At 38.6% G+C, this 144,179-nt stretch overlaps 2 protein-coding genes across 3 annotated transcripts; one reads left to right on the top strand and one right to left on the bottom strand.

Annotated features, from left to right (window-relative positions):
* Positions 1-42,960: 42,960 nt before the first annotated feature.
* LOC118812409 (LARGE xylosyl- and glucuronyltransferase 1) lies at positions 42,961-125,002 on the top strand. 2 transcript variants are annotated; one of them, XM_036577413.1, is made up of 15 exons: positions 42,961-43,673; positions 59,287-59,474; positions 73,535-73,830; positions 80,084-80,166; positions 86,508-86,631; positions 87,390-87,561; positions 103,735-103,839; positions 107,086-107,198; positions 111,174-111,299; positions 112,819-112,974; positions 115,750-115,913; positions 120,365-120,643; positions 121,031-121,177; positions 121,973-122,168; positions 123,105-125,002. In XM_036577413.1, the coding sequence occupies exons 2-15, from the start codon at positions 59,369-59,371 to the stop codon at positions 123,300-123,302; spliced, it is 2,265 nt and encodes a 754-aa protein (XP_036433306.1). In that variant the 5' UTR covers positions 42,961-43,673; positions 59,287-59,368; the 3' UTR covers positions 123,303-125,002. The 2 variants fall into 2 exon arrangements, with proteins under 2 accessions (XP_036433306.1, XP_036433307.1); XM_036577414.1 differs by having other exon boundaries at positions 42,961-43,137; positions 123,105-123,302.
* Positions 125,003-127,629: 2,627 nt separating this feature from the next.
* On the bottom strand, positions 127,630-143,103 carry LOC118811198 (stimulated by retinoic acid gene 8 protein homolog). Its single transcript, XM_036575362.1, has 8 exons — positions 142,927-143,103; positions 141,887-141,962; positions 141,542-141,623; positions 141,179-141,334; positions 140,084-140,351; positions 139,142-139,203; positions 133,541-133,652; positions 127,630-127,701 (listed from the first exon to the last, which is right to left on the bottom strand). Exons 1-8 carry the CDS (start codon positions 143,101-143,103, stop codon positions 127,630-127,632), a joined length of 1,005 nt encoding a protein of 334 aa, XP_036431255.1.
* Between the last annotated feature and the right edge of the window lie 1,076 nt (positions 143,104-144,179).

The raw sequence follows: 144,179 nt of genomic DNA, 5'->3' as shown, positions 1-144,179 counted from the left end.
TCCCGTCAAATTAACAGAAAATATGTTTTATGATCACATATCTTGCTACATGCTTACAATTTACTGCTGAAAGACAAAAATCTTAGATGCTCTTTGTATTATTTTATAAAAATAATTTTTACAGAGTATATCACTAAAGAGACGCCATCTGTTTATAGTTTATAGCCAAGATTTGTGGAAAAATGGGTCAGCTTTCAGTAGACAAAAAAAGTTGTGCTTCTTCTATTGTAAAGGTTTAAAAGTACATCCCCCATCTATTTGACTGGAAAGAAGAGAGTTACAGCTCTCGTATGACACCCACCTTTTGAATGTAGCTTATGAAACATGAAAGTTATGAAGAATATGACAAAGTGCGTTTTGGAACTACCGGTGGTCTCAAGGAGTTGAAGAGGTTAATTAGGTGCAATATACATTTCCTCTATATAGATTATTCACGCCTGGTGGGTCACGCCATAAACTCAGCCAACAAACTGTTGAAGCATCTAATTTTGCTTTCATTTACTTTTTTGAATGACTGATTAGGTAAACAAACATTAAGATAAGCCAGGTTCACCTGAAGGAAGATAAAATCATACTGTGTTTGCTTCGCTCGTACCTCTGTGGTGGTCCTGTTGGGGTCCTCACCATTGAAGAACAGGGTAAAAGGGGGCTAACAAAGTATGCAGACAGACAGATGGAGAAGATTTCACTTTCTGTAAGTGATTTTGAATGGCGTTGGTGTATGGCATGAGCCATAACTGCCTTAAATGAAAAGAAAGTGGTTTAAACAGCTGTAACCTCTTGCTTAGTCATTTGTTGAGTGTGAGACCCTTTGAAATTTTAGATAATTGTGGAGAGCCCACACACTATCAAGCATGTAAAAAGCAAGTCAGGTTAACATTTTTCTTCCGTCAAATCTTCATTTTTTCCAGAAATTCAAAAGCCTCTGTGCTGGGTCTTTAAAAGAGCTCATTTAGAAGATATTTCCCAGTATCACCCATAGCACCAAATTATTTCAGTTTACAGCTTTCCCTTCTTGCATTGCTTTTTGTGTTCCCTAATAATAAATTCCAGCCTCTGAAACATCCAGTCATGAAGTTCCATTTCATATGTTAAAGGGGGCACACAAACTATTCAGTCAGATAATTGCTTGGCATCCATTTGTCTGTGTGCAGACCCACAAAATCCATTCAGATGCATGGTTACCGTAGCGACTATGACCTCTGGGTCAAACTTGAGCTTTAATCATAATTAACAAAGCAGTTGCTGAAGAATTTCAATCTTCTCAAAGTCTTTAAAAACTGCTATTAAAACCACCGGACTAAATCATTTGAGAAAGTAATCAGGCTCTGCTAGGCCTGTGTGCCTCATTAATACAGTGATGCACACAGAGGAAAAGCATCAGGATTTCAGAGGTGAGTGATCCTTTTGTTCAGGGTGTTAACTTTACTTTATCCTCCAAATGGAGCTCTGTTCAAAACCTCGATGGATGAGCTGAGAACAAATGGATGAATTTACAGTGCCAGCAGCTTTTCACATTACCAATCCACACAGTTAACATGAATATTTAACAGACGTTTACACAAAAGCTTCAACAGCTACATTTATTATCACGTTTTAGTGACTTGTTTTTATTACAGCTTCCATTCCTTTCAGGACACTTGCTTTTAGTTTAGTTTTAGAAATGGGGTGGGATGTTTTACCACACCTCCAAAGTTCAGTCTTAGAAACTGGTTGTATTTTCTGCTTCTCACAATCTAAGTAATCTCAAGCACATGTAATGATGCTGATGTCTGGACTCTGGGGGGCCCTTTTCTCAGTAATGGCTTCTTGCACCTGTAGATTTTTTCAGATCTGAATCAAGAGTGGAGCTTGATTTTCTCCTCTTTCTCTAAGATTAAAGATTGATGGTCTACCAGGTCTTGCGCAGTTGTTAAAGAGTCCCTCTGTTTTTAGAAACTCCTGTTTTTTATCACACATCCCTCCAGCAGGGACTCCAATTCCCAGAACCTCTTGGATGATCACATGACTCTGACTCCTCAACACACAACCTATCCGAGATCAGTCTCACCTCACTACTGATCATTTTCACCTGTTCTGTCTTTTATGTGATCTGTTTAGTTAGCTTTATAAGCCCGGACTTTAGCTTAGACACTGGTGAGGTATTGCTGCTGTTAGCAGAGTTACTGAGTGTTTCATTGTGCATTCTGGGTTGTTTTCCTGTTTATTGACCATTGCCTGTTTATTACAACTCTGCCTTTCTGCCTTATCCCTTTGACTTTGTAATGATTGTTTTTTTCCTGATTTTGGATGGCTTTGGACTTCACGTTGGCCTGTTTTTGACAACAACTTCGGAACTCCCTTAAACTAGTAAAGCCTCTTCAACTTTTACAATCCACACATGTCTGATTCATTCTGTCCTGTTACATTTTTTCACTTATCTTCTTTGACCTTTCCCTTCCTTACCCTTTCCTCAGAAATATCTCCAGAAAATGAATAACTTTTGCCTGGAAATTAAATAAATGGTGGTCACTGACTTTTTATTATAGAAGCACAAATAACTGGACTGATCCTCGATCAGAAAACACTGGTTACAAACACATTCCAGCCAAAATGAAAAATGTAACCATCTGTTGTAAACATACCTACTTGTCTCCTATAGAAGTGCTGCAATAGTTAAAGACAGTGAGATTTTAGTTTAAAATCTAGGAAAACCCTCTTCTGATGATGTATCTTAAACATGGGAAGAACTTTTCAAAAATAACAAGCAATTTGAGTTGGATATTTGAAAGTTTTAAATGTTTTTTGTTTGTTTGTTTGTTTGTTTGTTTGTTTGTTCGCTGGCTGGATAAAGCAGAAGTAAGACAGATAGCTAATATTATGGTGGGAAACCAAACATCATGTCTGTACCTATTAGTCTCTACATCAGTGGCTGTGTTAGCAGTTCAGATTTCTTCATTTCTTGGTGTATTCCCAGTGGTTGTATGATGTTTTTGCATGAGGCATTCTGGGTATTGTACTGAGAGAACATTGATAGACAGAGAATACATAGAGGATAAAATTCTGAATTCTATCAAACCAATAAAACTGAGGGATACAACGCTACACTACAGAATACTATATAAGATGACAAACAATCGATTAAGCATTAGTATGAAGCCAGAATACCAATTTAAACCAACAAGTCAGGGCTTGACATCAGACGCTGTCAGAAGGCTGTCCTCCAACAAGCTTCTTGCATGTTCTTAGTGATTGTCAGCTCTATTGGTCATCTGGAAGTCACAGAACCTCATTCTATTTAATTCCTAAATATTCATGATGTGATCCAAAGCACAGTGGATGATGAGCAGGGTTGGGATAACTACTGAAAAATTAGTAGCTAGCTACTTTGTAGCTACTTTCCCAAAATGTGTAGCTAGCTACAATTTAGCTACTTTTCCAAAAAAAAAAAGTAGTGGCTACTTCTTAGTTACTTTCAAAGTGTGATTGTCTGAATGTTTGTGAATCTCCACCTGACACACCAAACAAGCCCAACTGAAAGTGTGAACAAGGCACTGCATTTAGTCAAGTGCCAGAAAGAAACATACAATTGAAAAGCTGTAAATATACAAAAAGATCACCAAAAAGGAAGATGAATTGTAACCAACGATCAAACTTACACAACCGAAGGTGTGATATCCAACAAAAATTTAGAATAAGAAAAGGCCATCATTCCAGTTTTTTCCTAACAGAAATCAACAAAAATAACTGGATACAAACCAAACAGCTTTGTGCAAAGCATTGTCAACTGTTGAAATAAAACTGTTCTAATTTAAACAAAGCTAACAAAACAGCAAAAAGAAAGAATTAAGACGAACATCAATAATTTGGAGACGGGTGGACTTTGCATTTATAAGCACTCCAGCTGGTTTCCTGATATGTATAATCTGAAACGAGAAAATGTCAAACGCTAAGTCGCAAAGCTGAAGTCAGCATTAGCACTAGGTAGCAACCCTAGGTTGACCCAGGAAAATGTGCAAGGCAATCATCAAGTTGCCACTTCCATCAGTGAAACATCACCCAACCCAACAAATGGATATGCTCCAGGCAGAGTGGCAAGATGCCAGTCCCACTGTCAGCAGCTGAACATATTTGTAGACTATACAGCTAACCTGCACTACCCAGTGTGAAAGTGTCTGTTTTGACAGAGGAACTCCTTTATTTTTGTCACTAAAACAAACAACAGCTGGTCTCTCTCACAATCCACAAAGTTCACATAACGCCTCGAGCCTGGACTGGACACAACAAGAAACGATGTCCTGATTGTCTGAGAAGGAAGCCAACTCAATGCACTGACTCATACAGTTTAAACATAGATGAGGAACAACCTTCGTCCATTAGGCCAGTGGTGCCTCAACTTCTTGTATTAGGGGGCTGAAGTGTAATGCTTGTGCTAGAACATGAGCCAAAAAGAATGCAAATAAATAATGTAAGTGAGTTGCAATTTGTTTGCCTTGCGTTTTTGCAAGTCACCGTCGAATAACTGGAGAACTTTCAACTGGATAACTGGTTGGCTAAATCAAATTAACTCTGTAGGAACTGAAACATTAACTGAGCACTGCACGGTTTGTACTGATTAGCTACATACTAGTCAGAAAACATTGTACAGTGACAGACATACATCACCTATATCAACAAGACTCATGAGAAATCTTCCTCATACTCTATTACCTGCGGACTAACTAGAGACAATCTGGATGAGTGTGAGATACACTATGTGTCTCAAATCTCTGATGTTTTCATATCAGATCATTTTCTTTCAAATCAATTTAGAAGTAAAGGAGAAAGTACCTGAAAGTTACTTTAAAAAATGTTCCATTGACTCAGAAACAGGTGAGAAGTTTAAAACCATTTATAATAGTTGAGCGAATACAGATCTGACTCCATCCTGTAATGATCTAGTCTCTGATCTAAGTGCTAGATTACGGGAAACACTTGACCTTCTCGCTCCAGTAAAAAGGAAGAAAAGCTTGTGCACTCTTAAAAATCCATGGATGAATGCGGAAATACGCCAGCTTAAGAGAAACTGACGTAAATTGGAACACTCCTGGAGGAAAACTAAACTGCAGGTACATTATGATATTCTCAAAGATCAGATCTCAGTCCATAATAATGCTATGATATTATCCAGACAGTCATACCTCTCTAGTGTAATTAATAGACACAAAGATGTCTTATAATGTTCCTGATAAGCCACCTACATCAGTAGTGACATCTTTCTCTGTTATCAACTATCAGGAGCTTACAACTATTTTAAACAAACTAAGTTCATCCACATGTGATCTTGACCCTGTTCCTACCTCATTCCTTAAGATGGTTTTTGATTGTGTGCACAATGATGTTTTAACGATTGTAAATTGTTTTCTGTCAACAGGTGTTTTTCCAGATGCCTTTAAAACTGCCCTGGTGAAGCCTCTGCTAAAAAAGAGTAGCATGGAACCTTCCATATGAAATAATTTTAGACCAATTTCAAACCTACCTTTTCTAAGTAAAGTCTTAGAAAAGTTGTTTTCAGACAAATAAATGCATATCTAATATCAAACAATTTATATGAGAAGTTTCAGTCAGGTTTTCACTCTAACCATAGTACAGAGACAGCATTGATTCGTGTTATGAATGACCTCAGGCTCAGCGCTGATGCACAAAATCCTTCTATTTTGGTTTTATTAGATCTTAGTGCAGCCATTGATACCGTTGACCACAAGATTTTAATCCAGCGTCTTGAATGCTGGGTTGGCCTTTTGGGCACAGTTTTAGAATGGTTTAAACTGTATTTAAGTAATAGGCAGTTCATGGAAATCATTCATCAAAAAGATTTATTTCTTGTGGAGTCCCTCAGGGTTCAGTCTTGGGGCCTTTGCTTTTCTCTTTGTACATGCTCCCTCTAGGTGATGTCATTAGGAAGCATAGTATAAATTTTCATAGCTATGCTGACGACACCCAGCTATACATTCCTATTCCTTCTGAAGATCAAGACTCTGTAGACAGACTAACCAGCTGTGTGTCAGATATTTCTCAGTGGATATCGCAAAATGTTCTACAATTAAATCATGAAAAAACTGAAATATTGATCATTGGTACAGAAACCCAGAGAAAAATGAAAGAATGAGAAGAATGAAACTTGGTTCTTTAGCTTCATCTACCAAAGTTTCGTACCTGGGTGTGATCTTAGACTCTGAGCTCTGTTTTACCCCACATGTAAACACAGTCACTAAAGTAGCTTTTTATCATTTAAGAAATATCACTAAAGTTCGGCTTTTTCTATCTCAGAGCGACGCAGAGAAACTTATTCATGCATTTGTTACAAGCAGACTTCACTACTGTAATGCTCTTCTTGCTGGACTTCCTAAGAAAACTACACATCCCTTACAACTTGTACAAAATGCAGCAGTGCGCATCCTAACAAAAACAAAAAAGAGAGATCACATCACTCCCGTTTTGAAAGAACTGCACTGGCTGCCTGTATCATTCAGGATAGATTTCAAGGTTCTGCTACTAGTCTTTAAAGCTCAAAACAACCTGGCACCTGCTTACATCACAGAGTGTCTGTCTGTTTATGTTCCGGCACGTAATCTAAGATCTGCAGATAGTGACCTTCTACAGAGACCCTCTGTAAAATACAGAAAACATGGAGAGGCCTCTTTCAGTTATTATGCTTCTAAACTGTGGAACTCAATTCCACCTTTTATTAGACAGTCAAGCTCAGTGCTCACTTTTAAGAAGCATCTAAAAATGTATCTCTTTAAGTTAGCATTTAATTAAAACTCTATGTATCGTGGTGTTTATCTTTTAATTTGATCTTTTTCATTTTCTTCTGATTCTAAATAAATACTGATGATTTCTTGTATAACTATGTTTTATCACCTGTCTGTAAAGCACTTTGAGTTGTCACTGGCATGAAAAGTGCTATATAAATAAAAATTATTATTTTTATTATTATTATGTGGACAAAAGTATTGGGACACACCTTTTAATCATTAAATTCAGGTGTTTCATGCAGTCCCGTTGCCAGAGGTGTATAAAATCAAGCACCCAGCCATGTAGTCTGCCTTCACAAACATTTGTGAAAGAATGGGATGTTCTAAGAGCTCACTGAATTCAAGCGTGGTACTGTAATAGGATGCTACTGTTGCAACAAGTCAGTTCGCAAAATTTCTTCCCTCCTAGATATTCCATGATCAACTGTGAGTGGTATTATTAAAAAGTGGAAGTGTTTAGGAACCATTAACATCAGCACAAAAACTGGGAGCTGCATGGTATGAGCTTCCATCGCCGAGCAGCTGCATGAAAACCTTACATCACCAAGCACAATGCCAAGCGTCGGATGGAGTGGTGTAAAGCATGACGCCACTGGACTCTGGAGCAGTGAAACCGTATTCTGTGGAGTGACGAATCACGCTTCTCTGTCTGATGGACAAATCTGGTCGTGGCAAATTCCAGGAGAACAATACCTGCCTGACTGCATTGCACCAACTGTAAAGTTTGGTGGAGGAGGGATAATGCTATGGGGTTGTTTTTCAGGGGTTGGGGAATCTTAATGCTTCAGCAGACCAAAAACATTTTGGACACTTTTATGCTTCCAACTTTGTGGGAACAGTTTGGGGAAGGCCCTTTTCTGTTCCAGCCTGACTGAGCCCCACTGCACAAAGCACAGTTCATAAAGGCATGCTTGGGTGAGTTTGGTGTGAAAGAACCTGACTGGCCCTCACAGAGCCCTGACCTCAACCCTATTACATGCATTTGAAGTGAACTACAACAGAGATTGTGAGCCAGGCCCTCTCGTCCAACATCAGTGTCTGACCTCACAAATGCTCTTCTGGATGAATGGGCAAAACCTCCCACAGACACACTCCAAAATCTTGTAGAAAGCTTTCCAGAAGAATGGAAGCTGTCATATCTGCAAAGGGCAGAAAAACTCCATATTAATGCCATGGATTTTTAATGGGACATCTTAAAAGCTCCTGTAGTTGTAATGTGTACGTATCCCAATACTTTTGTCCATATCATGTATACAGGCCCCCAGCTGGGACAGGAGATCCACAGCTAGATGGGACCTTCCATGGTAAGGCCATAAAAGGATATTAACCATAGAATCCATGATCTGATGATCTGGCAGTCTGTAATGGACAGGGGCTGCAGCTTTGAATGAGATGAAATGGAGGAACAGAGTCAAAGGCTGGTCTGGCCAATTATGCACTTGTGGATCCAGGTCTGGTGGCCCAGGCAGATTTGACCAGGAGAACCACAAAAGGTAGTCACTGGAAAGAAGTCTACCAAAATCTCAATGTTATCTGATTCAAAAATTAAATGAACCCCTGGGGGAAGCCCCTGCTTCAACAGTTAGGCTGCCTCCTGGTTACTTAGACCAGGTAGATGAGCAGCTTGAAAAGTAGAAAAGTGCCCGTAAGCAGGCAGTACACACAAAGAAGGATCAACCTCAAGCATTCTTGATTGATGACTGGTGAGAAAATACATTACCACGATGTCAGACCTTATCAGAACTTGGATGTGCTACAGCACTGGAAGGAACAGTAGATAGAATGCGTGTGCAGAGATAGGCCAGGATGGATGGGCTGGTGGGAGGAACTTGTGAGCTGGCCATAGCTGTGCATGGCAATTGCTGCATTCGACTGAAGCTTGTAACTCAGAATTTCCCACCTTTGTCTCGGAAAAACGAAAGAAACTACCCCCTCAACTGAGAATTCCGACTTGGAAAGTCAAGATGGTGTTCTCAACTCGCCATCTCAGCATATGACGTCAAATAGCTCAGCATATGACGTCAAATAAACATGGCTGCTCACAGCATCAACAGTAATAAAGAACCACTTCTTTTTTAAATGAGATTTCCTTTGGATCAGTCAATATACAGACAAGTGATAACACTAACCCTAAACTTTGGTTAATACATCACAAATGTTATAGTTAACACTCATATCAGTAGCTTTACCTGGCTAGCTTGTTGCTAACAATACTTGTTTCCCACTTTGTAGCTCATTAAAAAGGATGCAATTCTGAGCTCCAACTTCCCACTTCCGAGCCGAACCCAGCATATCTAACACTGTTGCTAGCCATGTGGTACTGGATAAGATCTGCCATGAGTGGCTATAATCAAAGCCCCAAGGATTAGTGGCTAACTCCATCGTAATACCTTCAGCAAAGTACTTTAGTACTCACCACCAATAGCAACTTCATGACCAAGCTAGCAAATGGCTTGAGGGCCCTTGGCAACCTGCTATTTGCAATAAAACTGGTAGAGCTCCTGGACTAAACATGATGGGGAGCCCATTCCTCTGGCTATAAACAGCTTCAGTCTAATCTGCATGCTATTTTTTAAACACTGCCTTGTCTAACATGAGATTAGAACCTGACCCTGACTGGCTGAAACATTGATGGAGATGATAATGGCTGGAGAACAAGCTTCCTCCTGACTAATATGTTCTATTGAAGAATGTTGGACCTACTACTATGGAAGCATTTTTACTGTGATGGGAATTCCAAGGAATTTGGGATATACTGTAGAAAATGTAACACTTTTTCAACCTAATATTTACCTGCTGGATGTGCAGCAGATTGTCAATTATCACAGCCAATAATTTCCCTGTACTTTGTAAAAGAACATAAAGCTCACTGACACCAAAAATACTTCTAATAGAAGTCAATAGTCAGTAAGTAGCTGCCCATTAACTTCTCTTATAATAATGTTTTGAGTACACAGAAGCACACCAAAATTATTGTCCATAGTAATCAATTGTACAATTCAGATGCAGAATATAGAGATTAGGTTGAAAAACGCCTAATTTCTTTAAAATGTTATGATAGAGATTGGCAAGATACTGAACTAATTCATTTCAGAAGTCAATAATATCACAGTGTCTGTGTTTCTGTGTCTCTGTGTTTTTATGCATATTCTCAGTCTCCCCATCTGTAAAAGCTTGACATGTTCCAGCTCCCATTGCTCTGGTCCAAAATGGAACTAATTTAAGTTTCATGAAACTGTCAACATGAACGCATTTTACTGATGTTATCTCCAGTGAAAGGCCCGAGGGCATCCATTTCTCATGTGGGCCAAATCAGAGCTCCCTAAGACGGCAGGAAACAGCTGCTTCACAGACCTGCTCCACTCCACCGAGTGCTGGACTGCTCCACTGGGGGTTTCATTGAAGTGCAGCCTACTTTGCCAAAGCTGTGACCTAGACCGTTTGAAAACTGTCCATCAGAATTATAAGTGCAGACTTATAATCAGTCTCGGAGGGTCTACCCCAGCATGAGCTCAAAGTACAGACTTTCTGCTTTAATTCAAGGGTGTTTACATTCAAATTAAGTGAAATGGTGTAGGAATTAACTCTCAGAATAAAGTCCAAAGAGATGTCACTGCCAGTGAAATAAATCACCTTTAGGCTGAGAAATCAGAAAAAACCTATTAGAGACATTAGGTTCAGCCTAATCAACAATGTGGTACATTCTTAATTAATCTGCCAGCCAACAGCCACTTCTGCACTATGTGTGAAAACTCATGGCTGTAAAGTTGATTAGTAATGCACAGTTGCTTCTACAGATAGCACTGTGTTTAAAGGAATAATCCAAATTTTATCAGTATAATCTCTATTTGCTGCATCTGTATCTTCCCATTGATTACCAAGGACAATAATTTCAACAACGTGTTTCACTGTACTTAGCAAAGAAATGAAAACCTGTTGCCATGAAACACACTTATAATAGAAGCCAATGGGCAGATGCTGTCTTATGTGAATAAATGCTTTGAAATTTAATATGAAAAACCATTACATTCTAACAGTACAGGTCTCATGAGAGGCAGACATAAGAGAGTGTCTTACCAAAGCTGTTCTTTTGAACTTTTAGTAAAATTTTGAACACGAGCAACACAGTATAAAAGTAGTTATAGTTATATTTCCCTTTCCTAAGGTTTTCTGGTATCTATGCATCTGACAGTCTGATAAACAAGTCTGGGTTTGGTGAATACCAGGAGAACCGTACCTCCCTGACTGCATTGTGCCAACTGTAAAGTTTGGTGGAGGAGGGATAACGATATGGGGTTGTTTTTTCAAGGGTTGGCCTAGGCCCCTTAGTTCCAGTATGCTTCAGCATACCAAGACATTTTGGGCAATTGTATGCTTCCAAGTGAACAAAACAAGGTCCATAAACACATGGTTGGGTGAGTTGATGTGGAAGAACTTGATTGGCCCATGCAGAGCCCTGACCTCAACCCCATCAAAGACCTTTGGGATTAACTAGGATGGAGATTGCAAGACAGGTCCTCTCGTTCAACATAAGTGTCTGACATCTCTTCTGGATGAATGGGCAAAAATTCCCACAGACACACTTTAAAATCTTGTGGAAAGCTTCCCAGAACAGTGGAAGCTGTTATAGATGCAAAGGGGGGACCAACTCTGTATTACTGTTTATGGATTGAGAAAGGAATGTCATTAAAATCTCCTGTAGGTTTAATGTGTAGGTGTGCCAATACTTTGGTTCATATAGTATAGCTCTGAGACATCTATGATTAGAAGTAATTAGCTTTTTACAGCATTGTGGTTCAGTGTTGGCCTCATGGGCTCAGTTTCCAATAATCATCTTGCGAAGAGACTAGAGGCAATATGTTTTGGGGTCAGCGTCTTGTTGAAGCAGTTTCTTGACCAATGAGATTACATTCTGTCCCTGTACACTTTTCATTCACACTTCCTTCGATGTAATGTCCCAGTAAGATTTGCAGAGAATATTACGATGCTTCCACCTCCATACTTCTTTGAAGGTATGGAGTTCTTTCTCCAAACATGATGACCTGAACTATCATAAAAGATTTTTATTTTAATTTCATCTGACCAAAGTACATTCTTTCAAAAGAGTTCTAGTTCAGTCATTATGTGTGCAAATGTGAAGTGGATATAGGCACTGGAAGTAAATGACAAAATAATGTGTCAGAAAGTGTCTGAATACTTGTTAACGCTTACTGTACTTCTTCTGAGTAGAAGCAACTGTGAAACAGCAAAAAATCTCAGAAGAAAACACACTGCTTGTAATGAGGGTGTATGTCATATCCAGATGACAAGCTTGTCCCCAATGAAGTGGCCCTAATGGGGAAATGGATGGAGACCAGAGGAGATATTATGACATTTATTGATTGTGGTAAAGAGATGGATGGATTTCCTGCTTGAAATTGTCATTCATCTTAGTGTAACTCCCTGTGGAACCTCTCTTAGGAAGAGTAGAGTGGCTTGTAGCCACTGTGGAAAAGAATAGAAGGAAAAGGGGAGAGAGAGAGAGAGAGAGAGAGAACACTGTGTTACATCATTATGGCTTTTGTCCATTTCTTTCTGCCAGTAATGTCTTTAACACATGAGGTCAAAATCAAGATGATTTCATTGAGTGTGTTTACATGAACTTAATAATCAGATTACAGAAGAAAATCAGATTTTGTCAGTAATCCAAATGTGTTTACATGCACTTGAGTAATGATATAATGGGGAAAACTCCGGGTCTACATGAGTCAAACAATAATTGGTTTTCTGCTTTGCAACCAGCCAATAAGCTCACAGAAGAAGACTTGACACAAACATAATGTAAAACTTCATGCCGCGGCTTTTTTAAAAACACTGCCACTTTACATGAAAATACAAACATGCATCATCTAGAAGATGAAGAATATTTAATCTTTCATTTCGTCAAGCATGTAGTTGCTTTCAGCGTCGCTCCAAAAGTGTTTTGCTGCCATCTTGCGACAATGCTGCTTGCTTCTTTCCGATATCGCGGCCTGTTTTCGCACATGCACAGAGTACACATGCACTGAGAAATCTGATTACTGAGCTAAAATCCAGCTCTCTTAAATGTATTTCTTAGTCTCTAGTCTAATCTCTAATTTCTAGACCTTGCTCTGATCTAAGAAATTGGAGCATTGTTTTTACACAACTATTTGAATAATCAGACAACTGCAGAAATCTGATTCTGATTGGATTATTGAGTGCATGTAAATGCACTCATTGTTTCATTCAAACAATGTTACAATAACTAAAGGCTTATTACACTCCAGCTCACCTAAAGCCTGCTTGGTCACATTCTCTGTAAGAGAATTTAAGCAAAAAACTTTACTTTTATTCATTCAGCCATTTCAAAATTTCAAAACTGTTCTCCAGAATTTTATAGTTATGAATGAGGTTTGCCCCATCAGGTTCTGAATCTTAAACAAGTAGTTTAATTGTTCACAGATATACTGAACTGGGCTAAAATATTAACTGGGTACAAATACAACATTAAGAATAATATTTCACTTTAAATCAACTGGTTTGAAGTCACTACATTCCTACTGAAGGTTATTTGTTGAAGGATATACTTTTTTGTGCAATATTGCTTCTTTGAAATGGAATCTTTTCTCTTGAATCTTTTCTTTTAAAACATAAGATACTTCACCAAGAAGTACAATACAATCAAATTTTAATGTTCTAAATAGAAAAAAATATTGGATTTTCATAATAACTTCTATGATGTTCCAGAAGGTCTGCACTCTTTTTGAGAGGTAGTGTGTTCTTTTATTTCTTGTTGCTGGTACATTGACTATGTAGAGAATCTCTTACAGCAGCTTCCAAATGCATCCTGTTTTGCCTGTCATCAAAATTGTTTTTCTATATTAGAGCTGCAGGGAAGAGCTTGAAAAATATGAATATCAGAATATCAAATGTTTTCCATTACACATTGTTGAAGAACCCTGGAATTCAGGTGAAATCAGCCAGGATTTTTTTTATGGTCAATAAGACAGAATACTTATTAAGTGCTTCTACAAGACATTTCGTGCATGAATATTTGTACTGTATGTCAACAAAGTTATTGTTATTTTAGCCATCTACCACAGCATATTACAGAGTTACAATCCCATTCCCAAAAATGTGTGACGCTAAGCAGAATGTAAATAAAAATAGGATGCATGTAAACCATATTTTTAAAAGAAAATACTACAAAGACAACATATCAAATGTTAAAACTGAGGAATTTGATTGTTTTTTTGTTTTTTTAATATATGCCCATTTTGAATTTGATGCCAACAACACATTCCAAAAAAGTTGGGATGGGGGCATGTTTACCACTATTTTTATCACCTCTTCTTTTAACAACACTCGGTAAGCGTTTGGGAACTGAGGAGACCGACTGCTGTAGTTTTCAAAGTGAAATGTTTTCCCACTCTTGTTTGATATAGGATTTCAGCTGCTCAACAGTTCGAGGTCTCTTTTGTCACATTTTTCATTTCATAATTCGCCAAATGTTATCATATTAGCATCTGGACTCTTTTAATATGGAGCTATGCTCTTGTAATACATGCAGAATGTGGTTTGAAATTGTCTTGCTGAAATAATCAAGGCCTTCCCTGAAAAAGACATTGTCTGGATGGGCAGCATATGTTGCCAAAACATGCATCTATTGTTCAGCATTAATAGTGCTTTCACAGATGTGCCAGTCACCCATGCCATGTGCACTAATGCACCCCTATACCATCCTGAATACTGGCTTTTGAACTGTGCACAGATAACAAGTTGAGTGGTGTTTAGCCCGGAGCACACAGTGTCCATGATTTCCAAAAAGAATTTAAGATGTTGATTTGTCGGACCACAGGACGCTTTTCCACTTCCTCTCAGTCCATTTTAAATGAGCTTGGGCCCAGAGAAGGTGGCAGCATTTCTTAATCCTGTTTATATATGGTTTCTTCTTTGCGTTTTAGAGTTTTAACCTGCATTTGTGGATGCAGTGACAAACTGTGCAGTTTTCAGATATGTTCCTGAGCCCATGCAGTGATTTCCACTACAGAATCATGTCTGTTTTTAATGCAGTGTCGCCTGAGGGCCCAAAGATCATGGCTAGCAAATACTGGTTTTTGGCCTTGTCCTTTTGCGTACAGAGATTTCTCCAGATTCTCTGAATCTCTTAATGATATTATGTACCTTAGATGATGAAAAGCAAAAGTTCTTTACTGTTTTACATTGAGAAACGTTATTGTTGTTATTCTTGAATTGTTGCACGATCTTCTCGTGCAGAACCCCTCCTAATCTTTTCTTCTGAAAGACTCAGCCTCTCTGGGATGCTCTTTTTACACCCAAATCATGTTACTGACCTGTTGCCAATCAACACCACCAGGTGTTTTTTTAGCATTACACAACTTTACCAGCCTTTTGTTGCCACCGTCCCAACTGTTGTTGGCATCAAATTCAAAATGGGCATATATTTTTCAAAAAACAATAAAATTTCTCAGTTTAACATTTTGGTTTGTTGTCTTTGTATAATTTTCAATTGAATATAGGGTTTTAATGATTTGCACATCATTGCATTTTGTTTTTATTTACATTTTGCACAGCATCACAACTTTTTTGGGAAATAGGGTTGTATTCTGAGAAACTTTATCTTATATTATATTGACAATTTTAATACTTGGTTGCAAATTCTTTGCAGTGAATAACTGCCTGGAGTCTGGAATCCACAGACATCCCCATTCTGGTTTTCATCCCTGGAGATGCTCTACCAGGCCTTTACTACAGCTGTCCTCAGTTCCTGCTTGTTCTTGGGCATGTTTTAGATCATGAGCTGTTCCGTTCCTTCTCCATACTTTTCTCTTCGCATTATTCTGGCACAAGTGGATTTTTGTCTCATCTGTCCAGAAGAACTGTACAGTCTTTTTTAGACTCTGATATGGTCTTCTTGTTGTTGAGGCTTAAATATGGTTTACATCTTGTGGTAAACCCTATATTTACTCTGATGAAATCTCTTAACTGCTGACTTTGGTACAGATACCTCCTGGAAGGTGTTCCTGATCTGGCCGACTGTTGTGAAGAGGATTTCTTCACCCTATAAAGAATCCACCACAGTTTTTTTCTTTGGTATTCTGGGCCTTTTTGGCATTTCTGAGCTCACCAGCGTGTTCTTTCTTTTTGATAAATAAGAACTACATGTGTACTTGTGTGACTGCAAGTATGAAGTGTATTTATTTTGATGGCTGACTTGTATGTGGAAGTCGGAATCCTCAGCTGCACTCTGAATCATCACATGCTATTGACGGAAAGTATGGATGACCCAAATGTCAATTCATCCCTTAGGGTCAAAACAATATCTGCAGCCACTCGTATAAGCCAAAAATGCCATGGGTAATGAATAGGAGTGAAAGTGTCTCTTGTCATCTCATACACAGCCTGATGGTATCTGAGTTATTATCATGCAAGACAAAGGCTTGGCAGCCTCTCAGTATTTTTCCCTAGCTATTGGCAGAAAAATCTAACATGCTTTGGAAGTGGCAAGAGGCAACACTTGGGCAATGAGGCCTTATTGATCTCTTTGTGTTTTTGCTCACTATTGGATGTAAATTGACTAAGCTGATGGTGTTTGCAGAGCTGGATCAGCTTGAAAGTGAAACTACATGCACAAAGAGAAGGCCTTTCTGTCTCAGCTACTCGATCAATCTTTTTAAGGTTATGGTTTTATTGACATAATTGAGGCTAATAATTATCAGCCTGGTGAACCTTAAGAGAGTGAATATTGTTCTACACTTCTAATATGATCTTGGGAATATTGTTGAGACAGTGTTCAACAAAAAATGTGACCTTCTGACCCAAGCACACATGTGAGAAAGATTTTTCAGTTGCATTTGACTGGCAGTAGTAAAATATCCAAAATCAGCATGCTTAGAATAACAAACCTCCAAGTTGGGACAGCATGTGAAATGCAAACAAGAACAGTAAGCAACTGGAAAAGTGCATTTTCTGAAAAAAATACAAAGTGATTGCACAGATTAAGTGATTTAAGAACAGTTCCTGGGGTGTTGCCAGGCAGTAACTATGGTATTTTACATGGTTGCTAGGGTGTTGCTGTGGTATTCCAGGTGGTTGCTATGGTGTTGCTAGGATGTTGCAAAGGTGTTGCTAGAAGATTGCTAAGGTGTTGTGAGGTGGTTGCTAAGGTGTTACAAGGCGGTTGCCAAGGTGTTCCTATGTGGTTTCTAAGTTGTTGCTAGGCGGTTGCTAAGGTATAAGGGTTGGTTGCTAAGGTGTTACTAGGTGGTTGCCACAGTGTACAGGGTATATATTGAGTAGAAGTAGTAAGGGGTTGCCAAGTGATTGCTAGGTGAAAGGGAGGAAGGAGGGATGAAAAAAAGAACAGATAGAAATAAGGTCAGTATAGCTGTGGATTAGAGCTTGGAGATCTGCCCTGAGTGTAGTTTGGTGGATGTCGGGCAAAGAAAATAATAGGGCTTGGGTGAGGGCGAACATGAATGGGAGTTTATGGGAGGAACAAAGGATGAAAAATGACACGTGGAGGAGTGCAGGTCAGTATGGCTGTGGATTAGAGCTTGGGAACCTGCCCAGAGTGAGTACATTTGGTGGCTGTCAGGCAAAGAAATAATAGAGCTTGCATAGGGCTGCAAATGAACAGGACTCTGTGGGAGGAAAGAGGGATGAAAAAATGACAAACAGATGAGTGCAAGTCAGAGCAGCATTGAATTCGTGCTTGGGGTCCTGCCCTAAGATGGTGTCTTTCGGTCGAGCAGAGGTACAGTAGATGGGTGTGCACCTCATTCATTCCTGTGGGGAAAAAAATTCATAATTTAACAAAGATTGTACAAAAACATCAGATCAAAAAGCTGCATACAAGCACACCATTCCTGATCAGACCTAACATTCCAGAGTTGGAACGGTGCCAATATTTTGAAAGCTGTGGGATGAGTTAGCGGAAAAAATCTGGCACAAAAATAAGGAGAAGAAGAACAAAATATGAAGAATATGCCGTCGGATAAAAACGATGCACAATCACTAATAATATAAATCAGATATCAATAGTTATTTGTCAGTTCACTTTTACCTGTATTTAAACAAAAACAGTACAAAGTACACTTTGCAAACTTTGTTTGTTGTAAATATACACTCATTTTGAAATTTATGCCTGCACTGAGTTCCAAAAAAGTTAAGAACATCAAACTTGCAGTCACGCTTGGATAAAAAGGAGCATCCAGAACCAGGCCCTTTATAAACAAGAATGGGTCAAGGCTCACCATTTAAAAAAAAAAATGCACCAACAAACATCATTCATATCATTGGCCTTGTGTAAAGGGCAAGGCTAAAAATTACAAATACCCATGAGCACTGAATGAAAAACATGCTTTTGTAAGGAATATCACTACATGGGCTCAGGAATACTTCAACAAACTGTTAATAATTTATTGCTCCATCCACAAATGCAAGCTGATACTGTATTATGCACATTGGAAGCCAAATGGCACAATGTCCAGAAACACCACCGACTTCTCTGGGCTTGAGCTGATCTCAAGTGGCCTGATAGATAGTGGAAACTTGTTTATGGAAATGATTGATGTTGTGCACTGTGGGCCAAAGGAGAAAAGGACCATCCAGACTGTTACCAGCATAAAGTTGAAAAGGTGTTTTTGGTGTTCTTATGTTTTTGCCTTCATTTGAATTCAAAACAAAAATCTTGTCTTTCTTACAATATGTGACCTGGCTAAAATTTAATATTTACACAGAGGAGCACACAAGAAGAATGCAAGAAGCATTTCTGTTGGCCATGAATCTAAAATTTGTCTTTATCTATTATTTAAAGTAGTGGTTCTTAACTTGGCCCTCAGGGCTCCTGAGAACAGACCAGACAGATAGCCTAGACAGCCCACATTGTTGTTCCAAACCAACTTGCAATACTCAACAGGCTAACTGAAGCCTTGTAATAAATAATACACCCAGCTAGGGATCACAGGAAGATAGGAGCGATCCATTCACAGTACTTGTCTGCACAGCAGTTATGAGTGCCAGACTCAAGCTGAGGAGGAGAATGTGTTTTTAACATGGCTGGCATGTTGCTTTTGTTAACTTCTACTCTTGAAAACTGTTGGTGTAAGAAGTATATTTCAAGAGATGTCACCCCCCAAGGTTTGCAATGATAATTCTGCCCCAAGAAATGAGGGGTTTATTTGCAGGTTTTGAATAGGAGTCAATTGAAACTATTGGGGTAGGTAAATAGTATCAAGCTCCGAACAGAATAAAAGTTTCACACTAACAGTGTGCTTCTCAGGCTATGGAGCAAAATGTTGAGGGTAAAATAAATTCAAAAAGTTGGAAATGGTGCAAACAAATTATTTTCATGAAATTTACTGACTTTCACTCACTGTAATTACAAATAATGGACCTCATATTGCTAATGAGCATGTGGGAGATTAAAGGAGTTCAGTAAAATGCAATACTGTGCAATAAGCATGCTAGAATTTTGGAAAAGTCTGACGCAAAATGTGACACAAGATGGTTCTGAAAACAAATATAATTGTCTTAAATTAGCACCAGTTTCTTTTTTTCTTTTTTACTTATGTTACTTTTCCTGTAATGAACAGAAGACACTGCACTGGGAAATTCACCCACCTCGCTCCACTGTGATCTGCTGATTGAATCATGGTGTTTTTTCTGAAGCATTTGCATAATAATTGCTTTTTTGTATTGGATCAGTATCACTGTAAATTGTACTGCATCACAGAACACTATGCTGCCTGACTGCAGTCTGCGGAGTCTTGGTGAAACTTTAACAGCAGAAGTGTTGAATGCGGTGACATCACAGAGGATTATATTACAGTTTTAAGGGACAATATGGACACAATCAAAAATGTATATATCACTACATCTGTTGTAAACATGCGGTCACCAATCCTCCTCCTGGAGATTTACTTTCCTGCAGAGTTCAGTTCCAACTTGCGTGCAACATGCTGCACCACCTCACCTAACACTAATGCATCTATACCAGCCAATCAAAGACTTCTGAAGAAGTTCATTAGCTGGAGTGAATGTGACAGATTGGGATTGGAACTAGACTCTGCAGGAAGATAGATCTCCAGAGGTGGTGACCGCTGCCCTAAAATGAGAATTTCCAGGTTAAAGACTACCTAAGACTTTAGATGATGTATCTTAAAGGTCGGAGAAACTTTTGAAAAACTCTTCAAATCATCATTGTAATGGAGAGAATGGATCACTTTAAATGACTGGAATGACTTGTCAGATGAGGAGTTCATCAAACTAAGTAGATACCTGGCTAACTAGATACTTTACCACAATTTGGCTTCTTTTCTTGGGCTGAAAGGACAAAAAAACTTGTGGGCACTGTATCTAAAACTAGTCTTTAATTATGATCGTCAAAGTTAGTCAGCTTGGTAGCCAGCTAGCTAGGTGAATTATCATTTCTACAAGTCAGAGAACTATCTAGCCAGCTAATTAGAAGCCGAGCTGAATGTTTGTTTTCAAATAAGGATACTTCCAATGAGGAGAACAACAAGGTAAAGCTTAAGTTAGTACATTAGCTACCTGTCTATCTAGATTTCCTTATTTTCCTTGACCTAAAAACAGGTCTCTTGTGTCCATTATGTGCTGAATAAAGATAGAATCACTGTTTTCTTTACGATTTTGTTTGATGACTGAGGTACATTAGTGCTAGCTTCTAAATTAGCCAGGATTGGGTGACACCACAGGGATTCCCTGACAGAAAAAAACAGCATAGACCAACATGGCTGGTCACCAGCAAAACCAGCATATATTGTTTTGGATGCTGGTATGGTGGTCGGCAGCAATGGAAGTTAATATGCTGATCACTAGTAAAACCAGCATATGTTGTTTTGGATGCTGGTATGGTGGTCGGCAGCAATGAAAGTTAATATGCTGATCATCAGCAAAACCAGCATATATTGTGTTTTGGATGCTAGTTGACCAGCTAAAGCATCACCAGACTACTTTTTTTTCAGCAGGGTTCCCAATGGCTGTATGACACATCTGTGTGATGCAGGCAGGGTATTGTACTGTAGAGAACACCGGTGAACATGAAAATGAAAACGATATAAAATAATTCTGATGAATAGAATGCTGACCTACAGAATGCAGAGCTAAAGTTTTGCATTACAATTTCTTGTTCAGTTTGAGTGGGATTTTGACAACGTTCTACACAGCTTGTTCAACCTTTCAACAGGTGTGGAACAGCACCTTTGTAGGCAGAGCATGGATTGCCAAACTGAAGTGTAGGTCTGTATATGGGCTCTTGCAGTTCAAGGATTTACATTGGTATTTTTCAGAGTTCAGAACTGTCCTAGGCCAGCATTCCTGCACATTTTCTAGTTTGTCTTATTGATGGGTGTCAGTACATAAAGTTCAATGCTGTTTACTTTCAGACGGAACAATCTATCCACTCAATGGCTTTGTTTTGATTTACTACATCCTGCTTCAATCTGAAGCCATGTGAAGAAGCCTCTCCTGATTTATGACACTTCATTAGACCATGCCCACACTTTCAGAATGCAGGAGGTAAAACACTGCATTAAGCTGAACAGAGCCCTCCCTGTAGAGCACTGGCCATATAAAAGCAAATGAATTGTAACTCAGGAACATTGTGCATTTATTGAAGTGGCTGTAAAGACGTTGAACTGATTTACGTAATATAAAGATGCTTAGACACTGGCTCTCAAACTGTGGCTGAGACTGCATTTACACAACGGTCATCATGAATCCCTGTCTCCTGAATCATGAATTCAATGTCTCCAAGACATTTTACAACACTCCAGAATAAAATCTTGTTGAAATGAGGTAAAGGTTCCTAAATGGTTCTTGGCTTAGAGGTAATTCAGTCCTAGTAAGGGTTCTAGGACAGACCTTAAATCTGTAAAGAATTATGTAAAGCATCTTTACACTTTAAATTCTTCACATTCTCACATCTGGTTACTCAAATGGTTCTTAAAACCAAAACATCAAATGTACACAATTTGCCTGTTACCATAAATACAGTCAATAGGCCAAGATATGTTTGCAGTGGAGCTTTGAAGCTAATGTAACATTTAGTAATGTATTTCCACCAAACGGTCAGTACAGCATGTTATGGTTACTAACTGAAACCCAAAATTATCCACACCCTGATTGAGTACCTGTGTCTGTTTTCCATCAGACAACAGGACCATGAATGTAGGCAGCGTTCTCTGGAGGTTGATTGGCGGTCACGTGATTTCTCATGTAGCAACGATGGAAGAGCTTCAAGCTCTGATTTAGCTTTTCTGTGCATTTGATGTTATGTGTGACATAGACAGAGATTCTGGCGAGCTAGTACTTTTTAGAAATGGTGGTCATCTGTTTTGAGTGATCATCCTGTGATGACCGCACCTCAGAATTTTTACATTCATATGTGTATTTTTTATGAATGTATAGAATTTTTCCTCCTTGGTCCTCCTTGGTCTTTACAGTGCAGAGACGGAGAATCAATATGGCAGACTGGCTTCACTTTGCTGTGTATATTGTGACTTGTGATGCTGTCAGCAATCTAGTTCCCTCTCTCTTTTATGTGTAAAATAGTGGTGTCTTGGTACGTTAAATGATCTTAAATCTAGCCAATATATCTAATATTGTTCATGTTGAGATTGTTGTAAGATTATTTAACTTTTTTCCAGACATTTTTACCTAAATAATTTTAGTACGTAACATTATCCAACTGTATTGGTGATTTTACTTATTTTAAGAAATACGTTTGAAACATGAAAAACTATCTGCCAGTATAGTGAGATAATTTCACTTACTGACATAAATAAAACATGGTGGCACAGTGAGTAGTTCTGTCACCTCCCAGCAAAAAGGGCCTGGGTTCAATTCCCAGACTGGGTAACAAGGGTCCTTTCTGTGTGGTTTGCATGTCCTCCCTGTGTCTGTGTGGGTTTCCTCTGGGTGTTCTGTATTTCTCCCACAGTCCAGTGCAGTTGGAGCTACTAAATTGTGAATGTGTATGTCTGTATGACTGTCCTGTGATGGACTGTCAACCTGTCCAGGGTGTTTCCTGCCTTCCACCCAATGAGTGCTGGGATAGGCTTCAGCACCCCCTGTGACCCAGGAGGCTAAAGTAAAATATATTGAGAATTAACTTTCATATTGACTTGATCTAAGATAATTTGACTTGCCAAGATATCATTTTTTGAAGTTCATATAGTTTATATATATTTATGTATATATGGTTTGATCTATCCTCAATCTACACTATTTCTAGCTCCATTTGTATGTTCCAGATCGGCATGCTTGGTAGTCTGGCAAGAAGGATACTCAGGTGTGCTTTAGTTTAACTTGCAGTGGAAATAACGACAAAATGGATTGTAATCATTCTGTTCCATGCTGCCTGATGGGAAAACAGACTTCAGACACTAAACATGTCCTGGTTGGTGAATTGCTTTTGGGGTAAGTTTTTTATTTCTCTGAGCTCTGTTCCTTCTAAGGACCACCTGTTCAAAGATTCTTTATGGAAGCAAAAGTGTGTTTCATGACTCCAGAGAGCATTTTTTTAAAAGAGAGTAATCAATCTTTGTTTGAGTTACTAATTTGCTATGTATCTATAAAACCAAATCTAGGCATTACAACGACATCATGAGAATATGATCATCCTCACAGACTTATTAGAAATTCATCTAGTCTTCTACTGAACATCTTTTTTTACTTGTTTTCTCTCCTTAGAAACTGTCTATCTGCATTTCTATTCCGAGCACAGCAGTGGTGGTATGTCATACTCAGACCTGTGGCAGGGTGACGGGAGGACGATCATTTATATGGGAAGCATTTTGTGTCCTGCTGTTGTTTTGCTTTAAGACGCTGGTGCGCTGTGTTAAATGATGTCGCTCAGGGCGGCAGTGTGAATTCTGGCTCCTTTTATGTTTAGGTAAGTGGCACTCAGGCCTGTTACAGAAGCAGATGGCTGTTAAATTGCTGAATTAATAATGCATTGTTAACTTGCACAATCGGTTGACTGAAGTGTAGCTCTGCTATTAGCATGAAAGATTTTTGCTTCCCTTGGCCTCAAAATATGTCAGGTTACCTAATGCCCTTTGTACAAGTTTGATAGTGCTATTAAAATGCCATTCCTTTAAGCAGCTCATGTAGACTCATGTGTTGAGATCAAATGCGTGCAGGTTGTTTGTGCTGAGGATATGGCTAAATAAAGACAGATGGGGAGGCATCTGTGGGACCCATTACAGTAATCCCTCGGATGGCTTTCAAATTATAACAAAATCATGTTCATAGAAAGGACTCGGGCAAACCTTTTGTGGCTAGAATGCTTGAAAAGACATTATTTAATAACTGTCTTATATTTAGTTAGAATATTCTTATAACATCTCATAATGAAAAATATTAGATATAAACATTTGAAATATTTTATATTGTGAGCTTTGAGAAAATGTAACTGTTTTAGTGTGGGATAGAGGTGTGCAAAAGTTTGGGCACCCCTCAAATTACATTTTGTTGATTTTTCTAAGTGAAAATATGTTAACACATCCTCTACAGAGAACACACTTCTGTGCATATTAATGCACAATTATTTATTTCCTGAATTTAACACATTGCAAAAAAAATAAAATGTGGCCTGTGCAAAAGTTATGATTTTCAAATATGTTTAACAAAGCAAATACATAGAAATTTTGCAATAGAATTTGCAGACAAATGCCATATTTAAGTTTGTTTTGGTAGTGACTCTTTTGGTAGCGACTGTTTCGGTAGTGGCCTAATTTTGAGCATAACTCAAAATGCTTGTCAGTACATGACTAGCAAACACAGCTTTGAATAGTTGTACAAATTCAAAATCTGAATATTTTTTAGTAAAACACAAAAATTTTACTTAATTGCAGAACATATTTGTTTCAATAGTGACAATTCTTAAAGTTACACATGGATTTTTAGGCACAATTTATTTCAAAACGATGGGCTCTAATTGCTCACCATGTGGCCATGAGGGACACTTCCTACTCTAAAATGCAGGTTCGTGGCTAAAATAAGGTTCCGTCTATGCACTAAAACTCTTTGTGTTTCAGTAATGATGAAAACATGGGATAGCATTTTTTAAAAGTTTAATTTAAGTAGTAAACTCTTTATGAATCTGGTAACACTTTACAACAAAGGTACATTAATTAACAGTACTTAAAACAGTACTAAGCATTACTAAATGTTTAAGTAATAACTTCATTAATGATTATGGAACTTAACAAACATTATTTTAGATTGTATTAAGTAATCAATTATTAATAAATGGTTTGGATAGGTCTCAATTAATTAATACCTAATGATAGTAATGATAACATGTGGCTAAAATGAGGTTCCAAACATTTTAGATTTTTTTAAAATTCATAATAAATCTGAATCGTTAAAAAAAAATAATAATAAAATATCTTAAAGGGAAAAAACCCCACAAAAACTAAGTATTATTCTCAAAATTCAAGAGTTACGACAGAAAACTCCCAATAGAAAGTAGGCTATAAATGATGATTTTGTATATATATATATTTATCTTGTTACTCTCTCAATTAGTGCTATGGATTTCAAAGATCATAATATAATCCTTGTAAATATCTAAGGTCTGAATACTTTTTTAACATATTTTGTTTACTGTGGGACTGTAGCTTTAATATATAAAAAATATCCATTTATAAAAAACATTTCACTTGATAAGACCACTTGATGAAATATGGTTCAACAATTCCATGATATTCTAACAACAAACTCATAAAAAGAAATTTTAGATCCCGCCTACGTTTAAGATGCTTAACCTCCCAAGCTCACATCCAAACTCACATGATCATTATCACATGAACAAACAATCATTTCTCAGTCTCTGCCCGTTTTATTTACCTGTGATACACTTCCTTTAATGGCCCCTCGTGGTGGTCACCTCATGGAGCCGCAGTGATAAGTCATCAGTGTTTGGTCAAGCAGGCAAGGTCTCTGTTAACTACAGGCACTGCAATCAGGGCAGATAGATTGTGCTGCCTTTCGTTGCTTATGATAATCTAGCCTCCCAGATGTCCTCCTATCTAAATGAAAGCTCTTATCATAGTTACAGCAGCAGGCAGCGGAGATGAGAGCAGGGAGTTGGGTATTGAGGCTGTCTGTTCAACCTTAGAGACACAAAGGGGTTTTTAAGTAAACCAAAGTGCTGATTATATCCCATTTTACTGCAACATGTCGAGCACTAAAACGCACACAAAACGACTGCAGACTGTGTTATGTAAGTGCAACAGTGTTTGATATTTAAAATACAGGAGAAAGAACTGCACCACTTTACATCACATGTAAGGTAAATGTTTGCAACTACACTCTAAACGCTCTCTTATCCTAATTTGTGACATTTTTATGACTAAAATATGGCGACTTTGACCCAGCAGTGTATTTTTTTCATTATACTTCATTATTTATTTTTCTTTTTCTTAATAAAATCAATTATATATTAGTTTAATATGATACATAAGAACATAAGTACTGTTCAGCAATGACATACTGTTTAATCAGTGTTAATATTTAGTATCTTTTTAGCTTACTATAGATATCCTGCCATGTGGGTTCCTAAAGAAAGAAAAAAAACAGAAGCTCAACAAAACACGTGACAGACATTGTGCATTCAAAAACAATGTCTAATCCAAAAAATGTACTGTTTTCACATCTAGTTTGTTTGCTAAAGTCTAAACCACAGTTTAGTTTTTGTGATATTGTATCTTTTTCATTCAGTTTAATTGGTTTCACACTGCAACAGCTTAAGTGTACCAAATTACACATGTGAATGCTTGTTTAAAAATTTTGCAGGAATAAAAGTGATCTGCTCCTTTCACACCTTTTGCCTCCCTTCGAGCCCAAAAACTCCAACTTTGCATGACAATAGAGCCATCTACCAACCATGTGTATCACAGTCAAATAATTAAGCAATAGAACACAAGAGGGAGTGTGTTATTGCGAAATCGCCCGAAAGTGAGTGTTCTATTGCTTTTATACAACAGTTAAATAAATAAAGTAAGAAATAAATAAACTGAGCCGCGAACGTGGCTTTTAATATGTTCTAATGTTCGCAATTCCTTCTGCCACATTATAGTTCCTTACCAAGCAGCTTGTTGTTACGTCAGAGTAACGAACTTCGATCACTTGCTGCACAGTATACTGTAAGCCTCACCTTTTGAAGTACGGACTGAACCATAAAACTGCCACAATATCAAGTTTAGCTCAGTTTTGTCTTTTTTTGCTAGATCAATATTAATGTTGTTTTGTTCCAGCCAGTCTGTAAAGCATCTTACAGCCCATTTTGTTTGGCGAATGGTATTCAGTTAATTTCTGGCTAATTCCAGGTTGTTTATCTGTTCTTCTGTCACAGCTGCCGACTGAAAAGCTTGCTCAGTAGTGATGACAGTTTGGGAATTTAATGTAGTCTCATCTTCAGAGTCTGACCAAATCGGCTGTTGGTCAAATGTAATCTTAATAGTATCCATTTCTGCGCAAAGTATGAAGTAAAAACATTCAAATGGCTTGAGCATCTCCTACAGCTGTCAAAGTCGTTGCTTAGCAACAGTGTCTGAGCGGAGTGATACAGTGGCAAAATAACAGCACGATAGCTAAATTAACTTACCTGATTCTCCCATGCTAACTCTTTCAGGTGGGTTGGTGTTTTGGCAATGCCATTGTTCTTTGGCTGCCATCTTTCTAGCTGGTTTCTAGACAGAATCAATAGAATTTCTCACTCTCTGCATGCAGTTCAGGCAAGTTTGAACATCACTGTGTAGAATCGAGTCCCAGGTTTTTGAGTCGACTTTCAATTCCAGAATGCCTGGAATCAAGGAATCAATTCTTTCTGGGATCAACTCCCAGTCCTACCAACTGTAATACATTTATTTAACAGATTCCGTATGTTAATGTATATGCCTAGATTTAAGATGATTTCACTTGCCAAGATATCATTTTTTGAAGTTTATGTAGTTCATATATATTTATATACTTATGGTTTGATCTTTCCACAATCTGTACTATTTCTAGCTCCATGTATATGTTTTAGCTCGGCATGCTTGGTACTCTGGCAAGAAGGGTATTCAGGGATGCTTCAGTTTAATTTGCAGTGGAAATAATGACAAAACCATGGATTTGTAAACATTCTGTTTTGTGCTGCCTGGTGGGAAAACACCTTAAGTCACAAGTCACCTAAAAAGGTTTTAGGTGACTTTGACTTCTATTACTGGATAGTTGCATTAGCCTTGTAGCTCCATTACAACACCAAAGAAACAGACTTCAGACACCGGTGATTTACACCGGTGATTTACTTTTGGGGTAAGGAGTACATTCTGTAAATTAAGTTCTCAGAGCTCTGTTCCTTTAAGAACAAGCTGTTAAGCAAAAGTGATTTACAATTACATAGTTTGAATGTCACTGTGTAGAATAGAGTCCCAAGTTTTCGAATCAACTCTCAATTCCAGAATGCCTGGAATCAAGGAATCGATTCTTTTTGGGATCAACTCCCAGCCCTACCCACTGCAATATGTTTATTTAGCAGATTCCATACATTAATGTCTACTTACAGAAGTAGCAGTGAAGTAGCAGTAGTGCAACATCGGAATACATTGAGGTAATTATCTTGAAGATATACTGCTGATACATTACTTACATTAAGTAGATGTATTGTTGACATATTACATGAAGTAGACTTTATATTTTGCTTCCATTAAGCAAAACTTAACTTCACTCAACCTTACCCAAAAGATAACCCTCACCCTGCCCTAATCCTAATCCTAACTTTAGCTTCAACCCAAAACCTAATCCTAGCCCTCACCCTGGCCCTAATCCTAATCCTAACCTTAACCAATTCAGTTACAGAATGGTGTCAGCAGTATGTCTATAACAGCTTGTTGAGGGTGTTGAGATGGTCTGTATCAGACCTGTTACATGTTCAGTGACCTCTCAGGTCAATATCTACAGATATGAACTTGGACACTCCACATAAAAACAGCTGAATTCAACAGATTATAAAAAAATTTTAATTACGCAGTTCATTTAAAGTCTCTTAATAATCTACTGAATGTATTCACTGCTGCTACATCATTGAGATGTTATGTTACTGAGAGTCCGTTAAGTGTTAATTTCATCTAAAAAGGACCACTTTCACCAAACCTTTGATTTTATATGATGAAGTTGACTGTTGGCTCTGGATTCCCAAGCTAATGGCGATGCTAATGATGCACTGCATTCACTTAAGGCAGCTAAACAGACGGTTAGGGTAAACAAAATAATGGCTAAATTAAATGTTTAACATGTTTTCTACTTTTTTGGAGTAAAGGTGGTGCACAAATTGACTAGCTACTCTCATCTCTGCCATTTAGACCGGGATTGCTTATCCCATGTGAATCAGACGACCTGTGTAAAGTAGCATTACCCCACCTACCCAAATAGGGCTTAAGACATACATTATCAACAACAGCATCACTTTCAATGGGATCTCTATTGCTAGATTTGCTGCTAAAAGCAATTGATATTGGTTTGTTTATGTGACTGTTGAACACTGATACAGGTTGATGATTAGAAAGTGTCTGAATTAATTTATTGATCCATATCTTTCTGCTGCTAATTAGTAAAAGACCCCTATACAGTACAATGTTAATGAGGGAGTAGAGGAGTAGAGATCCATTTCAGTGTCACAGCCAGGGTCATTTGAGATGTACCATGAGGCATTTTGGGTTAAATGGGTGTATTCCTTAGCAAGACTGATTGCATTACTAAACTAAAGAACAGCTTTTTGGAAATACCAGCAGGACGGCATATATGGTAACTTTACAGAAGAACTAAAAAAACATCTTGACTATATATATATATACAGATCAGGCGTAACATTACTGACGCAGTGGTGTGTTAGTGTGTGTTGTGCTGGTGCTGGAGTCTGATCCGCCCAGACCAGCACAACACACACTAACACACCACCACCACCACATCAGTGTTACTGCAGTGCTGAGAATGAGCCACCACCCAAATAGTACCTGCTCTGTGAGGGTCCATGGAGGTCCTAACCACTGAAGAACAGGGTAAAAGGGGGCTAACAAAGTATGCATAGAAACAGAGGGACTACAGTCTGTAATTGTAGAACTACAAAGTGCACCTATTTAGTAAGTGGAGCTGATAAAATGGACAATGAACGCAGAAACATGGTCATAATGTTATGCCTGTGTGTGTGTGTATATATATATATATATAATATATATATATATATATATGTATTTATCATTTTTGCTACTGTTGTGTATTTCACTAAATTACCATCTACACATCTGATTGCTCCATGTGAGCTACTAATGTAGAAAAAAAAAAATCTATACGAAACTGTATTTACACACCTCAGCTGCAAGGTGACTTTGTCGGACTGATGCAATGCTGCTCCACTTTCTGCAGGCCAGGTAATAATTCAACAACTGTGTTGACACCTTTTGAAATGGATTACCATCACAGAAATATATGTGTCATTAAATAAGAATAGAGATTCCCGTCTACTAACTGTAAATTCAGAGCATGGACACCCATGGGACACATCAAATCCTGAGTAATGGCTTTTTGCGGAGGGATTCATAAAATCTGAGGCTTGAAATCAGTCAAGTGTCAATTTATCACGAGTCCCTTGGTACACAGCTGTGTGAAGACGTCTGTGGGGATTTTCTTTTTGTTTTAATCCCATCTAGTTTAGTGTTTGTATGGTATTTTTCCTTCCTGGGTCTATAACTGAAATGTTTTTATGAATTTAGACTAGTGAGAACTAGCAGAACTCAGAAATGTCTATGAAGTCTCAAATACTGTCCAATTTGTGAGTGACTTTAGGAACAGTCTGATGCACTCCCACGAATGGAGAAACAGAATACATGCATATAGATTGGATATGTGAAGCCACATAAGGAAAGTCACAATAAATCACACCATGGGAAGCATACAAATAATATAATATTCATTTTTGATGTAATGGATATTTTTCTTTAGCTCTATGAAACTAAGCTGGGAAAAAAGCTCTGGAAATTTAGAAGGCATACATGTTTTATTCCAATGTTCCTCTCAGTCATTCTGCTTGAAGCAGGATGCAATCTCAGCAGGATCTGAGTGCAGTGCCACTGTTCTGTCCCTATCCGGAGGAACCCTGCTGTGATATCAGTGCACACTTAGGAGTCATACTTCTACTAATTCCCATAGGGGACTCTCATAACGAACACCTCTGATGGCTGCTCTGGCTGTTCCCTCTTCACTGCACTTGCTTTGCTTTTCACACTGTGCTGCAACAAAGGGAGCCCATCAGGTCAGATTCTCCTGGAGTAATGGCACGGTTTTCAGGATAAAGCAGTGGTGTAGTCGGACACATGTGCACATATATCGCTGCTGTCGGAAGAAAACCTCCAATCTGAAAATCTCCGAAATGATAACTTTACAGGAAAAGGAAAAAACCTACTTTACTTTTAATGTAAGTCAATGGAACCAACCTTTTTTTCCAAGTCATTTTGGGCCGTTTCTTTTGGTCCATTCATCATGAAATTTACATACAATGGAAAGGGCAACAGGCATTTTCAAATTATATCAAAAACTGAAAAACGACAAAAATGGAGATGGTTTTCTTTCGACAGCAGCAATATACTGATGTATACTGACACTTTTACCTGGAATGTTTCTGTATACTGACCTCTAAAGATGCCTCACAGGTCAGGAAGAAGAAGAACTTCTCAGAGTTTCACAGAGCACAATGTGACTGGTCAGTTCTATAATTAATAAACAATTCTGACTGGTTCATTTTTTATCCATTTCTACGGATCCCACCACAGGAGACCACCATGTCCTGCACAACCTCCTGGAGTCAGTCACAGACATACTGACAAGATTTCAGGAAAAAATAGGCATATTGTGATTGAAAACTCCTGTGCATATTGATTCTGAGATATATTAGCATTATGTGCTATTTCAGCATATTAGTAGCATAACACATTGATTCATCTTGGATTTAGTACAGGTTTGCGAAAATCAGCTCTGTGAAACTAGCAGCATTTGAGTGGCTACGTAAAGTTAGGCTATTAGCAGTTTTGTAAAATACAGACTACAGCTTCAGAATAAGGGCCACTTTATGAATAAATATATATAAGGCCACTGTATAAATATTCATAAACAAGATTGCCGCCACTGGTGTCAGGCTTTTAAAAGGGTTTGTAAACAATGAAGTAATGAAATAAACAGTGAAGTGTATTTGTTGACTGTGTGTGCTGGGCTGACACAGACTTATAATATACCCCCTTTTTTTCTAAGGACTGCACCACTGGGAAAAATGTCACTGTCATGAAAACTGGTGTATTTGTTTCTATACGAGGTAGGTTTATCACTTTTACGTACATTTTCAAATGTAGCAGATGCTGTTATGCAGAACAAAGTATAATGGAAGGTGAATGTAGCTAATTAAAATTAGCTGGCTAGCTTGATCCCAACAATACCTGCTTTTTAGCTCGACATGCGGAGGTCGAAATAACGCAACTCCAAGCTTCAATTTCCCTCTTCCAAGCCACGTCGAAAACAGCGTAAGTCCCTGAGTTTACTTCCCTCCTTGTGTGGTATTGCCTTCAGTTTTCTGTGGACATACTGATTCTTGGGTGGGTTGTACACTCTTTGTTTTTTGGACCCTCTTTTACATTATTGGACTTTGCCCTGCTCTGACCTTTTTTGTGTAACCTGTCTGTAAGTTTTCAATCGACCATTGTTTATTCAATGTGCTTGTTTGAATTGGAACTGTAAATAAACTCTGCGTTTGCATCCAACTCCATGTGTCTGACGTTACACATGCTGAGCTTGTGACACTCCGAATCACACTAAAAGTTGGAACATGACAACTACAAACATTTCATAGATTATCTTGATATATAAAGTCAAACCTTTACCCTGTGCCAGTGCAGCTGTACAATTAAATCTGTTGTTCGTGCATTTAATGCATAAGGTTGAGTTTTCAAGCTTTCAACATCCTTTTTTTATTCATTCATTAGGTAAACAAGCTGACCTTATGCAGATCAGGAAAGTGTGGGGAAACATTATCAGAGTGTTGTATACATGAATAAGTCATTTTTAACAAACTGAATGTGTCGATGCTTGTTAACCTTGTTAGTGAGAATCTAAATTCGGGACTCGGCCTCTGATGTTTTCGCAAAATTGACTGAGTGTGTCAATCACTGTGGCAAAGCATGACCGACAAGTGAGATCACACGCAAAAACATGAGTCATTTCAAGATGAAAACAAGAGTGGAACCTCAGTAAATAGGAAAGTTTTGCTAAGTATAATGAGCTCTGGAATTTGAATTTCTTACTTGAACTACAGCACTGTGCAAAAGTTGTAGGCCACCTGCTTTATACGTAATGAGGTGGTTAGAAAGTGTGGTGGCCTGCAGAAGCTTTTCGCAGGGTGAAATTTTGACTTTATGGGCCTATTATGTCTTTTAAAAATGAGCCCCTTCAATTATATTACTTTGGATTTTTTTAAAAAATCTCAATCAGAGATCAAATGCACATTTTAAAGTTTTTTAACATTTTACCACCTCTGAAAAGCCAAGGCTGAGAGAATCACATTTCAAGATTCTACTTCATTACATCATTGTTCTAGTTAATCAGTATGGAGCGGGGCACAATGTAAGAGATTTGTTATTGTACAGGGTGTCCCAAAAAAATGGACATCATTTTGTAGTCTAATAATGTAGCCAATTCTCCGTCAAATGACCTCAAATTTTAACAAAATGTGTAAAAACTATAAAAAAACTAAAGTTTAATTTTTAATGTCCCGGTTGAAGAATGGCGTTCACTAGGAATGAAAAGGCATTTTGTGTGTTAGAATATGCTCAAACATAGTCAAACAAGAGTGTGCAGCGTGCATTTTCGAGAAAATTCAATAAAAATGCACCAACTGGAAAGCAGATTTGGACATGGCACAAAAAATCAAAGAGGAAGGCTGTCTGTGCAGCGCAAAGGGATCTGGACGACCATCAGTATCGGAAAATATTACATTTGTGAAGCTTTGTGAAATCGGTTATAAAATCTTCATCCCTCTGAATTTCTTGTTCAAATTTTGATAAATAAATCTTGTATTGTTCAACATGAAGCCTATTTAATTTTGTTTGCCCAGGACATGTAGTTACTCAGATATTCACATCTCAAATGATGTCAATTTTTTTGGGACACCCTGTATTTATGAATATTTTCAACAAATGTAGACAGTGAATGCATTTATTTGCACTCAATTATCCGATTATAATCGGATTTCTGCAGTTATCTGTTTATTAAAATGGTTGTGTAAACAGTATACTCTGATTTTTTAGATTGGAGTAAGGTCTAGAAATCCAGTTAAGAAATCTGATAAAGAGAGGTGGATTTTAGCTCAGTAATCAGATTTCTCAGTGCATGTATACTCTTACTCTGATTTCTTTCTCTGATTGCACATGTGGGAAAACAGACTGCTGTACCACAAATAACCAAGCAGCATTGCCACAAGATGGTAGCAAAACACTTTTGTAGCGATGCTGAAACCAACTACATGCTTGACAAAATGAAGGATTTAAATTTTCTTCATCTTCTAGATGATGTATGTTCACATTTTCAGGTAAAGTGGCGCAGTGTTTTTTTAGAAAAAAAGCCGGAGCATGAATTTCGAGTTACATTACCTTTACGTCACATCTTCTTCCTTGAGTTTATTGGCCGGTTTCAAAGCAGAAATCAGATTATTGTCTGACTCATGTAGACCTGGAGTCTTCCCATTATCTGATTACTCAAGTGCATGTAAACTCATTGAACAGTTTACTGACAAAGTCTGATTTTCTGCAGTTAGTGGATTGTTAAGTGCATGTAAACACATTCAATATTATATATAAATTGCATATGTATATCATTTTAAAAGTTATGATGAATAGTAATATTTTGCTATTATCTCTGCTATGCTAGTTGGTTAGCATGCTGCAGACACTGCGTCTCTTGTCTCTTGATTCACTCTTTCACTTTCGGTTTTTGGACTAGTTAATAATCACTTTACAAAAAAGGTGCCATAGAATGGAAAACTGTATCTACATTGGTATAGTTGAATAAGAAGAGTTCATGGACCTGACATACCGTAAACCTCAAACACTGCTGTCTCCTCCTTCAAATCCCACATTTGCAAAAGAAGCCAGACAAATTCCAAAATCCTAAACTGTTACTTGACAGTCTTGACTCATTAATATTTACGGCACTAAAATGTACATACATCAGGCCACGCTCTAGCCTAGTGGTAAACAATGACAACTGAGCAACAGCAATTGAAATGGTGGACTATTTGTGGAATTTGCACTGTTCAGGCTGTGAAGTGATGTCAGCACTTTTCATTCCCTTCCCAAGGAACCGAAATGTCAGCGAGTATGGTTGAAGTTCAGCTTTAAACGGGGCTGAAGTTGACTTCCCATTCGCCAACGTCTTGATTGAATGTTTCATTCTACCTTAAATGTTACAGCTTGTACAGGTGCCAGAATGTAACTTCGGCACTATTTAAGGTGGAACAGAAAATTTGCAAAACAAGCTGGTGAATAGGGAGCCAACTTCAGGACAACTTTGAGTCGAAGTTGCTAGTTTGCTCTGCACATTTGACTCTGGACACTTTCTCAAACCAGTTCCAACAATTTTATAGCATCACAACCCCAACAGCAGTTGTTGAGATCGAAAGCAAGTAGCTAGTATAGGTAACATTAGCTACTAGCAAGCTCCAAGTAACTAGCATAGCTAATGAAATAGTATGGCGGCCTAGCTTATTTACATAAAGATTCATTTTTATCCTCCTGTGTCTATTTCGACATGTTGCTTTGTGTGAGCCACTGTGAGCCTCACTGTAAACCAGCAAATCAGAGCAGAGTTCATCAAATTCTTCATGATCCCACCCAAAAAAGGAACACAGCTTGTTTCATTCTAGGGCCAAATCACAGGGTTGTAAATGGGCATGTAAAACTGCATCTGGGCATTTTTTGCCCCAACCAAAGATACGTATCTTCTATGTAGACATCAGAAAACAATTTAAAATACTGAATAAGTGCATTCCATGCCACTTTCATAGCTGAAATAATCACTTAATTAGTTATTTCAGTATGTTTATGAACGTTGTTCATGTTCAATATGAGTGAGTTCGTCCAAATTGATTCAGACTGGTATTTGCACGTTCTCTAACGTTCTCTCTAACGCACACACACATATCTTACTTACACCTAAATGAAAAAAAAAAATAAAATATATATCCTTAATATCTCTGTAGTTTGTCCTGGACAACACTGAGATCAGATGTAAAAACAAAGAAGACTTTTGCTAAAGTCTCCAGAGAAAAACAGCTCAGTAATCTCACGTATCTCCTCTTGAGTATTAGTAGAGATCTCAATAAAGTCAAACCTTCAAATATGGCAACATAATAACACTCATGTTTATCTGCAACCAAACTCTCATCTGTCATTCATCTCTCTTGTATCTCATGTCTCCTTTTTGCCTAATGCTACTTCTCCAGGCAAATAAATGTTTATCAGATAAATAAAGCTTTAAATGTACATTTCTCAGGCCTAAGACTTCTGCACAGTGGTGTAAATTGCAAAGCCCCCACCCTCGCTCTCTGTCACTCTGGGTTTTCAGCTTGGTTGCTCTGTTGCTGCTGTGGCATTTCCCATCGCCGGTGGCCCGGGTGACTGTCCTCAGTCTCTGTGCTGCCGCTCCATGTTAAAGCTCAGTGACTGACAAGATGTCACGCACTGCTGCCTGGCCTCATGGTGCTGAGGACAGTGCCAGTAAGGAGCTTATTCACGATAAGCATTAAGTCGTCTAGCCAATCAGTGCACACAGCGAGATAAAGACGCAGCAGATTGTTATTAAGCATTTATACTCAAACATTAAAGCTGTTTATAACAGTAGACTTAAACTGATGACATTAGGTTCGGGGCAAAGAAAAGGAATTTTTATGATCCTGTTACAAACGAGCCCTTTGAAGTTCCAGTCACGAATCACTGCTGGCTGGACAATTTTTGGTTGGGCAGCAACAGTGGATTTGGAACAGCACTAAATTGTTGTTCAGACACTAAATTGTTCAATATTTGTATTTACCATTCCCTCTGTTATAAAAGTGGCACTGTTTCTGCAGTTCCTGATTGAGGCTTAAAGAAATGTGCAAGGAACATACATGACCTCTTTTCAAACACCTTGTCCAAGTCCTTGTAAAACGGTTCTGTTCAGAGCAATAACAATAGAACAAATCTGTGTTCAAAAGCAATGCGAAAAAGCCGTTGTTCAGTTGCAGTGTACCTAGAATGTGAATTATTCAGTGACATTCTCCGTTATACGGTATTACAATCCTGCAGGTGCTTATGGGGAAAAAACGTGTACTGTCACTTGTGGAATTATGCTTATATAAGTGCAATCCTGCACATAATTATACAAGGATAATAGATTCATAATACAACACAGACGTGTTCAGTGAACTCAGTCCAAAACACACTTATTTAATGCTTTACCAGTAAGCTAGCTATTTAGCTAGCAAACTAGCTATCATGCTAAAGCTTTAAGTTTATTTTCTTCAGTAAAAGAAAATCTAAGTAGCATCTTGCCAAATAGCTCTTATAAAGAACATATTTTTACAGTGGTAGTAGCAAATTAGCACCAAAAGAATAAGGATAAAAGGACACCAGGTAACTTTTGCGAATAGCTAGCTGGCTATCAAAAATATTCAAGCAACACTCTACAAAAGCTACAAAAGCTATGTGAGTTTCAAATGTGTTCATAGCACGGGTCCACTTTAATCACAGAACTAAGCTAGCTAATTCCTATAGATACTAAGTTTTCTCTTTACAGTCAATGAATATGTAATGAGAGAAATGTGTTTGAGACAGTGAGAACAGCTGAAAAATGGTATGGCCTGCTGTAGTTAATGTGTTTTTTCTGGTAAAGCTGGAGAAACATATTTTAGTGTAGAACATTAAAATAGTTTATTAAAGGCCATTTTAAAAAAAATCCCCCCAAACCTGTCTTCACTTCCTTTAAAGCAGGGGTCACAGGCCACATCCAGACTGTAAGACATCATATTACCCATCACAGATTTACAATTTATTCTTAAACCTGGCCCACAGCTCATTTTTTCATTTTTCTACAGCCAGTATTTACATCTGACTGGTAAATTTGCTTCCCCCACCAGACACTGTGGCTGGTTGCCCAACATAAAATATGTAAAATGAGCTCAGGCCATATAAACATCAGCTAAGTGTATATGTTATGTAGTTAATAGCTGTGGGATGTATTTTCCCATTTATATAGTTAAAATTCATACGCCCCCTCAGAGAGGATAAAGTGGCCCCCTGCTTTAGGGGGACAGACACACCCTGTCTGTGCCCACCTAGCGTGTCCCACTAATCAACCCTAACAGAATTACCCATACTTGTGGCATTAGGCAGCAGCAGGCCTTGATATATTTCAGCTTAAGTGAATGGATTCTGACAAAGCATCACAAGCTATGCCATCATGCCATTTATCACCCATTCTGTTACAAAAGATGTTCATTAGCCTAAAATGCACCAAATCACCAATAACAGCAAAATAAGACAGTGCTTTAATTTTTAACACATGGGTAATATCATCCATTCCAACAATCTGTGAACACCAAATGCACTACATGGCTAATCCAGATAACCTTAAATAAGTGATGACCACCCTCTGTCAAGAATAAAGAATGTATCATGAATATGAAATTTTCTCAGAAATCCCTCTATGAGACAAGGACAAGAATGGTAGAATATGAGCTGAATATAAGATGAAACATATGTAAGATGGATTTCCAGGAAGTGGTATTACCTGAACGTGGTGGTCAAATAAATATTAGGTCAGAACCCATTTTTCAGCATGAGGAAAACAGAAAATTATTGGAATTGAAGCTTCATAACATGTAGGCTTAAGCGTACTGCAGTCAGTCTTAGTGAAATGAACAAGTACATGAATAGGACATTGAATTTCTTAAAATGACCACCTCACCATAGCCACTCTGACCCCAAGTATTCAAATCCTCCAGCTACGTTAGTAATAGGGGTGCGGGAAAAACTCGATTCTTAGATGCATCGCGATGCGGACGTGAACGATTCTGAATCGATTCATTCAACGTCAAAAATCGATTTTCTAAATATTTAATTTATAACGTAATGTTGGCGGAACGCAAAGGGCGGAACTTGGAAGTGGGAAAGTGCAGCGCCCGGACAGTCTGTGGCGGCACATAACAAAAACACAACTGGATGAGCGAGAAATCCGACCGACTCCCTCTGCATTAAAAGCCAGGTTAGATCAGGAGTCACAACACAAATGATAAGAAGAGCCATTTTGCCTTTCAACAAAAATCAAACCACCTTGGGAGCCACAACATTTAATGTCCAGTATGTCTCAGTATGTGTTAATGTCCTAGTATAGACTAAACAATATAAACGAAAACGCGGACTTACTCCGCCTACAGCCGCTTTCCTCCCATCTCCGCCAGAAAACTTTTCCTCAGAAGCTGAATAGTTTCTTGTAAAATGTCTTTCAGCTTTCGGCTGTTTTATGAGGCTGAAGTCGCTTCTCACTCGCCAGCTTCTTGCTTAACTTTCCCGTTCCACCTTAAATTCTGACTGAGGCGCCAAAGGTAAATGCGGCACCATTTAGAACGGGAAAATTAGAAAGAGAAGCGACTTCATCTTCGCAACTGTTTAGTGTTTAACAGTCTCTCGTTGCAGATTTAACGTACCAGGAAACCAACTGCGCTGCTTATAAATGCAAATAAGTCCATTCGTCTCCAAATGTTCGTCTGTCTTTCTCTTTTCCTTTTTCGTTCGCTACTAGCCAGGCGAAACCTCGTTGCTAGGTGACCTACAGTCTGCACACCAATTCTCAGTCGAGAAATGAGGAACAGGGCTTTCGCGCTATATTGCACACGTCACGTCTCAAAGATATTTTACTGACACACCGACTCCGTCTCTACCACGAGACCAAAACCGAAGTTATAAATCACTGAATTAAACGGGTAGGACAGCTATAATGTGCTGCGTGGACCTCGATTACCACAGGATCTTATTTCACCGTAACAGCGCATCTTATCACAGATGAGTGGCAGCAGCGTCTCCAAACAAGAGCACTGAATGAGAGCCTTCCAGTTCACTTGCCACATCACTTCCATTGGTTTTATTAATAAAATATATTGGACATATTGCATTATGGATCATTACAAATACTTAGCTTTAAAAGTACCAAGTCCTCAGACAGTAAGAAAATAGAAATCATGTATAGAAAAAAAAGATGCATAGAGATGCATCGATAATCGTTTTATAATTGCATCGCAGCTCTCTGAATCGTAATCGAATCAAATCATTAGGTGCCTAAAGATTCCCACCCCTAGTTACTAACAATACTGCTTAACCAAGACCTGCCAAAACAGCCTGACCTCACATTCTTCTCACTATTTATGAACCCAAATCATGGCTACTCGACTTGAAAGCTGTCATGTACATAATGACAGCCTTCCCAGAAGAAGTGTGAAGAAAGTTCTAAGAGCATTTGTGTTTCAGTGGAGGTAAATGGGCATGTACTAACAGTTCCATGCTTTTTTGTCTACATACTTAAAAGATGTCCACAGAACCAAACTGTGCTCCCTTTGTAACTGTGTTTGCTTGTGTGGCCTTGTGTTCAGCTCTAAGTGGGGAGCAAAATGTCCCAGGAATAATAGGAAACATGAAAATTTTGGCGTTGTCATGATGTTTGACTGCTTCCAGTGAGTTTGACTGGTTCCAGTGAGAACCAAAAGATTTGCTCTTGGCTACTTAAGTTGAGTGTAGGTTTCTATGTATAGTATGTAGAAAGCTGTTTTAGCTTTTAATCCACAGTTTTCCATCCATCCATCATCTAAACCGCTTATCCTTCTGGGTCGCGGTGGGGTGCTGGAGCCTATCCCAGCTGTCATTGGGCGGAAGGCAGGATACACCCTGGACAGGTCGCCAGTCCATCGCAGGGCAGACAGACAGACATACACATTCACACACACACACACACACACACCCCTAGGGGCAATTTAGCACATCCAATTAGCCTGACTGCATGTTTTTGGACTGTGGGAGGAAACCCACGCAGACACGGGGAGAACATGCAAACTCCACACAAAAACAACCCTGGTCACCCAGCCGGGAATCGAACCCAGGCCCTTCTTGCTGTGAGGCGACAGCGCTACCCACTGCCCCATCATGCCGCCCATTCACAGTTTTGATACCACAAATTAAATTTGAACAGGTTAAATTGTTATCATTAGTAAAAACATTTCACAATTCAACTTTTACTGGTGAGATATCATAGCATGTGAGGTTTCAATTCTTGCTAGTAAGAATCAATAGTTTTTCCTCTTCCTAATTTCTCAAAGGCAGGAACAATTTTTACTAGCATGAATTATATTTTAATATATCACTGTTGCCGGAAGAAATCCTTGTATCTCCAAAATGGTAACTTTACAGGAGAAGGAAAAAACCTACTTTACTTTTAATGTAAGTCAATGGAAACAGAGTTTTTTCCAAGTCATTTTGGGCCGTTTCTTTTGGTCCATTCATCATGAAATTTACACAGTGTAATATAGATTTATTTATGTTGATCATGTGTTTTCTTCTTGATTTTGTTACTGCTGCTACCCGAACCGGGACCTAAGCACCTCATTTCGGTTCCTTTCACGTATAACATGTTGTGTTCTTATAAAAAGGTTGAACTTTCAAAGTGACCTTCTCTGTCAATATTACAACATCGTTGCAAATAAAGAAATGATGGAAATTCCTGTTGAAAATGTGACTTTATTTCTTAGAGGAGAATGTGTCCAGGTAACAGGGTTGACTGAATGCTGAATACAACATAATTGTACATTGCTTAAGAGCTGTAATGAAAAAAGAATATTTCAATCATGCGGCGTAAAATGAACTCTCACATTCTTGCAAAAATAATGAGCTTTTTAAAGAATTTTAATTGCTTATATTTCAAGGTAAAGTTTAACTATGGTGGGCTGGGACAGGCTCAGTGCTGCAGCCAACTTTTATTAATGTCTTTAAAGTTATTTATCTGAGACATCAACAGGTTGTTGTGAAAAAACACTTACATTTAAATGTCTTTTAACCTCACATACATATTTATAAACATAATATCTGTGAAATCACCCAGATAAAAATTAAATTTGCAAATTTGTAAAATTTCAATTTTCACATTCAATCTGAACACGTAATAATTAAAAATAGGCCAAATTGAATGTATGATGTGATTATAAGCTAAAACTATGGAAGTCCAGAGAGGCCATGAGCTGTTGCTATAATTTTCTGGATTGTTATCTTGAGATAACAAGATAAGTAACTCGTTATTTCAAGATAACAATTGTCATCTTGAGATAACAAGATAATTAACTTATCTCAAAATAACAATCCAGAAAATTGATTCCACTGATTTTTCAAAATTTCTGCATAATTCAGTATTTGAGATGTAAAGTCATTCAGAGTGGTTTAATGTGAAATGTTTCATTTGTAGAGACTGATTTCTTTACACTAGTGGTGATGGGAACCAGGTGTCCCTATGTGTGAAACGCAAATATAGCAATTTTATTTACTATCCAAAACCACCAGTGAACCAACACGTGTCCTCTGAGTGGAATGATGATAAAATAGAGGTAAATCTGAAAAAAAAAAAAATCTTTAGGGGCTACATTGCCTTAGAACACCCTTCCTATGTCCCTCCACTATGAATGTATGGAAATAAATTAAAATATGTTTCAGACCAAAAACGTTATCACAAAACTACTGTAAAACAATGTCACAGGCATCAGTCAGTGTATTCATAATCATTTCATGTAATCTTTCTGTGTGGCAGCTTTTAGAGGTGGAGGTCTGGTTCCTATCAGCACCACTGTGAACAATTCTGACTCTTAAGTTTCTCTAGAATGGAGCATTTCTCACCAAACCACTCGGAATGACTGCTGACATGTTAACCATTCTCCTTCAAGTTAATGGAAACATTCCACAAAGACAGGAATGAGCGTCGATCCAAGTCTTTCCAGGTTTTGGATGATCCAGGCGGAGGGAGGAGGCGGCGCTGGATGGAGCGCGCAGCCATTGGACTGCTCTCCGTTGTCAGGACTGGAGGAGGCCGGGAAGAATTTGTGTGTTGGTGGCCGCCTTGGAAGTCCGACACACAATCACTGCCTTGGAAATAAGTCTTCCGCCAGAGGGATTCCTGTGCTTTTTAAACAACACACCCAGTACACGACTCCGTTTAGAGGATATAGGTAATGAGTGGAGACATTAACTTACCACAGACTGTAACGCGAACGTTACTTCTTTATACTAAACTACCGCAGTGCTAGCAATCCGTGAGCGTAATTTTAGAGTATGAAGGGCTCTGGTAGGTAGACTCACGGCTTAGCAACACGTTTTAGAAATTGGCCCACAAGTGTTTTTTCCTTATCGGTCCGAGGAGAAGAGTCAGTTTCAGAGGCGATGTTTAGAAGCGTTAGCACATGCTAGCATATGGAAAGGCTTTATTTTGGGTAACGGTAGCTAGGCTAGCTCGCTAGCTGCCTCCGTGGGAACAACAACAGTAGCAGCGTTAGAGCTGTTGGAGCCGAGCTCGGCTTTCAGCGCTGACTGTCGGGGTGACACACAGCCAGCTGGCGCTCGACATGGTGGAAACCTAATAATAGACAGTGCCTGGAGAAAGAAACCGGTGTTTCTGACTTGTGGACGATATTTTATTCCATTGCTTGGCACTGAAAACCTATTGAGAGGAGAGGAGAAGTCGACACCTGTTCACTCTCTCAGACCGGTGAGTGTAAATATAAGTGTAAATGCAGTGGCCTTAGCTTAGTTAGGTTCTGCGAACTGTCCAGGATTTTTTAACGTTTCACTAGATTGAATTAAAAATATGACTACAATTCAGTCAGAATTTCTTTCTTTCTTTTTCTTTTTTCTTTCTTTCTTTCTACATCTGTTTCTCTTTCTATATCTGTTTCTGTTAACTCTCTCTCTGTCTCTCCTTTCTTTCTCTCTCTCTCTCTCAGGCAATCAGTTTCTGTGATGTCACAAAAATGTATATTTACATATATCTGCTTATTCAGCCTTCATCAGTTTAGCCCTGCCAATTCATACTGAAGTTATTAGGAGCAGTTGGACTGCTTACAGGGTCCCCATACAGGGTAGCCAATAGGAACAGAGCTCATTTGCATAGATCAGTCATAGCAATAAAAAGGCACAGTAATAAAACACTTTAATTAAATTGTAGGCGATAAAAAGTTTATGTAGTTTCACTACATAAAACTGCAAAAGATCTCAAGTAGACCTTATGAGGGGAGAATAAAATGCAGAAAAATATAGAATATAGATTATGGGCCCTTTAAGTACCATAGGAAAGAAATAAGTCCCATATCTCACTCTGAATGGATTTTGGGTTGTAACTGTACACAATGAGGTGACTTCATCAATGATGGGCTTTCTAAACTCTGTCATTTGAAGGAGTCTAAGCAGTATAACAGTTTGAGGCATTATAACAGTTCTAAGGTTTAATAACATAATATTTCCAATGGGCTTTTGGTCTGCGAAAAGAGATCAGAATATCATTATGTGGCACTCATTGCTTTTTTCTTGTGTCATATTCTGTCATTAATTATTTAAAATATTCACTTTATGTCCAAAAAATTCAGCATATTATGAATGTTGGTGCATGAAATGCTGCACATTAAACATTTAAGGGTGCAGAATAATGTTTCTTAGTTCTTTCACAGTAATTTGCTCCTTTCCTGCGTTATACCTGGATAATGTTCTAATAAAGAAAAATGCTTTTACTTTAAGAAGCTTCAGAATGTGTTCTAATATTTGGCAATTGAAAATACATTAAAGTTAGTTTTTGTTTATTGTGAATTGGATGTTGGCTCATTCCTGTGTTTCATAACAAACCTTTCTAAACATCTTTAGGACTCTATCCTTACATGTGCAGAATTATTAACACGTTGGATGAAGAGAAAGAAGTGAAGGGAAAGAAAGTACAGCCGATGGCTTGAGCGATATTACTACTGATACATTAGTACATTTTACTACATATTGGTACATTTCTTAAATAAGGAGATCTATTGTAGCGCTACTGATAAATGTTTTTATGCTTATAAAATTTAGTAATATAAAGATATAATTGCATACTTTTTTCCTTTAGTTGCTAGAGATGACCTTACAAGTCATCGTGTGATCTTTGTCATTTCTCAGTATTACTTGTATACATTGGAAAGAGATGTCGTCCTTTAGTTCCCATGGTGCAACACACAACAGCAGCACATTACGAAGGACTGCATGAAGCATAGATACATGACGATGTGAAACGAGTGCAGAATATACAAATAAGTACGCCAGACAATAAATACACTGAACAATAAATATACATGATGCTAACTAGACAGGACAACAAAACAATATACACGAATGGGTGTCATATTTATGGCTGGGCGTCACAGCAGCATGTAAGTAAAGGAACTAGGTTTAAAGATTTTAAGAATTTAAAGAGCTTTATTACAGAAACAGCCCAACTCTTAAGTCTTATCTTTTAGTCACCATGACAGCTTCATTTAAGACTCAATTTAGGACAGATGCTATTACAAACAACAGTTCCCTACTTCCCTAAAAACTGTCCTAACGTTAGTACAACCCCGGTGGTCTCCTAACTTCTGTTTTAACTTTTCATTTCTGTTGTTTGCCACTCTACTGAAAACATAATGGTATTGTTTTTAAGCAGATGTGATGGACATCATAAATTCACCATGGCTGGCATAATGGTGTTCCATTTATTCATATTGTAAAACAGTGGTTTCACTTGTGAGAGTGATCTTTTTTCCCTAAATCAAAAAAATCCCAGACACTGAGGACACGTTCTCTACCATTCCCTCTTATTACCTGCGTATAATAATGTCGGTGAAAACTTATCTAATAAAACACTGCAGCGATGGTGGTGAATAATGAGCAGACAAAGTTGCACGCCTGTTTACTAGGAGGAATAACATTAGCAGGAATAACTGTCTGAACCCTGTGAAATGGAAACTGAAACTAGGGAGCGACGATTCCCTGTTAAACAGCATGGGAAGCTGTCACAGTAAGAAATTTTTATTAACTTTTAATAACTTTTTCCAACTTCCAATCAATCAGCTTGTAGTTTTGACATTTTCTTTGCATTGGTAGGCTGCCTAACCAACTTCATTTTGATTAGCTGTGCACGTACCGCCACTTGCTTGGTAATGGACATAACAGTTGATTATTGACCTTGATCGTGTACCTTAGGATTTCCTAACTTGCAAGATTCTGTAAGATAAGATTATTTCCTAAATTAAGATGGGATTTGTTCTGTAATACGGCATGCATAACTCTTGGAGGGCATCTGGTGTCAAGAACAATTTGATGATTTCCCTGCTTAAACACACCTGATTCAATTCATCTGCCAGGTGGTGGGTGAGTTTGAGTAGGGGAACGACCAAACTGTGCTGGACATCAGCCCTCCAGGACTGGATTTGTGTACCTCGAATTTGTGAAAAATCTTTTCTTGACCTGCCAGATCTTAACATAGAACAAAAGATGGGAAGTTTCTGTAATACAGCTCCAGGTATGCAGTGATGGTAAAGGGGTGTGTGATCAAGTGTGCAGTCATGTTAAAAGGGTGTGTGATCTGGGGCTCTATTACAGAAACCTCCTAACCCTGAAATCTTATCTGTTTGGTCACCAAGACAACTTCAGTTAGGACTGAATTTAGGACAGTAGCCATTACAGAATGACAGTTCCTAACTTCATTTTCTTATCCTAACTCTAGATAAGACAATAGTATAACAGAAGCATCCTAACTAGACCAAATCTTCTAAATACTGTCCAAAGTGTAGGTCAATCTCAGTGGTGTCATAACCCTCCATTTCTTTCATTTTTAACCAACTGTGACAGGCAACATAAGTTCTGTATAACTAGCAGAATGACATTACATTTATTTACATTCCAAAACGGTGGTATTTCTTGTGAATTTTGTTTTCTAACTCTGTGTTTTAATAATATCAGACATTACAGACAGATACAGACATGATTGCCACCGTCCTCTCTTATTACCTGCATGTGTTGCTGTTAATGAAAACTCGTCAAATAATGTTACAGAGGTGGTATTGAATAATGAGGAGACAGAGAGACGTATGGCTGTTAATTAGGAGGAATAACGTTAACATGGCTTGCCTGCCAGCCAAAATTTTGAGAAGTGGAAACTGAAGCTGAGGAATGGCGATGGTCTGATAAATAGCTTGGGGCACCTTGACAAGGTTTTGACCCTTTTTTTGTTGGTACTGGTAGCTGTGTAGCTAAGTAAAACAGTTTCACTTTATTCTTAAGAGTTTACGTTTTAGCTCATGTCTGCAGTGATGGTTAAGGTGTGATCAGGAGAGCACAGAGTGGTGGACCAGCTGATGATAGGCAAAATGGAATGGGCCATTTAAGTGGCTTAAACCAGAAATGAGTGTGAGATGTTGGAAGTGGGTATTTTTACTGATTGTAATGGATTACAGACTGAAACACTGACATTAAAATTATGCTTTAATAATGTAATTAAGACAGCCAGTTAGAAGTCTAGTTTTCAGAACAAGTTTGCTTTCTTACAGCAAAAATTGAGTACTGAAATTTGGTACTGAAAGATCAAATTTTGCGGTAGTTTGTAGTATTACAGTCATCTCTTTAGTACTGTAATTGTACTAAATTTCCACACCAAGCACTCTTTATCAAAGTGTTTGCAAAACCCACCATGTAGACATGTGAGAACTTGAGATGGAAGGAATTCATAAACACAGTCATGAGATTCATTCCAAAGGATATGGCTCAGTTTTCACACAGTAGGGAAAGTTGAAGACAGGTTCAACATACTTGTCAGTGTGCGATGCAGGAAACTGTTCAAAGCCACCATTTGGCCAAATTATAAAACTTGTGTTTCTAAATTGAAAGAAGCCAAAATAGGACTATATAGATTTTTTGCTCTAATATAATAGGGATGCAAATTTTGCAACCCATCAAAATATCAATTACAAAACAGATGGTTCCGGTTCTGAAATCTGATTGGCTGAGTCATGTTTTAAGCCATTGTGAAGTACTTGATGTACACGCACTTAAGAGCACAGGCATCAACTGTATTCTGTATCAAAGCATGGAGATGTTAAAAATATCTTGTGTGGACTGTGGAACGTAGTACTGATAAGTGTGGCCAGGCATATACATGTAGTAAATGGTCTGAATTAAACATACCCCATGTCAGAGCTAGAGACGGATCACTATGAAAATTTTGCCACTGATACTGACTTTAGGGAGCTAAAAATTCACATAACTGATAATATTGACCAATACAATTTGAAATACATATTTTATAGTTTTATACTGTAATAGTTTTAGTTAAACAGTGCTTTGTTGAGCAATAAGATTGTCCGTTCTCAAATATCACGCTCATCATCCGAATATCATTGGATGGACCATTGCTGTAGCTGAGCTGTCGTCCTCTTGAAAAATGATCCCGGACACTTTTTTTTAGCTGCGCACTTCATTTATCAGTAGGCCTCTCTAGCAGCACCAATTTCCTATAGTGCCCTTGTGTACATTTTAAAAACTTTTCTCAAACTTGGATGCTAAACCCACCTAATCAGACAGAAACTGCTGTTGGAAATGACCTAAAATAAAATAAAAAAATATATTTTAAAGGATAGAATGGGTTGAAAAATTGCTGATTTGTCAGTTAATCATTTACATCCCTAAATATGAACAACGACATCATCTGTCTGGTTCATTATTTGATGTTGTGAGCTGCAGCGGCTTCAGGAGAGCTGTTATTTTTTTTTACTAAGTTTAGCTTGGCCCTTCAGAATTGACTGTTCTTGCTTAATTCCCCTTAACAAGTAGCAGTTGACAGTACTGGTCCATATCCCTTGAGACTACCCTACCTCCTCACTAAGCTGTTCAGGAAATATAGGGCGAGATCCCTGAATCGGAGATTTGTAAACGCGAGTGAGCTTCACAGTGCCAACATCAGTTTGGCTTCCTCACCTGACAGTGTGTGATTGCCTGTCACCTGTCCCATGAGACTAAGCTCTGTTCTACCTTATTGCTAAGCTGGGGGAAATATAGGGCAAGGTCAGTGAACTGGAGCTTTGTAAGTGTCTCTCGGTGCCAGCGTTAGTTTAACTTCTTCACTAGACTATGTGAGATTACCTGTCACCTTCTGGTGGGGTTTGTTTGTTCACACAAGTGAACAAAAAGAACCAATATAGTAGTGTGTGTAGTCTATAGGCTTGATGTGTGGCTTTATTTATTTATTTATTTGGGGGGGGGAGTGTTTCTCACTTGGGCTGAGTATTGTCAGCAACTTCACGATACGAGCAGCACAATACGATTCAGTACAGTGGAAAAACACACCAGATGTGCATCAGATATTTTTGTCCAATGCCTACTGTAATAATAAATGCAAAAATAAGGTTGGAGAGAATGATAATGACATTTTGCGTATTATTAATGCTTACGTAAAAATTTTTATGGTAAGTTTTTGTAAAAAATACAACAGTAATGAATATATTAATAATGCCGAGGGAGCTTCAGGATCTGTTTTCTAGTGAGTAGGGATGTAGTGATACGCAAATTTTGCAGTATGATACTCACTGCTGTTTTTGAATCATGATTTGAATACGTTTGATATACAGAATTAGAAAAGAAATAGCATAATTCTCTCATTTATTCTTTTTTTTTTGGGTAATTCCAAACATTTGTCTTTTTCTGGGGGGAAAAAATAAAGTGCTTGTTGAAGCAGTAACTGGCACTAGTCATTTTCTTAGAAGACACAAAATAAGTAAAAGTAATATGAACAAATGTACAAAGATGTGCATTACATTTTGCATGTATATTTGGCAAATGTGTTACTATGGCCCATAATAAAAAGAAAAAGTGGACTATTTGTGGACTTTGATACTTTGAGGATAATTAGATCTGGTGTTTCTGTATAACATGTGGCTCTTACCTTCTGGCTGAAGGATGAGGGGATTTTCTAACATGGCTCAATCACTTCCAGCAAACTGCTGCACCATTTAAGATGGAACGGAGAATTCTTATGAGAAGCTGGGCATTAAGAAGATAACTTCAGCTTTTTTCAGGGTAGACTAACCAAACCATTTTTTTTTTCCAGTTCTGTGATCTTAAAATTTGTAGGAATATCATGGATTGTGTTAAATAGTACTATAGAGACAGTTCCCCATGTGATGCATTTTATAGCATGAAATCTAACTGTATTCGATTTACAGCATATATTCTCGTCATCCCTGTCTCAGAAACACCCCTAATAATGATTGACTTTTAATTTGTGTTGTAGATTTGTGAATTGTGCACAGCTTCTGTGATCTCTCTCTCTCTAGCTTGCACACGCAACCTTGCAGTTGCATTTGTGTGCTTCAGAGCTCCAGAGTTTGACAGAAACCGGGAATGAAGTTCATCAGTATCAGTTGTAATAACACCATAGATGATGAGGGGGATGTTGGGTTGGAAGCAAGATTTTCAGCTAGCCTGCTAAGCTCACCTGAATGTATGTAAGCATTCCTGAAAGCAGCAGCAGCAGCAAGTAGAGGAATTTTTTTTTAAGTTTATGAGAGGGTGATGGACACCTTTTTTCTGCCAGGTACAATTGGTATTTTCATAACAGATACTGTTGGTGTGTTATAGAAGTGTATAATGCCAGTTTATTTCAGTAACTCAAGTCCTTAGTAACAAAGCAAAGCACTGTAAAATTGAATGTGCGATAATGCATCTCTTTTAATGCGTCAAAGCTGAAGTTAGCTTTATATTCGAATATATTAATTAAATATATTAATAATTTAGCAGTACCATTTGGACCTGACCAGGTATGGGTATGGATCGAGTTCAGGCTTCAGTTCCATGCCCCTGCAGTCCTCTAGTGAGAGAGTCTATGGCTGTAAAACTGTCATTGAACAACTCATTGTTCAATAATGCATGCCACAGATCGCACACAGAAAGGTAACGTCATTCCTTTAGCATTTAGCAGTACTACAACGTAAAGCAGAACTACAAACATGAACCGCAAGTGCTAACCACAGCAGACTATGAACTAATAACCCACTACAACCTTGAATTGAACTAATCTGTGTATGTAAAACTAACTAGAGTACACTGCTAATAAAGATCATACAGGCCTTATAAGAGGTAGTATAAGATACTCACTTGTTCATGCTCACAACAGCAGATGATAAACTAATGAATGAACGTCATGCTGTGGGGCGTTTTTTTCAGAACACGTGACACGCAGAAGGGACAATTTTTTTTGTTTTTACATATAATAAATAAAGAGTAAAACATGTTTCTCGCATGCTGGATGCTGTCGTGCTCTCAAACCGAATTGTAGGATTTGTTTCACTCGTGCCATGTAAAAGTAAATTTATAAATATCAATTCAGCCATCACTGTATCGATGTGAATATGGCCATGAGCTTCTCTGCGATATATTGCCATATCAACATTTTGAACACAGCCCTACTTCTGACACTTTTCTGTGCTTGAAATCAGAAAGATGAAGAAACCTACTGAAACTGAGAACCTCAGCCTGATGTGTCACTTTGTTGCTATAGCAATAGGGCATCATTCTTTATCTGAAATGAATGTGGTGGCCTAATTTTGTGGAGTTATTTTTTTTGGTGGTTAAGTGTGATAATTGATAATTCACAGATTAACAGGTTCAAATTTATCACATTTTGAAATTGGAATGCGACCTCTTTCATGTTGAGCTGATTCACAGATTCAGGGGAGAAAAAACCCAAAGACATCTTGACACAGTTTGCAGTCCTTGTGTTTATGATCCAATATGCATCTTTTATTTATGAAGCACTTTCCTCTTCAAAAGCTACTCAGAATGCAGTGCAAGTATACTTCAAAACGAAGTACTTTGACAAAGTGGAGAGGGAGTGGTTTGAGAGTGTATGGAAAGATAAAGTGTAGCAAAGCAGGAAAAGTATAAATATGCAGACACTGTGCCAGGAAAACAAGTAAGGGAATAGTTCTTGGGTGATGTAGGCTAATAGTTGTGTTTATATGCTGTTATGTATGGCATGTTTAAGGAAAAACTGTAAAACTAGAATAAGCAAAATATGGCACATGGTTCTACATCTGCAGCCAGTTTCAATTTTCAGGTTTAGTAAAGAGAATTGTATAATTCATGAGTAAACAGTTAGTGGCAGAATGTTGTACATAATGTTGTAGATAACCTTTTTGCTGTGGCCGTACAGGATGCTGTAGATTACAACATAATCTTTGTGTACTTCTCAGACACAGTATTGGACTCAATTATAATGACAATAGTCTTTCACCATTACAATTCTATTTGGCCTAGGATTAGGCTTAATCTGTGTCTGGGAAAGTGGCCATATAAGAAGTTTGAAAAACATTTATTATGCTGTTAGGCCCTGTACTATATACCACCACTTCCACTTTCATAGAAAATTCAATAAAAAGTGCTTTACAGTACAGTAGAAGGTCAGCACCTTTACAGTGTAATGCCGTGCTGGGTGGTATTTATCAAATTCATTATCGCAATATTTTACCAGTGAGTTAATTAAATGAACCCATTCTTAAATTAACCCAGTACTATATGCCAAAAGAACGTTTTACAAACCCAATATAACTTGTTTTATCTGTCTCGTCTCTTAAAATTGCACCAAAGGAAGCTTTCCACAGTACTGTAAATGCTTACCACACACAAATCAGATTTCCAGAAAGGAATGTTGCTAAAAAAAATCACTAAAACTGAAAAGCAGTATTATAGTGTACCTCTGCAGGGTCAGTTTCCATAGCTCGCTTAGGCCCTCACTTTAGGTTTTAGTTCTTTAGATTCTTTATGTTTATACCAATCTGCTTTTACAAGGACCATCCTGTTAGATTGCTAAAATAAAAGCCTAGTTCAAAAGGTCCTGGAAGGCCACAGCTCTGCAGAGATTTTCCTCTTTACTTTGAATTCAAGTCTCAGAGGTTCTTAGTGATTAGCTGATGAGTTAAATCAGGTATGTTTAATGAAGCTAAACTCTGCAGTGCTGGTGTCCACCAGGAAGTGTCCGACACTGCTGGTCTAGATCAGGGCTGTTCAGCTCTGGTCCTGTAGGGCCAGTAGCTACGTTCTCAGATAGACTGCAGCTGACAAGGATGAGTCCATTGGCACTGTCCTTATTTGTATTATGTAATGCAAAATGGAACAGTCTAACAAGGCCACTGTGTCATGTCATCAGAAGGTAGTCGGCATGAAATATGATTGAAGAAATACTATTGATGTCAATGATAAAAAGCTGGCAGGCAAAAATGTTTGTGAATAATGCTGTCCGGCAAGCTAAAAACTGTTCAATGTACTGAATGCAGGTGCACTTCAAACACAACTAATGAAACCGTGTACTGTATATTATACTGGTCATTTTAAGGAACATATATTAAAATGGATTAGTTTTATATGTCAACGTTTCTCTTGACCTTTGTTCAGGTTAGACCTGTGTGCGGATTATGGGCAACAGAAAAATGAGAAGGATACTCTGGTAGCTTCCTCGAAATTTGTCAGAATGTACACTGCATTTCTCAGCTGTATTCTAAAGATGATTCTGATTGGAACAGCCTTTGATTTTGTAGTGGTCTAGAAATGCAGCCTTTTTTGAAACGCAGAACAGTCTGGTAATTTCCGTACTTGGACAAACTCATTACACATGGCAATTAACTGATGAGTTGAAGCAGGAGTGTTTGAGCAGGGAAATTAAAAACTGTGCTGGACATAAGTCCTCCAGGACCAGAGTTAAATACCCCTAGTTCAAATTATGTTGACTGCCTTATTTTTAAGTAGGGATGAGCAATATTTCATACTTTACATTACAGTAAACTCCAGAAACATTGACACCCTTCATAAAAATGAGCTACAATTAACATATTAAAAGAACTACACATGCAGTGAATGATATTTTGGGCTTAAACAAATGAGTAAGCCTCATGCTTTTATTGTCAAAAAGATTTTTGGAATACAATAAAGGTTTCCTTTCATTAAAATGCAGAGTCCAAAAATATTGCCAGCCCAAATTTCAGTATTTGGTGGAGCCTCCACTGGCGAGAATGACAGCACTCAGCCTCTTTCTGTAGTGTTTAACAAGGTTGGAGAATACTTATAAAGGGATTTTGGACCACTCGTCCATGCAGATTTCCAACTCATTGATTTCCTTGGGTTTTCTTCTGTGAACTGCCCTCTTCAGTTGAGACCACAGATTTTCAATTGGGTTCAAGTATGGAGACTGAGAGGGCCATTTCAGAACCTTGATTTTATGCTGCTGCCTGCCTTATGTTGTCTTTGTCGATTTTGACGTGTGCTTCGAGTCATTGTCTTATTTTTAGCTAAAATGTTCTGATATTGAATAGAATTCATTATGCCACTGACCTTAACAAGAGTCCCTGGGCCACTGGCAGCAAAACGGCCTCTAGGCATCAAAGAGCCACCACCATATTTTACCATGGGTATGAGATGCCATTCTTTGTACTCTCCCCTTTTTTCACCGAACATGACGATGTTGTGCATGGCCAGAAAGCCATCCGTTTCATCTGACCACAGCACACTGTTCTCGGTGGAATTCCAGTGCTGCTTGGCAAAGTTCAGATGCTGTGATTTGTGTCTTGGTCTCAGGATGGGCTTCTTTCATGGAACTCATCCAAAACGTTCTTGGTCATGGAGGTGGTGTCTCACTGTTGATTTTTAAACTGTGAAACCCCAAGATGCAACTAAATTTTGAGCTCTTGTGTTTTACTAATGTTGATGGATGACAAAAAGATTTAACCTGTGTGTTACCTCATATTTATACCCCAGTGAAACAGGAAATGGTGATAGACAACAGAAGACAACAAAGTTCCTTGACAATATCAAGAAACATTTTTCCCCAATGACACACATTCCTTTGGTTTTATTTAGAGTATTCTTTGAGGGTTCCAGTAATTTTGCTACACGTTTTGACAGAATTAACTATTTTGTAGACACAACACTTATGCAGAAATGATTTTTATTTAATGAATAGTTAGCAATTTATCAACATTATATAGAATCATTGGATGTGTCAACTGTATTTGATTCATGTTTTTTTGCTCACTTTCTTGAGGGGTGCCAATATTTCTGGAGTTGATTGTGTATAGTTTTCTGAGCAGATGATGGAAATCTTCAGTACTTAAGGAATGCCAACTGCATGTTTCATTACAAAGAGAGTGTAATCAGTATTGCTTAATTGGAGTTCGTGTAGTGCAGTATGTGAAACTCATTATATTCATTGCAGTTTTTAAATATGCACTTCTTGTTCTTCTGGTCTTTGTTCCAACATATCAAACCTCAGAAAAATCAAATATTGTGATGCATATTGGGTATTGAGAAAATGTTTTGGACCGCTGCGCTGAAGATGTCAGTTTCATAAGCAGTTTGTGATGCCCAGCTAAAAGTGGACGATATAGGAAAAAATAATAACAATACTAGGCATTATATGATGTGATATGTATTACAATATTTAGTTTTTTTGAGGTGTGCAGATATGTTGAAATGGGCAAAACAGAAATGCCTTATTTTGACAAAGCTATGGAAAAGACTGAGTAAAATTATTTTTCAAACTATGTATTTAGTGTTTCTCAAAAATGAACAACTTGGGTGAAACATCAAACAAATGGTAGAAGTAATAGGCGGACGTCCAGGCAGCTACTTGTTTCCATGCATTTTAAGCATTATGCAGTTACTGGTTGTTGTTTATAGGCTCTCTGTAATTGGTCTAAATACGCTTGCAGTTTTTAGGTGTTGTAAAAGTGCTGACAATGCCCATAAAATAGTCAGAAAAAGTATAGTGCTGAAATATATCGCAGCAGCCTATTACCATATCACTAAGTCTAGCACAGTTCCTGACACCATACAGTATAAATGTAAAGGAGTCTAGTAAAATACAAATTTGCATGCCTTTTTCTGTGCAGTTGAGTGTTGACCTCAGTGCCGTAACCCGTGATCAGCATGTCTCTGGCTGAGCAGGGTTTCATTATCCACCCGCAGAATGTTTTGGTGCTGGTGTGTCAGCATGACTGGCTGCCACTGTAAACTCCAGCCTGAGAGAGCTGCTGGAGGAAACACTGAGAAAAGGCTCTTCACTTCTGAGCTTCTGCCTCTGGCTGCTCTGCTTTTCTTTGTAATGGTAATGTACATGAAGGCCCAATGCCCTTCACTAGTGCTGACTCCAAAGAAAAATTCGGCCTGCGTATCACACAAGCTTCCACGGTCATCCAGTGGCTAGAATCTTGTGTGTGTGGATGGATATACCCTTGTGTAATTAATTGCTATACTCTGTGATAAACTGTGTGGGTTTTTATCATCTTTTAGGGCTGCATGATCTGGACTAAACACTAAATATGACTTATATTGCTACCAGTTGCGGTAAAAACATATTGGTGTAAGCCCGTAGGGTTGGTTTCCCAGACAGGGGTTAAGTCTAGTCCTGGACTACAAAGCATTCTGAATGGAGATTCTCCATTAAAAGGAAAATGTAATTCAGATACATCCATATCCCTGGTTGATGTGTTTTGCATTATTTTGACCAAAATAATTCACATTTGTTGGATCACTTTAAAGCCTTGTTTGCCAAAACATTTATAGAAACTCATCTGGAACATGAGAAACGCTAATAGCACATTATCCATTTAGTGATTGGTTACCATTAGTGGGAAAAATCTCAAACGAATATAATATGTTAAAATAATCCATTATTAGATGCATTGCGATTTTCTGTTGAAATATAGTTGTTTTTTTTGTTTGTTTTTTTTTGTTTGTTTTTTTTTTACATATGTGGGCATGTCAGTGTGTGATCATCAGCTAAACAGTATGTATAGATAAATGTTATGTAATAGAACAAAAAACGAATAAAGTTTGTCTTTGCAGTCATTTATTTAACAGCCCTGGCTTCAGTAACTGGTATTGCCCCTTTTGATAGAAACAACTTTGTGAAGATGTTTCCTATAACTATGTACCAGTTTCTGGCATCTACTGGGAGGAATTTTTGTCCACTCCACGCAGAATTCTTTCAACTGTGCAGTGTTTGAGAGGCTTCTTGCATGTACAGCCCTATTCCAACCCCCATTTGCTTTTAGACAGCAAATGCTTCCTCCTGGTGCACCTCCTATGTAATCAAATTTGTGCAGTCTTATTCTAATGGTAGATACATGTGCTCTGACATCCACAGTGGCAAGAGCTATTTGCAGATACAGTAATACAATTTTTAGGTTCTTAAAAACGTCTTTTAGCATTTTACAGTCTGCTCTTGGGTTAAATTTTCTGGGGCACTCTGTCCACTCTGTTGGCAGTGGTTTTAAATATTATCTCTTGTAGATGATCTTCCAGACACTGGAAGGATTGACTTTTATATTTTGGAAATACTTCTCAAACCTTCTGTCAGACTCATAGGCACCTACAGTCTTCTTTCTAAAGGCCTCACAGAACTCTTTTGGTCTAGGCATGGTACCCCAGACCCCAATAACAAGACAGTTTCCTTCAAGATATTCTCTAATGATGACATTAGATAAGGGCATTGCCACTTTTCATATCAGTCAGACCCTAGTGCCTAAGACCTCCCTCATTGGTTAGAGGCTCATGCATATTGTATCCTTCTACGATATTAGAATTGCAAAGGCCAGTACTAGCAAATGATATCTTGTGCAGCCCTGTCACGTATGATATTGAACCATCTACCTGTGACCAACTTTTCAATGCCATGTGCAGAGAAAGGGTCTTATAAGAATTGCAGTTCAGATTTGGGTTATTCTAGTAATATAAGAGTGCCAGAGTGCAAGTCATTAAATAAAATAATTATATTTGCTCTTATTTCTTCTTTACTTCCTCCTATGTCTTCTCTCTCTGGCTCTCTTTCCCTCTTTCCTCACAACACATTAATTCACTTTCTCCATTACTCTGTGTACACTTCCATCTTTACGACGGCCTTGGCTTCATTCACCCTTCAAAAACACAGCTCCACACCTGAGATGGATTGTGTTTATAAGTCACTTTCACCTCCAGTTAAAGTCATACCACATTGTGAGAGAAAGCTGGCTTGGATATTTTACTGAAGACAGTAAACAGTATCACTTATTGGCATTGAAAGACTCCTCACACAGTTTTGTGGGAATGGCCTTGTAAAACCCCAAATCATTTTTACTTTATGAGACGCCTCCTCCAAATATGCTCTCAGTGTCTGCCCCCACTAGTCATTTGTTTTGAATTCTCAGTTTTCTGCCTCTGCAATGACTGTTCACAAAACAGAGAGTGGATTGTTCTGAGTTGAATGACTTGGTGTGTCATATAAAACAAGAAGTGCAAAAAGTGTCTCTTTGAGTTAAAGGAATGCTTTCCTCCTTTTAGACTATTTGGCTTTCCTTCCTAAATTAATGGATGGCGATGATCTGACTAGTGTAGTGTAAAACTGTATAATCTAAAAGGGAAAACATGAAACTTTAACTTCTGTCAGAAGGATGCCTGAGGACTTTTTGTAGTGAACTGAAAACTGAAGCCTTGACTTTTCTTAAAGTCAGCGTGAATCAGGAATCATAACACTTTTTTCCACACTGCGATGTATTTCCGAGTGAAACGCAGTACTACAACAGGTCTCTGATAGGGAAGCACCGATATCAAATATTTTTCATGTATGTATCTGCTGATACTTGTGCATAAACATTTATAAAATGTAGAAACTGAGACTGCATCTACCTGGATTGCCGTCACAAGTATATATAATATTTATTTCTGTAGGCTTAACAGTGTAGCAGTATGAATAAAATGCAGATATTTTAGCACAGTAGCCCAGCATCACCTAAACATTCTGCTCTTCTGTTGTACAATAAATACATCATCAAATAGCAGTTTGAAATATCATAATAGCGTAATTTATCACAATACGATATCACTGTATTGCCCACCTCTACCAGTATGATTCCAGTATTGTTATGCATACCTCTCTGAGTTAACCGAGTATTTAGTGTGATGATAGGTGGGGGGGATTAAACATGATATTGTTGGTTAATATAGTTTTCCCTGACCGCTGGTGCAGAAGTCAGATGTTGTTTTATAGGTGGGCTAAAGTCATTACATTTTGATGGATGATTTTTAGAAAATGACAATTTTGTCTTTGAAATTGTATAATAAACTGAATCCTCCTATGACCAGGTACATGAACTGACAGCGTAAAAAAAAAATCTGTTTTGATTTCAGGCTGATTTGACCACATCAGTGTTCCTGAAAACCTTTCAGCTTGAGTCTGATCGTCTGCTTTGACTGTCAAGCTTTTGTTGTGGAGGTGTGCCTCCCAGTAACTCTGTCCTTTCTCACAGTGCCATGTACCTCCTGGCAAACAGCTGTTGCCCACGTAGAGGTCTCTCAGCCTCCTGATCGTGTCCTCTTCGGCCCCAGAGGATGCTGGGAATTTGTCGTGGGCGCAGGAAGTTCCTGGCTGCGTCCCTCGCCCTGCTCTTCATCCCAGCACTCACTTGGCTCTACCTGTCTGCTGCCAACTTTACAGGTAAGAAAAAACATTTAAAGGAAGACTAGAGGGTTTTTTTAAACTAATCTCTGTCTGATGTATCTGTAGCATATGAACAGTTACCACACCACAGTTTTAACATTGTGCTTAGGGAAAGCCCGCTACCTCAACAGAAAACCCTGCTAGCTAAAGTCACAGTATAAATGATGTTATTCACTCAGTAACAGGTCAATATTATGTTCATAAATAAAATAATTAGATGTTAATGACATGAATCGGATAAAGTGCTACATCAAAAGTAAAAGGTGACTGGCTATTTAGTACAATGAGTCATGCATACTTTTACTATTTGGTATTGGTGTAGAAGTAGTATTCAAGTGCAGGTGCACTTACCTGACTCACATTTTATACATCATAAAATTACAACATAGACCAGCCAAAATCAAAAAGTTACCTGATTATGTGTTTCTGAGCAAAAAGTCTGCCAATTTCAATCTTATTTGATTTCAATCATGCACTGCTACTTACACCTTTTTGGCTCTACATAAAGTGTTAATATCAGAGAACTATTTAAAATACTATATGGGGAAAAAAATGCAGATGTTGCACTGGTTTTGTTTATGTATTATAAGCTATATTGTAATAAAGCAAAAATAAAAATGACATTAAGGCTTCAAGAGCTGGTGAGTTGGCTCAGAGATCTTCACTCTGCCGAAATTTTCTAAACATTTGGAAGCCTCAAGAACGTTGTAATGCATCTCCTTGGCTTAATTTGAAAAGTACAGTGAAGTACATCACAGACTCATTTAGGCTGTTTATTTTTCTTCTGTGATGAATTGAGTCACTGTACCTTGTCTGAAATTGATTACTTCCTCAAGATGATTTAGTCCAGTAGGTTTTAATGACTTTGTGGCCGAAAGAGAAATTTGCCTGCCGTCACATTATTAGTTATGTGAATTATTTATTAAGCCTCTGATTTTGGTTCAGTGAACTTGAACGCTTCAAATAGTGTGCTGTGTAATGGTCTCAGCTTTAGAATCTCAAACCGACTTTTACTTCACTTCGCCACATTTTACTCAGTTTGTGTTTTTTTTTCTTTTCTTCCCAAATTAAATCTGGTGGGGAAAAAAACGTAATATGAAATGTAGGCAGAGTTATGCAGCTTTTTCCTGTAATGTTTTAAGAATAAATGACCAACCAGTTTTGCTTATTGTTTTAGACTGTAATGCTCTTACACAGTGATGATTTTATTTGAGAATCACATCAATTGAATTGAATTGAATTCAGAACCATCAGCCAACTGTGTTTGCACACAGAGGAATTAGACCTCTGCATTTAACCCATCTGTGCAGTGAAATACCCACATACATGCACACTAGTGAACACCCACACACTAGGGGGCAGGAAGCAGACTTGCCTGGAGCGGTGGGCAGCCCTATCCACGGCGCCCAGGGAGCAACTGGGATCGAACCAGCGACCTTCCGGTCACAGGGATGGTTCCCTAACCTCCAGCCCATGACTGCCCCAATCTACCCAAGAATTCCTAGAATGACTTACATTAAATTTGAACATACCTGAATGATTTTGTTAAAAATAAAAAAGTTACTAAAGGTTCTTTACATTTAAGTGCACAGACACATGAAATGCAGGCCATGAATAAATTAAGATACAGTAGGAGCTGTGTGTCAATTTAAAAAATAAAGATTGATAAGTTTATTTTAAAGAAGCTGTGTAATAAATACAACAATAGTCCAGCTCTCAGCTAGATATTTTTGGTGTGGTGGACAACTCTAGCAGTGACCAGTGGTGAAGTAGAAGGTGACTGGCAAATTGTGGTGCCACAGATGGGCTGCAGTCTGTAATTGAACAGCTGTGGTAGACCCACAATACTGTGCAAAGTAAAAAAAAAATAAAATAATAATAATAATACTAATAATAAACAGTAAGATTTAAATGTGTTCACTTTCCCAGCCATTTCTAAACTTCTGCTCATGGCAGTTCAGTATTAATTGTAGTTATCGTCACCTTATCATCACCTGGCTAATTGGCTAATTAATCCTTCATTTTGTTAAATCAAGGAAGTGGAACGTAACAAATCAATGCAATGGCTGGGCGCACTGAGAAGAAATCTGGAGCCAAACTTTGTTCTTCAGACAAGCTCACAAGAGGATATTTTTTCCAAGTGAAATTCTTATTATTTTTTACTATATTTGTATTTGTCTGCCTTTATTTAAATGATATATGGTGTTTTTACAATCAAAAACGCACTTATTGCCAAGATAAATGCTTTTAAACAGTGTGATGAGGTGCCTTTTTCCACTTTCACACAATACAGTTCATGGTAGTTGGAGCGCATGAAGTGACCCGTGAGTAAAAGTTCAAGGTAGGTGTTTCTAATAAAGTGTCCAGTGAATGTAATTATTTTACATTATGGCTGCGTTCATATGGTCATTTTTAGAACTAGGCCTAAATTAAACTGCAGGCGAATTGCAGAGGTCATAACTCGTATTTCAGGCCAACTAGGTGAATTATGTGTTCTCTTAACGGTAATAACAATAATTCCAACTCAGTGCGCATATCCATGTTTGGTGAAAGTGAAATGTGTCTACATGTGAATTTTTTTTTACATAACAGAGCCACAGTTGGTATTGGCAGACATGAAAATACAGATTATTGGCAGGGTTTTCATATCAGTCCAGTCTTGTTCCCAGCAGTCAATAACAGTATAGCAGCACAGCTTGTCACATAGCCTGCTGTAGTTAATAAATGATTGCAGTGCTTTATGAATCCAGGCCTTGGTCAGAAAGCTCCTTTCAGGAACAGACTGCAGACGCTTCCTTTGCTCAATGTAGTGTAAATGCACTTGCAAGGACTCCCGACAGCTTTACAAAGTTAATTGGTGTCAAGTAAGACAAATGTAGTGCTCTCCTACACCACTGCTACTCACCTCTCAGTGTATGCAGTTTTTGCACTCCATGTAAGGAAGGTAACTTTATTGTACATGTAGAAACTTTGGCCACTGTGTCCACTGGCTCACCCGTACCTGGTTCTGAACTCGAAGGAAATTGCTCAGTCTTCTTTTTCTTTTTTAATAATTCAGCATTTTTGCATTTGTGATGTGCAGCCTAGTTCTTCTAAGCCCTTTTTGAGCTATTTTTCCTCTCCATTTTAAAACCAAACTGCCATTGTCACGCCACAAGCAAGCAGAGCTGTGATACGGCGATTTCTCTCTGGAAAGGGCTTGCTTTTCCCTTTTCGTTTTCCACACTGTATCATTTTGTCATTAGATTTGGTGACACTTGTGTCTGCTTTGCCCTCAGATCACAGTACCCGAGGACAGAAGTGAAGCAGTTAGAATGGGAGTCGTATTATTGGGAGATTATTCGGAGGAATTGGTTCCCCTACCTTTTAAAATGTTTCTGCATGCCAGCGCTGCAACCGTCATCTCCTTAACCCTCCCAGATTAAATAAATTGACTGTCATTCTCCATAATGCACAAATGCATTGAGTGGGTATTTTGCCTAATAAGAAGAGAAGGTTTTCAAAGTGGATTGAATTAGGTGCTTCTCCATTTAGACTGAGCTTACTGCTAGCTCAGTCATTAGGCTAACTCTTAGGTCAGGATAACTAAGTACAACCTCTTCTGCTTCTCCATTACCAAGAGACGTTTTTGTTTTCTTTGTTCGGTTGAATGAAAAACAAGTGATAATTTTGCTCATTTTTACTGTCTTAGGATCTGTGAAATGATTTTTCAAGCTATTTTTGAGGGCAGTAAGCATTTATTTGTTCAAAAAACACTAACAACTTTACTACACAAACTTTACAAATATAAACAATATGTCAGTATGTTAGCCTAATTTCCAAAGCTCTTCACAAGGAAGTCCAGTATTTACAGTTACTTGCTTATACCTGCTTCAGCTAATCAGTCCTTCATTGAATTAAATGGAATTTGGGATCTTTTTGTAAGTGGCTAACATCAGCTAGAGTAAGTTACCAAACAAGCTCCACCAGAGCCTCTGTCTTCTCAGTCACATCCTTAACAAACATGCTTCTATGGCAACACGATCATGTTAAGGCACTCATGTTTTGTAGTAACAAACTGCAATATAATACATATTAGGGCTGCAACAAATCAACATTATCGATAACGGTGGTAATAAGAATTCGTTGCCAGTAAAATCAAGTTATCGTTTAGCTTTGTTGATAATGTTTGCGAGTCCCATTTATATCATTTACATCACGTGATTGAAAGCGGCCTGCGCAACCATCTGGCGTGAACATAAGGGAGAATATTCACTGCATTCATGGCAGAAACTCAACCTGGTGAGATGCAGTATCTCAGATACTAATATCTTATTAAAACCACAGTCAGGGAAAAAAAAAGGCATTACTGTTTTAAAAATGTTGGACTAAACTCACAAATACACACTAGCACTGATGTTTTTAGGGTTTTTTTCTTTTTTCTGGGTTTTATCCTCCTACGCTGAATCTCGCTGAATCTCGGCTCCAAAGTGTGCAGCATAGCGCGAAAGCCCTGGTTCTCAACGACCGAGAAGAGACAGCAGACAGCAGGTCACATAGCACCGAGGTCTGGCCTCGCCAGTAGCGAACGAAAAAACAGATTAAGACGAACATTTGGTGGACTTACTCGCATTTATAAGCAGCGCGGTTGGTTAAATCTGCAACGAGAGTTAAAAAAAAGTTGCGAAAATGTCCAAAGTCCCTTCTCTTTCGAATTTTTCCGTTCCACCTTAAATGGTGCAGCAGTTACAATCGGCGCCTAAGGCAGAATTTAAGGTGGAACGGGAAAATTAGAACGAGAAGCTGGCGAATGAGAAGCGACCTCAGCCTGGTAAAACAGCCGGACGCTGAGACATTTTACAAGAAACTCTTCTAGTTTTGAAGAAAAGTTTTCTGGCGGAGATGGGAGGAAAGCGGCTAAAGCTTAAAGCAGAGCGAAGTAAATTTGCGCTCTCGTTTATATTTTTAGCCCATACTACGACATTAACACATACTGGACATTAAATGTTGTGGCTCCCAAGGTGGTTTGACTTTGTTGAAAGGTCAAAATGTCTCTTCTGAACATTTTGTGTTATGTCTCCTGACCTAACTTGGCTTTAACGCAGAGGGAGCCGATCGGATTTCTCGCTCATCCAGTTGTTTTTGTTATGTGCCGCCACAGACTGTCCGGGCGCTGCACTTCAACACTTCCAGTTCCGCCTTTTGTGTTCCGTCAACATTACGTTGTAAATGAAATATTTAGAAAATCGATTTTTGACATTTGTGAATCGATTCAGAATCGTTCACGTCCGCAGCGCGATGCATCTAAGAATCGAGTTTTTCCCGCACCCCTAGTAGTCAGTGTATTGTAATTTGATAAAAGGAACATTATTACGAAGCTCATATCTGCAGGTTTTTGTTTGCCAACTAATTGATTAATGAAAGTCATGATGGACCAACCTGATAAAAAAAACTAAAGAAAAATTGTTAATTGCAACCCTAATACATATTCTTTCAAATACAAATGAACTCACCATATTTTATAGTTCTGTTAGTTTTATTCCCCTTAAGTGACTTTATAATGCAGTTGTGCAGTACTGCAATGTAACCTGCCATCCAGTATGCAGCGTAAAGGAAAAGTACCTGTACATCCACTGAGACCGCATGAGAACTTTTGACCTGTCTATTACAAAGCATACTTATAATAGGTGGCCATGACAACAGTGGGGTCTCTTCTATCTCGTTTGTAATTCTCCTCATGAATATTTAGTATTGTGGCCGGAGGCAAATCAAGGCAGAATCTCTCCTTCCTTAATAGCACTCATTTTCATATGTGCTCTGTTTTGCTGTTTCCATGACGATGCCCTATCGCCAAGTCGATTCCGAATTTTTCTGACTGCTCATATCACAGAGCGGAGAGAACATGAAGGTGCTCGGAGTGATTGATTGGGTACGCAGAAGTGACGGAGGAGGGCCCTGACTGTTTTAATGCGTCTGAATGCACAAATGCGCAGCAGCAGGAACTTATGCTAATGGCTGCCTCTTGGCTCTGCTGCTGATATCTCATTAATGCTCTGCATCTCCTCGTACCTCTCACTGCTGTGTCTCGTACACTGCACACTCACCGCCGCGTTCGTTCGCAAGCACGTACCCAAGGGAGCCCTTTTGAAATATCACTGAGTCAAAACTCTCCCTTGCCTTCATGTGAAAGCCCCGAGGAATTTGACTTTGCTTTTGAAGACGGCAGGTGTTCCTGACTAGAAATTAAGGAACGAGAGGCAAATGCTTTTGACCCAGCCAAACTTTTTGGTTCCGTTTCAGCGTACTTTGTTCAATTCTCTCGGTTCCTTTTGTTTGCAGTGGCTCCTTTCAGATGGATTACAGCATGGGTGTGCTTCTCTGTTAGTCTATTCAGGTGTCTCTAATGATGCCAAGCCTCTTGCTATACCACATGAGAGTGCTACAAATTTCAGGGTATGTAATACTGTGCCAGTACTGTTGAGTGTAGGGCTGTCACGATCATTAAATTTTAGCTGACGATTAACTGTCTTACTAATAATATTGGTTAACGATTTGTCCTTTTTGGTTTGTTGTTTGCAACTATTAAAACACAAGTTACCAAATTGGCTTATGAGCTATTTTACTTGCTAGCTATATTTACTTAGTAGTTAACACTGGTTGTACTGTCAAATGAGTGCTGTGCTCGCGCTCAAACAAATGTCTGCAGTTACAAGAAATCATGTGTACAGTTAAGCTGAGCCATGTTCTTCATGGTAGTGAAAATAACCAACAAAACATTCCTTCTGCATACATGCTAAAACTTTAGCATTAGCTTTATAGCTAACAAATTAACAAACATTATTCAGCACTGCTCTCTATACGTTAGAGCACCAAGTTAAGTTAGACTTTTTTTTTGTTGTTCCCATGATGTCTGGAAGAATGCATATACTGCTTTCATTTATTTACATTTATTAGCTTTAATTCAGCTCAGACCATTCACATTGTGTTTGTTGCAACATAGTATGACTGTGAAATCTAATGAGTGATGCCAGTCAGCCAAAATAGTTGCGATAATCTCAAATGACTGTGATCATTTTCAAATAATTGAGATTAGGTGATTGTTATAACTGACAGGCCTAGTTGAGGGCATTTGGATAGAGAGAGCTCACCAATTGTCAGAGAAAATAGTGCATAGAGAGATGAATATGCCCCGGTTCCCCTCAGTAGCACCCCCAACCTCTAGCCACCCCCATTTGCTGCAGTTGGCATTCATCTGAAATTCCCTTCCACAGAGACTCGGACTTAATGGCACAGCACTTGTTTGAGCCGGTCGTGTTTGTGCCACTCTGAAACTGCCCATAGTCTAGCTTTTTTTTCTGCTACACCCAAAGTGACATTTAGAGACTCTTGGGGGAGAGGTGTGGGGGAGGAAAAGCAGAAAAATGTTAGATTCTTCTCCATTCACAGTGCCTGGAGCAAGTGGAAAGAACAGATATGGCACACAAGCCAAAGACCACACCAAATAATGGCAAGGGAATCAAAGTTTGCTCAGGGTGATGTTATTAATTCATTTTTAGTCATGTTTTTTGCATAGTATGTGAACACCTAGCATTCATGTGCATTTTAGACACATATTTACATTGACACTGTCACTTAGAGCTGGAGCTAGTGCTGGGTGATACACTATAGCTACTGCTGGGTGAGACATCAAACTTCATAAGTTCTAACTTCTGGTGGTATAACACTTGTAGAGGGCAGCAGTGAGTAATTTCTGTTTATTTGAGCTTGAGCTGTTTTGGTAGTCACTTCTGTTAATCAGAATTATTTATATATATGGCAATTTCCTTTCTTGTGCTTTCAGAAATTTTAGCTGATGATTAATTACTGTATAACGAAATGCTTTTACCAATGTAATTCTCTTTTATGGTTAATTGTGTGTATTAAAACACAAGCCTAAAGTGACCAAATTGGCTGATTAGATATTCAGTAGCACCCAGCTGACAGCATACACAGCCCAAGTACAAATAAACTAACATTACTCACAACTGCCCTCTAAAACAATTCTAATACTTGATTCATTCATTACATTAGTATTCATTTCTCTATATAGTATTTTATAGCTTTATCTTTTTTAAGCCACAAATTGTAGTTTAAAATAAATTTTTCCAGGCAATTCTCGTCATTATTCCACATGATCTCACAACAAACTGCACATCTTTCCATGTTGCCATTGATGCTAAAAGAGCAAAGATTCCAAAGAAATCTAACGTGGGAGCTTTTTACATTTTTGGATGGTAAGAAAAAATGCTCAGTGCAAATCCACACTGCCTCTATCACATATCTGCATATTTGTTTTTTCCTATTTTACAGCAGGTTTAAAACTTGGACAGTATAAACAAAAGATCTGTTTGTGAAAACAAATCACAGTCATAAGTTTTTACCACTGTGCCTGAGAAGATTCTCCTTCAGACACATTCACATACTGTCACAGAACTACCACGCCAACAAAATCACATTTTATCAAATTATTTAAATATACTTAGGAGCACTGTAGAAAGTAGGAGTGTGTGATTGTGTGATTGCACTTTGGTGGACGTGAGATGCATGTCTAGCACAGCCGGTGTGGACTGAAACACTGATTAAAATGGAAGCATATCTGTTCTGTCAGATGGGCAACTAAAAGAATGCATGGAATATTATTGTTTTTAAGACTGATGTTGAGAATTAGTATTCAAGTACTCATGCAGAAATATCAAAGAGCATTTAAAGCCTGTAAAATGGTCTTCGTAATAGCCCTTCTGTAGAAACCTGGTTGTATTTGTAAGACTCATGACACATCTTAGCCTCACACCCACTGAAGAAAACACACCCAATTCACTTTCTGTTGTTTGCAGCTTAAACATATTATTGTGAAACCTAACAAATGTTGAAAATAACTGTGATAAACTCCACTAATTGGTCACAGGCTTAGTTAACATTTACAATGCTGTACAAAGTTCCCTGTAATGTACAGTCTAATCAAAACAAGCTATGCCAGGTTTGTAATGCCTGATTTCAGCATACAGTAGCAGCACTCAGGAAGCGTGGGTTCATTAACTTTATTAATGCAAATATATGTATCATTTGATGCCGTAACATTTGGAAAAAAAAACACCATATTAAACATCCACACCACCCTGTACTACTTAGAAACTCTTCATAGAACACTTCCTCCAAGCTGATGAAGATGCAAATAAGGATCCTTTCCTCGCTATCTTCTACCATCCAACCACTTCATTTGACTGACAGAGCAGTAGAGCTGTCGGTACAAGAGGCAGCCTTTATCTTACTTTGAGATAATCTGGAGAGCTTTGTTTCGGGTGGATGATGGAGGTAATGGAATTGTCCAAGTTCCACATGGGAGGGAGCGGGTTTTTTGGGGTTAGTTTGAGTGCGTTACGCAGAAGATGCGATCGTAAGCGGTCTTGTCGTGGGCGCAAGTCTGTCGCAGCAGCAGGGCGCTGAGCTCAGGCAAATAAAGTGCAGTACACATGAGTGCTCTATGAGCGGGAACATTACAGCAGCCAATGAGTCGCAAGTCAAATGCTTCGCCGCCTCATCTCGGCTTCATGGGTTGAGCAGTGGCTTAGCAAACACGATGAGGGGATTTTCACACAGGGCCTGCTTACAGCCTTAAAATAAATGTTTTCTTCATACACCATTGATTACTGGGGAACGGTATTCTGTCTGAGTTAGAGCTGTCGTCTTGTGTACATTTGGAAAAACCATGTTCTAGCCTAGAAAGAGCGACATGATGATCTTGTTTCTGTTTAGGCTAGGTGCTATTACTTTAAAAAAACTCATTTGATTTCTTCAAATGTAAAATGTTTTGCTATAAAAATTGTATTTTAAAAGTGTACCATATCTTGTCCATGTCTGACTCTATTCAACAGAGGCTAAGTTGCTCCTTAAATGAAATCTCTGGCAGTAATATTCAATCTCCTGATACCTTGTCCACAGTAAATTTTAATTTTTATTGGGACAACAATGACTTTGGCCTTCGAAAGAGGCCCAGGTGCACATATTGTACAGCAGCTGCCAAAGCATGGACAAAATGCTTCTACCAAACACGGCTCCCGCCAGTTCAGTGAGACTAAGCCCAGAATCCACTCAGCAAATAAAGCTCAGCCTGGAAAGGAAGCAGAGGTGCTTTGGCATATCCACATTTCTTGTTCTCTAAGCAACAGCTTTATTCTACTTATCCAGTTAGACTCATTTATTTTTATCATATTAGAAAGATGGTAGTATATTTCAAAGTGACATTTTTAGCCAAACCAGGAATGTGAGCTTTCCGTTTTGGATTATCATTAAGCACTTTAGTTTGTTCTCTTACTCATGGTTACTTCTGGTCATATTCTGACTAGAGCCGGACAATAGGGCGATGCAATCTCATATCGAAGATGATTGACAAGAGCTGATGACAATGCTTCAAAGAACTAGAGAGGTTATGTCCTTTTTAAACAACAAACTAAATAATAAAAACAAAAATTCACATGTAGTGTTTCTTTCACTTTAACTGTGTAATGGCTACAGTAGGGAACATTCTTTATTGTCTCAGCTTTTTCTGTACAGCTTACTTCTTGCTTTCCCACAGACATCTGTAGCTGAGTTACAGAGTGCCTCCTCTATAAACATGAAAACAAAAATGCGTAAAGCAAGATGTGGTTTTGGAACTCTCTTATCTACATGAGCATCTTAAGTTTCTCAAACATCCAAGATGTTTTTGTCTGTATCATTTGAAGAGAAGACTCAGGAACTCACAAATGCACAACTTTCAAAACTATAAAAACCGTTGTTTCTTACTGTTGTATTATTTAATATGCAAGTTTTGTTGCCTGGGCATAATTAGAATTATTTTAGGGTCCAGGCATATAGATTCTCCACTAAAGCTTAGTCTTTTTTAATCCACAAAAATTGTAGCCCAAGCATTCCACTCGATAATTCCACATCACCTCATCTCAGGGCACAACAGACTGTACAGCTTTCCATGTTGCTTTTGATGTCTAAAGAGCAATGATTCCAAAGAAAGCACAGCATGAAAAAAAGCTCAGTGCAAAGTCCACCCAGCTTACGACTCTGCTCCATTGCATATCTACTTGAGGTGGGAGTATTAGCTGTTATTTTCCTGTTTTACAGCAGGTTTAAAACTTGGACAGTATGAACAAAAGATCTGTTTATTGCACCAAAATCACAATCACAAGTTTTTACCATTGTGTCTGAGAAGAGTCTCCTTCACACTCCGCTAAACTGTCGCACAACTACCACACCAACAAGATCACATTTTACCAAATTATTTTTTAAAATATACTTAGGAACACTGTTGAAAGTGGGAATGTGCGATTGTGTGATGGCACTTTGGTGGACGCAAGGTGCATGTCTAGCACAGCCAGTGTGGAATGAAACACTGATTAAAATGGAAGCTCATCTGTTTATTCTGTTTTATTCTGTTTTATCCAGACAAGTGAAATCAGCACAGTTGGCTTCAGTGGGGTTTTTTGATTGTATGTTTTAATATATAGCTACTTTCACCTCAGCAGTACAGTGAAAAAAATGCATTGTCCTGTCACCAAACTCACTGAAACACTGATACAAATCCTGTGGGAGTGCTAACTGAAACATCAGTTGCGCAAGTAAGGTTTGCTTGCAAAACTGTGTTTTGTCTTGAGGATTGCTGCTTGAGGCTGTGTATATTTTGTTTGGTGAAGCCATGTTGGCATGAACATGGTCATTTCGTTACCATTGTCACTGTTCCCTGATCCCATTTCAGACAGGAAAAAAACGTGCTGCTTAGCCTGTATGACAGACCTGTTTCTAATTACACAGTTCTAGTGTTCAAAATTACCCTCACGCAGAGTTCATCACTATTTCCCTGAGAGCTGCAGGAGCTTGTGGGCTTCCACCCCTCTCACTCATGCGCTTGTATACATGTACACACAACTGCTGAGGGGAAACGGCGTCTCTCTCTGTTCAGGACTTTCACGTCGGTAACTGTGTCTTTTCAGAAGCCACGGAAATGACTGAATAAAATTTCATGTTCCTCAAAGCATGCAGCGCATTACCGCTCTGTCCTGACTACTAATAGGAAATCACTGGCTAGCCACACTGGGCTTTGCTAACTTAACATTCCACTATAGAAAATATTGAAGAACCTCTTTTATGACCAACCTTATAAACAATGTTATTCCATGAGCTGTGCTTATGTGTGAAAATCTTTTGTCCCCCTGCTCCGAGCAGCTTGCCTTGCTGTTTGTGGTAAAGCGTTACTGATGCACAGGATTTTTATTATTACTATTTTGCACTGAGGTACTGTTCACCAAGTGCTAATTGACCACCATGGAAAAATAAGTGATGTAATAAATATGTAGATAAACATTATAGCACTTCAGGCTGCAGCATCATTTAACCAGTTTAACATTTTAATGAGCTAGTTTACTAGACAAGCTCTTGTGAAAGAAGTTTCCAGGACGAGCAGATACCCTTTTTTCACATGACAACTTTGTTTTCAAAATGAGTTGTATTTTGAGTTAATTACCCAGTTGTACATAGTTAGCCAGCTAATATATGTCATGCTGTGACGGGACGAGCAGGACGAATGTTCAGTAGTTTTTTTTGAAGTAGCTGATAAATACTTCTAATTAACAGAAACTGATATGATGTAAAATATTCCACTGACTAATGTTACCAGTGTAACATGATGAGCTTTAGTGATTTTTGTAAGGGTAAGGTTAACTCATTCTGACAACCGTGTGTGTCCTCAGGCCATTGTTTGGTTTGTCACCAGCTTCTTATTCAAATTTCCTGTTACTTTAAGTGGTGCAGCAGTTACATCATGGCGTTTGCAAGAAGCTAACTTCAGTTTTGTCCATTTACTCACCTTGAAAAGCTAAGTCAGACGTACATATGTTGGATGTGACGGCTTTCACCTTCATTTTAAGACAATGCTCCCAGACTTTGTTCTTTTGCTTTGTTCTCTGCTCTTATAGGTATGACACTAGTGAACTGCTGCCCTCTTCAGGTGTACCAACTGGAAAGTACAAGAGAAAACCCAGTAGTCCTTTCAGTACTTTGGAAAGGATTACCAATCACAGTAAACATCATTTAAAAGGAATGTCATTATCCCTGCCTTTGCTCCCAACAAAACAGCCAGATATGCTTGATTAAAATTAATAATTTGGCTAATACTCTTTGAAAATCTACGAGCTAGTCTGTAGAAACAGTTAAAAAATTACTACCTCAAAATAAAAGGCTTACAGGGCTGTTCCTGAATGAAAAGCTAGTCAGACCTGTTCAGGTGATGTTGCACACACACTTCCTTGGCACAGGGATATTTATTCATAATTTTCATATTAGCAGGATTATATTCTTTGACAGATTGCTTATACTGTCGTACTATCGTCTGCAAGCTTCTGCAACATTCTATTACCCCACAGGAGTAGATAAACAGCTAACATCATGATTGCCACACACAGTGTGAGATATTTCAGGCTAGATTTGTTGCAGGATTGGATCGGATTTGTTCATTTCTTACCACCAACATTTGATTTAGCATTTCCTGCTGATGTCCGCTTGATGCTGATGCCTGGTACTAAATCGATGCCATATCTTTTTGTAACGTTATAAAAGTTCATATTTTACTAACTTTATAATATTCGAATACTCATTTGTGGTTGAAACTGTCTTGGCCTTAGTGATAGGAATCACTCTCCACGTGAAACCATGTGACTAGCTGGTTCTCACTGATCACATGAGGAGTGGAGTGGATTTAGGGCAGGCAGAGAAATTTGGGCACAACGATAAACACAACAGCTCTCAAGTACGACTCTGCTCCCTTTGTTCTTACCAAAGATCTGTTCAAAAGAACTGGATCATTCATGAACGTAACATCACTACTTGGCCTTATGAAGGCTCTGTTCTACAAAACGATGTCATCTTTCTGTTGAATGTGTTGTGCTTTTTCTTCAGTGTAAATAATGCTCCTGCAAAGGTCATGGTTGTATTACTCTAAAGTAAGCTGTAAACTCCAGTTACGAGTAAAGACTGTCTCTGTTTCCTCTCCTCAGTGAAGCCGCTGCCTCTCTCTCCGCTAGATCCTCAGTCCTCTACTCTGGTAGGTGGACCTGGTGAACGGCAGGCTCTGGAGCTGCGGGTTCGAGAGGTGGAGGAAGAGAACCGTGCACTGAGAAGAGAGCTGAGCCAGCCGCCCAGAAACCCTACCCGCACTAACCACCATGGCAATGGCAATCAATCACATCCACACTCCACGGAGGAAGGTACTGGCGATAGCGAAGCACAGAAAGTGTTCTCCACAGGCAACAGCTCCAGCTGTGTCCAACAGCCTGTTGTGGACAAATGTGAGGTAAGATGAAGGGAAAATCGCTGTATTCTGTACACAAGTCCAGTGCATTTAACGAGACTGTCAACCCAATTGCAAATACAAATATAATATTGAAACTCTCAATGATTCTGCAGACATGAATCCTACACTGTAATTCACATGGAGTTAGAAAAACTCCATTTGAATGTGTGGGCTTTTCATATGGCAGAGTGGTAGCACTGTAGCCACAGAAACAGCTTTTTTTTTTCTTTTTGAAGCTTTTGTTTTCTGGCAGATGTTGGACTACAAATCTGTGTGAGTCAGATTACAGGTATGAAGTTTTGTGGAACCGGGAGTGATTATGGTATCCTTAGAGTTAGAGAATTATAGTTAAGGACAAAATCTGCAAGTAAAATTTTGTGCAGTCATGAAAACATCATTAGCGTTTGTACTGCGGTGAGCTAGCTAGGGCATGCAACAAACCAAGTAATGCTCGCATTTGTTGGTTAATTAAACTATGTCGAAATAACTTGTAGCTCTGCAGCTCAGACGTGATAGTACAGAGAAAGAGGGAGAGAAGGAGCGATTCTTCTTTCTAAAGCCTAGTTTCACTTGTGTTTATTTGTGGAACTGATCTTTCATAAAGTGTGCAAGTGTGCAGGCATGGGTTTCTTATCAAAGCTGTAAGCCGTGAGAGGCTGATCTTTACATTTATGGCATTTTGCAAACTCTCCTATACAGAGTGACTAACAAAAAGTGCTTCGTTGTCCACTCAGAATGCATCCTAGCTGGTACAAATAGGTTATAGTCCAAACACTTGAGCTAAGGGCCAAAAGCCAGTGCTGACACCTAGGAAGAAAGATATTGAATTAAGACACAGCGTAAGTTCATTTCATTAAATGTTAGATTAGTGCTCACTTGGGTGCTTCACAAAGAGATGAGTCTTTGAAAACTGTGAGGGAGTCTGCTCAGACAGTGCTCGGACAGCCAGTGGAAGTTTGTTCCAAAATAGGACAGAGAACAGTCTCAATGCTAGTCTTCCCATGTGTCTTAATCTTTACCAAGATTGCCTGCTGTTTTTAGACTTGAAGCTCACTGGTAGTCAGCCAAGCACAATTGAAGAGGCCTAGTTCTGACCTGTACAAAGAAAAACATATCAGCTTTTTCCAACAGTCTTGCTAAACCCAAATCCAACTGAAGAAACAAAAAAGTATAAAAATCCCAGCATTATTTTTTACTCCCTGTACAACACTGTTTGATACTATTTGAGTTAATAGTAAATTCATACTGGACTCAGTGCCTCAAGACAAAACTTATTAATGAAAATAAGTTTTTAGCCCCTTTTTAAAAGAAAATTGCACAACAGTAGACAGTACGACGATATGCTGTTATTGCTGTGGTATTAAATCATGATGTGCTTTTCTATATCATATATTGTGGGTATTGTCAGTACTTCTAGAACACTGAACAACTGCAAGCTGCAAACAGCAACAATCAGTCTGTAGTTGCTGCTTAGTAACAAGTAGCTGATTGGATGTCACACCATTATGCCATTTGGTATATGCCACTTGTTTGCAAACCTCAGAAAAACAGAATATTTTTATGCATATTGCATAGCATAAAAATCTCTTCAAGTGTTTTTGTCATATCATACCTTTAAATCTCATAGCTGTGGTCTCTGCCACTTTACCTGTAAATATATACTTACTCCTCTCTATTTACTGGCTTAGCACATGTTGTGCATTTGTACAGAATCAGTCTTTCATTGGCATTAGAGCTCCAAACACATTAGTATTCGTTGCTGATCTATCTTTTTAATCTAACTCCAACCAGTCAATACATTCCTGCCATGATTAAAGTGGTACAGCATCAAGTCATGACTGTCTTGACGTATTTGTTTAAATAGTGTACATCTTGGCTCCATGTTCCACTTTGCTCTGCTGATTACTTTGCTTGGCTACAGCTCCATATTAAATCCAAATTGGATATGTTTCCAAAGCTGATACTCTTTTCAGACTTCACCCAGAGGCTTAAATCTCTGGAGGCTGGTCATGTGTCAAAGCTGTGCCAGACGAGAGCTGTCAATCAATGTCAAAGTTCTGAACAGTTGATTGACACAACTTCTGTACCAAGGTGCTCCAAGTCTATTGTTATTGTTATTGTTATTGTTATCTATAAAACATTTTAAGAAGGAAAAACAGTGGTGTTTTATGTTGTAATGGTCAAAATTGAGAATTTGAAAAATCTGTACAAAAATCTTACTCTGGTGGGCTGGGGGACCGAGATGTACTGGGCTGAAGTAAAATTTCACTCATGCTTTACTCTTTGGCCTCATAGACGACTTTAGTTTTAGACAAAAGTAAAAGGAAAAGTAACCAGACATCATTTTGAACTTTAACTGAAGCAATTTTAAAGAAGTGACAGCAAAGAAAATGTGGCTTGAACCCCAGATATATTATACATGGCCTATATACACTATATTGCCAAAAGTATTCACTCACTCATCCAAAACATTGAATTCAGGTGTTCCAATCACTTCCATGGCCACAGGTGTATAAAACCAAGCACCTAGGCATGCAGACTGCTTCTACAAACAGTTGTGAAAGAATGGGTCGCTCTCAGGAGCTCAGTGAATTCCAGCATGGTACCTTGATAGAATGCCACCTGTGCAACGTCCAAAGTCCAGTCATGAAATTTCCTCACTACTAAATATTCCACAGTTAACTGTCAGTGGTATTACAACAAAGTGGAAGCGATTAGGAATGACAGCGACTCAGCCACGAAGTGGTAGGCCACGCAAAATGACAGAGCGGGGTCAGTGGATGAGTGGATCAGTGGATGAGTCTGGGTTTGGCAGTTGCCAGGAGAACGCTACTTGTCTGACTGCATTGTGCCAGGTGTAAAGTTTGGTGGAGGGAGGATTATGGTGTGAGGCTGTTTTTCAGGAGTTGGGCTCGGCCCCTTAGTTCCAGTGAAAGGAACTCCTAATGCTTCAGCAGACCAAGAGATTTTGGACAATTTCATGCTCCCAACTTTTTGGGAACAGTTTGGGGATGACCCCTTCCTGTTCCAACACAACTGTACACCAGTGCACAAAGCAAGGTCCATAAAGACATGGATGAGCGAGTTTGGTGTGGAAGAACTCGACTGGCCTGACCTCAACCCGATAGAACACCTTTGGGATGAATTAGAGCGGAGACTGCGAGCCACACCTTCTCGTCCAACATCAGTGTCTGACCTCACAAATGCACTTCTGGAAGAATGGTCAAAAATTCCCATAAACACACTCCTAAACCTTGTGGAAAGCCTTCCCAGAAGAGTTGAAGCTGTTATAGCTGCAAAGGGTGGGCTGACATCATATTAAACCCTATGGCTTAAGAATGGGATGTCACTCAAATTCATATGCGCGTGAAGGCAAACGAGCGAATACTTTGGCAATATAGTGTATACAGTACTGTGCAAAACTCAGAGACCACCCTTTATTTCTTTAATTTCTACTCAAAACAGCTATTAAGTACAAGTTATTATTTTTTTTTTTTTGCACTGGGGGACAAAAATGCTGAAAAAACATATCAGAAAATGACATGAAAGCCTCAGCAACTAAATGTAATGTCAAATTGTTCAGTATTTACTGTCTCCACCCTTTGCCTTTATCACAGCTTTGATTCTTTTTGGGTGACTAACTTTCAGTTTTTCAAAACTGCTTCTCATGATCCCAATAATCTCAAATTACAAATTTAGCCTTATCAGTCCACAAAACTCCACATGTTCACTTTTTTTCAAATCTGAAGCAAGTGTGGAGCTTGATTCTCTCCTCTCTGTGAAAGATCTGATGGTGACACGTATTTCTCAGGTATTTCCCTCTGACTTCCTTATGCAGTGGATTATCTTCTATCTAATCGCATCAGAAACATCTCCTGAAAATGAATAACTTTAGCTCAATGGTTGTTTTAACTGGAAATTAAATGAAGGATTGTCTTTTGCACTTTTGTGCAGCAATCTGTGCCTTTTTCACTTGGTAACACTGCTGAAAGGCATCATAAGAATCCATTCATTTGCCACATACAAATGTTTGGTACTTATTCAGAGAATAGTATGTAAAATAACTATTTTCTAAAGAATGTCTTTCTTGAGCTGTTTCTGCAGACATTTCTGCACAGTGCCCTGTGTGTGTGAGAGAGAAGGAGAGATGATGCGCTGTGCAATTCTGAGGAGGCTTTGTGTGTGCCTCTACTGTCTCATTTCCTTCTGATTGGATAAGCTAGGTTACACTTACCCACTGGCAAAGCAGCAGTGAATGGAAGAGGGAGAGCAGATAACCCTCTCTAGCGGGTCAGGATCAATTACACTCCTCCCTGTGCACGTCTCAGCTGTGGATTGAGAAAAATAAATATATATATATATATATTTCTGTAATTTCTAAATAAAGCTACAGGTGGGCTCACTGAGTTTTCATGTCTGATATCTGGTGCAGTATGATAAACGCTGCCTCTTGTGTCAACAGCTCTGCTGAACTGTCAGTCAGTTGGAGAGTATGAAGGGAAATTCTGCCAATTTCTCAAAATTTCTGAATAATTGAAATGTTATGATGTAAACAAAGTCGTTCAGAGTGGATTGACACAAAATGTTCCATTCTAGAGAAAATTACTGAGTCAGAATTGTCATAACAGTGGTGATGGGGACCAGACGTCTGAAGCATTTAATGCTTCTCAAAGCTACTTCACAGAAAATTATTACTTGAAATGGTTATGGACAGTTTTTCTGATGCATGAAACTATTATTATTTTAGTTTTATGAAAAGCTTTTGCCATGTTTTCAGATTTACCACTGTCCACTTACCATTGTCAGCATTGTCTGTAAAAACTCAGATGCTCATTGGTCGCTTTGGATAGTAAATGTTTCAAACATCACAACTGCAAAGTAGTTAAATTTCTCCAGAATGCATCATTTCATATAAAAACACTCTAAATGACTGTTGAATCATGCAGAATTTTTTAAACGTCAACAGAATTCCACTTCAAAGGGCCTTTAACCCACTCCGCCTCGGTCTCTCTGCTTTCCATATGAAAGGTCAGCTCCACTGCTTAGCACAGCTTTTCATACAGCAGGCAGATTATCCCTTGCATCTCTCACGTGGCAACCATGGTGACTGCAATGCAAGGACAGCTAATGAAAACACAGATTGCACAACTAATTTAAACACAAAAACGGAAAACCTGAAAAACACGAAAATATGAATAAAAGTGTCAAAAACAGAGCCACCAACTTAAGGATGAGATGATCATCCATTTTTCCCTCAGCAAAAACTGTGACTTCATTGGCTTGATGGCAGCGCAATCCTTGCGTCGCGACCACACAAATATAAAACTTCTCAACTTGGAAGTGAGCATGTGCTCTTGTTCATGCGGTGGCCTGTCAGGGTCGGGCTTGCTTGTTGCACCGCCTGCCAGACCACCTGTGACACCGCCTGCCACTCTGTCGGTGTTGCTTTGTCTATCCTCCTGTCTCTCATTGACGCATAATAATAGTGGAAGATGGTTTGAAAAAATCCTTATTAGCATCTTTATCAGCTTGGAGGGGATGTTCTAAGTGAAGCAGCACAATGGGAGACACAAATTAAAACTCCAGCTTTTTAAAAATGCAGTAAACTGCTAAGCCTGTGACAGTAACGGTGTCCTCTTATTCGTGGAAAATAACTGTGTTAAATGGTTAAACTGCACTTTGAGGGGAAAAAACATAGTCAAATACAGTTCGGTAAAAGTGGTGGTCATGACCTGTTTTGCCTGATGAACGAGAGCTGAAACATGTTCTTTCTCATGTCAAGACCAAAGTAGTTTTTCAGTCTGAAACCTGACACTGTGGTGAGCTGTCTGCTCAGCTATGTTTCTAGAACAATCTCATCAGTGTTAAGCACAATAAAGGTGGTATTGATGTAGGATATCACATCACTCAACATTTAAAAGTTACGTTATATTCACATGTGGGAATACTGCTGTCTTGCTAGGGTTTGCACAAAATACATCAATAAATGAAAAAAGTGTTTTTTTATTTTTTTGGGCTGTAAATATGTTTTTACCGTCACAGGGGGCTGTTGCCACGGTAACTCGATTAACCATCACTGGGCACAGGCCTATACATTGCCAATAATCCAAATACCATGCTCTAAATGGAAAGCTTCAGTTCTAGTATGCTTGGTGTAATGTTCTTGTCAGCATCACTCTGCACTGATGTTTTTGTTCACTTTTTTGACACTTTTTCTGCTATAATTAATTCATCATCTGTCTCACCCCCACAGACCATTCATGTTGCCATTGTGTGTGCGGGATACAATGCAAGTCGAGACGTGGTGACGCTGGTCAAGTCTGTGCTGTTCCATAGGTGAGTTAAATACTCCTTATACACTTGTCCACTTACAGAACAAAAGACTTTAAAGTAGAGGGTCCATTGCTGTAGCAGATAATAAAATACATTGTGAAAGTGTTATTATTAAACTACCCCAAAGGCGACAACTGTCTTTTTAATTTTCTGTCTTCTTGACATACCTAAATGAAACGTTTTTCTTGTGTTATTACATTAGGCATTATACCTGTGCACTGTACATTTTGAAGAAGATAAAGTGGATCATTCACGAGGACAGAATCTCATAATGAGTTTGTGTGCCATTTCCAGCTGTTAGTCACTTCAATTAAACAATTAGGAAGTGGAGCAGACATAATTTTAATGGCGTGCCTAGAGCATCTGCAGTATTTACACCAGTTGCTGGAGTGCATTTGTATTGCTCTGCAGCATCCATGCAAGATGTTTCACTGATTTGATGGACTGAACTTGCTTACACATTGCTTGCCTTTGTCCTGATGGAGGAGTGTAGATACCAGCCTGAAAATGCTGAACACTGTTTATATAAGCATATGCAATTTTAACATTGCAGACTTTTTTTGGCAGTTTTTGGCAGTAAACATTTGTACGTGTCCAATATAAACATTTACACGGTCATCAGATGGATGACTGTGGCCCAGGTGACTTTCTATATTGGCAGCTATTTTTAAACTGCATCCCAAATGACCCTGGAAGTTTGTTGTGGGCACCGAAAAGTAGAAAATTAAAAGTTGAATAATATAGATTGTAAATTCGGAAGAAAAGCTTAAAGTGAGTTTTCATATTTTGTGTTTAATAGGTAGTCTATGTGTATATCTTTGTTAATAGTGCAGACATATAGTTCTTGAGTATTCGGTTCCTCCTTGAGCTTTCCGAGACATACCATAGCACCATATTGTCTACCAAAACAAATGAATACAAATGAATGCCTGACTAAAATCAAGTTTTATGTCAAGGCTGAAAGGAATACTTGCTTCGGAGGGCTGATGTCAGCCCTGATAGATAAGCAACACTTGTTGAGAGTGAGGAGGATTATACTAGCACCTGCTGCTGAACCTGGCACAGAGAGAGTTTGGGACACTGGAAGAGCCAAGACCCCAGTGTGTTGTGTGTTATTTTTCCTATCTCTGTGTTCATATATGCATGTTGTTCTTGGACATTGAGGTTTTCATTATTTCTTATGAGATGGGGTTGTTAACAAATAACAAGTAGTCAATTAACTGTCGCTAATTAGTCTATTAGTATAAAATCAAACAACGGTCTTGTATTAGGCTCATTTAAATAAAGTTCTTTTTCCTATTTAAAAAAATAATAATAATAACTAGCATCCAGCTGTGTTGCCCGGAGGTGACACATCACAGCTGACCATCCCTTTGGTAACTGCAAAGAGAACTTTCAAAATTACTGAAAAAGACATGATGCTAATAAACAGCGTCAACCGTGAGGTATTTCAGGAACTCATTAACATAATCTAGCTTGAAGCAGGGAGATACGCTTCAGGAAGAAGAAGGGTGAGCAATGCACAGCTAGCTTTGGTCAGTACCGTAGCTCTTACAAGCCACTGCTGTACTGTGTGACATGTCATGGTCACATGCCTCTACATTGAGCAGAGCTGACAAGTGAAATCTTATATCCTGTGCACAGAAGGCATGCAAGTTAGGCACACGGCTGAAACAAAGGTAAATATGTGTTTTGTATTATCTGTTATAGGCCTTGCATGTTTAAAGGTGCCATAGATTGCATTTATTTAGCATTTTAAATTGTTCTCTGATGTCTACATAGAAGGTTTGTGACTTTGGTCAGGGAGAAAAATGCCGAGATGCAGTTTTACGCACCCATTTACAACCCTCTGATTTGGCCCTAGAATGAAACAAGCTGATTTCACTTTTTCAGTGGGATCATGAGTAATTTGATGACCTGTGCTCTGATTACTGGTTTACAGCGATGCACTGCGAAGGCTCACACAACATGTCAAAATAGACACAAGCAGGAAAATAAAATGAACCTCTGTGTAAATAAGCTAGGTTGGACTATTAGACTATCAGACTATTTCGTTTGTCAGGCTAGTTGCTTGCAGTTTGCTAACACTGCCTATACTAGCTACTTGTTTTGTATCTCGACAAAATGTTAGATCATTAAGAAACTTTCGATTTACGATGATCTGGCTTCAACGTCAAAAAGTGCATAAAATCACACAGCGTGGCTACTTACAGGTTGCAGAGCATCCCAGCTTTAGCGTTTAGTTGTGTTTTCTTAACAAAAGTTTCTTTATTTTTATTGTAACATATTATTCTTATGATAACAATTAGGTTTTAATGCATTTACTGTTTTGTTATTGTAATCGTAATGGTGTTGAAGCTCACCAGGTCAGCCGATATTGCACTCATCAAAGGTGAAGAGTTTGTTACGGGTGGCTTAGAAGTATCTTATCAAGATTAGAATAAGAACATGAAACTAGAAATTAGATATCACTTTTTATTTTACTCTATACCAGTACTGATATTGCGAACTTTAAGTATCAGCTGATATGTATACATTATTTCTTCCTTAATCTTTACTAGCCTTTAAAATGTGCTATTTTCCCCTGAAGCACTTCACTTAAGATAACCATCCAGTGTTTTCTACAGATCTGAAACAGACCTGGCGGGTAGCACCATAGGGGAGTGAGGGAGGTGATGTGTCCAAACTCATGATAGCATTTTTCATTGATTCAGGCCTTTGAATAAGGGTATGTTTTCTGTTTTTGATGTGAAGCACTTCTTGGACTTGGCTATATAATGGAAATGAACTGTTTTAGATTCTTAAGGGAACCTGTTTTTATAGGTTAACCGTGGCTTATTGTTTTGGAATGTACCTTCACTTTTCAGTAAGAATTATTTTTAACAACCAAAGTAGATCAGAAAAAAAAATATTCTGCAAAATAGTAGAAACAAAACTATAGTCAACAAACCCATGTCAATATTGTATTCTGACACTAGCCTTGCAAAAACAGTGCTAAATGTTATTTCACTTCTGAATTTCTACAAGCCTGAAGTTTGCTTCCTATTTTTGTTCTAATTTTCCATTCCACCTTAAATGGGACAGCAGTCTGGCAGCTGTACAGGCACCTGGGTGTAACTGCTGCACCTTTTAAGGTGGAATGAGAAACATGAAAAAGAAGCCAGCTTTGTCAAATTTGTCAAAGTCATTTGTCATTTGCGTGGTTCATGTACTTGTACCTCCAACTGTCAGACACAGCTGGAAGTTGGAAAATAATGCATTCATTTGAAATGAGCCAAATTGGCTAAACTGGCACATTTACAGAAATGCTGATTAATGTGCACGGTCATTGTGAATCTAAATTTAATAAACTAAACTAACCACTGTCAGTACCAGCTGGTCCACAAGTTGTTGCACGCAAAAACCCTAAGAATGTTGTGTGATGCAGCTGATCGAGTCAGGCTGCTCCTTTTAGGAGGTACAAGGGTAAACAAGAGCACTTTGTTGTCCATGTTAGGCTGACGTAAACCCCAAAAGGCCAGCCATTCAATTATGTCCGCTATGGTGAAAAAAAATAAAAGTGGACTACTTCGAGGGTCTGCTGCATTTTCATTTTTATTTGAAACATGACGAAAACATCCCTGGGCCAGCTGTTCAGCCAAACGGGCCAACTGTTTGTATGTTGAGTTATTTGCGCATATTTGTGGCATATCATTATAATGTTTATCTCATACTTGAGGAAGAATTTTAACCAGTAAAGTGACCACTACTATTATGGATCCTTATAAAAGTGTATTCATTACAACATAGAAGAAATTGTTTATAAATATTAGTCTTTTAAAAGTGGCAATTTTGATTTCCAATTCCTACAAGTTTGTGTAATGTCAGTCTGTTTTATCATTGTGCCCTAGTAGGTGGTATTTGGGTTTTTTGGTTTAATCAAGGATGATATTTGGTCCAATATTTTGAAAACCGCTGGCTTAAATTATTGAATCCTCCACCAATTTAAAGCCCAAGTGCTTTATCATTTTTTTGGTGTAGTGAGGTGTTTACACTCCCTTTTGCAAACTACAGCAACCGTATGTGTTTGGTAAGTCTATATGATTAATGTTGTGTGATCAGTTTTGTTCACTTCAGTTGTTTTACTTTTCCAGGCTCAGAATCAGTAAAGTGCATCCCATCAGCACTTTGTTATCGGCCAGCAGCAGTAAATAAAACCTTCACTGTGTGCTGTAAAGGTTCAGCCCCTTTGAATATTGGAGAAAAAAGGAGTTTCTTGTGCATGGGAGAAAGATGTGGAGTGAGTTCTAGAGAGATGCGAAATAATAAAAAAAGAGCAGAAAGGTTTCTCTTAGTCTTCCAGTACACTAAATGAGTCTGCTCCTTTCTTTATCGCCAGCTGCTCTGATGGAAACTTTCTCCGAGTGTCTGTGACACATCCGGCCGCTGCGGTCTCTCTTCTGTTCATACCTGTCTGCAGCATCAGGCATCAGGCCGCTCCTGCTCAGATCTCAGCCCTCAGAAGCCTTTGCCTCCTGCTTGGCCTGCCAGACTCTTTTGAAGCAAAACAATAGGGCAATTATCATCATTAGTGCAACACGCCAGATCTGAAATGCGAGAAATGCGGGGGTCCCTGCTTGCCAGAATTTCAGAGGAGAATTCTTAGTTAATCACCATGGCAACGAGGACTGTGAGTCAATATGGTGATAAATGGGATGTGTGCATTTTCTTTGTGATTTACAAGCTGGTTGATCTATAGCCAAGAGTTGTATTGTGGAGCTGTACTGTATTGTGAACTGAATTATTAATGTCCTTTTCCTCAGACTTTGCAAATGTCACGTCATCATGAATACAGAAATTAATAAATGAGCCGACTAGTCATAAATCTAGCTTACGTTAGGAATGCATTAGGGCCGAAAAGTATGGGCTTGTTGGCTCTGGGCTTTTTGTCACATGGTGCGCGCTATAAAACAAACAAACAACATGCATCAAAACTGAGTTTTTAAAACGACAAGACATCTAAATAAATTACGATTTTGACACTTTGACACCAGCTCAAGAGAACTGCTGCATCTGTTTGTTGCCATGACAGCTGTTACGAAGGCTAGTTTATTCTGCCCTGAGCATTTATTCACAGTGACAGTTGAGGGCCTCCAAGACACTTCACAGAGTAAAATAACTGAGACATGGAAGCAAACATAGATGTGATCTTTATAAAAGGGCCTTTTTACAGATTGCCAGCTAATTAAGCATCAGGTTGTTGTCTGTAAGTGTTGCCAACCTTATAGAGACCACACTGCTTTTGACTAAAATGTCAGTAGAATAGCTCCTGCCTGTCGTCAGAGAGTGAATTTTGTTGCTTAAAATGGCAAAAAGAACACCTACTCTGGCAGGAAAGTGCAGTCTGACTGACATGTAAACTGATTAGTGATGTTTAGTGTTTTTTTTTTTAAACAGGGCTACAACAAAAACACCCTTTGAGAAACAAAGTGGCATACACCCAATGATATAAAATCTACTACATCTTTTTTTGATTTTTCCCCAATTTTCTCCTCAATTTAGTCGTCTCAATTCCACCTGCTTCTTAGGACTCCCCCAATCACACGATACCACCAGTGCTAGGTGGGTGAAGTCTAGCACAGGTTTCCTCCGAGACCTGTGAAGCGCCACCGCATCTTTTCGAACTGCCGTTCACGCAACGTCATTGGAGAGTCGAATGCGCTCGGAGGAAAGAGCCAACCGCCAGATCTGTTACATCAGCCGACAGATGCTGGCGCTGACTAGCGTTGCGTTAAGTGATGGGTGGGATAAGGGGACCATCCTACCCACCCAGAGAGAGCAAGGCCAACTGTGCTCTCTCTTAGACTCTCAGCTTTGCATGGGTATAGCATCACCAGGGATTGAACTCACAATCTCCTGATGATAGGGACAACGCTTCGATGGTTGCGCCACTCGGGAGCCCCAAATCTACTTTTAAGAAGTGATGCTGTAAGCTTCTCAAGTATTTTTCAAACCAACGACAACATCTTGCTCAGAAAGACTTGTCACGGTGCAAAGCTGGCAGTTGCTCGTAAAATTGTGTTTCCTGTCATATTGATGAAACCAGTGTATAGAAGTTTGTAAACACAGCTGTCTGCATAGCCAGTCAGAATGGATCTAACAAAATCCCAGTTGTTGTGGCCAGTTTAGCTGTGAATAGACATTCAGTTGTACATGGCGTGTCTGAAGCTGAGACTAATTGAAATAAAGCCTCTTTTGTGATGAGAAGTAAAACAGTGTTCTTGTCTAGAGAATGAAAGCATTTGTTCCCTCTGTATTTATTATGCTCTGTTGTGTGTGTGTGTGTGTGTTTGTGTGTGCAACAGGCGAAACCCTCTCCACTTCCACTTCATCACTGACTCGATCGCCCAGCAGATCTTGGCCTCCCTCTTCCACACATGGATGGTGCCTGCTGTCCGGGTGAACTTCTATGATGCCGATGAACTAAAGGTAAGGCTCATTTGTGCCAAACTTTGAGAAAGTCAATACTCCGTTAAAAGAATATCCTTTATTAAAGGACCTACAGTACGATGCAAAAGTCAAAGCCTCCCTTCATTTTGCATATTTCCAATACAACAGCCATTAAGTACAAGCTATTTATTTTTCAGGAGATATTTCTTGGATCGTGAGAATCAGAAAATGTTACCAATTTCTAAGACTGAACTTTGTAGCTGTGGGAAAATATCCCTGAAAAATTATTTGGAAAAAAAATAGTAGTGGATGCTTCTGGGTAATTTTCTATTCATATATTTTCTGCTGTTTTCTGACGCCTGAAAAATAAATAACTTGTACTTAATGACCATTTTGACTGGACATTTACAAAAATGATTGGTGGTCTACTTTTGTGCAGTTCTGTTAATCACAGAAGACCTAAGTTTCCTCACTTTTTGAAAATAAGCATTTGATGTAGTGTGTAAACATGTTACAGCTTTAAAAATGTCCCCAGTATGAGGAAATTAATCTGCATAAACAACTTGTTTTGAACGCCTTGTATTTACATGTATTACATGTGTTTACACATATATATGTGCCTATTCAGCTTGCAGAGGATTAGCCCTGCTCCTACAAGAAACATGTAGGATGTGTCCCCTTTGAAATGTCATCACAATTTGGTGTATCAACCAGGGTCTTTCACAAATTTGACTTTTTTGTAAACATGAATGTTAGTTCTGCATTAAGAATAACATTTGCATTCTCTGCTGTTTTAGTCTGAGGTGTCATGGATCCCCAACAAGCATTACTCTGGTATCTACGGCCTGATGAAGCTGGTTTTGACGAAGACGCTGCCTTCTGACCTGCAGAAAGTCATCGTTCTGGATACTGACATCACTTTCGCCACGGACATCGCTGAGCTATGGGCTGTTTTTCATAAGTTCAAAGGTACTCATTGTATTTGTGTAATGTACTTGAATGTCCTTCTGTTACTTAGTTGCTGCTCCCATCAGTTATAAACTCATTTACTCCAGTGTTCTTCTAGAATCTTTTGAGGCTTTTTGCTTTGGATTTTCCATCCGATTTCCGATAATAGAAGGGGTAGCACAATCAGTGGTAACCAGTGGTACCAGCTGGATTAGATAAAAGCTTCTTAATAATGGGTTGAGAAAGGCGCTGTGCACTCTCTGACAGTGAGCTAAATCACAAAAGGTGGTTCATTAATGCGTTTCATTAGTACTACACCTGCTGCATTACAGTGTAACGGTTCTACTTAAAGACATGTGATTGATATCGCTGTGAAAGGTATCTTCAGTGCCAGGTCTGAAATGGTAACTGCACTCCCTCACTCCCCTTGTTCGATTCAGTACTTCAGGACAGCAGGTTTTGGCAGGTGTGCCCAAAAACTGTGGCACAGCATCGCTTACAAAGCATTGCTTTGTTATTCATTTAATATGAAAAATCAGATTCTGCACCATCATTTTGTTCAAATTATCGTATTTATTTACATAAAAAATGACATACATTTTCATTGGAACTGATACATATCCATAGCCGTATTAAAAGATTATCAATAATGATGTTCATGGGTTACAAAGATACCAACTATACTAACAAGCTCTTTTGGCCACTTCTTCAGTTATCACACTTGACTCCCTCTCATTGCTGCCATGTGGAGTGATCATTTGAATTTATCTGTGTTCTGTGAGCTGTGACATTGCCAGATATGGTATGGTAGGAGAATTCAAACAATTGTTCAAAGTTTTTGCATAATTAAATTCTTTAAATAGTCACACAGAGTGGTTTGATAAAGTGCTGCCCTATAGAGAAACTTATAAAGTCAGAATTGTTTACAGTGGTTGTGATTAATTCCATTAAATTGGTTACAAATATCTGAGACGTTGTCTCTTATAGTTTTAAGATAAGACTTTGACCTTAACCATTCTTTTATAAGATATATGTAGTGGAGTGGTGCATGCAGTGCATGCCAAATTAACTATTACGCCTTTATTAACATATCAAAAAAAAACTCTGAAGACACTTGTAGGTTCACTTGTTATTTTGGATAATAAATCAAATGGCTATAAGTGGGCTGCTGACATTGTGGCCCCTAATTCCTACCACCAATGTAAAGAATTCCCAATTTAGTGTGTTTTTCTGTAATGCACAATTTGACATCAAACCACTTTCAATTGCTTTGCTTGCATCTCAGCCATTTAGTTATGAAAACATTTGCAGTGGAGTTCTACTTAATTTAAGTATTTGTAAGTGTTTATGGTCTTGATGTTTCTGTCTTTTTTCCCCTATATAAATGCAGCTCTTACCATATTTATTGAGTCATACAATTTGATATTGACAGAAAATGCAATGGTAAAAAAAGCTGTTGGATATCACAATGATGAAATGAGGAGTGATAAATTATTGAAATAATGTGCCTCTTCTAGATGTGACGCAAATTTTTTATTTTTTTTTGATGTGTAGACATTTAACTAACCTCTCATTTAAGTAAATAGCAAAATACAAAATTATAAAAGCTGAATTCGTTATGCAACCAGACTAGAAATACTAACAGCTACTTACATCAGAACTGCAATTATATGTGTGTGTGTGTGTGTGTGTTTTGTTATTTAGTATGTTAAATATGGTTACGTTACTTATGGTTACGTTACTCCCCAACATGTGAGAGCAGGATTCAGATCCTCATTAGGCTTCTAACCATGCGCTTTACAATTTCTTCATAATGAAACCTTAAATTGCAATAACGACAAAAATACAATTAGTCAAGCAGCCCTGATGGAGAATATAAGGCACATGCTTGAGCAGAAGGAGACGCAGCAAGCACCACACTGAATCCTGTGTGAGTCAGAAGGCAGACTAAGATTGAGGTAGCATAAGCAGTCAAATTTTATGGCTAAGCCGTTCATGATCCTGTATTGTACAATATTGTGTTATTATTAATGTTCCTATGTTTAATTTACACAGTTAAACACTGTAATAAGATAATAAAACTCACTACAATAAAAAATTAAGTTAAAATAGTTAAGAAACAGTTAAAATAAAAAAAAAAATAAAACAGTTAAAATAAGCCCCTGTAAGGCTGCTATCCTGCCTTATGTTTTATATGAATTCAGTATTAAGTTTTATTTCATTTTCCTGTGCTTACATAAGGCTGTGTATACAGACTGTCCCTTTTAGCTGGAGTCCACAGTTTTGGTCATCATTCTCCACCCACTCTTAAGGCAGGCAGCAGAGTGCCTCTCTATGTGCCTGCCAGTTCTCAGCATGGGGGCTGACTGAGATGCTCAGTGCAAAGCATTGTGGGACTGAACTTGTGTGTGTTATTGAATGAAAATTGTCAGGGTGTTGACTTGGTATTTTAAAGCAAGGCTTGACAGATATTTGTGTATATGAGGGGGTGGTTGGGTGTTGAGTGGATACGGGATGAGTCAGAGGTCGCAATGAACGACTTAAAATGTGTGTGGTGGAAAAAGAAAAAGAAGGTTTGGTTTAGGGTGATACGTTTCCAAGTCTGTTCCTTGAGGCATTGCTGTGAGTGTTAATTGAGAAGTGACTTCTGGGTGTGTGTACCCTCATCTCCCGTACATCTCCTTTTATTATTTTTCCCCAGTTTTCTCCCCAATTTAGTCATCTCCGATTCCACCCGCTAGACGCATAGACGGTTGCGCCACTTGGGAGCCCACTGATTCTATGGTCTTTCTTATTGTCTTATCGTTCTGTTCTGCATTCTGTTTTAAAAGAAACAAACACACTTTTGATGTGACTGCTAATAGGATTGCTCTCACTGTAGACATAATCAGTGAAACTCAACCAAACAGAGTATGTTTTGAATGACCACAGGAATTTGTTGTTTTATGCTTTAAACAATACAAGTCATAGTAGATAATAACAATGTTTGTCTGCTGAGTTATTTCTATCTAAAACTGAGAAAAATGGCCTGAATGTGGCTAACTGCTGGAGTTTTTCTTGTGTTTCTGCCCTCCTGCTAAGGCTTTTCCTGCTGACATCTTTGTACGGGCTTTATCAGAGTGTGCTTTTTCCTCTAAAGATGCACTGTAGGCCACATACAGCAAAATTGGGGCGGTTTTGTTTTGAAAATACAATTTATTATGCTAGAAAGCTATAGAACTATCTTCTCTAACATGCTACCCCTTCCCTCACATAAGACTGCTCCATCTGTTCCAGCCAATCAGGAACTTCTGAATAAGTTAATTAGCTAGAGCAGGTGTGGAAGATTGTGGTTGAAACTAGACTCTGCAGGACGCTGGCTCTCCAGGAGAAGGGTTGGAAACCACTGGAGTAAGGTAACTGCCATGACTTAAAATAAAATCAAAACAATGCTTCTGATTGACTTAGCAGTGACTCCTCCTACATGGTCAGTATTGTTTTTGAAGCTTTAAGTGGATTTTACAGCCTGACTGAGCATGGTTGCTTAACTAATTCAACATGAGAAGACAGTGATTTGATTCCTGAGCTGTTTCTATTATGTGTGGAATTTTTGCAAAACTGTTTCTGCGGATTGTGTGTAGGCAGATAATAACAGATGAAATGGCAGAAGAGTACTAAGTCACACTGACAGCACGCTTCTATTATTAACAATGGCAATCAGGGCTCTCATTGCTAATACATGACAAGGCACAGACAATGATAATTCAGCTCCCTTTCTTTACATCTGTTCATCACAATGGCCTGCTGTGAAGTATAAATGTGTTTATTCCTGTTTTAGAGGTTGGATCAGGCTGCAGAGACTAGATCATTTAAATGATTTGTTTTTTGTGTACACTGGTAATTTATACAGAATGTTGTGCTACACTGATGTATTTACTGCAGAACTAAGATATGATCTTAAGCTCAGTGAAGGGCAGTAATGTTTGTGGTACAGGTTGTCAGAAGGGGTTTCCTTTCTCAGGGTGACCTTGTAGAGCAACAGGGGGATCGGGGTCCTTCTGTGCTGCAGATTCTAAACTTGCTTGATTCATGGCATCAGTGAACAGAAAGAAAGGTTGCTGTTAAAGCAGTAGTTTCTCAACTACTTCAAATATAGTTCATCAGACTAAACATGGTACAAGGATAACAATACAGCAGATAATAGAAATGGAAGCTTATACTCCCCCATAAGCATTGTACAGTCTGCATAACCATCATGCACTTGCCTCAAACCTTTTCAAGTTATGTGGTCTCTTATGTGGCATGACAGTGTTATAAAAAAAAAAGGATAAAAGTGTGTCCAGAAAGGAGCTGCATGCATTTTAATCAGTTGGTTTGAGGCAAATACAGTTGTATGCAAAACTCTGGGCACCTCACTCAGATTACCTGGTTTGTTGAAAGTAAGTACTCATCCACTGCAGTTGCTGAGTTTTATGTTTTGGTTTACATACCTGTATGCAAAGAATGTGTTTTTCACTTATTTACACTTAAAATGACTTAAAGAACATGTAATTTGAAAGAGGGTGATCAAACCTTTGCGTAGCACTGCACATGTAAATAAAAGGAAATAGAAAATGCAATTATCGACACATCATGGATCTTAAACTTCTGACTGGGGTGCAAACACCCTACAAAGGCTACTAGGGCCCGTCAGTGGGGCCCAAAGTTTTATTACACACTTCTAAAGCCTAAGAATAGCTCAACCAGTTTGCATTGAAGTCCCTGTAGCTACTGAATAATACGCCTTAGTAAGTAATAACCCTGGTATTTTAAGGGGTTAATAGCTGCAGATGGTGAACAATTAAAAATAAAACTATTAGACACTCCTATCTTGTTGGTCCACCTTGTAGATGTAAAGTCAGTGAGAATAGCTCTGTTTGTGTTGGTCATCCTTTAGTCTTTCTTTCGTCAGTGGTTACAGGACGCTGCCCACAGGACGCTGTTGGCTGGATATTTTTGGGTGGTGGACTATGTTTCAGTCCAGCAGTGACACTGAAGTGTTTAAAAACTCCAGCAGCACTGAAGATGTCAGTGATAAAATCATGTTAACGCAGGTTCCAGTTTTCATGTTCTGAACTGCTTTTAAAATGGAAATGGCTTTGTTCAGGGAAAATTAGAACCAATAAGACAAATGTGATAAATTGCAGTTGACTAAACAAAATAATGCGATTAATTGTGATTAGTAATTTTAATCCTGACAGCCCTAAATAATTTAGATGGCAGTTAATTGTCAGCTAAAATTTCATGACTAACAGGCCTACAAACCAACCATGGACATGTCCTTGTTGAAAGTAGTTACCAGTTGGGATGCTTTTTATTTAGTTTCCAAAAAGAATAAAAAGGCAGTATTTGTCGGTTTCATGTGGAAAATTGATCGCACCATGATTCCACCCAGGAGACAAGCGTTTCCGTCTGCGTTATAATCAGTGTTTGCTCAGCCGTCAACCTTTCACCATCAGTCTAGGCTCCATGGCAGGAGTGGCAGCAGCTGAATGATATGTGGTAGTGCTGTGAGCACTGCAGTGTGTGGACTGTGAACTCCCTGGGAGAGAAACAGGTTTGTCCCCAGCCCACACGCACACGGCCCCTTCATATCGTTCAGCTCCTCTCTCCACTCTCAAACGCCTAGTAAAGACAGCTCACCGCCTCCGAGTCTACAGGAAAATGGCAGGGATCCGAATGAACTCGCCTCATGAATAGGATTTATCATGCAGCGTCACGCTTGTGCACTCTCTTTCTCTCTCTCGCTTTTCTCCATGCCTTTCTTTCATTCTCTCTCTGCTGCTCACTCCCTCAATGTTTTCCCTTATATTTGCTCTCTGTCTCTTTCTTTTCCTCCCTCCCTCCCTCCTTTTCTCCTTTCCTCCTTTCCTGTTTCTTTTTTGTGTGATTTTCTTCCTCTCTTACTGTCAATTACAATCGGTCTTTCAGAAGGATTAGTGAGCTGAAGCAGTTCTGTAATCATTTTGGGGAAGAAATCCTAAAGTCTGCTGGTAGAAGCAGAAGCTTTAATGTAACTCCTACTCAGTCTTTGTGTATGGAAAAAATTGTCTTATGAAAAAAATATTATTATTTCCTTACTTGAAAAAGTGAAAATTAGAGGCACAGATCCAGAATTCCGTATCGGTGGTGGGGAAAAAGAACCGATCTGATATGTTAACGGATCTAGCCTGCAAATATCATTGCTTTGATTGCACATGTATTTAATGCCTTCACTCTGATCAAACACAGCTAAATAGTTTAATGTTTAATGAAGGTTTTTTTTTTATCAGTGTGTGTGGCTTTTTCTCAATTTATAATTCAAGGTTGATTATGGCCTATGCCCCAAAAAAATGATAGTTTTAACAGCTTTTTCTTAGAAGCGATGAGTTTGTTTTGTACTTTCATTGCAGCATAGCATAAAGCAACGTAAACAAAGTCACATGATAGCAGCTATATGTGGTCTAACGTTAGCATTAGAACAGTGCGTAAGTTTTGTACTGCAGTTACCGTTCTTTTACTTTAAACAGTTTACACAGTCTAATATAGTCTACACAGTCTAGTTTGCTTTGTCCATGGTATTCCTTTTTCTGAGAAAGAGTTTACCAGATTTAGAAATAGTATAAGCCATGTTTTTGGCTTTGTATTTCTACTTTATTGTTTAGTGTTTGGTACATTTAAGCCTGTTTTACATGTGCAGTTTTACCCAGGAATTTGACAGTAATTAAATAGGACGTGTAAATTAGACTACATTCTCATTTCCAGGCAGAAGTGGCACAAATCCAATTTTTTCCTCAATGGGACAGATTTGATTTTTTTTGCAGAGCTGTGTTGACGTGCAAATCTAATCTTTTCTAATCAGATCTGAGCCACTTTCATATGTGGTCCTAGTTGGATACATATCTGATTCGTAGATATGTAACCTTAATGAGAAAGGTCAGATCAGAATTCATGTCCCACCCACCCTTCATTCAGTGTTAATGTGGCAGCAGCACTTAGCATGAAGTTAATGCAAGCAAATGGTGCAGAAGCATCTGACCCTATTTCGACTTCATCTTGCTTGAACAGCTGAGAGCTGAGCATTTGTGTTTTTATGGTCAAGTTTTCAGGTTTTACAGAAGAAAAAATCTCACAGTGTATTTTTGTACATGATTCAGAAATAAAAGAGCTCCTGGTGATTCATACTGAGAACATCACCTCCTGTTCACTGAGATGTTTGCGTGAACGTGTGCATCCCCATAAAATACTGCACAGGTGTATGAAGCAAAGACCAAACATTTGGTAAAAGTATACCAGTAATGTCCTGGGTTTGGTGTGTGAAAGGGGAGATGGCCATCTTAAGGAAAGTGCTTTAAGTAAAACTCATTTTAAAGCAGCTTTTCAGGAAAACATATCAGATCAGTATCTGTCTCACATAATACTTTTAGGTTTCAGTATCGTTATCTGAACTAGAAAAGAATGCATCATCTTGCTGTCTCCAGTAATCATTATCAAAACCTTTGGAGGAAAAATTTGAGTTTCATTCATATGTGCCATTTATGTATTTATGTATATACAGAGACATAAAACTCCAGCGCAATCGTGTGAAAGTGTATGAAATTTCAAGTCCCTCACTGAGTGGTATGACTCAGAACAGGTGTGTATTGAGAGCCTAGCTGTATTTTTAATGCTTCAGGACACACATCTCTGGCAAGCAGATCAATAATATAAGAGCATGTTTTTGTTGACAGGAGGCTAGAGAGATGCTCCGAGGCCGAGGCAGGGATCACTGGGAACAATTCCTCCAACACAATATATCAGTCATAGAGCTGAGACGAATCGCTCAGTAAACAATACTGGAAGGTGTGAAGGATTATTTTGGTAATAATCTCCCATCTAAACTTCAGTCTGATCTGTGTGTACTTTATCGCTTTTGGGAGGGCCTGTCAGTGATCATCTCTTGGGGTTATTCCAGGGTTGGGTATAGATACATACAAGCAAAATATTTTTTTTTTTCTGTACTCTCTTGTGGCTTTTTGTTGATGCACGGTAACTAGTGCTGGCCCTAACATAATTTTACAGGCTTCTACTACTTAGGAACAAGTACTCAAATTGTTCTCACAATCACTCAAAATTTGAAGCAGTTTTTGGTCGTCCATCTGTTTCCACATTCTTCTTATTTTCAAGAATTTAAATCAGTGTTTCACTCAACACTGGCCGCGCTTGACATACGTCTGTTTTTTCAGTTTTTTCCACTACTTAGAGATCCATAGAAAGCGGTACTCAAATAATCATCAGTATTTGAGATAATTTATCATACTTGTGCTTCTATAGTATAGCAGCTTCTTATTATATATTTTTTACAGTTTTCATATTTTTTAACAAGCACTCTCAGACATAGTTTCTTAGGCATCTTTGCTCTTTGTGCTTCAGTGGCCATGTGGAAAGTGGTGCAGTTTGTGCTCTGGGGTGAGTTGGCATGCCTGCCTGGATTTGTGAAGCTAAACCAACTATAATTTATTCAGTTTAAACATTTTCTATATATTAGCAATAACTGTTCTATTTGAAGGCCTTTGCTGAGTTTAGGCTACAGTTTTTGTGCCTTAAAATTAAGACACCTGAATACTAAATAGAGAAACAAATACCAGTGTAAACAACAAATACTTGAGTTTCAAATTAAACTTCAAATTATTCAGGCCAACCCTAACGATTACTGTAGGTGTGTTCAGGCAGCCATAGAGCACAATGCTTTGTTGATTGTGTGTTCAACTATGCTTACGTTTGACTGGGTAAGATATGGATCCTCTTCTTAAAAATCGAAACAATGTGGAAACTTGGCAATAGAAAATTGTGTGTGTGTACCTTCATTTACTGTGATAAGCCTGTCATATATTTCACTGCTCCTTGTTTCCAGGGTGTATACCATTTTGGCATCTTTGTCCCCCCCAAACCCTATTTTAGGCTTAACATAATTATTACCTAGATGACTGACCACAACTATTTGAGCTAAAAGTGATTATCTGCAGTTTTCCGTAGATTTTAATCATTTGTTTACATCACAGACAAAAAAGGTAAATTACCATTGTTATCAGCCAAAATATCCAGCATCTATTTATGTTGTGTCTGAAACTGATGTAGAACATAGATTTCTGTGGACTGTCATAGCCGCAATGACAGCTAGACATTACATTAGAATTGGTGATCATCGGGGTCCAAGCACTTTAAGGAGCCAGTAGAACACAAATGATGGGTAATTCCACAGCGATTATTCTTGTCTCATTTAAGAATGCATTCATGTTAAAACAACAACAGTTTTCTCTAAGGAACGATACCTCTGAACCCTGCTAATTGGTTTCTGATTGGTCACATTTTACTGCTTAACTGCTCAAGCTTCACAGTTTCACTACTTAATACCTGAAGACACTTTTATAATATGCAATATAAATTCCAACCCTTATTTTTTTTAGGTTTGATGAAACAGACTAAATGCACCAACAATGCTGCATTTAAAAATACTATTAAATTAATGAATACAAGACTTTTATTCAACATTTTACGACATTCAGTTGAACAAGCCTAGTTATACTCTCTTTGTAATGAAACGTAGTTGGTCAGTGTTCTTTAAATACTGATTAACAGCATCATTTTGATGACCCCTTTAGATTGTATTTGATTATTTGTACCTTTAATTTCTAGTGAACTTAAAGGCAACCAGAGTTTTTATCATGAGGTGTGTGTGTATTGTTAAAGTATCAGCCTTTTACTGTAATAGTAGCATAAAATAAACAAGTATGACAATTAAACCCTGAATCACTGTTATATTGGTCATAATTATTTGTGACCGCGCTATTCTTAAGTAAAGGTTAGTCTCTTTCCCTTTCACTCACTTTCTCTATCCACATACACAGAATGTGTTTGAATGTCAGCTCAGTCAGTGGTGAAAGTGGGGAGGGGGTGTAGATTTGTGTTATGATAGCCAAACACCTTCATTATCTTGGAGCACAAAGCCGTTGCAGTGCTGTTCAGTTTGAATGAACATATTGAATGGAGCCCAGCCAGAACAGAGACACAAGTCATTAATATCAGGGCTGAACTCCCATTGTTCCAAATGAGAGCAAAGAAATTGATCAAGCTAGCGCTGTTAGTGTTATTTCTCTAAATGGAGAAAGATAAAAGAAGTGGCATTATTGCTGTGTTAAAGAGAGAAAATGAAGAGAAACAATGACGTTTAAATTGGCTCCTAGAAAGAACAAATGAGGGGCACTACATTCAGATATCAGCTGTAGGTTTTCTCTGTTTACGTAGAAGCAGTGGTACTGTTACCGCAAACTGTTTTGCACAACAGCACAATTTGGAAATGAACACTGAAATATCTTGAAAAGCTCACAGTGGAAAATAGTCACTAAACAAAGGTGCTCTGTACAAATAAAGACTTACAAAACCAGCCAGCATGTTGAACAGTGTGGGAGCCATAAAATAGAACACAGGTGTAATTGAGTGTTGAATGTGTTTGTGGTGACCTTGCTGCACCAGCAGCAGAGAATGGGCAAAAAACTCGATAGGATCTCTTCTCACTTTTAATTACATGTGTGATAGGCTGCCCTTTAACCTGACTTAACTGCATCTGAGAGTGAATGCATCTCCTGCTTATCCAGCTGATGAGAGCGATTTTGTTAAGGATAAATAGAATTCATCAAAAGTTTACTTGAAAGTGGTGGCAAGAGCTATCTTATCGTAGGCTAACTGATTGTGTCCAGACTGTATGTGTTCCATTACGCTTCAGAAGATGCGGTAAATATCTATGGCTTCATTTGTGCAGATGGACACGGAGAGACTCATTATCGATTTCTTTTTGTTTTGGTATTCTTTCTGCAGTGCTTGTCCAGCCCACATTTTACTTCTCTCTCTCAAATTGTGCAGTAGACCTTCGAGGTCATGTTTCATTTTGTAGTCAACGAAAAGCCCAAATAAAGACTCCGGGACTGGGTTGTGCAGGTTATGTGTTTGTCCCCTGTCTACTTACTTACATGATTTTCTTAACTTCTATCTATAGTTTTTGTGATGTTTTTGTTATGATCCAGCAGAGCAAGAATGATTTTGGTCTTTTCTGTTGAGAGATTTCTGAAACTTTTTTTTTTCAATTTAAGTTGGGTGGGACTAAATTTGGCACAGATAATGTTTGATCTGCCAAATTAACAGTCATAGTTCGCAATATGTATACCTCAGCTACTCTCGTTCCTCCTCCTCCTCACATAATGTGACTACTCTCTTGCTACTTCAAGTTCCAGCCAAAACTCCCAGCAAGTAGGTTATTTAAGCTTTTCTAAATGTGTTAATTGCTTTATTAGGGCTGTATGATATTGACATAAAATTTGACGTTCAATAAAGCTGCTGAATTTCACAATGACGATATGAGAAGCAATGTTATTAAAACAGTTTGCCTCTTACTGGATGTGATGCAAGTACAGACTTTTTTTGATGTATAAACAAAAATCTAACTAACCCCTCCTTTAGAGCAAAAAGTACAATACAGAATTATAAAAGCACCATTTACTATTGTGTGAAATAAAAAGAAATGAAAAACTAACAGCTACTAACATCAGAACTGCAAGCACTTCCCAGAAGGCTAAGAAACAGTCAGTATTCACAAAAACAGCTTTTTCTATATAGGCTACAAAAACAAATAAATATATGTTCATTTTTTATAGGCACACAAGAACATATACATATTTTTGTTTATTTATTTATTTATTTCTGCTTGGTTATCATGTATGTTTGTTGCAACAGTAGCCATTACTGCCTCAAACATTTAAAGCACAATAATGGGTTTGAGAACAGTCCTAATGTTTGATGTGCTTGTAGTTGCTTGTAGTTTGATGCTTGTGGGTGATTCTACAGAAGCGTCCATTTTTGTGTCCCTAGCGTTTACAGATATGTTACACTTGAAAAACATGTTAGGGTTACAATTTATTTATATTTTAAAATAAAACAATACGTTATTTTTCAATTTAATTTAATTTTAAATCAATTATATAGAATTCCAAGCACCACAGAAGTACTCGTCCTCACAGTCATGTGTAAAGGGTGAGTGCCATATTTTGCGTCTCTCTAGTGCTGCATGTAGTAAGTAATTTGATCTGTTCTGTCGTCACTGCTCTAGTCATGTGTTTATCACGGACTCTTGTGATAATGATAATGATAAATACGATTTATGGCACAGCTCTACTTGTTATGAAAGTTTATTACGCCGTTGTTTCCAGCATAGCTAGACACTGCTTCCTACTTGTGTTAGCCACCTGTTGCAGGATCCCACACTTCTTCAAGGATTCTTTAGTAACCATGAACACTCAAAAGAACCTTTGGTATGATTAAAGTGTTCTTTGCATCATGAAAGGGTGCTTCAGATCAGATTCTTTGAATGTTCATGGTTCTATATAGAATCATTTTCTTTACTAGATTGTTAAGATTGACATCCTGACATGGCCAACGTTTAGTTGGAGTATTTATATGCTATTAAATTGTGTGTGTGTGTGTGTGTGTGTGTGTGTGTATATATATATATATATATATATATATATATATATATATATCTGTTGATGGAAGAAAGCCTTGTATCTCCAAAATGATAACTTTACAGGAGAAGGAAAAAATCTACTTTGCTTTTAATGTAAGTCAATGGAACCAGACTTTTTTCCAAATTATTTTAGGTCATTTCTTTTAGTCCATTCAACATGAAATTTACATACAGTGTAAAGGGTAACAGGTGTTTTCAAATTATTTCAAATGTTTTACGGTTTTCAGGCTAAACTGAGTAAAACTGAGTAAAACTGACTACCTATAACCATTGTTTGTTACTTTATTTTGTAAATAATTCCTTGTGACAACTGAATGTGCAGCTTTTATAAACGTTGGTTTCTGGAGAACCGACACAACAGGAGCATCAAACTAGAAGTTTCAGCATCTGCAGAGACCCACACAACTAGAGCTACAGATCTTACTTGAAGCATCACCTTTGGAGCTAAAAGTGTGAGCCAGGTTCATGATTATAGCTGAAAATAAAATAACAGCACACAATATTTAGTGTTTTTATAAACTTACTTTACTACTATTTTACTACTACTAAGCTCAGTGGAAAATTACATTGGTGCAAGTTGTTTTGATTCAGTAATGTGTAATCCTGGACTAGACTACATTTGAACTTACATACTGCTAATGTAATGGCCCCAAATCCAAGATGTTTTTATCTGTGGGGGAAAAATTGGGAGCATTACTAAAAACATCACGCCGTAAGTTAAGTTTTTTAATCCAGGTCCTCTGAATTATGAGGTCATTAAGTAGTCGAAAGACTAATATACATACAGCAAGCAAACAAACACTCTGGCATGTTTTAACAGTTTAACTGTTAAGCAACAATGCTTAACAGTTCGGGTCTCCTTTGTCAAATTTTTCTTTTCATATTGTGTCAAATGTTCTTAGTGGTGACAGGTCTGGACTGCAGGCAGGCCAGTTCAGCACCCTTTTAGTACGGAGCAATGCTGTTGTAATAGATGCAGAATGTGGTTTCTTCTTTGCGTTTTAGAGTTTTAACTTGCTTTTGTGGATGCAGCAATGAACTGTTTTCATAGACAGTGTTTTTCAGAAGTGTTTCTGAGCCCATTCAGTGATTTCCACTACAGAATCATGCCTGTTTTTAATGCAGTGCCGCCTGAGGGCCCATAGATCACGGCCAGCAAATACTGGTTTTTGGCCTTGTCCCTTGCATACAGAGATTTCTCCAGATTCTCTGAATCTTAATGTTATTATGTACCATGGATGATGAAAAGCAAAAGTTCTTTGCTATTTTATGTTGAGAAACATTATTCTTGAATTGTTGCACTATTTGCTCATGCAGTCTTTCACAGAGTGGTGAACCCCTCCACATCTTTACTTCTGAAAGACTCAGCCTCTGTGATGCTCTGTTTATACCCAGTTGTATTACTGACCTGTTGCCAGTCAACCACCAGGTGTTTTTTTTAGCATTACACAACTTTGCCAGCTTTTTGTTGCCCCCGTCCCAGCTTCTTTGGAATGGGTTGTTGGCACCAAATTCAAAATGGGTATATTTTTTTCAAAAAACAATAAAATTTGATATGTGGTCTTTGTACAATTCTCACATTGGGTGAGGGGGTGGGGTTAGGATTGCTTGCCAGCCGGCCAGATCAGTCCCGACTGGCCAGAGTTTGGGCATCCCTTTCTTAAATCCAGGACTCTTCTGGCTGCTAATGGGAAACTATGAAATTATAGCATTAAAAGTCTGTTTAGTCCTTTACTGCAAGAGTGAATGATTTACTCTTAACTTGGATCTGTGGATAATCTGCATAATGCAGATGGAGCAATTGAATCTGATGGCATCAGTGGAAGTCACAGTGGTGTGCTATAGTTAGTCCTAGAGAGCATTGTAGAGCATTGTAAGGAGACTCCTGTTATTTTCTTGTCCCTCTCTAATGGTCACGCTGTGCAGCGTGTGTGTGTGCATGTGTGTGTGCGTGTGTGTTTTGTTTACGTGGATCTGCTGCTCAGATACACTCATTAATCTAGCTCACAGCCTTCATTAAACCTGCACTGTGGTGCTGCCACTCTGAGGGACACACATACACATCCACACACTGAGGCCCCTTTCTCCAACTGCTGACAATTACTGTTCTCCTGTCCCTTTCAGCACAATTACTTCTCAATTTCCCCCAGCTGATCACTCGCTCACTCTCACTACAATCCTCCGTTATTGCTCTCCACAGCCTCAGCCCTTAAAGCCAGGTGCCTTCCTCTGCTCGTTTCCTGCTTAGTCACCATTTGTCACCTGCTTAATTTGTATTGTAAATACTGGACATAAGAGACGACTTTACATTTTATTACTTTACCTCACATACTTACCATTGCCATTTCAACAAGTGGGCTATTTTCCAAAGTGCTACATTATTGTTAAGGTGTTTAGATTACTAAATATTTACACCTCACCCTGAGCAGGTGTACGTTTTGGGATAACCAACAGAAACCACATAGAAAGCACAAAAAGACCCAAAACATGACTTTTTTTGGTTAACTAAGCTAAAAATTCAAAACTATATGAAGCATGAAGCTAAACACCCACAGCTCCAGCTCAGTGAGACTCAGCAGCTGCCCAAACAGCTAAACTGATCTGCTGTTGTGTTGGTCATCCAGAAACCATCGTTTAAAAAGCTGCATATTTGGTTTTCTTAGGGAAATGTAAAAGAATAAACAGACAGTGGCTATAGATAATTAGTTTTATTCAGTTTAACTTTTATTCATCGTTCTCTTCTAGGCTGGATATTTTTTCCATGGAAAAATCAGAGCCAACTGCCTTCGCTTTTCCATTGCAGCAGGTTTACTGATCGGTTCTGAGCATGCTTGTTACGTCACGTTAAAGCGACGTACGTATTAGATAGTTGTTACTATCTATGACTTACGGATTTGCGGTGCAACCAAATTTAGTAAAAGGATAGTTTAAAACTAACTAGTGGTAACTAAGGACTTGCGCCCAAACTTATGCAAACCTGGTGCAACCCAGCCCTGTTGTGTTATTTAAGCTCAGACTGTGTCTGACTTCAGTTGAAAACTCTCACCTTGCAGTATGTGCGCAGTGTTATTTATTAATTTTTCACACTGGAAAGTGAGAATGAAGTCATCGAGCTCTAGTACTCATTTACGTTTGCTCATATTTTTACACTTTCAAGAGAAAATGGTGAATTTGCTTGACTCAACACATGAATGTGTGTGCGAGTAGAAATCATCCTAGTGCCTTTGTTACACTAGACAGTCCTAGAGTCTGCTAATTTAGACCTAGCTAGAGCGCTTACTAAATCAGTATTCAGATTTATTTGTGACACAGCAGCGGACACAGCATGTCAGGGTTATGAAGCAAATATATGGAGAACACAGATTCTAGACTTATTTATTATTTTAGCAGATCTTATTATTATTATTATTATGATTATCATTACTGTTAGCAGTAGTAGGTTCCTAAAAAAATATAGGTGGGCTTCCTCCAAACACTGCGGAGAGGTGGACTAAAATGTTAATTTGCCAACCTGCACATTTGTTTTTAACGTCTGATGGCTTTGATGAATCTCCCCCTTCTCTCTCTCTCTCTCTCTCCCTCTCTCTCTCTCTCTCTCTCTCTCTCTCTCTCCCTCCCTCTCTCTCTCTCTCTATCTATCTCAGGTCAGCAGGTGCTGGGGCTGGTGGAGAATCAGAGTGATTGGTATTTGGGGAATCTGTGGAAGAACCATCGGCCTTGGCCTGCTCTAGGCAGAGGATTCAACACAGGTGACTCGCACAGTTAGGAATTCCATCTGCATTGGAAAATATCTGGCAGCACCACACATGGTTCATGCAAACCTTTCACACACTCTTCATGATCCAATATTTTGATCTTTTCCTCAAAGCAGAGAGATGTAAACCCTCTTTAAGAGTGAGCTGAGATCCCTGTTTTGTGTCATATGGTGACCCGTCAATTTCATGGAGAACTGCCTTACAGTGACTGTTTTTAATGCATTAGAGGCAAAAGCAGAGAAATACTTGCTTGTTTGTTTTTTCCCCCTCACTCATCTAATGTTGTCCACTGTACGACCAAAGAGGCTTCTACAGTTCTGCTATCATAAAAACCAAGAGAATTACTTTAATCTTTATGCTGATTCATATTGGCAGTGAAGAAAAGCTCTGCATATACTTCTAGTTTACCGACATAAACAGTGCATTTGTCAAGAGCTTTATGCAGATGCACAGGAAATGCTGTAAAGATGTACTAGTTCATTCATGACTGTTTCATCTTTAATAACACCACTAGAAGCTCTAAAAAAGAGTTCAGTTTTTTGCAACCACATAAAAGCTTTTATTACTGATATTAGAAGAATAATCTCCAGTCGGCTGCAGCCCTCCTGCAGTAGTTTTTGTTCTGCTGCTTTGGTAACAGATGGAACACAGTCAGGTGTAAAATGTTTATTTGTGAAGCCCTTTCCCTCAGAGAGGAAACTTAATGTTTTTTTCTTTTTGTTTTTTATTTGTGTTCTTAGAAAGTTCTGATAGTTAACTCCTGAATCAGGCATGTGTACATGTTGCTCTTGAGCTTCATCATTTACACTTATTACCTATTTTTTTCCTGTATGAACACAATCTATCTTCTTCAAAGAAGGTCCTTCATCTTCGTCTATCTTAACTTACCTTTCTGAGCTTCTCCATATGTATACCTTTGCTCTTGTGGGCTACAATCACATTACAAGCTTTATTGCTCAACTCTGAATTTTGCTCAGACCATTCTGGAAGTTTATATTACATTTTTATAAAAGGCACACTGTTGTCATTAATGTGAACACACATCTGCCCTGAAATGACCGTCATAAACACAAAATTAGGCTTGAGCTGATTGACGTTTATGACAACAATTGTCCATAGCTTTCATCTATCACAACCGCCAATCAAATTGGACGATTTAAATGTCTGAAAACACACTGTTCAGTTTTCTTTTAATGTGTATCATTAGTCCATGTCCTGAATCAGCTCTGATATGTTGTCTGGGTTTAGAACATAGAACAGTGTGGTCGTGCTTGTTAAACTGATAAAGCCGTGCTGCAGCCTTCCACTCGCAGAATGACATGAACGGGAGCTTAAATGATTTTTACCTTGTGATAACATCAGTTATTAAACACAAAAACAGCAACATATAGCCACAGTAACAGTAGCCTTTAGGTTACTTCACCTGGATAAAAGAGAATTCCATTAATACTTTAAAAATAAAGAAGATGTAAACAAAGTGGTTTAATGTGAAATGCTTTATTTTAGAGAAATGTATAGAGTCAGAATTGTTCACAGTGGTGGTGATAGTTACCAGACATCCAAAATTTTTAATGCCACTAAAAGCTACCTTACAGAAGGTTATTACATTAAATGCTACAAATATGTTGCCTGATATTTGAGACATTGTTTTAGGATAGTTTGAGATAAAATGTATGGTGGAAAGGTATAGGAAAGATGTTATAAGACAAATAGTACCCAAAGTAGGCTTAGATTTTCTGATTTACCACTGTTTTACTATCAACATTACATATAAAAACTCAGAAGACACTATTCTGAATAGTAAACAGAGTGGCTATAGTTGCATTGTAAACGGTGCAACTCCTGGTTCCTGTCAGCTCCACTGTAAAGAAATCTGAGCTGAGCTACAAACCACCATTACACATGAAACCATTCTGAATGACTTTGCTTACATCTCAGTGATTGTATTATGCAAAAATGTTTGAAAAGTGAAATTCCCCTTCAAGTTTTAGCCATTTTATTATTTTAACAAGAAGCAATTTACAGGCTGTAAGCATGTGATTTATTAAACCTACAGCAAAAACTACCAAACCACACTATGCCGGACAGAAAACAAAATGTCTGACCAGAAAGCATGTTTATTTTCAACAGTTTAAGCTTAATCCTCAGCCTGGAGTCCATTTTTAAGGCTCTTTTTTCTTCTTTATGCACTTGAAAACATGCTCATACGATGTTGTTTTTTTTTTTTTTAACTTAAATTTCAATCTGACCTTTCTTTTTGCAGTCATGAGTACATGTATCAGACATTTGATCTAGCTCCACATACAAAAGTGGCTCAGATCTAATTTGAAAAGATCAGATTTTTGTGTTAAAACAGACGACTCTCATCAGGATAGGAATGTTTTATTATAGGTTAAAGGTGATCAGTTAGCATAACAGAGCAACTGGACTCACTCACTTTAAGGGCTCAAGCATTCAGGTTTGTACTTCTTCTCTTGTGGTATACGCCACACATTCACTTGCCCACTTATGGAGAACATGACAAAGGATCTGACCATATCACTTACTTGAACATCTCTGTGGACCAGTGCTGGTGGTTTTTACACCACTTTCCTCTTGCCATCCTGATCGAAAATCAAGGTCAATTGTGTACATGTGCTTTTTCATAAACAGATCTTGGGTATGAAGCTGGCGCTATATAAACGGAATGATTAAATGACTAAATAAACAGTAAAGACCACTGTGAGGACAACTTTTGCTTAGCAATTTTCCATACTGCTTTTTTGCCATTAACTTAAGTGTCCTCAAGACTAGCTAAGAGCTTACTCTACTCTCTGAAACGTCGTTCCCTCTTCAGTTCAAGATTCATCATCTGTCCATATAAAACATGCAGCTACGGTCAGTTAACTATGAGTAGATGCCATGATTCAGTCAGTCCAGCGTGATTGCTGCCACACTAGTGAAATGGCATAGCTCTCATTACATTGCTGTCACATTATTCAATCCACTGTCACACCGTGTTCTCTAATACATCCATACTGCTTAAAGTAATCAGACACTCATCACCACATGGTCGCACTCTTAATGTGGGTTTTTACCCTAACTGTGTGGCTGACAGCTGGGTGATAGCATGTTAGCTCTAAGCTCTGTGGAGAATGGCATTATCAAGGTCATGATTAGTGAAAGGGCATCTGCGTGGCTCATCTTAATAACACTTAATGACTCTCTCCTGCTGTGCTTTTTTGTGCCTATGTGTTACAGGTGTGATTCTCCTGCTGTTGGATCGTTTGAGGAAGCTCAGATGGGAGCAGATGTGGAGATTGACAGCAGAGAGGGAGCTGATGAGCATGCTGTCAACATCACTAGCAGATCAGGTACAAACACACAGTCTTTCTTCTTCATATAGTATGCAGAAGTTTGAATACCCCTGGTTTTGTTGATCTTGTATGTGAAAATAAGTTAACACGTCCTCTACAGGAAACAAACTGAAATATGACATTTTTGGGTGAATTTTAGATCACACATTCTGTTCTGACCATTTTTTCAATCTAAGATGGCATCAGATCTCATCTTGGTCCGATCTTAATGGAATGCGTTTTTGTATTTGCATGACGGGGTTGTTTTGGTATTAATTATTTTCACAAACTAACACTAAAGTCATCGGACATATTTCTGCATAATTCTGTTATTGAGATGCAAACTGTGTGTTCAGAGTGGTCTGATGTGAAATGGAAACTCAGATTTCTTTACAATGGTTGTGATAGGAACTGGGAGTCACAATGTCTACAACACAAATATAGCCATTTTCCAAAACGACCATTGAATGTACATGTGCCTTCTAGTTTTCATATGTAATGTTGATGATGGTAAAATAGCAATGAATCTGAAAAGATAAGTTTTCTTCGCTGACTGTTCTGTCTTACAGCACCCTGCATATACCTCTCCACCATTAATGTTGTTTAAAAAACATGTTTTTTTCCTGTAATAACATTGTGTGAGGGTATCTTTTAAGGGTGTTAAACACTTCAAATGTCTGGTTCCTGTCACCACCACTGAACAATTCTGAAGCGTCACGTTTCGCTGGAATTTTATATCAAACCACTCTGTTTATATCTTAACCATTTAATTATGCAGAAATTTTGAAAAATTATTGGAATTCCCTTTAACATACGTAAACACTGCCTGTGTTTTTCTATGGGACACGTTAACCATTAGAAGTCACAGTTATAGCTGATGTTAACGAAATGTAAGTAATTGAATAGCAGTCTGTATAATTAAATATGCAGTATTTAATTATACACTCCTAAGGGTTAAGAAAAGTTCACACACTTTATATTTACAGACTACACAGCAAAATGTGCTGTGAAAATCAGGTATGCGCTTAATGGCAAAACATTCTTTTCGTGGCATTTTATGAACTTTAGAGTGAAGCAGCATGACACCTGACCTACTGCAGATATGTTGCTCCAGCCTCCATCATTTTGTGTTCACTGCTGTGAACAGAATGTCTGATCAACAGTACAACTCCAAAGCTGTCATACCAGACAGTTTCTGAACCTGCTTTAATGCAGCTCTCTGCCCATACTTTCTCCTGCAAAACCAGAGTCTGGGCTTCTACAGCCTCAAGCGTTTGGTTTTCCTATCACCAAACACTCAGGTTCAGATCTTTCATCTTCTCCTCAAAGGCCTCTGCCCTCTATCTCTCTCCCGCTGGCTGTCTCTCTCTGAGACACATCTCTCTGAAACTCTCAGAGCACCTCAGAGCAGTCATTGTTTTAACAGTTTCTCTTTTTAGAGAGTTTTCTCTTCTCCAGATCCACTGTCTTTGATGTGCTCTCCCCAAGTACTTTACTTCCATTTGCCCTCATACCATTCCAGTTTATGTTTGGAGGCCCATTCTATGATGATTCTGCATCATTATCCTCTGGTCAGCAGGGACACCTTTTCAAGGAAAAGGTTGAGAATGATTTGAGATCTAAGGTCAAATATGAATCAGATGTACAATAGTGTGACTGTTACTGACAGTTACTGACCAAACTTTGTTTTTTTTTGTTGTTTTTTTTTGTTTGTTTTTTTTTAAATATCCAGTCAAAACAGCCATTAATTAGCAAGGTGTTCATTTTCAGCATCAGGGAAAAGTAGGAAATATAAATTTAACAGAGAACTACACAAAAGCCTCCAACACTAAGTACAGTATCAGAACTGTTAGTATCTATTCTTTACTTTTGTGCACCTACTACCACTTTAACTCTTCCATCCTTTCAGTCTTAAAACCAACAAGCTACAGCTGCATCCTCCCAAGTAAAGCTGCTCCCAAAGAAATCACTGAAATTATGTTCCTCCTCAAAGAGACACTAACATTCATACAACCAACTACCCAAACCCAACTTAGCTGACCTGCGGATTTTTTCCTCATGTGCATCCAAAATGGCTAAAGAAGATATTTCTGAGGAAATTAAATGTAAAAATCCACTTGCATAAGGAAAATAATTGGGGGGAAACATAGGAGTTCAAAAACTGGAGTTCAAAACATTATTAGAAGTTGTAGAGAAAAAAATAGAGCTCCTAACCACAGTGCAGGACCTGGTAGACCACCAAAACTGTCACCCTCAGATAAATGGCACTTAACGCTTTCATCTTTTAGAGAAGGGAGAAAATCAAGCTCCACTCTTGCTTCAGATCTGAAAACATCCACACTTGTTTCTGTCCATTTGTGCAAAAATTTGAGAACAGCAACACTCCATTAAAGGAATATCCTTTATTAAAGGACCTTGATTTTTCAGGAGGTATTTCTGAGGAAATTAGATAGAAGATTAACCACTTTCATAGGGAAGGGGAAAGTCAAAGAAAAATATGCAAAAAAAAAAAAACATTTCTAAAATATTCAAAAATACAGAGAAAATGTGACTCCTAACAACCATGCAAGACCTGGTAGACCACCAAAACTGTCGCCATCAAATAAACAGTACTTTGATCTTTGAGAAAATCAAGCTCCACTCTTGCTTTAAATCTGAAAAAATCTACAGGTGTTTTCTGTCCTTCCACTGTGAGAAGACAACTTAAGGGTATGGGTGTGAAAGGATGTGCGGCTGTCAAGAAGCTGTTATTGAAAAAAATAAAGACAAAAATGTTTTAAAAAATGCACTAGAACACCAAAACTGGACATCAGATGTGGAGTAAGATTTTATGGAGTCTAAATTTGTAATTGGGATTACTTTGATTACTTTGAGATGCAAAAAATGCAATGAACTTCTAAGACTCAACATTGGAGGAAAGATGCAGATTTATTTGAAAAACTGAAAGCCTCCTGAAAAAAATAGAAGATGTAATAAGGTAAAAAGTGGACACACTAAATACTGAAAATTTTGATATTCTATGTAGTTGTTGAGGCTTCTGTGTAATTTTCTGTTAAATTCTGTAAATTTCTGTTTTTCTTCTTTTTTCCTGACACTAAGAAAAATGAAGTGAAATGACCACTTTGACTAGAAATTAATTAAATGAAAGGGTGGTCTCTGACCTGTCTTAAATTGCCTCAAATATTCAACTGGGGTTGTGGCTAGCCTAGGATGGAACTTGCTAGTCTGTCATCACCAAGCAGCGTTGATTAGAACAGATTATGTGCTTGTTTCATTTTCACATTTGGCAGTGTTACGCAATGTAGTTTGTCAGCTCTTTGATCTGCCTCTCAGGACACGGCATAGTTGAACCCGAGTACCCGTGTTCCACTGAGGGACTTTAATTCCCGGCTCATGTAATAATATCTTCATATAATAGTTGCTTTATACTCTCCTTTAACTTATAGTGGACTTTTGTCAGTCTTTCATGTTTAAAACAAACACAATGAAGTTGTTTTCTTTTTCTTCCGTGTTCTATAATTTGATGGGGATTTACATGTTTAATTAAGCAGCGCATGTTGTTTCAGCTTGTAAGAAAGTATTACGTGTAGGATAATAGTCCTGCAGAATATCACAGTACTGCAGTACTGATATCACAATGCTGAAATATGCAAGTGAGCCTCTAAACACTAAATGTTTTATTGTGTGATTGCGTCTTGGGAGTGTCCTGACCAGTCACAGATGTCCTCTGGATGTTTGGATGAATCGAGACACTCACATGACCCAAAAACATAAATCTGTTTGATCATGCAGGCCTGTCTTTAACCTCATCACATCAAGGGTTTGACAGTGTTTTTATTATACTGCCAGGTATATCACAGTCACAGTATGCAGCCATATAATTGCCTCTCAGGTAGGTGTGGGTTGGTGGAGTCGGTCTGTTTGTATGTGATGTAACACATACTGTTTGTATGTGATGTAACATGATGTGAGCTCTGGTGTTGTGCTTTGCAGGATATCTTCAATGCTGTTATCAAACAGAACCCCTTCCTGGTTCACCAGCTGCCCTGCTTCTGGAACGTCCAGCTGTCTGATCACACCCGCTCCGAGAAGTGCTACAAAGATGTGTCCGACCTCAAGGTGAGTGGTTTGCAGGAGGCTTTTTGTGTGCATATGAGACAAAGAGATTCTAGACCAGTGGTGCACAAGTATGTGCACGTAAGCATTTTGATGCCCACAACATCTTTTGTCATGGTTGATGTATATGATCAGAAATTGCTTTATTGTTTTATATGAAATACATTTTTTTATAAAATGAAATAAATAAAAAGAAATTATGGAACCCCAACTTTGTCTTTACTTAGCCTCATTATAGCATCAGTAGGATAGGATCTGTCTATCTGTCTATATATCTATCTGTCTAATCATCATCAGAGCTGTTAGCATGCTAATGAAGTTAATGCTAACCAGCTCCGCTGTCCTAGTCAGCAGTACAGTTTAACATTTATTAACTGTTAGATAGATGGTTTGACATTTATTGAATGATGGCTTGAAAATTGAACACTGTGTTCACTTACTTGGTAAGCATGTACAGCAAACTACCTTTTTTATCTTGAAATAACACTAGATGAGACAGCAAAAACAGTATAAGAGAAGTTAATGGAGAACATAGTGGACTGCCATAACTGATATGAGAGGTAATCGATCATCAACAAATTACATCTCAAGTGGCAATCGTCAGGGTCCAAGCACCTTATGGAGCCAGAAGAACACAAATGATGGGCAAAGTTTTCAGAACGGTCTCTATTTATGATGATTTTTAATCCGGGGTCTCAAAAGGAGATACATGCCAAGTGTTGTACAGGCTGATCTTTTGACCTTGGTATGGTAAGCAACCGATTTCTAACAAATAGAAAAAAAAGAAGTAAAATTTTTGGACATGACTTGTATTTGTATAGTTGTTGAACTCAATGAACTAAATAATCCCACAGCCGTTTCCCCTATAATTTATTCTCAGCATGCATCAGAAATTTCATGTTGAAATTACTAAAATGTTCTTAGAGGAACTGTGCCGTTGGTCCCACTAGAAGGAACTGGTTTCATTGTCATGACAGTATGAATTAATTCAATTAATCAGTTAATGATAAATAGCCCTGTGCCTGTCAAATAAGGACAAAGCTGTAAAATAGCTTGTGGACACTGCTGTAGCACCAGAACGCTTGACAGGAGAAAGTCAGTTTTGAGAGCAGCTGAAATCCTGTATTTAACCGATGAGAGAGGCAGATAAGGGAAGAGAGAAGGCATATCTGTGATGGTGTATGTACGATTCCTTTCCTGCTGACTGTGACCATCTGCTCTCAGAGTGTGCGTGTGTTCTGTGTCCTCTGTGAATGGCTGAGTGACAGTAGAGGAATGGCTGCCTGGTGCCCCCTGCTCCTCCCCAACTGCAACTGCTGTTCTCTTTAGCAGCACTGGCTCTCTAACACTGACCTTTTTACCCATACACACCTGGGTCCATCATAAAAACTGATGCATCTCATCGCCCCATCACAGCATGGCTGACTGGTCCTGTTTTCTCTGTCACACTTGCATGCTCACAACCTATTTTTTTATAAAACACAGCTATTCTCTCAATTTGCCTCTCTGTCTGATTGGACAGGTGATCCACTGGAACTCTCCTAAGAAGCTGCGGGTGAAGAACAAGCATGTGGAGTTTTTTAGGAACCTTTATCTGACCTTCCTGGAGTATGATGGAAACCTGTTGAGGAGGGAACTCTTTGGCTGCCCGAGTGAGACTGACCACAACAGTGAAAATGTAGGTATAGGTAGAATTAATAACAGTGAAAATGTAAATACAGACAGAATAAACAAAAGTAAAAATGTAGGTACAAGCAAAACAAATAACAGTTAAAATGTAAATAATCAACCTTTAGCCAACAAATCTATAAATCTCTATAAATTACTACTAGTTAAACAACATTATTTTCAGTCTCAATAAACAGTAGTTCATATTTGAATAGATGGGTTTATCATTCAATTTTAAGAATGGTTTTGAATTATTTGCATGATGGCAATTCATTCCACAAGACTGGCCTACTAAAAATTGAAGCATGCAACTGAAAATAGTGTATGGATGACTGCACAACTAACAGTGTACCATATCAAAATATCAAAAGCAAACATCTGCAAGCAAAAACACTTAAAACTACTGTGCCTGTGTTTTCTGAGAGAAAGTGTGATGTATGGCAGTGAAAGGAAATTGCACAAGGGTGAAAATATTTACAAAGAAGGACGTGGTGGACGGCGATAGCTTATGAGAGCTACTGAGGTACACTGAGCCAAAGCTAGCCCCGGTCATGGCATTTATGCTTATTTTAACTTAGGCCAGTTAATGATTGGTAAATATAACTTAAAAACTTTAGAAAACAGAACTTTGAGCAGCCCACCATTATATATTCTAGTCATTATGTCAACATTTTTAGTTTAGTTTGGTCATATTATCACAAACATATAGTTGCAGCTCCTCAGTTTACACAAAACCATGTTCTTAAGTAGTATGTTTAGTAGGGATTTGGGCCACATATCAGTTCCATGTTCCAAATCTTTTTAATATCTCAGCTAATTAAATTTCAGAACCGAAACTATCCATTTTGTATTTGATATTTTGATGGGTCACGTACTTGGTTTTAGGTTTGCTTAATGATGCTGACTAATGATGGTTGGTTATTGGTCAAAAGAATTTACCAAAATGTGCAACCTAAGTAGGCATAGGTAAAGTAAATAACAGTGACAGTGCAAGTACAAAAAGAATTCTAGTGACAGATGGAAAAAAGCAGCAAATACACAAATTTAAATATAACACTGCAGATGACTTTATATAGCAAGAACGAAACAATGTATTAACAGAATACAAGATGCTGTCTAGTAGAGTAATCTAATGTGTTGTGTGAATGTTTCTGAATTGATTCCTTTATCAAGTTGCAGGGAAATTACATTGCAGCAACTTACAGCTAGTTGCATGAATGTTTCACTGTGAGTGCCAGCCTAACATGGGAATGTGAAGCCTGAATTATACATCTGTGTCCATGTATCTGCCAACATGTCCAGGCGCTGTGTGCAGAAGTTCACGTAGGTGTCTGCCAACATACCTCCATGTGAATGTGAGCACAACCAGAGTGTACCAAAAAAACGAAAAGGAAATTCTCACATTTTTTCTCTCTCTCTCTCCAAGAATGAATACTCACATCACTGTACTTTGTAACATTTTGAAAATGGGTCATATACACATTAGTAATGTCTTTTGCCAGGGGTTCCGTTTGATTTTGTGCTAATTCTGGTTCTGGTCGAGTATCATTTGGGTCTTATCCTGTCCATACACTACTGGATAGCCAATCAATATTGCTTGATGCACAGCTCCACAGATTCACACAACTTCTGTACCTGTAGCAAAGGTTAAACGTTTCTATAGGATACGGTGAAAGGCCAAATGAGAAAATCTCTCTCTCTCTCTCTCTCCCTCTCTCTCTCTGCTGTGAAATGACAGATGCCTCTGTGGGTGAGGGACACAGATGGGTCTTTCATGTGACTGTGTGTGTGTGCGCGTGCGTGTGTACGTTCATTCTGGGTCGTTCTCTCCCCTCATAGCAAGAACAGCAGGTGGTCTTTATAATGAGACACTTTTTTGTAAGGCATGTTGAGAGAGTGTGTGTGGAAGGATCAGAGGAGTGTGATATGGGCTGCGTCCCTGCGGAGGGGACGTCAGCATCGCTCGCTGTTTACAGTGCGCAGCCCCCACTGATGTATCCTAATCCTAATCTGCTTCTTTTCATCATTACTTACTGTTGAATTGCAGATACATAGGTTTGTTGTATATTATTCACACACTGGAGTGTGGATGATTTAAAAGTGTGTAAACAAAGTCTGGATGGAATATGCAGATTTGCCACAACGTTCACAGATTTCCAGTACATCTCCAGGTTCCTCAATTAATCAAATCATTCTTAGCTTGACATTTTCTAGGATGGCTTTGGCACGGCTTTTGTCGCACTAATCAATTTAATGGGTACTTCTTAACTGTAGAAACACGCTGTTCACTTGATTTTGCTGAGTTTGAGAAGCTATTTAAATCACATTAATGGAATGCTTGGGCTAATGAAGTCACTCAGGAATTAGCTGGCCCAGCTTTCTTCAGCTTTGCATGTTTCAGCCACAAATAGATTAAAGCAGTCCAGTGCCTTACAGCGGATGAGAGATTTATTCATTTGTTTCGGATGTAATTTTTAAACGTTACTCATGGTGACACCTATACTATTGTGTATACAGCTGTGCATTAGATGTAAATGCCCAACAAATCATAATTCCCTCTGGCAGAGCCCCCATTAAAAGCACTGCTTAATATTAATGAGGACTGTAAGAATGAAGTGTCAAGTGTCTGAACATTGTCTCTTGACTGTGCAAATATTCAAGAATTCCATACCAAAGAATGAAGGATTTACTGTTCACTGCTGCTTATACTACTGCTGGTAGTTGTAGTATTAGTACTGTTGACTTCTGATGTATTTAAATCTCACCAATCTTTGTGTTTTCTCAGCTCCAGAAGACTCTACTGGAGCTTGATGAAGACGACCCGTGTTATGAGTTCCGACGGGAGCGTTTCACCGTTCACCGCACACATCTATACTTCCTGCATTACGAGTACCAGCCCAGCGCCGACCAGACTGACGTCACCCTAGTGGCCCAGCTCTCTATGGACAGGTATACAAGATTACAAGATACAATGTGGATAAATATCAGATATAGTTGTATGAAAGTTGTTTGAAAGTTGCAGCCGTATGAAAAGCTTGATCTTGATTCGTTTCATTTGCAAAATAGGCAGCTTTATGTTTTGCACAAGACAGATGATAGACAAAACAGGAGCAAGATATGAAAAAAATACAGAATGTGGCTCACTTTCCTGTACATGTCAGATTCAGCGGTTGCATGAAACTTGAGAAATTATTGTACGTAATCTGCGGAAATGAATGCCACCAGTTCGAAAATGAGCATGCGTTCATGGAGAATTGTGAATTAGCTTAGTTAATGCCATAAAAGTCTGTGTGTAGGGAGAAATAACCTATAAGGAATTATTAAAATGAGGAGTTTCCAGTCTTATTCATGAAGGGCCAGTGAGGCTTTTGTCCCACTAAAGGAGGAGCACACATGATCAGTTGTTTGAAGCCTGAGCAATTGATCAAACAAGTGGAATCAGATGTGCTGCTGCTCGTTGGGAATTAAAAACCTGCAGCCACACTGGCCCTTTGTGGATAAGATTGGACACCCCTGGTTTAAATGAAACAAGCAACTAAAAATATGCAAAATCATTTCCTTGGACATATTAACATTGAGGGCAGCTTCAATAGCCAAATGAATTCACTGTTAACAGTGTTAAAACCCATTTTAAGTAAAATATAAATTGATGCAAAAAAGTCATACTATATTACTTAAATAGTACTGTAAACAGAATAATCTCAACATAAATAACAACAAAGAAAGGACCTCTCTTGAAATGCAGTGTGTGCCAAACTGAAAGTTCTAAATACAGGAAAAGCATATATGCTCTGTATATGCATAAGCAGCTAATAAGTTCAGTTTTAGTGAGAACTGGGGCTGTTAGATTGTACGCAAGCTGGAGCTTCACAGCCTCATTAGAGCAACCAAGCAGTAATGCACTGAAGTAGTTTATTCTCAAAGTAAGGAAGGCATGAGCTAACAGAATAATCAGCTTCAACAGAGCTCCAAAACACGTTTGACTTATATTTGTTCTAGCATCAAGGGTACTGTCTGTCAGTTTGTTTGGGGCGAGCCTAATTGTATGCCTAAATTAAAATCCAGATTGTTGCTGATGTTAATGCTTAATGTGTAGCATATTCAATTTTAGGCACACTTATTTATTTTTTTGACAGTTAAAACATGTTTTGAATGAGGAGACGAAGGTCGGAAAACTAACTGCACACTCTGTCTTTGGCAGGGGTCTCTAATTCCTGATTGCTCACGCTGATCGTTTCACGGTTGGGGCAAACTGAGCGCTGAGCAGAGCTGAGCCGCTCAGTAATTTAGCACAGCCAGCGTATGTGAAATGCTGGGTGCATGTTGTTTGCCCTCAGTAAAGAAGGTCTTTGGCGTTCCAATCATAGCCCAGAGAACTGATTTTACTCATTTAGTGTAGGCAGTGACTGAATAGATATGAGCTGTGGACTCTCCTGATATGTGATACTGATTCTAACCCTCTATATCAGTCTTTCTGCGTCTGAAATGGAAGCAGGACACATTGATTGTTCTATCTTTGTAAACAGTTTTCTTGATGCAACCTTACAGAAATATTCTTTTTCAGTCAGATGAGGTTTTTTTTTCCCAATCTCAGTGGTCTTTGCAACCTTTGATGTCTAATAATATTTATCTATATTTATATAACTCTATTAAAATGGATGATCTCTATTTATAAATTAAGCAGTATCAATTTGCCAGTGGGGTCATGTGGCAAGTTTCTACTGAAGCCAAGGCATCTCCACACTGATAGATTTTCAGTTTCGGCTCACGGCTTCAGTTTTATTATCGGTGTGAGAAAGTTCTTCGTTTCCTCTGGTCCATATTGATAAGCAGGAGAGAGAGCGAGAGAGCAGTGAAAGTCTGCAGGCCTTTTACTCTGAATTGGTATGCACTGCTGTGCACCAGCCTTCGCTCACAGCCCACTGTCTCATTAGATCTCAAAACGCTTTGATAGGTCAGCTTCAGACAGAGGCGCTGACCGAGTCGGTTCTGATTGAAGAGGAATCACCAGGAAAGGTCAAGTTTTAGGTCACTCCTGCCCACCCCTCTTTAAGGAAGGCAGCTTCAGGCTGCAGCACTGCCTGAGCCAGTTTTGACTGAGGAATCATCAAGAAGAGTCAAGATGTTGGGTCTGGGATATGAATCTGTTTGCTGCAGGTGAAAATAATGTAAAAAGAAGAGTAGGCTCCTATTGCTTTCTGCCAAGTGGCTGTCCTCTTTGAATGAAGATGCATCAAGTGTCATGTCAGTTAGCCTAAATTGAATTTTTTCTTAATGTTTAATGAAAATTTTTGTCACTGTTGTCATTGAAATTGATGTTAATCATGAGCTTTGTGTTCAGAGAGGAGAACATCTCTAAAGAAATCTATGCCCATCTTCACTCATGTTGACCCACAAATTGACTCGAGAGGAAACCTAATAACAACTTGAATTGATAGTGTTCTCAAAGGATATTTAGCTGTGGAATTATCAGCTTTTGTGTGCAGCCTAAACTGCTTTACTTCAATTTAAACCTTGTTTCAGGAACTTGTTACTATGAACAAAGGGAAGATTTTTAAATTGAGTCAGGTCATTTTGATCATTTAAAGGGGGTCACTGTGAACAATGAGGGTTCTTTGTCTTCATCCTTTTTCGTTCTAGCATTCTGAGAAGACTTGAACTGATTTTCCTCTAGATAGTTAATCACCCAGATCTTCACTAGTCAGTTCTTCAGAAAAGGCTGATCTTGTTCATTGTCCAGTCATTGTAGTTTCAGTCCCGAAAAAATTCCTATTTACTGTCATGATGTTCAGAGCAGGTTACAGGGTTAAAAATTAACTGTCCCTCAACTTGTCAGATTCGACAAGTAGACTGAAAACAACAGCCTTGAACAAATTTTTGTGTAAAAAAAAATAAAGAAAGAAAGAAACGCAGAATGCATTTTAGATTAGCTTCGGTTAGCTAATCAGCTAGCCATGCCAACTCTACAAGGCAAAAAAGTCGCTTTGTCTGGCTATAAAGTGGTGTAAAGCTTTGGTGTAGTGGCATTCTTTTTTTTTCATAGCCGTTTAACCTTCAGCATGCTAATTAGTAAACTATCCAAGTGTCAGCAGGGATGTATACAAGCTGGAGCTAAAGCCCAGCAAATCAAATGTTATTGTTTTAAAATATTAAGCATTTTATAGTAGTTTACTGCTATGACTTAGAAACAGCTTTGCCATTATTTCAGGTTTGAAAAGGGAAATGCGTCAGATTCCCTCGCAAGTTCTGCTGCTGACGTCAACAGTTTTGTTCACATGGACCCTTGTCCCTCTGAGGGCTCATCTAACACACTTCACTTAATCAAAGAAAGTAATGGAATGGCTCATAAGATGGCATCAGGGATTTCTCCAAAGGGGAAATGATGAAGCCAAGTGAACGAAGGTTTGTTAAAACCACTACTGAAATGTAAAGAGTGTATATGAGATTAAGGTTGTGTGTCTTCTGTATTGTTACTTAGAACTGCTGTTGGGTGCATTTGTTGTATATAAACGTCCTGCACTCTTGACAAGCGAGCAGCATTTTTTTTTTATGTGAGAGATCACAGAGAGATTTTTCATAAAAATCTAGTGACTGTTTTCTGTTTTCACTCGCTACACCATGCAAATGGTTTCAGACACTGCTATTCCAACTGAGCCTTTTTCTTGCCCCAGGCAGTCGGGCCACTGGGCAGGCGCTAATGTTGATCCCTGGGTTTGTTTGGCCTTTCTGCATACATTGTACTACACTCTGATGCAGATGAAGACTTGAGTGCTTGCCCCCTTCTCTGACATATCTGAAAGCCAGCCAATTCCAAAGGCATTGGAATTGATTTCAGACGTGAAGTGTTAGGACCCATGTCAGATTTACTGTTTATTTCTTTCCTGCAATCAGTGCCATTGAAGTAGTTGATGGAACTACACAGATTGACAGTTGCATATTGAGAGTACTGTGACAAAGGACCGTAGAGAAATCCATACCCTGATATCTCCAAAATAGATGCTGGCAGCATTTAAAAGTCAAGTCAGTTTTTCTCTTGTCTGTTGCTTGGTGCACTGTTGTCCTTACAGACTTGATAAGGTGAGAATGATGTCGCACTTTACTGGCTCCACTCGATTGAAAAGGTCATGGTGGTGAGAAAGGGTAAAAGCTTTGCTTTCCATTTTGGGCGATAAATCTACTTCCATCTCCTCTGTCTGTAAACAACCTCACTGACAATCAAGGATGTATAACCTTTCTTGAGTACACCAGTTTGAAATGGCCTGCAAATCCAGCTGATTAATCCAGACTTATCTGACACCAGTAATATGGATGTACGTGTCAGAATTTTTTTCCCTTTCACATTGAATCATGGGAAAAGTTGTTTGTACATTTGATCCAAGGCAATGTTTTTTTTGCTGCAGGCTGCAGATGCTGGAGGCCATCTGTAAACACTGGGAGGGTCCCATCAGTCTGGCTCTTTATCTGTCTGATGCTGAGGCCCAGCAGTTCTTGCGCTACGCTCAGGGCTCTGAGGTGCTCATGAGCAGGAGCAACGTGGGATACCACATCGTCTATAAGGAGGGCCAGTTCTACCCGGTTAACCTGCTGCGCAACGTCGCCATGAGGCAGGTCAACACCCCCTACATGTTCCTGTCTGACATCGACTTCTTACCCATGTATGGACTCTACGAGTACCTCAGGTAAGACTGCCTCTTAGAGTAGAGGTTGTCAGTTGAGTTCTCCCATATTTATTCTGCTCCAGTTCCCAACAAGCTAGGACATCAAGAGCTCTGGAGCTCTCTAGCCCTTCATTACCTGGTTCAAGTGTAAAAGAAGATAGAATAGAACAAAAAATAGAGGCTGCTTGTGGACCCCACGGGACTAGACTGAAGACTAGACTGCAGAGGCAGGTAGCAGATGGCTAGCAAGTCTAGAAATAGGATTTCTGAATGCTCTTAATGTTTCTTGGAAAACGTAGGCTTTCAAAAAAATTGGAAATCTCTTATGAATGCTATTGTATTTACTGGCTCCATTGTTGTTATCTTTATTAGTGCCTGTTACATATATATTACATATCTATCCTGCAGAAAGTCGGTGGTGCAGCTGGACATGGCAAATACTAAGAAGGCTCTGGTGGTGCCTGCATTTGAGACACTGCGTTACCGGCTGTCCTACCCCAAATCCAAGGCTGAGCTTCTGTCTCAGCTTGACATGGGGACGCTATTCACCTTCAGGTTTCCAACAATTTATTCTCTCACACATACATTTGCACTCACTGTTCTGGTTCACGACATCTGCCAATTTTTTAGACAGATTACCAAGTTATAAAGTTCCTTTCATTTAGGAGGGAGCTGCTTAAGTAGCTACAGACTTCGTAGGCAGCAGATTCTTTGGAATGCATTTTAATTTAAAACCTCATTTTTACTGGTTTCGTACCGTCATTGAAAAAATCATGTAATGTTGAAATTTGGTTTCGCAGGCTTTGAAAAGTGGTAGAACAGTCATAGAATTTCCTTTTTCCCCATGCAGTCCTCATCACATTGGAAACACAGAAGGGTCTAGATCTGTTGTACTATGGGTACTCAAAGCTTTAAACTGACTCATGCTACATCCCTCTCCTACACAGTAAAAATTACTTTAAAACTATAATCACTGAAAATCAGTAGCCTAATACGTACATTTAAAGTACATTCACATCATAAAGAATTTATTATTTGTTGTTGTCAACTTACATTTAGCTAACATAATAAGTTGGAGAACGATGTCAGCCTAGTTACTATGATGTGCATGCTCAGCATGGCTGTGTTGTGTTTCTCTTTTATTTTGCCATGTATGAAAGATTAATGAACATACTGGCTCACTGATCTTTGGAGTTTGTCTGCCATATTTTCCAAATTTTCATGGAACTCTCAGTTGTTGTCTTGGCTGACAAGGATAAATGCAATGATGATTTTTTTTTCCTATACAGAAAAGAGGTTTTTACCAAGATGAGTCAAAGTCGCTAATTACATCTATTTGTATTTGCTCAGGTATCATGTATGGACAAAAGGCCACGCTCCGACTAACTTTGCGAAATGGCGAACAGCCACAACGCCATACAGAGTGCAGTGGGAGGCAGACTTTGAGCCGTATGTGATGGTGAGGAGGGACTGTCCTGAGTATGACCGCAGATTTGTGGGATTCGGCTGGAACAAAGTAGCCCACATTATGGAGCTGGATGCACAGGTAAGCCAACTGTCATGACCTTTGTCAGCAAAAGGCAGCTTCAGGCAGTTAGCCCCCCTTAATCTCAGAAACCAGAACTGCTGTAAAGCTCTCACTTCACAACATAGCTTCAGTGAGGCAAACCACTGATTCTGTAGACCAGAAAGTACTAGATAATTCCACCTCTCCTCTCAAAAACTGCTGCCTTTCCACTGTGTGTTCTTTATAAATGACACAATCTGCACCGCTTAGGAAGAGTATTCTTGCGGGGAGAAATGGAGCTGCCAGAGGATGGATTTAGTGTTTTAACGCTCCTGTACATTTTTTTTCCTAGAGATCGGTTTCTGGTCAGAATGTTCTAGCATGCATCTTCTTAGAATAAGGCAAAGCTTGATTTGTCAAGCTTGGCCAAATGTGTGCTTATTGTTAGTAAATATTTATGACTCCATGTTTTGTAGTTTTCCCTCATTTCCTATGTAGAAGACCAAGTCCAAATTCTCTAAGCAAAGGCTATTTTTGCTGCTTTTGCTGGTCAAGTTTAGAGTCATACCTAGCTCATAACCTCTTAAAAGTACTGCCCTTTTTTGCAGTCAGATAGTGAGAATACTCCCCCTTAAATGCTTAGTTTCTAATTTCAGAGATGTGAGCTTTCTAAATAGACAAAAAAAATGTCAATAGATATTTCTCTTTGTAATTGAATTTGGAATTACTTGTATGCCTTTGCACTATCATTGTGTACATCACTAATATCAGTCTCTTTCCCCTCATTAAATCGCTGACACAAAATGAAAAGATATTCAAGCAGAGTCTTTGGCAGACTTTTTCGACAGTTTACTCAAGTATGACAACAGAACCTTTGTCATATTTTGGTTATGGCAACTTGTGCATAAATACTGTATGTACTTAACTACGTCCTGTACTGTGTCACTAAGTCATTTTTATGATTCTTCATCACAGGAATATGAGTTTGTGGTTCTGCCGAACGCCTACATGATCCACATGCCTCATGCGCCCAGCTTCGACATCACCAAGTTCCGATCCAATAAGCAGTACCGCGTTTGCCTCAAGACTCTGAAAGAGGAGTTTCAGCAGAACATGTCCCGACGCTATGGTTTTGCTGCCCTCAAATACATGACTGCAGACAACAACAGCTAGCGAAGCCGGCTCGTGTTTTACACTTTTGAGCTGGTACCATTAGAGATCAAAGTTAGGTGGCAATGTAGGCCCATAATGGACCTAATACTCTGATAATGGACACTTGAGATAATAAGAAGTCAGAGGGTTGTGCTTATCCATTCTGTCATTCAGGGAGCTGACATGACCATTGTGACACTTTGTCACTGCTTTGGAAATAGAAGAAGTGCAATATCTCACGTCTTCAGTTGGACACCATAGGGGTTAAATGGTTAACACTGGATGAGTTCAGTCAAGCCCCTCTATGAAACGCAATTGGGACATCATTAACAACTGGGTAGGCAGTGTTTTGCCATGGTAACCTGCATATAGCTACATAGGAAAGCAGCTCTGCAGGGACTTAATCAAATGAGGACTCAAGAGGACTCGGACGCCCAGAAACAGAAGGTGGTGTATTTGTGTCCAGTCAGTGGCCACCTTTTTTGCAGTATTAGCTGTCAGTGGAAGGTGGACACAAGGAGATCTCTGATCAGGCATTTAACTGGTAAAACTAGGAAAAGCTGTAACTAGTATCTTATTGCTAAAAGTGACTGGTAAAGCATTAATGACATTTTCTTTAGATCTTCTATAGAGGACAATGCATTGTTACCCACAAGAACTGTTTAACAAATAGTTTTAGATTTCAAAGCAATGGACTTGTGCAGAAAAAAACTTTCTCTCTCAGAGGCACTGTGGCTCAAGAATAAGACCTTGGTGCATAGTAACTGCTCTACGTTTGGAGGAAGTCAGGCTATCTGTATTGACAATCCAGATGCGAGATGGCAAACACACAGGAAAAACCCAAAATGACCGAGTCACTCCAACACCGTCCTTTTCTTTTAATGCAAAAACTCGAGTATTACACAGCAGTATTATGTTTTGTCCTAGGACTAATTGTCCTAAAATTTCAAATGGATTATTTTTGTTGTCATTATCATGTATCAGTAATGTGTTTACATGTCTTGCAGCTGCATAAGCAAGCTAACAGAAATGCACTAACTCCATAGTGGAGTCAGAATGAGAAGATATATGTGTGTGTGTGTGTGTGTATGGTTGGTGGGTTGTGACACTAAGAATACACAGGGCAGCATTGGAAATGTAAGACAGCTGTTACTGCCAGTATATGAGGTACATACAATTGTGCACCACTTGGCAGGGAAAGTTTGCACTTCTTTCTGTCTATCCCTATGGTTAAGCTCATGCACCATGAGGTGATGAAAAACTTACGGAGACGTCCTGTCCCAGCCATTCATGTTAAAATCCAAATCCAATAGGCCTGACCATAAAATATCAAAACTAGGATTACTTTATTAAGGAGGAAAAAACCCTAAGCCCCTCTCTTTCTGAGAAAATGTGGAAATAGTTTGATTGTGCATTAACATTGGCAGAAATGTGGTACCCATCAGTACCTGCTGAATGTTGCTATGAGTAAGTGGCCTGGAGTTTGTTTAGAACTTCAAATCAAAATAGCTGGGACACGCTCTTGTAACAGGGATGAGCAAGACTGCTGACAAGTTTAAAAAGTATGTGTATTTCAGTTTTGTATTGTGCAGACAGGGTTGATGTGTGTATGTGTGCGTGTTTTGAACAGCTTTGGATATGAGACAGTGACTAGACCTAAGTGTGCAGGACAGCACTGACAGTTTTTTTTTCTGCTACATCAATAAAAAAACTGGAAAAAATAATATTTTCTTTTGCTTTTTCACTAAGGTGTATTTGAGTATTGTACCATCTGAACAAGTGGAAAAGCTGCAATTGTCGTTTGCCCAGTGCAGGTGTGTCCAATCGTATCCGCAAAGGGCCAGTGCTCTTACAGGTCTCAACAAAGCAGGAGCACACATGTTCAATTGTCTGAAGACTGAGACCAACTGATTAAACAAGTGGAATCAGGTGTGCTCCTGCTTGCTTGAATGAAAACCTGCCGTCACACCAGCCCTTTGTGGATAAGATTGGACACCCTTGGCCTAATTAAACATCTGTTATTTTGGAGCACCTCAAGAGGACTGGGTAACCATGAGGGATGAAGTCAAGGAACATGACAAAAATAACATTACAATCAGTAAAATGCATCACAGAGTACTTAACAGCATTCAGAGACAATGCTTCATTTATTTGATTTCAAGTTAAAATGGCTATTAAATATAAGTTATTAATTTTTCTGAGATATTTCTGAGGAGATTAGATAAAAGAAAAATCCAATTGCATAAGAAAGGGGAAAGTCAAAGTAAAATAAGTAGAAAACACAAGAGCACCATCAACTAGCACCATCAGATGAACAGAACACAACCTCTCTTTCACTGTGAGAAAACAACTCAATGTGTTTGGAATTGCTGCAGACTGAACTCTGGGGCTGTAGAAAAACACCCTGCAGAAGAATGGAAGTTGTAATAAAGGCAAAATGTGGACACAAATCCTGAAAAATCTGATATTATATTTAGTTGTTGAGACCTCTGTGTAATTTTCTGTTAAATATACACTGATGAGCCAAAACATGACCACCTGCCTGGTATGCTGTTGGACGTGCTGCACTAAGAGGTCTGATACTTGAACTCTACAAAACCTCTGAAGGTGCCCTGTGTGGTATATGGCACCAAGTTGCAAGGTGGAGTTGCCACGGACTGGGCTTACCGTCCAGCACATTCCACAGGTGCTCGATCGGACTGATTTCTTGGGAATTTGGAGGCCAGAGCAACACCTTGAATTCTTGTCATGTTCCTCAAACCATTCTTGAATGATGTGTGCAGTGTGGCAGGTGAACACTGTCCTGCTGAAAAAGGCCCCTGCCATCAGGGGATACCCAGTAGAACATTGCCCAGAGCATTACACTCCCTTCACTGGCTTGTCTCCTTCCGATAGTGCATCCTGGTGCCATAACTTCCCCAGGTAAACACCACACATACCTGCCCATTCATGTGATGTAAAAGAAAACGGGACTCACTGGACTTGGCAACCTTCTTCCATTGCTCCAAGGTCCAGTTCCAACACCATGGCCATTGTCAACGCTTTCAATAGTAAACAGGGCTAAGCATGGGCACTCTGACAGTCTCTGGGTGCGCAGCCCCATTTCTCCTGTAATCATTGTTAAAAAATTCTGTGACTTGTGCCACAGAATCCCTTCTCTTGGTTCAGACCAGATGGGATTGCCTTTGTTAGTCTTAGCCTTGGGCACCCAACACCGTGTCGACAGTTTGTGATTTGTCTCTCCTTGGACCAGTGTCGGTAGGTACTCGCCACTGCTGACCAGGAGTGCCCAACAAGCCTTGGCATCAAAGGTGTCAGGTCTTCACACCTGCCCGTTTTTCCTGCATCCAACACTACGACTATAAAAATCGGCTGTTAGCTTACCGTCTAACATATCCCAGACCTTGACGTGCTGTTGTTACGAGACTCTCACACAACACTTAAGCCGTTTATCCTTTGCTCTCAAATTTTACTGATGTAGCGGTCATCTGTCCATGTGACACTGCAGCATTCAAAACTACAACAGGTATGAATGGACGCCCAGATGGGGAATCAATGACTAAAAATACACAAAGCCATCTCAGTGGCTTAGAGGCTCAGCTTTACATTAACATTTCCAGGAAATTTTTGAAACTTTTCCATGAGTCTGCAAATTTCCAGGTTTTCCAGGATGTGTGGGAAGGGGAAGCCCTGTGTTTCTATATTTAAAAGACAGCTGTGATCGCAGTATGACAAATATGATGCATTGTGATTGAATCTCACTGTACTGGGGGAAACAATATGTAGACACTGCCTGCACAGCGAGCACAATCATCCAGACTGAGAGGGCGAGACTGATCTGAGGCACATAAACACATGGAGTCCCAAAGCTGGGCTGTGTAGTCACATGGCCATGCGTGATGTTTATTTATGGAGAAGTGTGCGGTAGTGAGGGAGGAGAGGGGCACAGTGAGGCGATAGGCTCAGGCAGTCTGCCACAGCGTCTCATCTACAGGCCATGCTGGCTTTAACATTCGCGTTCACAGCAGTGTAAATACTGATTAACGAGGCGCCACGCTGAGAAATCAAAGTAAAGGTGACTAGCACAGACAACACTGACAATGTACGATTGCTCACGTTGGCCTGACCTTATTTATTTAAAACATCTGAATAATACAAGAACACAAGTCGATGGTCATAGCCAGTTTTCAAAAAACAACATTAAAAACTAAGAGCATGGCAGGTTTGAACAAATGGTTTAAATGAGGAACATGTTCTATATGAACCTACTGACAATGCAGCTCCTCAAATAACGAACAAATAGGCTGACTAAATGAAAACTGACAGCTACACAGACTGGCAGAACAAGCTAAAAATCTTCATCAAAGCTTTCTGAACACCTCAGGAAAAGCTCTTCATAGTCAGCGGTAAGGTACATATCCTGAAACGCAGTGAGGGAGGCATTAAAACAGTGTATGTGTAATTTTCCATAGAAGGATGGAGTCAATAAGCTGCACATATCACATGATGACATGAAGCTGTGGCTTGGGTACATAAACTGGTAAAAAGTTAAATCTTAATGTGAAGATTAATTGTGGTTCTAGTCATGTTAAATCAAGGAACAGTACAAATCCTCCTTCTTTTGTCCTGCACTGTAATTTACTAAATACAGATGTTCTTTTTACTCATCTAGAGATCTGCACTGAGTGCTGTTAAAGGACAGTGATTAAGATGTAAACCAAGTCATTCAGAGTGGTTGGATGTGGAATGTGTCACTCCAGAAATACATTCTGCATTACTGACTGGTTAAGATGTAAACAAAGTGATTTAGACTGGTCTGATGTGAAATCCTTTGATCCTTTGTTTCAGAGAAACTTGGGTCAAAATTGTTCACAGTGGTGGTGATAGGAACAAGATGTCTGGAGAATTTAATGCCTCTAAAAGCTCCCTCACAGAAAGTTATTTCAAAATGTTTATGAATACACTGCCTGACGTCTAAGACATTGTTTTACAATAGTTGTGAGAATTTTTTTAATTCTTTAAATTCATGGTGGAGAGGTACATGTAGGGTGTTGTGCTGCAATATAGTCCCCAAAGAAAACATATTTTTTCGGATTTACCACTATTTTTTCATTATCAACATTTCTCTATATATAGACTGGAGAGCAAATGATATGTGATGAAACTTTGACAATGTTTACATACTACAGCAAACTCTTTTATTTAATAAAAAGTAAGAAAAACTATGTTTTCATGATATGAGCTCTTTAATATCTATTTTATTCAAACAGTGATCGGTTTCTGACCACTGTCGGCTGAATATTCTTGGTTAACAGACTATTCTGAATTAGTTTATTTTACACATCTTTTTTAAACATGGTATTTAGGCATTATTTTAGAATTTAATACATCTCGCAGTAAAAAATAAGACATTTTGTGACCTTACAATTTTTCAATCTATTTTAAGACTTCATAAGACTTTAGCAGGAACCTGGGGCAATCAGATGTCCTGAGCATTAAATGCCTCTAAATGGTACTTAAACATAAAGCTAATATATAAAATTATTACAAAAGCCTCACCTGATGCCTGAGACATCGTTTTATGATGAGAAGGTTTTGGTCTAAAATTTTTAAGATCAATTTATTGCAGAGAGCTACATAAAAAAGCACTATAAGGCAAAGCAGCACCCAGGGAGAACTTTTTTTTTTCTTATTTTTTTTATTTTATTTACCACTATTCTACAATCATCAACATCACATATGAAAACTCAGAAGACACATGTCGGTTCAGCGTTTGTTTTGGATAATAAAATGTGTTGTTGACATTGTGATTGTGGTTCCTTTCACCACCACTGTAAAGAAATATGAGCAAGTTTCTCTACAATGAACGATTTCACATTAAAACACTGTGAATTACTTTGTTTACTTCTCGATGACTGAATTATGTGCAATTTGACAAATCAGTGTAATTCCCCTTTAATAGGATGAGCTGTATGTACTGCTCAGTATGCGTTCGACTTCCATACATTCCACGCTTCTCAAAGTGATTTTCTCTGTGGTGCTCTATGATTCAAAACCATGCTCAAATTTTCATTAGTTTCTCAGCCCACAGAGGAAACTGTAAGTACTTCTCCTTTCTTATTGAACATGCCATGATTAAATATGATTAAATATTTTCTGCTCTGCAATGCTCCATAACCTCTCCCCTGCATCAATAGCACCAAGTAATATTAATAGTGCAAATACAAACTGCCCCAAGACACATGCTATTCATCTTTTAGAGAGCCAGTAATGATTACACATTACACAAGCTGTGCTGTACCTTCAGCACCCTCACTCTCAGTTTGTTTACTTACAGTACATTAATGTCAATGACTGCTGCATTTCATACTCATAATACAGAACTGAAGCCAGTAAGAACACCATGCTTTGCCAATAAATGAGTCTGCATTCCGATTTGGCCACAAATGAACCATCTTTTGTGATGGGGTAGATTAGTTCACCTCCTACCAATGTGGAAAACAATGTAGTCTCAGATTAATCAGCGAAAAGTAAGGTGAAAACAGGGATGTAGTCTTAAAAAAGGTGAGTGAACCCTACACTTCACTATGCCCATCGCATAACTGCAAAATGATGGACAACTATATAAACTAAACATGTATTTTATCGCTATAGTGTTATGTGAGCTGCATAGCTCATGTGCTAGAACTTTTTGTTTTACTGTTGAAATGATATAAAATCATATGTTTACATTCATATTCTAGTATGAAATAACCACAGACAGACACAAAAAATGCTTCAGTATAACATTCCTTTATACCTATATTTTCTGGCTATATGCCTAGTCCAGTAGCATGTCTGGGTGGCCTGTCCACGCCCACTGTCACTGAAGCTATTAGTTGGTAGATTATTAGACTGTCACCTCTGAATAAGTCTGGGTACCGTCTGACAGTTTTTAGGAATTTAGGAGAAAAGCTTTTGTTCTACTAGAAACAAATTGCGTTACTAAATGAAAACGGGTGGGTGAACTCTCCACAGTCGCGTTCAGAAAAGGTGGTGTTTCAAATTCAAAAAAGTACATGAACATCCTTTACATGCATTTTCCCTCCACTATATATTAAGGTTTGTGTAACCTAGTCGACTAATCCAGGGGTTCCCAACCTTTTGCAACTCACTGCCAACACAAACGATCACAAAAGCTTCCACAGCCCACAAGATTTAACTGATCTGATAATTTTTTCTGACTCACCTAATAAGAGCTCATCTTGTTTGACAGCTACTGTGAGTGGTAGATGTCAGGTTGAAGAGAGGAAAGCTGCAGACTTGCTCTTTTAGATATATATTTGCTATGTTCAGTCTCTAAATCAAGGTGTAAATTGTTGGCTTTTAAAGCTCCAGTTGAAAAGACCTCTAAGCAAAAAGCATAATGTGGTAGTTACCCGTTCTAAGTTTCCAAGCACTTAAGGCCTAGTGCTAGGTATTCACTGCTGTATTTTCTTGATTTTAATATATGCTTGGTTTTCTTGAGTAAGATACGGTGGCTGCTTCACCTGTCAAATGCCCAGCCTCAGGATACACTATATGGACAAAAGTATTGGGACACCTACACATTACACCTTCAGGAGCTTTTATGGCATCCCATTCTAAATTCATAGGCCTTAATATGGAGTTGGTCCCATCTTTGCACATATAACATCTTCCACTCTTCTGAGAAGCTCTCTACAAGATTTTGGAGAGTGTCTGTGAAAATTTTTGCCCATTCATCCAGAAGAGCAGTTGTGAGGTCAGACACCGATTTGGATGAGAAGGCCTGGCTTGCAATCTCCATTCTAGTTCATCCATTAAGCATTAAGCATTAAGATTTCCTTCACTGGAACTAAGGGTCCTAGGCCAACCCCAGAAAAACAACCCTTATAGCATTACCCCTCCTCCACCAAACTTCACAGTTGGCACAATGTAGTCAGGCAGGTAACGTCCTCCTGGCATTCGCCAAACCCAGACTCCTCCATCAGAGTGCCCCCCATAGGCATCCTATGACAGTGTCATGTTTAAAGTCACTGAGCTCAGTATGACCCTTTCTACAGCCAGTGTTTGTCTGTGGAGACTGCATGGCTATGTGCTTAAATTTATAGACCTGTTAGCAATGGGTGAACTAAATAATTAGGAGGGTGTCCCAATACTTTTATCCATATAGTGTATTTCCTTTTGAAAGACTCTTATCTTACTTTCTCATTTATCCATGATGCATGAGTTCCATATGACTGAAAAATGAAAGGTTTTACATTAACTTGCACTGAAAATATAAACATGACTAGCTAGCACTTTGCCAAGTTAATCAATAAACTTGACATTTTTTTTATTTTTGCAAACAATCAGCAATATGTCACATTTAAAATTATGTTTGGGTAAATGCCTACTGTAACACATTTTTGTGGCTGAATAAAAAAACTGATGGCTAGTGGCCCCCTAGCACTCCACCCAGAGATTGAAAACCACTGGACTAGTCAACTTATAAACCCACTATCTGGCGACTAATCGAGGACACTGTCTGAAAAACAGCCGCAGTAAAAACTGCAGTGTGTTGCAGGATGAGAGAACATAAATTATTTTCTGCTAGCTGGAGTTGCTGGACATCCCATTCCAAAACCATGGCGTTCCCACCCCCCATAACACCCCCCCCCACCCTTGTGGTTATAACACCCTTCATTAGGCACTGATGTTAGACGAGAAAGCCTGACTCACAGTTGACAGTCCAATTCATCTCAAATGTGTTCAGTGGGGTTGAGGTCAGGTCTCTGTGTGCAGGCCACTGGAGTTCCTCCACACTAAACTCATCATACCATGTCTTTGGACCTCACTTTGTGAACAGGGGCACAGTGATGCTAGAACTGTGGACTTCACACCACTCGAGCCAACGCTTGCCATTGTGCATAGTGATTCTAGGCTTGTGTGCAGCTGCTCAGCCATGGAAACCTATTTCATAAAAACTCCTGACGCACAGTTATTATGCTGATGTTGCTTCCAGAGGCAGTTTGGAACTCTGTGTTGCAACAGAGGATAGGTGATTTTATGCGCTAGGCCCAGTAGGCCACACAATACTCTGTGGACCACACAATACTCTGTGAGTTTGTGTGGTCTACCACTTTGTGGCTGAGCCGTTATTGCTTCTAGACGCTTCCATTTCACAATAATAACACTTCAAATCCAGCAGCGCACAAATTTCATGAACTGACATGAAGAGCACCACGTTCAGTACAACCCATTCTACTGCCAATGTTTGTCTGTGGAGATTGCATGGCGATGTGCTTGATTTTATACAACTGTTGGGGCTGAAACACCTGAACTCAATTAGGAGAGGTGACAACATAATTGTGGCCACATAGTGTACATTTCACAGATGTCTGTAACACGTTTGTCACTCAGAAAAGTAGTTAACTACTTTTTCAAATGACTAGTTAACTAGTAACAGTTGTGCAACTCCTACAATTTATATAGTGGAAGGTTGTGACTTTTTTGATTTTGGAATATCAGCACTTGAGGTGAACTTCAGTCTAAATGAATTGTGATTAGTCTGAAGTGGTATAAATGTTTGTATTTGCCTTTTTTCTGTATGCAACAATTATGTCAAGCAACTCAATGACATCTTCATGTCCTGAAATTTCTGAAGTTTCTGCTGAAGCCTTTTTCAGCCTCATTCTTGTTTGTTTTGAGGGGTTACTGACTTTTGTTGCTCTATTGCCTTTATAATGTCAAAGTCTTCTGTGAACAGTAGATTGTCCCTGCGCTCGGGAGGGTGTTGGTGATATCACTCATGTTTTCTTTCACAGACACCTCTCAAGTCTCTGTGCTGGTTTATGCCTCCTGACTTCAAAGGCCGACATCAAAGCAAAAGCTGCCAGTAGGTCGCAGCTCCAAATAGTTACTGCATGCACAGGATAGGCAACCAAGTACTTTTGTACTGCTAAAACTTGTTTATCAGCGCTTGACGTTTTTTACTTTGTACTATTATGAACCTAAACAAAAACTTCTTCTCTTTGAAAGAATATAAAAGTACAGTATTCTGCAAAATAATCATTTTGAATTCACTGTAAAACTTTCCAGGGAGCAGTGAAAATGGTGTTTTCTTTGAAGGCTTATCAGCCAAACTGATCTTTTCATTCCTAATTCGGACCACACTCATAAACTGGCATGGGCACAGAGCTGATTTGAGCATGTCTACTTTGAACATAGCCTCATTACCTCTTTGTAACCTTCACCATGGCTAAACTAACATTTCCTACCTGTGTGAGTTTCTGATCCTCAGACATGTGGCTCCTGATGAAGCCCATAATGTCCTTGTAGATTTCACTCAGCTTCTCGTAGTCACCATTCAGTGGAGGCACCAGTGAAGCGCTGCAGAACAGAAAACAGCTGAGGGAAATGTTACTCTAATCAACATGCATACTGGTAAACTTAGACAGAAAAGACCACCCAATAGAAAAGTCATTAACAGTTACATTACAAAAGCTTTTTCTTTCTTCTATAAAGTTAATGTTTTGGAAATAAGTTTTCTTACAACAGCAGTGTTATATATTCACTTATGCCAGTTTCCAGTACATTGATTCAAACTAAATTACACGGTCTCTCCAGTGGACTCTCCAGTCCTATATAATCTACAACTAGGCTTAATCAGCAAGGACAGCTGAGGTAAACAATATTCATGCATTATCCACCAACAGTAAATGCAACATGCAAGTACAGGAGGATACTGCATTATAATTCATTGCATGTGTTTAAGAGGCACTTCCAGAAGAAGCGTGACTGAGGCAGTTAATGTACTGTCAAGCTTTCGCATCAAGGTGATAAAGCGTGCTTTCAGTATGCACCAACTAATTAAGATGTTACAGATGACAAGTTTCATTCACCGTGTTTGTGATCATAAACATAATATACTGTTCTTCTTAAGCGATACAGTATACATCTATGACTGGCCTTAGAGAAATGACTCTAGTGAACTATTCAATATATTAGTTGATACATACTGAGTTTTAAATGCTTGATGATAAACATTTCTCATGCTATGATTGGTGCGTAATGAGATGAATTACAAGGAACATGAACTAACAAGTCATTACTTTTTTGTAGACACGCATTTATATCTATAGAATGCATCTGTATATTTCTATATATAAAATCTATACTTATTTAAATATGTCTTAGTAGTATGTCAGGGTTACGATAGCTATTTATTAATCTATTATCAGTTGTCAGCTATACCTCCTTTCAGACTCATAGCATTGTCTTCTCACAGTGGAAGGATTTACAGAAACATCTGGATTTTTTCAGATCTGAAGCAAGAGCTTGGTTTTCTCCTCTCTCTCAAAGATGAAAGCTTTAAGTACTGTTGAGCTGATGGTAACATTTTTTGTGGTCTACCAGGTCTTGCACAGTTGCTAAGAATCCAATTTTGTGTATTTCTTTTAAATAATTTTTTTGAACTCCTGTTTTGGGAATTATTATAATTCCAATTTCCTCAGAAATATCTCCTAAAAATTGAATAACTTGATGGCCGTTTTGATTGGAAATTAAAAAAACAAAAGGGTGGTCTGGACTTTTCCACAGTACTATCTATCGCTGCTGTCAGAACAAAAGCTTATATCTCTGAAATGATAACTTTACAGGAGAAAGAAAAAAACATGCTGTACTTTTAAAAGAAGTCAATAGAACCAGACTTTTTCCTCCTTTTGGGCCGTTTTTTTTGGTCCATTCATCATGAAATTTACACACAAATTTACACACAAAAAGGACAGCAGGCATATTCAAATTATGCCAAAAACTGAAAAACGATAAAAGCGGAGATACAAGGTTTTGTTCCGACAGTGTGAAGTCTCACGTGTTATCGCTGATTGCAAACTGACTGACATCTCTGTGGACATTTCCATGCCTGTTGATATCTGTGAATATCCTTATGTTTAGATTAGGGATGTATTATGTGGACCAAATACCTGTATGCCATTATATCACTGCATATTGTGATTGCAATGTGCTGGCTTGTGCCATTATGACTAAAATTATGTATTGATTTGGATTAATACCTTGATTTATTAGAACACACAGAGAAACTCTCATCTGGAGCTGTGATTGGTCACAGCAAAAAGTAGTGTAATTAGTTAAAGGGCTCATTTGCATATTGCAACCTTCTGAAATATAGCTAATTCTAATACTGTGATAACGATTAACAAACAATGCAACCCTAGTCTAGATGTCAAGGTCCATATTTATTCTGAGTGAATGTCTATGTATGTTTATGGATGTTACAATCTATTGTCTACTGTTGTGTATGTGTGTTTCATATATATATATATATAACCTTGTGTGTGTGTGTGTGTGTGTGTGTGTCTGTGTGCCTGTGTGTGAGCTTTGTGCCTGTCCTAGAGGGAGCACCCCCTGACTGTGATTGATTGCTTCAATCGGGACGCAGCAGACATCCTGGATTAGAGTGCTACGTGAGGAGACTGTTCTCTCCCTGCAGATCCACTCATCTACCTGCTTCTGTCATCTCCCTTCTCTCTGTCCTCCCTAGAGATGCTTCTCTAGCAACAGTTTCTCCTCCAAAATCACAGATCCCACCTAAGTGCCTCCTTCTTCTGGCCCTAAAATATTACCTTCAACCCTTTAATACAGGACTCCTGAGACTTTTTCAACCAGGCTTACTTAAAACTGATCACTTTCCTGATGCTGTTTTCACTGTTTCATCACTTTCATCTCAGCTAATCTGACTGAGATACAAAATGGACAAGCAGAGAAACAGGAAGGAAAATATAATGTCCTCCAGTGAGCACATAACTTACAGGCTTTTAACATGAAGCCATAAAGGCTATTACTTTACTGTAACTGTGGATACAAAGCACACGTTTTCAGACATGGTCAACTACAATGTACTCAGGAACCACTGACAAATTGGCCTTTATCCATTACATTGGATAAAACTGCACCGCTTGCTGTTTTAGTTCAGTTGATACTACATGGAATTTAAAGGCACAGAGAGATGCATCCAGCCAGACTTGATACGTTATTCTGCTTAGGCTCACACGGTAAGTCACAGCCAAGAAACACTCAAATATCTATAAAATGCTTAACCCCTTAAATTCATAGGTTAATTACATCCTAAAGCCATGGTCATACCAAACGCAAGTTCATCTAGTTCAACTATAACCCCATGAATTTGTGAACCTTGGAAGCGTCAGGCAAAACAAAACAAGAGGGCGAGCTGTGGTGTCGCTTGTCACTCTCAGTTAAAAAAAAAAACAAACAAAAAAGTAGTTAACGTAATGAACGTTAACCATTTCCTGAACTATATTGTTCCCTCCAAACCATATAACATCAGTACTGCCTGTACTCACCTAACTTTTGCTCCACCCTCATGAAGAAAACAGCTTGGCGACAATCCGGTGCAACCACAGCTTAAAGCTTATCATTCAGTAACTACAACCCCAAAAAAGTTGTGATGCTGTGCAAAATGTAAATAAAAACAAAATTCAATGATGTGCAAATCATTTAAACCCTCTATTTCATTGAAAATAGTACAAAGACAACATATTAAATGTTGAAACTGAACAATTTTATTGTTTATTGAAAAATATATGCCCATTTTGAATTTGATGCCAACAACACGTTCCAAAAAAGTTGGGATGGGGGCAAAAAAAGGCTGGTGTAATGCTAAAAAAAAACACCTGATGGTTAATTGGCAACAGTCACTAACAAGATTGGGTATAAAAAAGCATCCCAGAGAGGCTGAGTCTTTCAGAAGTAAAGATGAGGAGGAGTTCACCTCTCTGTGAAAGATTGCACAAGCAAATAGTGCAACAATTCAAGAATAACGTTTCTCAATGTAAAATAGCAAAGAACTTTTCGACATCTACGGTACAAAGTATCATTAAAAGATTGAGAGAATCTGGAGAAATCTCTGTATGCAAGGGGCAATGTTGAAAACCAGTATTTGCTGGCCATGATCTTTGGGCCCTCAGGCAGCACTGCATTAAAATCATGGGCACTGTCCTTTGGGCTAAAGACCACTCAGCTTCTTATCAGTGCACTGTTCAAAAGCCAGTATTCATGATGGTATGTGGGAGCATTAGTGCACATGGGAAACCTGCACACCTATGAAGGCACCATTAATGCTGAACGATATATACATGTTTTGGCAACATATGCTGCCATACAGATGATGTCTTTTTCAGGGAAGGCCTTGATTATTTCAGCAAGACAATGTAAAACCACCTTCTGCATGTATTACAAGAGCATAGCTCCATATTAAAAGAGTCTGGGCGTTAAACTGACCTGCCTGCAGTCCAGACCTGTCACCACTGAAAACATTTGGCGCATTATGAAATGAAAAATACGACAAAGCAGACCCCGAACTGTTGAGCAGCTGAAATCCTACATCAAACAAGAACGGGAAAACATTTCACTTTCAAAACTACAGCAGTGTCTCTTCAGTTCCCTAACACTTACTGCGTGTTGTTAAAAGAAGAGGTGATGAAACACAGTGGTAAAACATGCCCCGTCCCAACTTTTTTGGAACATATTGTTGGAATCAAATTCAGAATGGGCATATATTTTTCAAAAAACAATAAAATTTCTCAGTTTCAACACTTGACATGTTGTCTTTGTAGTATTTTCCTTTAAAAATATGGTTTACATGATTTGCATATCATTGCATCCTATTTTTATTTACATTATGCTTAGCGTCCCAACTTTTTTTGGAAATGGGGTTGTACATCGAAAACAACACAAACTAGCTGAGTTATTCTTAGGTCACAGGAATGAGAAATGAAAGCCAACAATGCAGACAGCCCCAGACCATTTAAGGTGTTAAAGTTAGATTGGTTTCATCACTGCTATAATGAGTTAGACCAGCAGGTGTACCTATGATGTATGTAACCTTGCTCCTTCGTCATCTTGGTAACAACCATTTAACAATCTAAAATCAAGCATCTTACATATATTTGTGTGGTCCTGACTTTTCAATTACCTTTTTTTACCCACTTTTCTACTTAACCCAGATCTAGTCAAAAGACTATTCAATTTCCAAATTTTGCTTCTTTAGTTTCGCGCTGAAGATATGAGGCTAATGTTTGCTAACAAACACTGCAACTCAACAGCCACCCTAATCTTATACATAAATACATGACCAAATCTTCTCTCAACCCACTCATACCGTATCCAGGTCTTTAATAAGGTCACACAGACTTGGTGATGTGGTTTAGGGCACAATATGACCAACTGTGAACTATGAAAACAAGTAAAACTTGTTAAGCTAAACGCAGCAGGGAGCCACTTTAGACAACAGAGGGGCGGTGCCAAAATCTGACTCCCCTTCATGTGCACGCATTTCACACAGGCACAAAGATGCTACAGATTTCTTTTGCGCTTCTGTTGTTCCTATTTATAAACAACTGTTCATCTTGAATTTTTAAACTTAAGATACATATTTATAAATAGAAACTCAGTTTATAATAACAGAAATTATAGAAATTTTGTTTATAATCAGAAATCATGAATGTAGTATTTATAATGCGCATAAACATCAGGCATAGTCAGAATTTGGCACAACACCTGCTGTGTGATTTGGGTGACTATAGAGTTTTAGTGTTTGTTACCTACATAAGCCTTGTAGCTTATGTAGGTAACAAGCGAAATCTGGACACCAAGGCCACTGACTACATCTGAGGTAAGCGGTAAATTGTGTACATTTTTTTTCGCTGAACCATTCCTTTAATGATTGCATTATCACAATCAATAGATACAAGAGCTGTCTTGCCAACTATTTATGGATTTGAATACTGTACATTAGGCCTCTTGTATAAATGTGTATGTCTGAAGTGAATGCTAAATGGTACCTGTTTGCACATGTGGCATCCATGTCTCTCTGCACCACATCATAGGCATCCTGAAGAAGGTCCTACCAGAAATAACATGAAAACAAAGGACAAACTTAATATCCTGTGGCTCTTATAACAACCAAATCATCAGTCACAGTGCTCTCCATAGACAGAGTAAGATTTTACACAGTTTTCTCATCTACTTCCTTCTAGTTTATGATCCTTCCAACCACAAATATTCTGCAAATTCAGAAATGATGAGCCACACTGAGGAAAAGAGAAATTTCAAAAGCAGCTGGTTAGGAGGTTAGGCTCCCCTCTACAGTGGATGCAATACTAAAGACATCTTTTGTGTTTTGGGAAGTGAACTATTTCCTCCAGTGACATTATCAGAGTATGACAGTGATGATGTGACAAGAGTGGGCACTGATAAGCCTCATTTTCAAAGCACCATCTGTGCCCACTTCAGCCACAGCAGTCCTCCAACGAGCAAACACAATTCCACTGGCTTCCCTGAGGCCAGGAGAGACTGGCACTCCCCACGGAAACCTTCTCGAGCTGGCAAAGAAGGATTAAATGATGGCATCTGTCCTTAGAGAAACCCATGTGGCAGAGACTGCTGGAAAATCACACCTCCTCTGGAGCACACCTTTGTGCTGCTGTCTGATAAAGAAATCTCACCTCCAGGTCCTCTAGACAGTGATAAACAGCTTTCATATTGGATGGGGCCCTGGAGAAAGGATCTTGTTTATGTAACAGGCTATGCTATTCACACATTAACAAGGTTAATGTTACTAAAGGAAGTCTAGGCTCAGGGGAGTTAAGGAGAATATAGGCTGAGGCAAAGATGTGCTGCCAACGGCTGTTAGAAAAAGGAGTAATTGTAGCAGAAATTGGAAACAGTAAGAAAATGACAAATGACTCTCAGCATAAACCAAAATTTGCAGTACCACTCCTTACCTCCTCGAAGGCAGAACTTCCAGACGCGTTTAAGTTGGTAAGCTGGGATGAGTCCAGTGAGCTGCAGGGGGTGTTATTAGCTGGTCCTATCCAAGTGACAGCGCTTTCTTTCAGTGTGCACTGCTGGACTGCAGCCCTTTGCTCTGGAGACAGGCTATTCCACAGGCCTGAGATGGCCTCTGACACCACAGGCAGGCCCGTCTGTTCTGGGGAAAGGATTCCACTGCGTAGTAAGAGCTCTACAGTCTGCCTGTAGAAAAAGAGATATCTACACAAAGAAAGAGTTTTCCACTCAGTTGAGTGAAAATGCTTATTTACGCTTATTTACTTATATGTTGCTGATTTTGCACTCAACTTATTAGTGAGCACTAGAGCCTGAATGATGTGAAAAATCAGTCACAATACTGATTTTGTATGGAGTTCAAAATCCTAAAAACCAATAATATTGACAGATATAACTTTATATGGTCAAAACATGAAACAGATTCCAATGGTTCTGCTTAAGGTCAACCTTAAAACAAGATTTTTGTCCTGTAACTAGTTCATGTCTCGGGTCATACTGAGCATGATTCATCATCTCATACCATTTAAAAGACACAGTTCTTATTTTTCTATAATCTGCCATCAAACTCCAGTTCAAAGCATACCTCGAAAAAGTCTGCTTATAGACTACATCATGGTGCACCAGCGGGCGAGGAAAAATAGTACTAACCAGTAATATCACTACCTCCCACTCCCACCACCCCCTCCTAAAAATGAGACTGTTGAGACACTACGCAGAAGATGTTACGCTTACAAAAAGAAATGTACTGAACAGGTGGGACAATATTGCCTTAGCTGATATTTTAAGCTTTGGGGCTCAGAACTCAGAAATCTGCTAATACTTTAATTTGCTGGTGTTTTAGTGTCATGCCACAAAAGAGTGAAACAGTTGTGAAGGGAAGCAAATTAGCAGGCTGTAATGAAAATTATTTCCATAGATACCAGTAAATCAGTGGAACCATGATTTTGGCCGATTGTTTCATCCAAACGATATATTAGTAGGGCCTTAATCCTAAATTACAAAAGTTGAGATCCTCATTCTGATGAACTCACCCCTCAAACTCCTGGATGCTGTAGGCAGATAACCCAGAGGACTGGGACTGCAGCGCTACATTCACGTCCTCATCAGCAGAGTCTTCCTCACTGCTGCCTGGTCCCTGGTCCACATCAGGCACATGAACTCTATGCTTGCGTCTACAGGTGTGCAAACTAATTAGGAGAAAATATGTTACCAGAGTAATTAACAACACAATTCTAAACACTCACACAGAATTATATGCATTAAGAATATTAAAATGTTCCAGTACCTAACAGCAAAGCTGAATTTGGTACAGTAGGTTGAGGACCTAAACCTGTTACGGTATTATACTTAAAAAAGAGTATTTGCTGCCATCTACTGGTACTTGAAGTACTTACAAGCATTTGGAATACAGTCTCCTATACTGCTTTCGCACCTCTTCCAAACTCTTTGGTCCTCCATCATCTTGCAGGAAAACACCTGCAAAAGTCAACAATTTAGCCATGATCAATATCACAGAAACGTAAAGTCAAAGTGAATAGGAAATCATAATCTTTTTCCTGGTTAAAATCATTACATTTTGATTCTGAACAAGAATTCTATCTCTTATTGGAATGGTAAGATGAACTATGCTTAATATAACCAGGAACTGAGCCAACAAGGTAAAAAAAAGGTCTATTTTGATTTCAGGTAGACTTTAAAATCTGCTTAGTCCAAAAAAGTATGTGTGTTTATTACTTTACCTTTCAGTGCAAGTAATTTACTGAGGTAGGCCTCCTTCTCAAGTAGAAATCCTTTGGCATGATCAAGGATCTTCCACTGCAAAAACCAACATAAGCAACTATTTTTATTCTCATTGACACCCAATAATCAAATTACACTTTTCGGTGCTTTAAGCACTCCATCTGTATTTTAATGTTAAAAAAATCCAACAGATTTGCACTTGTATCATTAGTAACCAAGTCTTTATTAACTTCTTTCAACTCATTTACCTAATGAACCACAAGCTGTTCTAGAGTTCACCTCTCACAAAACTTTCATTTAAGTTTCACAGTAGTTACTGAATAATTCATGGCAGTCACTGCATAAATAACCTGAAGATCAAAGGAATGGTTCATTTTACTTAAAGAAACTGAGTTTTTAAAACTGTTTTGGAGAGTTTTCCTGTGCAATGCAAGATTCTGAAGTATGGAAGCTTCACTGAACTGCATGTACTTTTGGGTTCAAAAAGTGCAACCATACAAAATACAACAGCATCGCATTGTGGGCTTATTGTGTGGATTATAAATGAGCATTTTAAAATACTGAATTTTTTTAGCATAAAAATATTTACCTATTAGCTCCACAGCTAATAATCAGGCTGTACTAGCTTTTGTTATCTGTGTTCATCTCCCTGAATGAAACAGTTGTACAGAAGTGTTAACAACATATCACTCCCAACAACATACAAACAGGGCAGAACAGTAAGATAGTCCCAGATAACTTGCAATACTACATGCTTTCTGTTCTTTTTCCTCTTGTCTTATGATGGAAATAACTTGGAGAACACCGCAGCACTTCATTAGAGTATATTATAAAAGCAATGCTTCATTCTGTGCCATGTGGAAGCCTACGGCCTAAGCCTGTGCCCCATATCTTACCTTAAAAGCATCTTTTTAAAAAACCTCTGAAATCTGAAAAATGTTTTTTTTTCAAGAAAACTGTCAGACTCTGCCTGTTTATTGTTTATTAATTATTAACTTGTTTATTAAGGGGTTGATTACAAGCTTAACTGTTTTCTTACCTTAGCAGGGGTCTTCTGAGTTGAAGGACACACTACATTTCTAAGGGACTCGAAGAGATCTGCTAAAGTGACTCGCTGGCAGGCCTGCAGCGCTGTTCCCTGCCCTGACCGATGTCCAGCTGCCGTTTCCCTCTTCTTTCCCTGGTGACTACTAGGCGCAATGTCTCTACGAGACATGTCTGCTGAGAAGAAGCCCCAATTAACTTCAATAAAGGTTCATTTAAGTCCAGTTGAATTTAAATTAACAGTATAACTTTGGTGTTAGTACACTGGGGATTTTGCTGTGTTCTTTGTTGTAAAGAAAAACAAATATGTAACCAGCTAAATAAAGTTAATGATTAGGCTAAAATTCAGTAATCTGTAAATATGTTTTCTATTAGTTCAAATAAGGTTGATATCTGAATTATATCAGTATCAGCAGATACTTGTTTTTAAAAAATGGACAGATGATTAGATTTGACCGATATTTTATGTTGTATTGTACTCACTGGACGCTACTGTGATGCTAATTCAGGTCACCCCAATTTCTACATTTCATAAAAGTGTATGTATCAGGATTAGCATCGCCATCGGTACATAAAAAATATCAGCCACGGCCCACAGTTCCCATATCAGTGCATTCTTGAGTTCAAATACTTAGAGGGGAATTCCACCAATTATTCAAAATTTCTAAATAATTCAGTCCTTCAGATGGAAACTCAGAGTGTTGTGATGTGAAATGGTTCATTGTAGAGAAACTTAAGACTCAGACTCTTCAGACTCTATTGATTTATTTACAGAGGTAGAGATAGGAACCAGACGCCTGAAGACTTTAATCTCTAAAAGCTCCCACACACAAAGTTATTACATGAATACACTGCCTGATGTCTGAGACCTTGTTTAATGATAGTTTTGTGATAATGCTTTGGCTGAAAATGTATTTTAATCCATATATTGTAATCCGTTCGTGGCAGAGGGGTACATGTAGGGTGTTGTAAGACATACCAGTCCTCAAAAAAAAAACTTTTTTTCATACTGATGACTATTTTACCACCATCAACATTACAGATAAAAACTCAGAAGACACGTGTAGGTTCACTGGTCTTTTTGTATACTAAAAAGTGGCTATATTTGTGTTGTAGACATGGTGACCCCTGGTCCCTATCACCACCACTGTAACCTAAAGGAATCAGTAGAGTCTGAAGAGTCGCTACGTTTTTTTTAATAGTCTCTAGAATTTTGAACAATTGGTGGAATTACCCTTCAAGAACTGG

Source organism: Colossoma macropomum, unplaced genomic scaffold (genome assembly GCF_904425465.1).
Source record: "Colossoma macropomum unplaced genomic scaffold, Colossoma_macropomum, whole genome shotgun sequence".
Lineage (NCBI taxonomy): Eukaryota > Metazoa > Chordata > Actinopteri > Characiformes > Serrasalmidae > Colossoma > Colossoma macropomum.
The sequence above is the reverse complement of the archived record's forward strand: the minus strand, read 5'-3'. Positions and strand labels throughout refer to the sequence as shown.

Coding starts and splice junctions, on each gene's coding strand:
- LOC118812409 (XM_036577413.1), top strand. CDS start 59,369: ATGCTGGGAATTTGTCGTGGGCGCAGGAAGTTCCTGGCTGCGTCCCTC. Junction 80,167..86,507: donor AAGTCTGTGCTGTTCCATAG/GTGAGTTAAATA, acceptor TGTGTGCAACAG/GCGAAACCCTCTCCACTTCC. Junction 120,644..121,030: donor GGACTCTACGAGTACCTCAG/GTAAGACTGCCT, acceptor TCTATCCTGCAG/AAAGTCGGTGGTGCAGCTGG.
- LOC118811198 (XM_036575362.1), bottom strand. CDS start 143,103: ATGTCTCGTAGAGACATTGCGCCTAGTAGTCACCAGGGAAAGAAGAGG. Junction 141,335..141,541: donor AGACTGTATTCCAAATGCTT/GTAAGTACTTCA, acceptor TCTCCTAATTAG/TTTGCACACCTGTAGACGCA. Junction 140,352..141,178: donor AGCATCCAGGAGTTTGAGGG/GTGAGTTCATCA, acceptor TTCTTTGTGTAG/ATATCTCTTTTTCTACAGGC.